Source organism: Schistocerca gregaria, chromosome 6, assembly GCF_023897955.1.
Source record: "Schistocerca gregaria isolate iqSchGreg1 chromosome 6, iqSchGreg1.2, whole genome shotgun sequence".
NCBI classification, from domain to species: domain Eukaryota; kingdom Metazoa; phylum Arthropoda; class Insecta; order Orthoptera; family Acrididae; genus Schistocerca; species Schistocerca gregaria.
The window spans coordinates 235072864-235217042 of NC_064925.1; the positions used below are offsets into that span (position 1 = coordinate 235072864).

The following is a 144179-nucleotide window of genomic DNA, read 5'->3' on the forward strand; positions in this document are numbered from 1 at the left end:
GACATTAGTCGAGTGCCGTCGTTTTGCGGCACTTCAGCGTGCTCGAGGTGGCCGTATACGATATTAGGCAGGTGTACCAGTTTCTTTGGCCCTTCAGTGTATGTGATGCGCTATCTTTATATAATGGACACTTCCCACCTATGAAAATATGAGACAGTGACAAAAAAGGAACTAGATAGGGTCTTACATTAACTGGAAAATTGAAAAGAGCTTAAAATTATCGCCAGACATTATGTAAAACGGAAAAGAATTTCACCAGTATATTTCTAATAACATTTTTACTCTTTTAATATCGTTTTCGATTATTTGTCATTTATTAGCATAGTTTCCAGAATAATGTAATGGAGACTATACTGCGTCAACGTTAAATTATGAATAGCTACTTGCTTCTGTATGTGTCAAGTACATAAATGTATCGAAGTATACGCACGAAAAGTTAACGAGAGAGGTGGCGCTGTGGTTAGCACACTGGACTCGCATTCGGGAGGACGACGGTTGAAATCCGCGTCGGCCATCCTGATTCGGGTTTCCGTGATTTCCCTAAATCGGCTCAGACAAACGCCGGGTGGTTCCTTTGAAAGGGTACTGCCGAATTCCTTCCCAATTCTTCCCTAATCAGATGGGACCGATGACGTCTCTCTTTGCACCTCCCCCCCCCCCCTAGAAAATCAAACAATCAACGAAACGTCAGAACCTTACTAACATGTAGAATTCGTATTATATCAATAGCACACCCAGCTGTAGAAAGGAAAACAAAGGAACCAGAGGATGTTTCTGTCAGAACACACAAAAAGTCTAATAAATTCATTTTAAAAGGCTCTGACAGAAAAGTGGGGAACCAACGCCTAGGGCAGCAGAGAACCATCACTGCGCCGGGGCAGGATATGTGATTGGACCCCATCTCCAAGTACAGCAGTCCAATTGCATTGTTATTTTAAAATAAAACTTTTAATGCGATTTAAACAAAACATCTTTAGGGGAACATTTGAACTACATAAAAATACTCATTAGGATGAAATATAGAATATGTGTGATTTCTTATTAAACAGGCAACATATATTCAGAAATGCGATTTATATTATGGTACCATACGTCGCAAGAGATAGTTTCGGTGGTATTCGAGCTAGCTAATGGTGTAATTATGGTGTAATGGACTAAATCAGAGCACGCAGTACGCTAGTGCTACGGTCGCAGGTTCGAATCCTGCCTCGAGCATGGATGTGTGTGATGTCCTTATGTTAGTTAGGTTTAAGTAGTTCTAAGTTCTAGGGGACTGATGACCACAGATGTTAAGTCCCATAGTGCTCAGAGCCATTTGAACCATTTAGAGCACGCAGTAGTTTACGCTGAACCCCTATTAACAGCAAAACTTCCATTTTATGCACCATGGAGCCTGTAAACATTCGAGGAAATTATGCACACTGTAACATGACACTGTATTGGATCTAGAATGCAGACGTCCCCTGAAGAAATTGTGGTAAGTGTTTCGTCGCAGAGCATAAAAGTTTAAATGCGGATCTACCATAATAACCGTTCCTAATTATCTGATGTCGTAGAGGACGTGAAAATAAATATTTGTTATCAGTAACACAGTGTCTACAAAAGCTTCTTTCTCTACACGAAAGCCATTGCTTATCACTTAAAAGTTAGGTGGTTTTGTTTCAGCTGTTTTTCTTGCCATGGAAGCAATGAGGTACTGAATTTCAGTTAGTATTATAATTCACAAAATATCTTCTGTGAAATTTGTTTATTTAGTTTCGGGTATTTAAATTCTTGACGTTGTTTCTCTACAATAATGTGGAAAGACGGGATTCCTAATTACAGAACTGACACTGAAAGTTAACGTTCCTGCTTCCAATATGTAATTTCTTCCGAGTACATTTTCTGAGTTCACATTTACGATTTCGGCAGCCATTTTCACTCAAAGTTAGAACAGGCTGCGGTAGGTACAACTTTAAAAACTTTTATAAATATGTTTGAAATTTTCATTATATTTAATTACAACAAATTCATACAAAGAAAATATTTTATAGTACACTTTTGTGTGATACCATACCTAAGATCGTGTTCTAAATTTCATACTCGTTTCACAACTATGTCCGTCCAGCAGCTTTATTTCAATACACAGTTTCGTTCATCCCGGTGTAAGTTCAGAATGACCCGTTCTGAAAATAACTTAATGAAGAAAAATGATTGATTTCACGCCGTACATTATTTACAAAAGCTAGGAATAGTTATTAATATACACGTTGCATAACTTCCTATCACAGTCAGAAGCATTGGGAATGTAATGAAGCGAAACAATGGTCATAGCCGGCCGTTGTGGCAGTGCTGTTCTAGGCGCTTCAGTCTGGAACCGCGTGACGCTACGGTCACAAGTTCGAATCCTCCTTCGGGCATGATGTGTGTGATGTCCTTAGGTTAGTCAGGTTTAAGTAGTTCTAAGTTCTAGGGGACTCATGACCACAGATGTTAAGTCCCATGGTGCTCAGAGCCAATGGTCATAAACCAGCTCTGAGCATGCATGTGAGACCGGTAGCAACTGCTTCCTCATTTTACCACTTCAGCTTTTAAAGCACTGACATACCAGTCTGATGAGCAATGAATGAATGTGCAAAGGTCGAATACACTGAGAAAAAACACCAGCGCTATGATGCTTTCATGGAATAGAAAACTAAAAATATAGTAACAAATATTGCTTTGTAAGGTAGTGATGAAGACAGTTATCACGAATTAAAGACGACGACAACTATTGCAGAATGTCTACGGACACCTGACAGAGATCGGAAGCAAGTGAATCGTTGAGACAGTCGTCTGTCTTCATCGCAACAAGGTCGCGCAAACCTCTCCGGTTTCCTGCCTGCCCGTCAGCCACACACAGTCGTGACTCCTGCAAAGTTGGAACGTGCGAACATCCTCACTCCAAGTAACTAATGCATCACAACCAACCACCTGGCTGCACAAGTGGACGTCTCTTTCGGTAGTGCTAACGCCAGGTCTTGCTGGTTGGGATAATGAAAAATGTCTGACAGCGAAATTCCTCACCGCCTAGCAGAAAACCATAAGAGCAACAAAGGACCAACTGTTCTGAACTGTTTGTGCGTTACGGTGCTGATCGTGACAATTTTTTGGCAATCATCATCACAGGCGATGAAACATGGGTTCATGGCTTCGATCCGGAAACAGAAAGAGCAATCCGTGACATGACGCCACACCACCTCACTTCCGAATAAAAGGTATAAATCCGCACCCTTTGCCGGTAAAGTCTTGGAGACGATCACCTGCTATTCTGAAGGGTTATTCTGATTGATTTCTTCCACTATGGTGCAACGATAAACTGTGACGTGTATAGTTCTACCCTAGGAAACTGAAGAAACGACTTCAATGTGTTTGTCGGCGTAAAAATGCAAACGAATTTCTCCTTCTCCACGTCAACAAAAGGCCTCACACAAGTCTGCTCACCCGAGTGGATCTCACCGAACTTCATGTGAGTGTTTTTTCTCATACAACTGACATCCCGCAACTCGTACCTTCCGACTTCCATCTGTTTGGCTCATTGAAGGATGCACTCTGTGGAAAGCAGTACATGGATGGTGGGGATGTTACTGATGCAGCAAGTCATTGGGCCCGACGTCAACCAATAGAATGGTACTGTTGTAAATGTTACCCGAACGGTCGCGGGGTTGACGCGACGGAAAGCGCGGCGGGGCCGACGGAGCGGCAAACGGGAGAAGACGGACACGAACGACGAAGGATCTTACGAACAACAAGATAGTAACAGCAGTCACAAGAAAGCCTAACTAATCAACCATGCCCATTCGTACACGGAACAAGAACGTAAATACGCTGTCTGAGGCGAATGTCAATAGGTGCATGCCCAGATTAAACTGACTGGCTAAGCTTTTTTTCCGTTTATTGTGATTTCATTCCCCTGCCCCATATGAGGGAGATAATGGAGGTAAAAATACACTGACATGGAAACGTTCATGGGGGGACAGTTAAAAAGTCATCATCAAGTTAAAAAACACAGTTGGCGGTTCTTAAAACACAAAGAAGACACTGAATGCACATGCACAGGTTAAAGGTGGGCTACAGTATTAACACCACTCCAGAACAACTTAAAGCCCACTTGGAGCACACACGATGAAGAATAAAACTGCCAGGTGGGACCTGCCGAGGGAGAAGCCGGAGAGAATAGAAAAGGAGGGGAGAGCAAGTGGCAGAAGGGGAGGCGGCGCAACGAAGACAGTAGCTATGACCACGTTTTCCACCGTGGCGCCCTCACATTAAACGTGGGCCAGTAGGCGCGCGCCGCCGCGGCTTACGGCGCGATGGTGCAGAGACCACTACGGGTCTCCGACATCCATGCTGTCTGGCGCGGATTCAAAATCCGCGGTGCCCGGTACCAGAGATAGCCTATCATGCCGGACATTGTTCCTCCCAATAACGTGGCGTAACGCTGTCGCCGTGAACGGAGGTCAGGCTTTGTTGAAAAGTAAGGTCTTGCAGTCAGAAGAATGGGGAATAAAATGGTGGTTTGGAATACTGAAAATAACCAACTTTCTTTCAGAAAGAAAAGTCTTGCATTGCTTGCTGAACGCCATCCGTACGTAACAGGTGTGTCTCCTAATGGCCGTAATTTCTCGGTTTTTTTTTTTGTCAGATATTTGCCATTTCGTTTCAGACACTTGTAGCTGGAGTCAGCCTAAGCAAGTACTGCTCATCACATCTATCATACGAGGTCTACCGTCGACATAAAGCACCAGTCTGTTTCCCATTACAAATAAAATTATTTTTCAACCGACGTAATACGTTCCCATACGGAAGAGCAGTCCTAAAATGATATAGTACGTTATTCGGTTCATCGCTATATGTTAATAGGGACACTAAGACGCAAAGAATATACAGCACCCCAACAGCGACTGAATAGCGCTTCTGCATGGCGGTAGCATTCAGCACGGGCCAGGGGGATGATGTCGCTGGTGGTGGAGTACATTTTGTTTATAATGTGTCACTGTCTCTGTTAATTCACATAGATAAAACTAAAATCTCGCTAGACTAATCTGGGACCGTTATTTCGAATAGTTGCGTAAAATGCCACCTCATAAATCATTTTGTTAAGCCGGCCAGAGTGGCCTAGTGGCTCTAGGCAGTTAAGCAGCTACGGTCGTGGGTTCGAATCCTGCCTCGGGCATGGATGTGTGTGATGTTCTTAGGGTAGTTAGGCTTTAGTAGTTCTGAGTTCTAGGGGACTTATGACCTCAGATGTTAAGTCCCATATTGCTCTGAGCCATTTGAACCATTTTTTCATTTTGTTAACAGCGGAAAAAAAACGCTGTTTTCTCTCAACACTGGGCGTCGCACAAAAGTAGTGACGAGCAGTATTTGTCTGGGCTAACTATGGCTACAGAGAGCCAAAACGAAGTTGTACCTACCGAAGCATCAGATACAATGCTAGCGACTCTCAGGGGAGAGACCATACACACACCTAAAAGTTGCACAGCAAATGTATCGCAAATGGAAAGTGCTACTGGGGTGCGGTTTTCACGGAATTCATTGGTAGTCATCAACTCGTACTGTTAGCCAATAACCAAGCTGTAATAACACGTAGAAAGTAAATTTTCTGTGCAAACATACGTTTTTTGAATGTAAAAATGCTTATTAAGGACAACAAACTAAAAAACCGGCAAGTTAAAATGTCAGTAGGATTTGGTGCAGGAGTCGAGTGCGAAGTGTATACTAGATATCGTACTGAGCAAAATTTCCACGCCGACGCTTCTTTGTGCCATTGAACGTGCGTGGTTGCTAGGTACAATGTTGTTGTGTTTACTTATTGTGTTTATGTGTTCCTTGAGTGCATTGCGACTTGATAGTCAGTTAATGTGAGACAGTCCGAGCAGTAAAGAAGTAGGTCGTGAGGGGACGATGTGACTTACCAAAGCAGTTAACGCCGTTATGTTCAAGGTGTATGGAGAATGTAGGAAGAATGTACTTCATTCTTGTACGCTGATTGAAGCAAGATATCCCACTAGACGTCAACCATCACAGCAGTTATCTATCAACGTTTTCCACCAGTTACGTGAAAGTGGTAACGTATCACGTAGACACCATACCAGAAGGAAACAAGTGACGAAAGAAGAGAGGGAAATTAATATTCTAGCTACTGTTGCAATTGCTCGTAACGTTATCTCCCTCGCTGTCGTACGAGGAAGTGGCACGCGTCAGACAAGTTTCCAATTCATTTTCAATCTACATACGTTCCATTACTATCACACCTCTCTTCATCAGGACCTGCAGGGAAAATATTGTTAGAATCGTGTTAACTTCTGTACATGGGCGTTGAGACAGAATACTCCGGACGTATTACGTATCTTGTTTAGTGATGAAGCCACATTTACCAATCATGGCCAGGCAAACCGCCTATACCAGCACTACTGGCCAATTGATAACCCTCGTTGGCTTTATCAGGATGAACGTCAGCACCTATAGAGTGTAAATGTGTGATGCGGGACTGAGAACTATCAACCTGTTTTTCTTAGACGGAACAATGAAAGCTCACAGCCTCCTAACATACCATCTTTCACAGAAGCTTGAAGACATTCCTCGTCAGACAAGGAGAAACTGATGGCACCAAAATGATGTTGTCCCCCTCATAGCGCACGACGTACTGCAGCATGTTTTCACGAATTGTTTTTAAATCGCTGGGTTGGACACAGAAGACCTGGATCTAGGCCGTTCCCTTCGTCGGATTTGACCACTGTAGACTTTTTTTCCTACGGTGAAAACTGAAAGACGCTATCTACAAGAACATTCCCACTACATGCGATGTACGCAGTGACGTACGGCAGCCTGCTCGGACATTTCTGCTGAAATACTAGCTCTTGTACAGCAGTCGTCCGATACCAGACTAGAGCGTCTATTGCAGCTGCCGGTGATCATTTCGAACACAACCTGTGATGGTCGGTTGTGTCGTTACTGGTCAAAATCTAGATAACTAATGTATATACGCTGAAGCTCCAAAGAAACTGGTACAGGCATGCGTATTCAAATAAAGAGATATGTGAACAGGCAGAATACGGGGCTGCAGTCGGCAACGCCTATATAAGAGAAGTGTCTGGCGCAGTTTTTAGATCGGTTACTGTCGCTACAATGATAGGTTATCAACGTTTAAGCGACTTTGAACGTGGTGTTATAGTCGGCGCAGGAGTGATGGGACACAGCATCGCCGAGGTAGCCATGAAGTGGAGATCTTCCATACGAACGTTTCACGAGTCTACCGTGCGTATCAGAAATCTGGTAAAACATCAAATCTCTGACATTGCTGCAGCCGGAAAAAATCGTTCAACAACGGGACCAACGAGGACTGAAGAGAACGTTCAGCGTGACAGAAGTGTAACCTTTCCTCAAATTTCTGCATATTTCAATTCTGGGCCATCAACAAGTATCAGCGTGAAAACCATTCAGCGAAAAATCAGCTATATTGGCTTTCGTAGCTGGAGGGCCACACGTGTACGCTTGACAACAGCACGACACACAGCTTCACACCTCACCTGGCTCGTCTACACAGACATTGGACTGTTGATGACTGGAAACATGTTGCCTGGTCGGGCAAGTGTCGTTTAAAGTTGTATCGCACGTGTATAGATATGGAGGCAATCTCATGGAACCAAGTAACCTGCATGTCAGCAGGGGATTGTTCAAGCTCGTGGAGACTCTGTAATGGTGTGGGGCGTGTGCAGTTAGAGTGATATGGCACCCCAGATAACGTCTGGATAAGGCTCTGACAGGTGAACGTACGTAAGAATCCTGTCTGATCACCTCCATCCATTCACGTCTATTGTGCATTCCGACGCACTTAGGCAATTCCAGCTTGATAATGTGACACCCCAGCGACAATTGCTACAGTGTGGCTCCCGGAATACTCTACTGAGTTTTAACCCTGCTGCTGGCCTCCAAACTCCCCAGACATGAACGTTATTGTGCGTACGTGGGATGCCTTGCAACGTGCTGTTCAGAAGAGATTTATGGACGGCCCTGCAGGTTTCGTGGTGTTACTTCCCTCCAGCACTACTTCAGACATTAGTCGAGTCCATGTCTCGTTGTATTGGGCTACTTCTGCGTGCTCGCAGGGGCCGTACACGATATTATAAAGATGTAGCAGTTTCTTTGGCTCTTCAGTTTTGCACAGTTTTCAGTGAGGGAACTTTTCGAATATAATATCTTGTAAAGTAATTGTACTTTACTCCTGCAATAAACACCACTGACGTTTTAGTTTACCCTAATTTTAGTTTTTTAATGTCAGTAGGCATTGTTCAATTCAAAACAGGGTACATTTGCACAAAAAATACAATTTTTAAGTATTATTACTATCTGTTGATTGGCTAACAAAAATTCATTTATTTTGTAGAGGTTCATTCCCTAGTTCACGTCGTCTACAAGCAGGATAGCCTTTCGTAAGCCTATCACATGACAGTGGTATCCAAGAAATTGCATGCAAGTGTCTACTAACTACACAGCGTACAACCCTAACTGGTGCTGTTAAGTTCATGCACGGCAGCTTCCCGATGGAATACACAAACAATGAATACGTCGATATGTTTCAGGTGCTGGACGTAAGTTATAACTAAACGCTGCTGCTGCTCATGCAAATGCTGCGCGGTATACTCAAAGGTGCCATCCAGATAAGAATATTTGTTTATATCATGATACGGACATATTTTTAACCACCACAAGAACCGTTACAGGTCAGGACACGACCCAAATGTCAGCTATGCATGTAGCTTTCAGTCACAAATTGCTTAAACATTGAGTCCAGTAAAGTTATTTGAAGCAAGGCAATCTCACTACTCCCTGCATGATGACCGAAAACGAAAATACCTCCGAGAACCTTTGCCCATAAGTGATTTGCATCTTCTGTTTGTACACAAGTTCGATATCAGTCCTCCTTATAAAAATTATTGGACAATGCTTAAAATGCTTAACACACATTTCGAATATCCCAGGTCTGATACATGTAATATATGTGATACATTCAAAAGCAAAATAAGGTGAGGAATTAGTAGCGCAAAAGGGATTGAACGTAAACCGGGCAGAAGATTTTGTAAGCATAAACCGAAACCATATTCTAATAGCAAAACCAGCACTCATTAACTGTTTTTCATTTCATTATGTACGTCTACTACACTTGCAGTCGAGTGCTATTTACCATGCAAGGAAATAATGGCACATTGTTTTTGGCGTTCCCAATCTGGCAGATGATTCTTTTTCAGTTTAAAATCATCTTGACCACTTGGGAGAGAAAAGGACTTAATGAAGTCACATCTGTGGTTTTGAACTTCATAAATCTCATTCAGTCAGAAAACCGAAGAGCTGCCTTGATCAAACAAAAGTTAACTTTTGATTCAGCTCTTACACAGTACAGTACATTTTTTTGAAGATCTACGAAAGTATCACATAAGTGTTACCACTGCGAGGACAAGCTCTTTACCAAATGATCAACACTTATAACTGATTGGTCATAAGAAGCGGAAGACAAAGAATATAGAAATTCCTGAAACTTGGGACAATAAAATGGTTGATGCTCGCACGATAACGCATCCACTAAAGCTAAAAAATAGTAAAACATGATGATTTCGTAGATATTAAACGTGCTACCAATCCATTCTGTTTGAAGACCTCACCGCTCAAACTGCAACTTTTACCGATGACTCGCATTGATGGGGAAGATAAGTTTTGTATCTCATACCGAAACAGTTAAGAGAAGTCCTACAACAGAATACACTACTTTGAGTCTGAAATAGCTGTACGACAAGATTCCAGGTATTCAGCCAGCTGAAGCCGGAGATGTTTGTACTTCGACGCAGTTCCTGCAAGAACAAGACAAAGCGTGCAAGGGCCTCCTTTATGGTAGCCAAGATGAAAATTGCAATTAAAAGGAGGGGACGAATGTTGTTGATGACGACGATGACAACAATGGCTTGTTCAAGGGTGAATAACAACTAATAATGGGAACCGAAGGAATAACAAGACCTCTATCTTCGGTTTGTTGTAAAGAAAATAATACTGTCTTGTGTTCATTGTTACGTACTCCCAGAAAGAACTTTGAAAACACAATAAATAAAATTTTAACTTAAGTTCAGTCTTGATCACAAAATTGATGTGTCAATAACATGGGTGACCTGTTTCGGTTATATTTATATAACCACCTTCAGACCTGTGAATTAATTTTAGAAAATACTAGAGACCAATCTTAAAATAAAATGAAAAGTGTCTAATTACGACAAAGTTTTAACAAGATAAAATAAAACTTATTATACCCATGGCTTCCTTGGAGGATAAGTTTTATTTTATCTTGTTAAAACTCTGTCGTCATTAGACACTTTTCATTTTATTTTAAGATTGGTCTCTAGTATTCTCTAAAATTAATTCACAGGTCTGAAGAAGGCGAAATACCCTCAGCCTTTAAGAAGAATATATTATTCCAATTCCAAAGAATGCAGGTGTTGAGAGATTCGAAAATTACTGAACTATCAGTTTAATGTCACAGCTGCAAAACACTAACGCGAATTCTTTACAGACGAATGGAAAAACTGGTAGAAGCCGACCTCGGCGAAGTTCAGTTTGGATTCCGTAGAAATGGAACACGTGAGGCTATACTGACCTTACGCTTTATCTTAGAAGAAAGATTAAGGAAAGGCAAACCTATGTTTCCAGCATTTGTGGACTTAGAGAAAGCTTTTGACAATGTTGACTGGAATACTCTATTTCACATTCTAAAGATGGCAGGGATAAAACACAGGGAGCGAAAGGCTATTTACAATTTGTACAGCAAGCAGATGGCAGTTATAAGAGTCGAGGAGCGTGAAAGGGAAGCAGTGGTTGGGAAGGGAGGGAGACAGGGTTGTAGCCTCTCCCCGATGTCATTCAATCTGAATATTGAGCAAGCAGCAAAGGAAACAAAAGAAAAATTTGGAGTAGGTTTTAACATCCACGGAGAAGAAATAATAACTTTGAGGTTCGCCGATGACATTGTTATTCTGTCAGAGACAGCAAAGGATTTGAAAGAGCAGTTGAACGGAATGGACAGTGTCCTGAAAGGACGATATAAGATGAACATCAACAAAAGTAAAACGAGGATAATGGAATGTATTGAAATTAAATCGGTTGATGCTGAGGGAATTAGATTAGGAAATGAGATACTTAAAGTAGTAAAGGAGTTTTGCTATTTAGGGAGTAAAATAACTGATGATGGTCGAAGTAGAGAGGATATAAAATGTAGACTGGCAATGGCAATGAATGCGTTTCTGAACAAGAGAAATTTGTTAACACTGAGTATAGATTTAAGTGTCAGGAAGTCGTTTCTGAAAGTATTTGCATGGAGTGTAGCCATGTATGGAAGTGAAACGTGGACGATAAATAGTTTAGACAAGAAGAGAATAGAAGCTTTCGAAATGTGGTGCTACAGAAGAATGCTGAAGATTAGATGGGTAGATCACGTAACTGATCAGGAGGTATTGAATAGAATAGGGGAGAAGAGGAGTTTGTCGCACAACTTGACAAGAAGAAGGGATCGGTTGGTAGGACATGTTCTGAGGCAACAAGGGATCACAAATTTAGCATTGGAGGGCAACGTGGAGGGTAAGAATCGTAGAGCGAGACCAAGAGATGAATACACTAAGCAGATTCAGAAGGATGTAGGTTGCAGTAAGTACTGGGAGATGAAGAAGCTTTCACAGGATAGAGTAGCTGGAGGGTTTCATCAAACCAGTCTCAGGACTGAAGACCACAACAACAACTGAAGATGGTTATATAAATATAACCGAAACAGGTCACCTATGTTATTGAGACATAAATGTTGTCATCAAGACTGAACTTCAGTTAAAATATAATACTCTATTGATCACTGTTTCCAAAAATATTTACCAAAATTGTACAATAAATTACTCCAGATAAGGGTAGTAGAGCGTACAAATACCGGCCAAGTCAGAGGAACAAAATTGTCCTTAAGAATTAACTGTAGACTGTACACTTAAAAATGAACATTAGTGAAAATGTTGTTCTTGTGTAACATGCTATGAATATCGTTTGGACTCTTTTGTCGCATCAATTTCAGTAATCAAAATATTTGGACATCTCCAGTTTTGGTAATCAACCACTCATATAGCGTCTCTCGTAAGAGTTACTGGGAGGATTGTCACTGGAGTTTTCTGCAGATATTTGTAATTTCGTTTTTACATTGTGTAGCACGAGTCACCAAAAACAAGTAGTACTAATCACATCTTTCATTTGACACCCAGTGTCGACGGAAAGCGTTGGTTTGTTTCCCGTATAGAGGAAAAATGATTTTTAAAGCGAAATTTTCATTCCCATTCGATAGAGCGGTCTCTGATAACTCTAGTGCCACAATTATTTCATCGACGTGTATTAACAGGGACAGCAAAACTCGAAGACTAACCGAGACCCCAGTATCGACATCAGTGCCTTGGCTATCGCCATCCAAGCAGTACTACTTAGTTGCTGCAGGACTGCTGTTAATTTCTCGAGTTTTAATGTCCCTTTTAGTACATACAGATAAGAAGAATATCAGACAAGTCCACCATCAAATGGGCACGTAAAAATCTGAATTTAAAAAAAAGTGTTGTTTGCAATGAGACACAAACGGAGGCTTGCTATTGACACTGAGCGTTGCCCGAGAGAAGTGGTGAGCAATAATTGTTTGGGCTGACTCCAGCTAAGAAATGCAAAAACTAAATTTGAAATATCTGCCAGACCATTATGTACTTGCAAAGCGGATACGTTGAATGTTGCTTCCAACAAATGTCGATGAGTTCTTGATCAAACTCCTTCAAATTTCTCTCTCTGTCTCTCTCTCTCTCTCTCCCTCTCTCTGTCTCTCTCTCTCTATCTCTCTCTCTTCATTACAGATTTGTGAAAAAAACTGAAGGAATCCGGTCAAGTACTTTACGAGAGTTTTTGGAAGCAACGTTCAACGTCTCCTTTGCGTGTCCATTTTTTGAGTAACAGAATAGATAAAAGGTAGTTACACAGAATTTATAAATTTCTGAACCGCAAAAATTCATCAGTTAATGTTTAAGGTGTATATGATAAAATAATTTATTTTTGTGCGCGAAATAATGGTACATTTACTGGCTATCGTTAGCTCTGGTCAATGTATTACGTATTTCAGGACTTATCTCAGGGCACTGAAGAGGTAATTATATTTCTGTAATATGTAGTTAGTTCTATAACTTTTCAAACATTCACGATTACCGTGTACGTCCTTGGCGAACGATCCTAGTAACGGACGAAGTCATCTAGGTCAGTTTCTTGAAACATCAGGCACTGGAATTACCATATTGTGCAGAATTCGACAAATTACTTTGCGTATACCACTGATGAAGTTTACAGATGTCACAGAAAGGTCTGACTTAGTATTTACAACAAAATATGGTCCATCCTAATTGGCTGAAGTGACTTTTACGATAATTCCTCGCTCGATAAAGAATTGTGAAACCGTCTTTTCCCATCCGCTTAAAATAGTTAATTAATTAATTTATGCTGTATATAACAGTGCTGAGAAGAATTATGGACATTGGTACCAGAGAATTTAACGTAATGCTAAAATCTATCAGAAAAAATGAAAGTAAAGTCAACTGAATACACACAACTGTCCGCAGAACGTTATAACGTTAGCCACAACATGTAGTCTTCCTTCTTACGCGGCTACCGCTACTAGGCTTATAGTATAGTAACCAGATTTTGTTACGTCATAGTTGTAGAGTGATCTAATAGTTCAATTATGATTAATATTTAAATGTCAGACGGTAAATAATTCCGATGATACATAAATATTCATGTGTGCAAAGCGCTTCAAAGAAATGAATTGAAAGAAGAGCCGTTGTGTCTAAAAAAAATTGTAGGAGCAATTAGGAAGTAATTGTGTGCTACAGCAACAAACAGACTTAGAAAAACTATTGCATCATATGAATATACATCCACATTCTTATATAAATTCAAAAACGTTGTGAGCTTTGTAAAAGCATGAGCATATCTTTCCACTGTTCAAACGGTTGGAAGCGTGAGTAATTATTTCTCTGACCAAAGATATTTACATTACCTGAAATTTCAGTTGAAAGTTTTTCCGCAGTTGAGAACTCCGTAAAACGTGTTGTATTAGTGGCGCAATAGCTGCAAATAATGCATCGCTGAAGCTAATAAATAATATGGCAACCATTCAAGCAGAATTTAAAGATATAAATAGTTTTTCAACAAGCGAAGCTGTCGATTACGCGTGAAGTATACTCTTGTAGTGAGTATGATTTCAATGGTTGTGCACTTATGAGGAATATAAAGTATTAAATTAGATATTCTGTAGATAAATCTGACTTGAAGTTAGTCTTAGTTGATACGTAAAAAATATGATGCACGTAGTAACACTGCTGTGACTTACATTCTTTGCAAAACAGTTCATAGTAAACTTTGGTTTCGCTTACATATCTTGAAGTGGATGGCAGTTGGATACGAAAGTAGCAATATTTCGTTTGTTTATTGGGACTTAGTTTTTTGCCTCGAAGGAGAATGACGATGGCTTGTGAACACGGTAAGTAACTTCATAACGTGATTTAGTCAGCTATTGGGGTAGCTATGTAAACTTTTTCAAAATATTTAGTTTGAGATAAGCGCTGAATGGTAGAGAACTGACAATCGTGCATTATTCTGGTCTCTGCCAACTCCAATGGCTTACGCACTTATTTTTTAAAGAATATTGATAGTTTACGTTAAAACTTACGAAAATTTCATACGAAAATTTTTTTGTAAGCTGCAACTCGGAAAGCTACTGTTCTACTGACCTTACAACATATGATTACGAAATGTTGGGTTGTAGATAACTGAGTCTGCTTTATGTTGTGATTTTGAAGACCTCGTCGTTCATTCGTATGTATCATATGAACAACTGTATCGCCGTGCGTTGTGAATTCGTGAATAGGTACGAAGAGTTCGGCACTGCTGCTTATTACACATAATATGTTGCGGTATTTCACACTGGGCATGAGATTCCACGAGGAGATTGTTGGTTGCCGGAATTTCATGTGTGGAGATTTCTGCAGAAGCGAAAATATTGTCATAGAAGTGTCTCACAACTATAACGATTTATATTTAACTGACAGAAGAGGTGGTCCATTATAATTATCCGGGCTGTTATGCCGTGGTCGGTTGATGAATTCTGTGTCGATTCCCAACGTTTCGTCTCCGACTACGGGAGACATCTTCAAGGGGGTCCGTAGTTCGATGGAAGGTCAAAAACACCCACTGGTCAGTGGACTGAATGAGGAAAAACTCAGAAAACTCAAACGTGTTGGCAAATTAAATTACTGAATGAAGATACGAATAATGCTTAGCCTTCATTTGATTTTCTTTTTAACCTCCACCTTTCAACAGGCGGAACGCTTAATTTAATTGCTACTGAAACTGGAAAAATCAACTTCAATACAAGCAGCAGGATTTTTAACTATAGTCATGTGGCATATGGAAAAAACCTCCATGGAAAAGCTAAGCACAGAAAATATACATATTTTGGACTTTGTTTTATTTTCTAATTAACTTCAGCTTTTTCCTATTGCTGTGTAGTTTTGACATGTTATTCACTTTTAACGAAGTATTCTTCCGCACTGTTCCTATCACGTGTTACAAATAAGTATATGTTGTAATAATGGTTGACTAGAGTAATATCGTACAGTGAACGCATGATAAAACATGTCTTTGCCTCAGTGATGGGGCAGGCTGTTGTACAGAGAGGATTCTGAGTAATAGCATTCAATGTTGACCGTCGACCCACTATTTCGTTCTTCACGTTCAAGTGAAAGGTCGATAAAACTTGTGAGAAAGTGGTTTTGCAACTGATTATAGTCGACTTCAGTCACTCAAATCGAATCGAACGTATGCCCAACAGATTAAATGTTGTGTCATTAGTTGTCGAAATTTGAATGGTACATTCGAGGAGTCATGTTGACGACAAATTCTCAAGCTTCATCTCAGCTACTGTAAATTGGTTCTTCATCTCGCTATTTTTGGGGAATGGTGTATCGATCACTAGGTGACAAGGTGTTTGCTGGTTTCTTTAGATACTGATGAAGAATACAACTGGTCACAAATACTTTTGAAAAACCTTTATTGCAAGACCTTAAACAGTTTATGGCTCTCACACCACATCTTCAGAAGAATAACGTTACCGGTTAGATGAATGTTTTAGACAGCAACGTGTCGTCTGATCGTGCAGTATGCTACAGTGGACAAAGCAATAAAAAAGCCGATCACTGTATCATCTTGCAGGAGCAAACAACACTCAACAGTCGAAAACATTCACGTAACCGGAAACGTTAGCCGTCATGAGATAGGTGTCGTAGCCGTAAATCGGTTGCGACACTGAAAGTAGCCTTTTTTTAAAATACGTATTTATTGTAGGTGGCTTTCTTCACTGATAGTTCTTAACTGCTGCGGAGTTCACTGTTCTTCCGTTAACACCGAAGTCTAAGGCATTAGGAAATTTTCTATGTCCAGGCACTAGAAACCTTAAGTTGAATACTCCACCTGTTATGTAACTGCTGTGAACCACCTTTGCTTTGCTCCGTTTTCTTATCTCTAATTTGACACGTTCATGTCCTAGTGGCTATTAGCATGAGATAACAAAGTAATTTTTTGACAGGTAATCATTACTTGTGATACGCGAAAACCAACGCGTTCTGTCAAAGTACACACATACCCTTTATTATCATTAAATAAGTATGAGTCGAAGTTATGTGTATAGAAGATACAATTGTACGAGGGCATGCTGATCCCTCTGACTTTGTTATGTGAAAACCTGTAAAGCCATTTAAATAAAACAATCGTTGTTAACATTCGACATTTTTACCCTCTGTAGCTAGAGGACTAGCTTATAACATGGTGGCGTGTAACGTAACTTCGTCGTCGAGTGAGGAACGTCGTGCTCTAATCGAGTTTCTAATTCGAATAGTTCACCCACAAATGGAGCGTCCTTTCCTTCAACACGACAAAACCAGACCACACACGACAGCTGCAATAGCTGCAACATTCTGACGTCTTAGGTTCACTGTCATCGGCCATCCTTCATACACTCCCGACTTGGCATCATCCAATTTTCATCTGTTTTCGAAACTTAAAAAACACCTTTGAGGACTTCCCTTTGACATTAATGAAGCGGTGCAAGCAGAGGTGAGGTTTTTGCTCCGTCAATAAAGTCAGACATTCGACTATGGCAGTATCAACAGACTGGTCTCTCGTTGGGAGAAATGTGTTCCTTGCCATGATGTCTATGCCTAGACATAAATACGTAGACATGAAACACCAGTACGTAGAATGTTGACCAAGTTTGTTCTATTCAAAAAGAATGAACAGTTTTCATACAAAAATTCGGAAGTATTACTTTTTACACACCCTCGTAATCTGCGACTCATATAATTACACAGGTCAGGGAGAAGTTTTCTGGAGATTGAATGTGGAAACGTATGTTCCTCATGAGCAAGATCTTTCAAAGTTTCCATAAAATCTCTCACATGCTCCACTTTTTAGTCTAACATTTTTAGTCTACATTCAGGTCTACATTCACGTCTCAAAAAAGTAAAAACTGGACAGCGATGACCCGTAGTTCGGATTCCATTTTAAACTGTAGGTCCAATATCATTCTGTAGAATTACTGGGGTAGGATGGATACACGCAAGTCACTGAATTGCTTTCCGATTGGAAGACTTTCGACACGCCCATTGAGACACACGAAATTATTATTACAATCTTTAACCAGCTGCTTATTTTAATTCCGATACTAGACATGTACCCCTTATTAATGGATGAATCGTGATGCCAATATTTTCTGTTTGTTGTATGGATTCATGTACAGTGACTTTTGTAGGCTACACGTTATGCTACACTATGTGATCAAAGTATCCAGCCACCCGCCAAAACATACCTTTTTCATATCAGGTGCATTTTACTGCCACCTACTTCCTGATGCTCCATATCAACGACCTCAGTAGTCATTAGACATCGTGTGAAACCAGAATGGGGCGCTCTTCAGAACTCACGGACTTCGAGCGGGGTCAGGCGATTGAGTGTCAGTTGTGTCATACGTTTGTATGCGAGATTTCCACACTCCTAAAGATCTCTAGGTCCACTGTTTCCGATGTAATAATGAAGTGGAATCGTGAAGGGACACGTACAGCACAAAAGCGTAAAGGCAGATCTCGTCTGTTGACTGACAGAGACCGACGACAGTTGAAGAGGGTTGTAATGTGTAATAGGCAGACATTTATCCAGACCATTACACAGGAATTCCAGACTGCATCAGGATCCACTGCAAGTTCTACGACATTTAGGTGGGAGGTGGGAAAACTTGAGCCCGCATCTCGTGGTCGTGCGGTAGCGTTCTCGCTTCCCACGCCCGGGTTCCCGGGTTCGATTCCCGGCGGGGTCAGGGATTTTCTCTGCCTCGTGATGGCTGGGTGTTGTGTGATGTCCTTAGGTCAGTTAGGTTTAAGTAGTTCTAAGTTCTAGGGGCTGATGACCATAACTGTTAAGTCCCATAGTGCTTAGAGCCATTTGAACCATTTTTTTGAGAAAACTTGAAGTTCATGGTCGAGCGGCTGCTCATAAGCCACACATCACGCCAGTAAATGCCAAACGACGTCTCACTTGGTGTAAGGAGTAAACACTGGTCAAATGAACAGGGGAAAAACGTTGTGCGGAGTGACGAATCACGGTAACAATGTGGCGATCCGATGGCAGGATGTGGGTATGGCTAATGCCCGGTGAACGTCATCTGCAGCGTGTGTAATGCCAACAGTAAAATTCGGAGGCGATGGTGTTATGGTGTGGTCGTGTTTTTCATGGAGGGTCTTGCACCTCTTGTTGTTTTGCGTGACACTATCACAGCACAGGCCTACATTGATATTTTAAGCACTTTCTTGCTTCCCACTGTTGAAGAGCGATTCTGGGATGGCAATGGCATCTCTCAACACGATCGAGCATCTGTTCATAATGCACAGCATGTGGCGGAGTGGTTACACGACAATAACATCCCTGTAATGGATTGGCCAGCACAGAGTCCTGACCTGAATCCTACAGAATACCTTTGGGATGTTTTAGAACGCCGACTTAGTGCCAAGCCTCACTGGCCGACATGGGTACCTATCCTCAATGCAGCACTCCGTGAAGGAAGGACTGCCATTCTCCAAGAAACCTTCTAGCAACAGATTGAATGTATGCTTGGGAGAGTAGTAGCTGTCATCAAGGCTAAGGGTGGGCCAACATCATACTGTAAGTCATTTACAGCCAGGTGTCTGGACACTTCTGATCACATAGTGTATATGTCTTTGATCCTTCGACTTGTGTACTTTTTTGGAAGGTGTTAGATTAGATTAGATTAATACTTGTTCCATAGATCATGAATACGACACTTCGTAATGATGTGGAACGTATTATACCGGCCATGCTACAGAAGCATGAAGTTCATCCTTTGCGCTTATAGCATGTTCTCTGCTGTCGATTACTTAGAAAGTATCCCTAAAATACCCCATGAATCTTCTAACCGTCTCTTTTTGTCATTTCTGAGAAAAGAGGTTAAACTGAGTCGTATGCATCTTCTGATGTTAAACTGATCTACCTGCACACATTTCCTTAGCAGCTACCTCTGTTTAACTAGCTCAGGAACAACTTAGAAGGATTAAAATATTTAATGCCTTTGTTTTGCAGCTATTTTCCTCATTACATTTCTTCTCCCTGTTCGACAGAGCTCATTTTCCTTGGAGAAAAGTGTCAATCCCCTTTCTGTATTCTTCTTCCATAAGCTACCTTTTATTTACAACAATTTTAGTGCAATGTCCGTTACTCCGAAGGCGTTTACGGCCTCGCAGTATCTCCATACCGTCAGTTTCAGCATTTAATGTGCGTTTTGTAAGGTAACTGTTTTGCAGATAAAACGTAATGTCCAGAATTGTGCCTGAAAAACAAAACCTATTATTTGCCTCACATACGTTTGAGCCTATGAACTGTAATGAATCTATCACATTCCGTTGGGGCAAAGCCGATAAAACGTTTAAGTGTAACTCTGAATCTTTCTCCAACCGAGATAATGAACAGCGATCTGCCGGTCTGTCTGTAAATCAACGCAGATGTTAATATAACTATATGTATCACACGAATTTTCTTAATTTGGAAAGTTTCTATGTAGTGCTGGAGTAATTCCATGTCAATTCAACACTGCACTCAACTGGTCCCATATACGTTTCTTTCAAATTTGGTGCAATTAGTGATCCCGATAATATCTACATCTACATCTACATATATACTCCGCTAGCCACCAAGCGGTGTGTGGCGGAGGGCACATTTTGTGCCAGTCATATTCCGCCCCCCCCCCCCCCCCCTCTCTGTTCCACTCGCGGATCGCACGAGGTAAAAACGACTGTCTGAACGCCTCAGTGCGACCTCTAACTTCCCTTATCTTTGAGTAGTGATCATTGCGCGATTTGAAAGCTGGTGGTAATAACCTATGCTCTACATCCTCGGCGAAGATCGGATTTCGTAATTTCGTGAGCAGCCCATTCCATTTAGCGCGTCGTCTATCTGCAAGTGTATCCCACTTCAAACTTTCTATAAGATTTGTAACACTCTCGCGATGGCTAAATGTACCAGTCACGAATCTAGCTGCTCTTCTTTGGACCTTCTCAATCTCTTGAATGAGACCCAACTGGTAAGGGTCCCATACAGTCGAACAATACTCTAAGACTGGACGAAGTAACGTATTGAAAGCAATTACCTTTGTTGAAGGACTGCATCGCTTCACGATTCTACCAATGAACCTCAATCTAGAGTTCGCCTTGCCCGTTACTTGTGTAATCTGATCATTCCAATTGAGATCATTTCGAATAGTGACACCCAGATACTTGAAGGATGTTACCACTTCCAATGACTGGGTATTTATTTTGTATTCGTACATTAATGGGGATTTCCGCCTTGTTATACGCAGTAGGTTACACTTACTAATATTGAGAGATAACTGCCAGTCATTACACCACACATTTATTTTCTACAAATCCTCATTGATTTGTTCACAACTTTCGTGTGATAATAGACGGAAAATGACCAATTTGCAGAGGTATGTGGTATTAGCAAGAAAGTTAACGTCATTGAGCTTATCCTTTGAACTTGAATATCTCAAAATAAACACCTTCGTTCTTTTTGGAAACGTATATTGTATTGCTAAAATATGATACTATAAACATTTAAGTAAATATCAAGGTAGCATACTAACGGCATCATGCACAACGCACAGAACAACAGTACAGTATCAAAATGCAGCAAGCAGCTATATTTTCTGTTTCTTTCCAAAACACCAGACAATAGCAGGCACTATTATTCTGAGAAATTAGTAAATATATCTTGTTGTGAATAGCCATTCGGAGAGACTTCTATTTCAAACAGTCATCTTTAGCTTGTTTCATGTACTTGGCTTGTTTACTCAAAATGCAATGTATATGTGCTGCGAAGTGGTGTCTAGTGTTACCCTGTAAGTAATGGATTTCGAGTCTGTACTGTACTGTTGCAATCCGTTTAAAGAAGGAGGTCATGCAAGAGCGCAGAAGAATTATTTGAGGAGTGTTCAGGAGTGCATGGTAAACAAGTGTCCTCATGTGTTGCTGGATGGAAACATTTACAGCATATGCGGAAATCAAATATAACAAATCCCATAAACGACTGCAGGTGTTGTCTCATGTGTGCTAGGTGCTTCCAGAGTGTATATGTTAAGATGAAATTCATCGGATCTTGCACTGGATTCTTTAAACATCAGTCTACAACATTTAGCCCCCCCCCCCCCCATGAACCATGGACCTTGCCGTTGGTGATGAGGCTTGCGTGCCTCAGAGATACAGATAGCCGTACCGTAGGTACAACCACAACGGAGGGGTATCTGTTGAGAGGCCAGACAAACGTGTGATTCCTGAAGAGGGGCAGCAGCCTTTTCAGTAGTTGCAAGGGCAACAGTCTGGATGATTGACTGATCTAGTCTTGCAACAATACCCAAAACGGCCTTGCTGTGTTGGTACTGCGAACGGCTGAAAAGAAGGGGAAACTACGGCCGTAATTTTTCCCGAGGGCATGCAGCTTTACTGTATGATTAAATGATGATGGCGTCCTCTTGAGTAAAATAGTACGGAGGTAAAATAGTCCTCCATTCGGATCACCGGGCGGGGACTACTCAAGAGGAAGTCGTTATCAGGAGAAAGAAATTTGGCGTTCTACGGATCGGAGGGTGGAATGTCAGATCCCTTAATCGGGCAGGTAGGTTAGAAAATTTGAAAAGGGAAATGGATAGGTTAAGGTTAGATATAGTGGAAATTAGTGAAGTTCGGTGGCAGGAGGAACAAGACTTCTGGTCAGGTGACTACAGGGATATAAACACAAAATCAAAGAGGGTTAATGCAGGAGTGGGTTTAATAATGAATAGGAAAATAGGAATTCGGTTAAGCTACTACAAACAGCATAGTGAACGTATTATTGTGGCCAACATAGATACGAAGCCCACACCAACTACAGTAGTACAAGTTTATATGCCAACTAGCTCTGCAGATGACGAAGAAATTGAAGAAATGTATGATGAAATAAAAGACATTATTCCGATAGTGAAGGGAGACGAAAATTTAATAGTCATGGGTGACTGGAATTCGATTGTAGGAAAAGGGAGAGAAGGAAACATAGTAGGTGACTATGGATTGGGGCTAAGAGATAAAAGAGGAAGCCGCCTGGTAGAATTTTGCACAGAGCACAACTTAATCATAGCTAACACTTGGTTCAAGAATCATGAAAGAAGATTGTATACATGGAAGAACACTGGAGATACTAAAACGTATCAGATAGATTATATAACGGTAAGACAGAGATTTAGGAATCAGGTTTTAAATTGTAAGACGTTTCCAGGGGCAGATGTGGACTCTGACCACAATCTATTGGTTATGACGTGTAGATTAAAACTGAAGAAATTGCAAAAAGCTGCGAATTTAAGGAGATGGGACCTGGATAAACTGAAAGAACCACAGGTTGTACAGAGTTTCAGGGAGAGCATAAGGGAACAATTGACAGGAATGGGGGAAAGAAATACAGTAAAAGAAGAATGGGTAGCTTTGAGGGACGAAGTAGTGAAGGTAGCAGAGGATCTAGTAGGTAAAAAGACGAAGGCTAGTAGAAATCCTTGGGAAACAAAAGAAATATTGAATTTAATTGATGAAAGGAGAAAATATAAAAATACAGTAAATGAAGCAGGCAAAAAGGAATACAAACGTCTCAAAAACGAGATCGACAGGAAGTGCAAAATGACTAAGCCGGGATGGCTAGAGGACAAATGTAAGGATGTAGAGGCGTATCTCACTAGGAGTAAGATAGATACTGCCTACAGGAAAATTAAAGAGACCCTTGGAGAAAAGAGAGCCACTTGTATGAACATCAAGAGCTCAGATGGAAACCCAGTTCTAAGCAAAGAAGGGAAAGCAGAAAGGTGGAAGGAGTATATAGAGGGCCCTGAACTTGAGGACAATATTATGGAAATGGAAGAAGATGTAGATGAAGGTGAAATGGGAGATACGATACTGCGTGAAGAGTTTGACAGAGCACTGGAAGACCTGAGTCGAAAACAAGGTCCCCCCGTAGTAGACAACATTCCAATGGAACTACTGACGGCCTTGGGAGAGCCAGTCCTGACAAAACTCTACCATCTGGTGAGCGAGATGTATGAAACGGGCGAAATACACTCAGACTTCAAGAAGAAAATAATAATTCCAAACCCAAAGAAAGCAGGTGTTAACAGATGTGAAAATGACTGAACAATCATTTTAATAACCCGCAGCTGCAAAATACTAACACGAATTCTTTACAGACGAATGGAAAAACTGGTAGAAGCCGACCTCGGGGTAGATCAGTTTGGATTCCGTAGAAATACTGGAACACGTGATCCAATAGTGACCTTAAGACTTAACTTAGAAGAAAGATTAAGGAAAGGCAAACATACGTTTCTAGCATTTGTAGACTTAGAGAAAGCTTTTGACAATGTTGACCCTCTTTCAAATTCTAAAGATGGCAGGGATAAATTACAGGGAGCGAAAGGCTATTTACAATTTGTACAGAAACCAGATGGCCGTTATAAGACTCGAGGGGCATGAAAGGGAAGCAGTGGTTGGGAAGGGAGTGAGACAGGGTTGTAGCCTGTCCCCGATGTCATTCAATCTGAATATTGAGCAAGCAGTAAAGGAAACAAAAGAAAAATTCGGAGTAGGTATTAAAATCCATGGAGAAGAAATAAAAACTTTGAGGTTCGCCGATGACATTGTAATTCTGTCAGAGACTGGGAAGAGCAGTTGAACGGAATGGACAGTGTCTTGAAAGGAGGATATAAGATGAACATCAACAAAAGCAAAACGAGGATAATGGAATGTAGTCGAATTAAGTCGGGTGATGCTGAGTGAATTAGATTAGGAAACGATACACTTAAAGTAGTAAAGGGGTTTTGCTATTTGGGGAGCAAAATAACTGATGATGGTCGGAGTAGAGAGGATATAAAATGTAGACTGGCAATGGCAATTAAAGCGTTTCTGAAGAATAGAAATTTGTTAGCAACGAGTATAGTTTTAAGGATCAGGAAGTCGTTTCTGAAAGTATTTGTATGGAGTGTAGCCATGTATGGAAGTGAAACGTGGACGATAAATAGTTTAGACAAGAAGAGAATAGAAGCTTTAGAAATGTGGTGCTACAGAAGAATGCTGAAGATTAGATGGGTAGATCACATAACTAATGAGGAAGTATTGAATAGGATTGGGGAGAAGAGAAGTTTGTGGCACAACTTGACCAGAAGAAGGGATCGGTTGGTTGGACATGTTCTGAGGCATCAAGGGATCACCAATTTACTATTGGAGGGTAGCGTGGAGAGTAAAAATTGTGGAGGGAGACCAGGAGATGAATACACTAAGCAGATTCAGGAGGATGTAGGTTGCAGTAGGTACTGGGAGATGAAGAAGCTTGTGCAGGATTAGCATGGAGAGCTGCATCAAACCAGTCTCAGGACTGAAGACCACTACAACAACAACAACATTAGGTGAATCTCCTGTGAAGAAGAGAGGCTTCATCATCAGAAAAAATTCCTAAAACAAACACTGAAAAAAGTTGAGTAACTGGTGGAATATATTTTATGAGCCAAAAATGAAAAAATACGTGTGTAATAATAAATAGACAAAGAGGAATCATATCCCAGCTAAAAGATAAGTTCTACAATACAGACCGTATGTGTGACAATACTTCCAAAGATCCGGAGTATAAAGAAAACCATGAAGGAATTTTCTGCTTCAGATTACATGGTACAAAGAGCAGAATAGCTAGCAGCAGAACATGTTATATCAATGACACCAAACCCAAATCCAGGTAAGACATGTTGCGAAAAGAAGCATTCAACATGTACATGATTTTTGCTGCGGTAATAGTGTGAGCCATTTGGTGTCAGAAAGAAAAGTCTATGTGTCTGTGAAAGAAAACATAAGCAGAAGCAGCTGTTGTTGACAATCGTAAGGAATTCTGTGCATATTTCAGAGGTACATATCCAGATGGAGATACTGGCTTCTCAAAATGTTATCAGTTGCGGCCAAAGCACTGTGTTCTTGTCTATGCTAGTGGGACCGAAGCTGTTTGTCTGTGTTTATTACAGCAGAAGTTAATTGTTGGAGGGTGTAAATTGAAAGATCTAGCCTAGAGTCAAGAATACACATTACCATCATATAATCACATTTTACCTCTTCTTATGTACAATGCTGCACTTCCAGGCTGTTTCTTCTGCAAGTCTGAGAAGACAGAGAGTTGATTGGTTAGTTAGTTAGTGAATTAGTGTCACACCCCATGGATCATTTTTATGAAAGATTGTAATGTTGTTCGTTTTTAGACTATCTGCACTATTTCGTAATTGTGCAGTGAGGAAATTACATACACTATTAAGTGTTGGTTAGCTGCATCCACGGTAGTTCTAGAGACTTTAATAAACTCAGCAGACGATTTCATAAGAGTTGCTACCACCCATGTATCAACCAGCTCCAGTCTAAAATTACTAAACAAGAAACTGTATGGTTATTGAGACCTTTTCAAGTCTCAAACATCTATGATGTATATACGCAGAATGAAGGCACAAATGAAAATTTATGTCAAGGATGGGATTGGAAATCCGGTCTCGTGCTACGCTTGTAAGGTATATTGATAATTTTTACTTTTTTACTGTGTAACTACAGCTGAATGAAACAATTTTCGTACCATACGCGTTTCGCATTTATTCTCTGCAAGGCATATGCTGCGGCCTCGAATATGTACATATTTTTACTATTTAGCTTGAATTTTGGGGTAATGTATCTATAGGCTATAAACAGTTCTGGAGGTTGGTTTTCCTGTGACGTAGTAATGTTTTAAATTCTACTTACAGGTTGCATGGACGTTTTTCTACATGTTATGTTTTTGTTCCATTTCTGATACTGCTCCTCTTCTTAATAATGCCACTTGTAATTTTTTTCCACATTTTCAGAACTAGGAACTAAACACTTGTTTTGATGCCTTGTTTTGCTTTGTGTTGCCGATTGTCGGGTGTTATTGCCAAAGATCGAATGTTATTGTCAATTTTCGAGAGTAATTTTTGACATATCTGAGACCTGTTAGTGTATACATGTGTGTTTATGTGTGTGTGTTTGTGTGTGAAATGGTATTTGTTTTGGTGAGCTTCTTTATTATTATTATTAATGTTGCACGTGTGTGTGTGTGTGTGTGTGTGTGTGTGTGTGTGTGTGTTTTCGTGTCTGACGACAAGGGAAGACGAAGGAGGGAGGGAAAGAGAGAGAGAACGTATTTCTTTTTTATGTGGCTGCAGGTGCGAGAAAGAAATTGTGTTTCATTCAGTTGTAGTAGACGGTCCAAAAGTAAAAATTATTAATATTCCGTAATATTACTCTCAACTAAGGAAGACAGGATTACAAAATTTGGTAATATCAATCACTGGGCCACTTGTGGGCAGCGATTTTGCACAACTGCATGGACTATCCCAGCACGCCTCTCTCCTCAACCTAAACTCCCTTTCACACCTGAGCCCACTTAGTATTCCCACTAAACTCGATTAGCGTTGTAGAGGCTTTCCAACTGTATTGTCCCTCCAGGGTGCTCGCGGTCCTTTCGTGAGTACGTGCGTGGCGAGCACGGGGCCCCGAGCTATTGCAGCCTTCCTTCTTTTTCCGGGCTGCATTTCCTTTCCCTTCCCCTCCTTTCCTGTCCTTCATCCTTCCCTCCGACCTCTCCTCTCCCTCTCTTGGTGTCCCTGCTTATGGTGTCCCTCCTTATGTTGGCCCTGCTATTCTCCTGGTTCTGTTGACCTTGCAATTCGGCCTTGTTCTGTAATTCTTTCATCCTTTTGGTATTCTCTGGTCCCCTCTGGGGTTTGACCTCCATCACTAAATTTTCTTCCGTAGTGTGAGCCATTTGGGGAAGAGCACCTTACCTAGTGTCTCCGGCGTGTGCCATCATCATTGATTCCATCGTTTCCTTTACGTCGTTGTTTGACGCTAGGGTCCATAGCCAGCACGGTAGCCAGCCCGTGTGGTGGGGTCGCTATGTACCCTTTTGGTTGAGCCCCCTGAAAACACAGGGATCACACGTCTGATACCTGAGCTGTGACCTCCTCATGTAAGCCTAGGAATGGTTGCTTGTCGTCCTGGAGCATCGGAACTCCCAGCAATGGCCGCCGTGCCAGACGGCCCTTGCTGTGGCTGGGTGGCGCCCATGAGGAGAGCCCCTGATCGGAGTGGGTGGTATCAGGGCGGACACTATGCTCATGAAACGCATAAGAGTCCACAACTCTGGCCGTTCTCCGGCCGTCTCTTTGACTGGAAAAGATTCTTCACGTGCTGCTTCCCTTCCGTGGCTACCCCCTGGGAGGAGGGCCAGGCTCGTCGGCTGGGGGCGAAACCTTTCCCTCGCTATCTGGTTTGCGCCAGAACTGATGGGGATACTTTTACTCATACGAAACCTATGTTTTTTGTTGAACACATCGAAGACAAGTTTGGCGAGGTGGACTCTATCAGCAAGATGCGGTCTGGGTCGCTGTTGATTAAAACTGCTTCAGCTACCCAGTCTGCAGCTCTCCGTGCCTGTACCCATCTTGGTACGATTCCTGTGTCAATTACCCCAAACCAGGCCTTGAACATGGTGCAAGGTGTAATTTTCCATAGAGACCTCCTCCTTCAATCTGATGAGGAACTTCGGGACAATCTAAGCCGGCGGGGGGTTCACTTTGTTCGGCGGGTTCAGAGGGGTCCGAAGGACAACCGCGTTGACACTGGTGCCTTTATCTTGGCCTTTGAAGGGGACACCCTCCCTGAGAAGGTCAAGATTATGGTCTATCGGTGTGACGTGAAGCCATACATCCCACCACCTATGCGATGTTTCAAGTGTTTGCGTTTTGGCCACATGTCTTCGCGCTGTTCGCAGGCCCCACTCTGTGGTGACTGTGGACATCCGTTCCATGAGGGAAGTTCCTGTGTTCCCCCTCCTGTGTGCGTAAATTGTCGTGGGAATCATTCTTCACGGTCACTGGATTGCCCAGTGTATCAGAAAGAGAAAAAGATACAGGAGTGTAAGACTCTTGATCGTCTCACCTATACCGAGGCCCGTAAAAAGTATACACGCCTTCATCCAGTGACCCTGACAACTAGTTATGCTTCAGTAGTATCTTCACCCCCTCCTCCTCATTCCTTACCCCAGTCCCGAACCCCTTTCCTCCCCCCTCCCACTGCGGTTCCCACACCATCCCCTCCGGGCACCGCTTCCTCTCCCCGGCTGGAGAAGTGTCCTGCTTGTTCGGCGTCTGCCGGTCATGGGCGCCCCTCGCGGGATCCCCCTTCCCGGCACCTTCCAGGCCAAAGGTCTGCTGCCACGCGGCCACCACGAGAACCACGGTCTGCGGGCCCCCAGATCGCCCGCTCTCTTTCTGTTCCCGATCTTGCTGTGGCTGGCTCCATTTTGTTGCACAGCCCTCCACGATCCCAAACAGAAAGAAAGAAGAAGCACAAGTCCCGGGACAAGGAGTCTCTGGTGTCGCCAGAGGTCTCGTCCCCATCTTCACAACCTGTCTCTGACCTGTTATTCATGGATGTCGCCCCCTCCTTGTCGGTGACGTGTGGTGACCCACCGGCATGCCTGACATTAGCCTGTTCACCCCCCAATTGACTCATCGTTCTTTGGCTATCCAATGGAACTGTAATGGCTATTACCGTCACCTACCGGAGTTGCAATCCCTTCTTTCGTTTTACTCTGCGGCTTGTGTGGTTCTACAAGAAACTTATTTTACTGGTGGTCACTCACCAACCCTCCGTGGCTTCCGTGCTTTCTGTCGAAATCGGGTCGGCCCCCTACGGGCGTCTGGCGGAGTTTGCACGTTGGTCCGAACGGACATTGCCAGCACGTGGATTCCTCTCCAAACTACATTGGAAGCAGTTGCTGTTAGGATCCACCTAGACTCTGGGGTCACAATTTGCAATCTGTATCTCCCTCCTGACAAAACTCCTACACCTGCCTCCTTAAGTGCCCTCCTTCAGCAACTTCCTCCTCCCTTCCTTATACTTGGCGATTTTAATGCACATCATCCCTTGTGGGGCAGTGCATTTCCATCTAGTCGGGGTCATCTCATTGACCAGTTTATTACCGACCACGACTTGTGCCTTCTAAACGATGGCTCCCCTACCCATTTCAGTGCCGGTCATGGTAGCTTTTCTGCCATTGATCTTTCTCTCTCTTCTCCCTCCCTCCTCCCTTCCCTAAAATGGTCACCGCATGACGACCTTTGCGATAGTGACCACTTCCCGTTGATTCTCTCGCTCCCTTCCCGCTCCCCCATGGACAGATCACCTCGTTGGTCCTTCCAACGTGCCAATTGGCCTCTGTATACTGCACAGGTCGTTTTTTCTCCCTCATTGTCGGATGGTATTGATGATGTCATACGTGACATGTCTGACGCCATTGTTCACGCTGCTAGCCTTGCTATCCCGCGCTCATCTGGACCATTTCGCCGCCGGCAGGTCCCTTGGTGGAGTTCGGACATTGCCGTTGCCATCCGTGATCGCCGTCGAGCTTTGCAACACCTTAAGAGGCATCCATCCGTTGCCAATCTTATTACCTTTAAACGCCTTCGCGCAAAAGCCCGTTACTTAATCAAACGGAGCAAACGGATGTGTTGGGAACGCTTTGTTTCTTCCCTCGGTTCTGCTGTCCCTCTGTCGCGGGTATGGGCTACACTTCGCTCTCTCCAAGGTTGCCATCGGCAGTCTACCCTCCCGGGTCTTCACCTCCCGGATGGCCTTTGCACGGACCCGTTGATTCTCGCGGAACACCTTGCGACCTATTTTGCAACAGCGTCGGCATCAGCCTCCTATCCGGCTGCTTTCCTTCCCCAGAAACAGTGGGCCGAAGCTTCCGCCTTATGTTTTACCCCCAGCCAGTCAGAATCATACAACGACGCTCTTACTGAATGGGAACTTCTTTCCGCACTCTCCTCTTCTCATGATACGGCCCCTGGCCCAGACTCCATTCATAACCAACTGCTTCAACATATCAGTGCTCCACAACAGCGACATCTTCTCCGGGTATTTAACCGTATTTGGCTCGAGGGTGACTTCCCTTCTCAATGGAGGGATAGCATCGTGGTTCCCGTCATTAAGCCCGGTAAGAACCCCCTGTTCGTCGACAGCTATCGGCCAATTAGTCTGACGAACGTTGTTTGTAAGTTACTTGAACGGATGGTAGCCCGTCGGCTCACTTGGGTCCTCGAATCTCGGCGTCTGTTGTCCCCTTACCAATGTGGCTTCCGAGAGGGACGGTCTCCGATCGATCATTTACTTCGCTTGGAATCCGCAGTTCGGCAGGCCTTTTCCCAGCGCCGCCATTTGGTTGCTGTATTTTTCGACCTTCGCAAGGCCTATGATACGGCTTGGCGCCATCATATCTTACTTACACTTCATGAGTGGGGTCTTCGGGGCCCACTCCCGATTTTTATCCGCCAGTTCTTGTTTCATCGTTCGTTTAGGGTTAGGGTTGGTACAGTTTTAAGTTCTCCGCGAACCCAGGAGAATGGCATCCCTCAGAGTTCCGTATTGAGTGTACTTCTGTTCCTCATTGCTATAGATGGACTTGTGGCCTCCGTCGGTCCTTTGGTCACTCCTGCTCTGTATGTGGATGATTTCTGCATTTGGATTAGTTCCTCTTCGATGGCCGCTGCAGAGCGGCAGCTCCAGGGTGCTATACGGCGTGCCTCTGCATGGACCATCTCACACGGATTTCAGTTTTCTCCTTTAAAATCGCGAGTGGTCCACTTTTGTCGCCGTGTGACAGTCCACCCCGATCCAGAGCTCTATCTCAATGCACAACGATTACCTGTGGTCCCACAGTTTCGTTTCCTTGGCCTTCTTTTCGACAACAAGCTCACTTGGCTGCCTCATATCAGACGCCTGAAGATAGGATGTTTCCGTAAACTAAACGTCCTTCGCTTCCTTGCCCACACCTCTTGGGGTGCTGACCGTTCCACTCTCCTCCACCTTTATCGGGCCTTAGTGTTGTCTCGCTTGGACTATGGTTGTCAAGTTTACGGTTCAGCTGCCCCTTCTACATTGCGCCTCTTGGATCCGGTCCACCATCGTGGTATCCGTTTGGCCATCGGTGCCTTCCCGACTAGCCCTGTTGATAGTCTCCTGGTTGAGGCTGGGATCCCCCCCCCCCTTTCCGTTCGGCGCTCCCAGCTTCTGGTTTCGTATGCAATCGCTGTCCGTTCCTCTCCCACTCATCCTTCCTATTCTATCCTGTTCCCTGCCCAAGGAAGTCGCCCACCTGACTCCCGCCCTCGGGCGGGTTTACCGGTTGGGCTCCGCCTAGCGTCTCTTCGCCGTGATTTTCAGCTTCCTTCCTTTTCCTGTATCGCACGTTCCCTCCCCAACACACCTCCTTGGTTAGTTCCTCGGCCCCGAGTTCGGATGGATCTCTGCCGAGGTCCGAAAGATTCCGTTCCCCCGATGGTGTTCCGTTGTTTTTTCCGCCGCATTTTATCTGAGTTTCGGGATGCTGTTGTTTTTTATACTGATGGCTCTAAATCTGCTGATCGTGTGGGCTATGCCTTCACCTCCTCTGTAGGCATGGAAAATCATCTCCTGCCAAATGCATGTGGGGTGTTCACTGCGGAATTGATGGCGGTCTCCCGGGCCCTGGCCTTTATTAAACAGTCCAAGCTCAATCGCGTTTTGTTATGTACAGACTCAATGAGTGGTCTTCAGGCACTTGACCAGTGTTTCTCCCGTCATCCCTTGGTCTCCTCCATCCATGACCATCTCGCTGATCTCCACCATGCTGCTTGTTCTGTTAGCTTCCTTTGGGTCCCTGGCCATGTGGGCATCCAAGGAAATGAGCTTGCTGATCGTTTGGCTGGGGGAGCAGTCACTTATCCCCCATTCCCTGTCACCCCTCCTGTGGCGGATTTACGGCTTCATCTCAAATCCCACTTTGCGCAATCATGGGCCACATCCTGGGAGGCTACCTCCTTGTCTAATAAACTTCGTGCGATTAAGGTGACACCTGTCCCATGGCGTTCTTCCTTACGCCTCTCACGAAAGGACTCAACCACCCTCTGTCGTCTTCGCATCGGCCATACCAGGCTGACCCATGGTTTTCTTTTGCGTGGTGAGCCACCCCCACTTTGTGGTTGTGGAGCTTTCCAGTCAGTGGCCCACATTTTGGTGGAATGCCCCCTTCTTTTAGCTTTGCGTACTAAGTACAGACTTCCCTGCACTTTACCCTTAATATTAGCAGACGATTCCCGGATGGTTGAACTGGTTCTCAGTTTCCTCCGTGAAAGTGGTTTTTATTCTCAGTTTTAAGGATTTTCATCTCCCTCTGGAGTAGGGGCAGGGCGGTGAGGGTTGGGATGTCTCCCACTGTAGGCTGTGCTTGGAGATTCCTGACTCCCCTCCCTGGCCATGTTCCTTCTTTTTTCCCTTTTACTGTTTTTATCGCCTTTTAGGTTTGTTTAATCCCTTCTACAGTCCGCCCTTTTACACTAACGCTTTTAAATAGCATGTGGTCTTGCTTGTACTGCATCACAGGTGGGATATTTCCTCTCTTGAGGTTGCCCATTTACTGACTTCCCTCCTTGTGTTTTTATCATTGACGACACAACTGCACTTTTTTAGCCTTTTACCTTTTACCTTTTACCTTTTATCGTTTTTGACTCTTCTGAGCTGTCCCTCTGTCGGAACTGACCGCCTTTGTAACAAGGGACTGATGACCTTGCTGTTTGGTCCCTTCAACCCCAATCAACCAACCAACCAACCAACTGTATTGTAATAGCGCCTGAGCAGAGATGATGTGGAATTATCCTCATAATATGTAGCCTGTACTGAAAACTAAGTATAACTGAATCTCTATGGGAACTATTATGTACATATTTCGAGATATGACTTCGCTAGAATGCGAAATTGTATTTACGGTGTTAAGGAAACCATACTGAGAGCGGTGTGCTGACACCATGGTCCCCCGTATCACATTCGCATGACGTCACATGGTAGAAAACGTCACAGTTGCAGGTCACCGTCACGTGATCCTCAGGACCTGATCGCATAATTTAGAATATTGTGCTCGCTACCGTGACAAATGTCGTTCTGTTCCAAGTATCTCATTTTGCTTGAACATTATGTCTTTGGTTATAACAGGTATGCTTTCTCCCTTTTTATAAATATGTAAGACCATTTTTTGTTGCTGCTGAAGACAACAGTTATCTTCCTAACCATATTGATGATACATTAGGATATTGGCATTGAAAAAGATATACATTCAGAAATCTGTAATTAACTCCTAAATGTTCCGAGAAAAGACTTCGCATGTTTTTCTCTGTATACGAGGTGCAATAAAAATGTACGGTCGAGCTTCGAGGAAACATTCCTCACTTATGGAGGAATAAAATTAATAAGCGCACGTGGGTCTACAACCTTTTACATCCACGAAAACGCTCAGTATAAATAACTCTTCAAAGAACTAATCATCTAGTTATAACTGAAGCATCTGCGAACAGCCGGTTTGCCGTAGAGTAAGGACATGAAAATACAACAATATTTTCAAAATGTTGGCATGAACTGCCACCCCTCCTCCCCAAATTCTGTCTTCGACATCTTCTTTAGTTGCTCCCAGTACCTGGAGGTCCTTGGCAACCTGGTCTCTCCATCTCATGTTCAGCCTGCCTAGAAGTCCTCGTCCTTCCGGTTTATTCCCTCACACTTCTCTCAGTAAAGGTCCCTGCGAGGGTTAAGCACACAATGCTTCCTAAGATGACTATCAGTTTCTTGAAATGTCCTTCTGCCAGAGCACTGTTGTTCTGTGAATCTGTCCATATTCAAACCTAGATCACCATGGCCATTACCATCTGCTAATCCGTACAACAGACGGGTACCAGTCAACTCCACATGTGGGTACACGTCCATTTCGCTGTAGCAGAAACCAATTGCGTTATGAATACTGAACTGCTAATGCTGCGAGCGTCGTGTTAGACCAATGCATCTAGTGGCTTGTCAACAGAAGAAATGAAATGCGCCACATGTCAATATTACTCTCGTTAAATTGGAACAACAAACACATTATTAGATTGTGAAGAAGACAATATTTCTTAGGAAGTCGTTGAAGAATTTTACGTTCTAACGCTGATTTGCATTAAGTGAAACAATAAGTTTACTGTTACCAGTCACTGTTTATGTATGTACAAGACGCGTTTCAAAGGCTTTAACCTCCATTATCAGGTGGATTTACATTTGTTAGTATGACATTTGTGTGTGTTGTGTTACGATTTTTGCAGAGCTTGTCTCATTGTCTAGTGGAGAAAACAAAACACTATTTCAGAAAATGGTTTTGGGTTCCTTTGGACAAAAAATTAAACTCATATCTAGCGTTAAATATAAAATAAGTAAAATAGAGTAGCTCCAGTGGTCACAGGTTCCTTTCTCTGTCGTCGTAATATATCACATCTATACTGTCATACTTTGTAAACAAATATGGTGTCTGGAAACTATTGGGTGCAAGAATCGTATAAATATGAGAAAACATTATCGCAAAGTACAAAGAATATATACTGCAACAATATTTTTAGAGAATATTTTTAAGGATTTGGAGTTTTTTTTTTTTTTTTTTTTTTTTTTTTAAGTGTCGGATACAGATGTTGGAATAAGTACTTCATGTGGTATATAAATCCGATTTTGACAAGTTAAAATAGCTTAAACTTCACAGTTGTTTATACAATCAGGTGAAATGTTACATAGTTTAAGTACAATAATCTTATTGACAACAGCGGTAAAATTATACGCTCCTGGAAATGGAAAAAAGAACACATTGACACCGGTGTGTCAGACCCACCACACTTGCTCCGGACACTGCGAGAGGGCTGTACAAGCAATGATCACACGCACGGCACAGCGGACACACCAGGAACCGCGGTATTGGTCGTCGAATGGCGCTAGCTGCGCAGCATTTGTGCACCGCCGCCGTCAGTGTCAGCCAGTTTGCCGTGGCATTCGGAGCTCCATCGCAGTCTTTAACACTGGTAGCATTCCGCGACAGCGTGGACGTGAACCGTATGTGCAGTTGACGGACTTTGAGCGAGGGCGTATAGTGGGCATGCGGGAGGTCGGGTGGACGTACCGTCGAATTGCTCAACACGTGGGGCGTGAGGTCTCCACAGTACATCGATGTTGTCGCCAGTGGTCGGCGGAAGGTGCACGTTCCCGTCGACCTGGGACCCGACCGCAGCAACGCACGGATGCACACCAAGACCGTAGGATCCTACGCAGTGCCGTAGGGGACCGCACCGCCACTTCCCAGCAAATTAGGGACACTGTTGCTCCTGGGGTATAGCCGAGGACCAATCGCAACCGTCTCCATGAAGCTGGGCTACGGTCCCGCACACCGTTAGGCCGTCTTCCGCTCACGCCCCAACATCGTGCAGCCCGCCTCCAGTGGTGTCGCGACAGGCGTGAATGGAGGGACGAATGGAGACGTGTAGTCTTCAGCGATGAGAGTCGCTTCTGCCTTGGTGCCAATGATGGTCGTATGCGTGTTTGGCGCCGTGCAGGTGAGCGCCACAATCAGGACTGCATACGACTGAGGCACACAGGGCCAACACCCGGCATCATGGTGTGGGGAGCGATCTGCTACACTGGCCGTACACCTCTGGTGATCGTCGAGGGGACACTGAATAGTGCACGGTACATCCAAACCGTAATCGAACCCATCGTTCTACCATTCCTAGACCGGCAAGGGAACTTGCTGTTCCAACAGGACAATGTACGTCCGCATGTATCCCGTGCCACCCAACGTGCTCTAGAAGGTGTAAGTCAACTACCCTGGCCAGCAAGATCTCCGGATCTGTCCCCCATTGAGCATGTTTGGGACTGGATGAAGCGTCGTCTCACGCGTTCTGCACGTCCAGCACGAACGCTGGTCCAACTGAGGCGCCAGGTGGAAATGGCATGGCAAGCCGTTCCACAGGACTACATCCAGCATCTCTACGATCGTCTCCATGGGAGAATAGCAGCCTGCATTGCTGCGAAAGGTGGATATACACTGTACTATTGCCGACATTGTGTATGCTCTGTTGCCTGTGTCTATGTGCCTGTGGTTCTGTGAGTGTGATCATGTGATGTATCTGACCCCAGGAATGTGTCAATAAAGTTACCCCTTCCTGGGACAATGAATTTACGGTGTTCTTATTTCAATTTCCAGGAGTGTATATAAATAACACTTTTGATTGGGATTAATAGATAGATATGAAATGCTGGAGGCAGAGGGAGGAAAAGACAAGGAGAAAGTGAGAGGGGGAGAGAGAATGAAAAGAGTGATTGCATGACAGTAAACCTTACATGGGAAGTGGTCTGTTACATATAATAACTGCCTAAAGGTTGGGGTAATACATTGGTTAATGCTTCAAAATATGGATATGGATGTACAATTTGTGCCAGTAGTTGGTGTACATATAGTTTCAAGCTGACAAGGGGAACAAGCTGTTGGTGTTTATATATATATGAGGTCAATCTCCTGTACTGACTACAACATTAAAACTGCACACACACATACACACACACATACACACACACACACACACACACACACACACACACACACACACACACACACACACACACACACACACATCTTAATATTTAAAATAAATATTTAGTTATGTTACAGTTACAGCTCACAAGAGTACAAGTGATATTGACCTCAATGTTAGTAATATCCTCGGAACGTTCTCGGGCGATTTACTTCAAGTTTTTACGCGATGTTTCAGCAAACATGAGACAACATAAGCTATATATTTTTAAAAAGTATGAGGTGTATAAAGAATTATACTACATAGAGGGAAAAACGCTGTTAGCAGAAATTTCTAAAAGTTCTTGGTAAGTTTATCTCAAATTTAACACGATACTCCGCTTAACATTGAAATGGGCATATGTTGGATTTGTAAAATATGAAGTGAATCGGTCAAGAACTTTTCGAGATTTTTGATAATAACGGAACTTTTTATGGATTCTTCTACACACGTAAAAAAAAAAAAAGTTTTGCATCAGCCCGGTTAACAGAACTCCTGAAGGTAGACGTTGACTGTGGATATTGTATCACGGACACAGTTCCTTTGACTGTTCAAAGATGTCACTAAACCCGCCCAAAGTTGTAAACAACCATGCATAAGCAGCGCCTCTTAGACGGAGGAGATCAAATACTTCGTCATTCCACCAGGAAGGAGGTATACGGCTCGTCTTGTCTGTAGTTCAACCAGGCCTAGAGGGTCAATACTGCGGTTACATCGCGTCCACGTTGTTACTTAGTGTCAGGAATGGCTCTCAACAAGGGAAGTGTCCACGTGTCTCGGAGTGAAACAAATCCATGGTGTTCGGACACGGAGGAGATACAGAGAGACAGGAACTGTCACTGACATGCCTCGCTAAGGCCGCCCGATCGCTACCTTCGGATTATGGCTCGGAGTAACCCTGACAGCAACGCCACCATGTCGAATAATGCTTTTCGTGCCCCCACAGGACGGCGTGTTACGACTCAAACTGTGCACAATACGCTGCATGATGCACATTATCACTCCCGACTTCCATGGCGAGATCCATCTTTGCTACCACGACACCATGCACCGCAATACAGATGGGCTAAACAAAATGCCGAATGGACCGCTCAGGATTGGCATCACGTTCTCTTCACCGATGAGTGTCGCTATGCCTTCAGCCAGACAATCGTCAGAGATGTGGTTGGACGCAACAGGGTCAGGCTGAAACGCCTTAGACACACTCTGTAGCGAGCGCAGCAAGATGGTGGGTCCCTGCTGTTTTGGGGTGGCATTATATGGGGCCGACGTACGCCGTTGGTGGTCATGAAATGCGCCGTAACGGCTGTACAATACGTGAATGCCATCCTCCGACCGATAGTGCAACCATATCGGCATCATATTGAAGAGGCATTCGTCTTCATCTACTACAATTCGCGCCACCATCGTGCACATCTTGTGAATGACTTCCTTCAGGATAACGACATCGCTCGGCTAGAGTGTCCAGCATGTTCTCCAGACATGAACCCTTTACAACATGCCTGGGATGGGCTGTTTATGGACGACGAGACCCACCAAACTCTCTGACGGATCTACGTCGAATAGCCGTTGAGGAGTGGGACAATCTGGACCAACAATGCCCTGATGAACTTGTGGATAGTGTACCACGACGAATACAAGCATGCATCAATGCAAGAGGACGTGCTACTGGGTATTAGAGGTACCGGTGTGTACAGCAATCTGGACCACTACCTCTGAAGGTACAACATGCAATGTGTGGTTTTCATGAGCAATAAACAGGGCGGAAATGTTGTTTATGTTGATGTCTGTTCCAATCTTCGGTACAGGTTACGGCACTCTCAGAACCGAGGCGATGGAGAACTTTTTTTTGGTATCTGTATATACATCCATACATCATATATATCGTTAAAAATATGAAAAATGTAACCTATGACCGTTCGAAGGTCACGAACTAAGAGAAATTTTTGTTGACGACGTTGCTCGTCTACATACTGAGGAATGTTTGTGAGTGTCTACGACTTTATTTAAAAATAATTGTTGCTTATGTCCGTCCGAACATTTATTAGAGTATTGTGTAAAATTTTGAGTAAATCGGCCAAGTACTTTCCGAAATTTTTGGTAATAACAACGACTTGTCTCTGTATATTATAATATTTGTTATATAGAGTTTCTTCCTCTACGTGCGAAGAATGTTTCCTAAAAGTGTGGCTATATCTTTTTGCTAAGTCCTGTATATTTCACAGATGGATTTTAAAAGAAGAAAACTATAGCCTGAACTGTGCGCAGAACAATATTTGTCATGTCTGTATGGCTGTAGAACAACTGTCTTACAGCACATTACTTTGGCAGCCGACACGACGATCCATCCGGGTCGTTTCGGGACGTGGCCTCGCGGCATACTGAAGACGCCGACAGCGACCCAGGCGGACCTCAACTATGAGTCACGTCCAGCAGGAGAGGTTGTTCCGTTGAGAGCGAATGACTCTCCTCCACCAGAAGAGAATGTTGCCCCAACTACTTCTCAGGGCGCATCGCACCGAAGCGAGAGTCAAGCCGCCGGCAACGGCGGTTCTGATGTCTTCACCGTCAGGCGGAGCGTCAAGTTCCATCTCACGGATGAACAAATCGGTGAAAGGGATACCCTCTCCCGGTACAGGAAGAGGGAGCGTGGAGGTTGGACTGGATGGTTTACTCACTGGAAACGATTACTAGGTCAGTATGTGCCTCAACCCCATGCTTAAAAATCTTATTTTACGTAAGCGTTAATGACAAACTATAATTGTTTTTAAACACAGATTCATTTACACGCCACATAGACATAATAAACATACTCAGCAATGATAAAATTATTTTAACGTACTTCTACAAATATCTTATTCTAGAGGTCTTTCTGTGTTTCTGTTTCTTCCATATGGAGTCTCTGTATGCGGTCTGAGCCCCTGTAGGACTGTCATATCTGTGGTGTTTTGAAACATCATGTAAGGGTAAAGCTTGGCGGAGGTTTCCGGAAGAGCTTGCCCACAAGAGACAAAGGCCCCGATTTCGAGTCCGCCAGGCATACAGTTTTAATCTGTTAAGTTCATCAAATTTCATATTAGTGCACATGACGTTGCAAAGTGAAAAATTGTTCTGGAAACATCTCCCAAGCAATAGCTAAAAGCAATTTTTCCAGAATATCCTTTCTTCTAGGAGTGCTATTAATTTAGGTTTCGTAAGGCGACGTCTTTGAACTGTGGAAGGTTGGATATCAGATACCGGTGAAAGTAAAACTGTGTGGTGGGTCGTCAGCCGTACTTGGGTGTCACACACTCCGCTGCAGAATGAAAAATTCATTGAGTGCTGGTTAAGTGATCTGTCGTCTCACGGATTTCCTATTGAGGATATTGAAGCTCACTTTACTTTTTTTCATTTTTCCAAGCACGAATAATTCTTCTATCTAGTGATCATTGAATGTATATCGTAATTGAATTGTTATTAGCCACAAGTTCTAGCACGGAGCATCTGTGTAGGGATGACTGAATAAGAATTCAGAGACTCTAGAATAACAGCTTGCACGAAATTTGTGATCCGACATCGTAGATCTGCATCTATATATACATGATTATTTCGTTCGTGGAGGGTTTGTAAACCACATTCAGACTACTGCACTACCGTTCCAGTCTCGAACAGCGTATAGGAAAATTGAACAATTAAGACTTTCCGTTCTTTCTTTCATTTTATCAGGGTAGTCATTTCTACCTACGTAGATGCTGACTGCTATTTTCTGTGCCCAAATATTCTTTTTGTATGCACAGAGTATACATATTATACGATATAAGTACTACAGGATATTATACAATGGAAGTGAGCGAAGGAGACAAGCTTTTGTCTTCGTTATTAGACACTGTGGAGATTATTCTTGGGCTAATGATAGCATCATTTAGCTTCTGTGCAAGAATGTGAATGTAATGGCGCCGATAGAGCATTTCATTTACCATCAGTCCTAATTCAGTGATTATTTAGTGAATGTGTGGTAGTAAAATTTCGCATCTCCAAAGGTTCAGCGACAGACATTGCAGCGAAGCGTTAAATTTTTGTTAACCAAGAAGTAATGGTATCCACTGCCATCTTTGCCAAATGATGTATGTTAAATGCCACGTATTTTACTATAAAGCTATGTTATGTTCGGATAAAAAATTGCCGCCTGAGTTGCCATATTAAGGGCAGATCGGTGATATTTTATAATAGAAACAAGGGTGTCAGATCAGATCCCTGTGGGGTACCCATATTACAGCCATCCAGGTTGATTCAAAACCGTTCACAATTTGTTGATACTGAACGTCATCCTTTAGTTTAATGTCTCTTAAATAAGAAAATAACGTTTGCTAAGATACTCCTGTACCAGTATAACGTTTCCAGTTTATGCATGGTTGATATATCAAATGCTTTTATCAATTCTATACTACTCGTGCAGTCGTTACGAACTGCAATTGTCTTTCACAGATAAGAACAAATTGCATTTTTTCGATTTTCCTCTGCCAGAGGTAAACTGCAGATCTCCAAAGAAACCTCTTATAGCAAGTTGTGTTTACTATTTTGTATGTAATTTATTCAAAAGCTTCGAAAATAGCAGTGATAATGATTTGTATTGCAGTCCCTCTAGCCTATCTTCTGTTTCGTTGCTTTACTAAGAAGTATTCTAATACACTCCTGGAAATTGAAATAAGAACACCGTGAATTCATTGTCCCAGGAAGGGGAAACTTTATTGACACATTCCTGGGGTCAGATACATCACATTATCACACTGACAGAACCACAGGCACATAGACACAGGCAACAGAGCATGCACAATGTCGGCACTAGTACAGTGTATATCCACCTTTCGCAGCAATGCAGGCTGCTATTCTCCCATGGAGACGATCGTAGAGATGCTGGATGTAGTCCTGTGGAATGGCTTGCTATGCCATTTCCACCTAGCGCCTCAGTTGGACCAGTGTTCGTGCTGGACGTGCAGACCGCGTGAGACGACGCTTCATCCAGTCCCAAACATGCTCAATGGGGGACAGATCTGGAGATCTTGCTGGCCAGGGTAGTTGACTTACACATTCTAGAGCACGTTGGCTGGCACGGGATACATGCGGACGTGCATTGCCCTGTTGGAACAATAAGTTCCCTTGCCGGCCTAGGAATGGTAGAACGATGGGTTCGATGACGGTTTGGATGTACCGTGCACTATTCAGTGTTCCCTCGACGATCACCAGAGGTGTACGGCCAGTGTAGGAGATCGCTCCCCACACCATGATGCCGGGTGTTGGCCCTGTGTGCCTCGGTCGTATGCAGTCCTGATTGTGGCGCTCACCTGCACGGCGCCAAACACGCATACGACCATCATTGGCACCAAGGCAGAAGCGACTCTCATCGCTGAAGACGACACGTCTCCATTCGTCCCTCCATTCACGCCTGTCGCGACACCACTGGAGGCGGGCTGCACGATGTTGGGGCGTGAGCGGAAGACGGCCTAACGGTGTACGGGACCGTAGCCCAGCTTCATGGAGACGGTTGCGAATGGTGCTCGCCGATACCCCAGGAGCAACAGTGTCCCTAATTTGCTGGGAAGTGGCGGTGCGGTCCCCTACGGCACTGCGTAGGATCCTACGGTCTTGGTGTGCATCCGTGCGTCGCTGCTGTCCGGTCCCAGGTCGACGGGCACGTGCACCTTCCGCCGACCACTGGCGACAACATCGATGTACTGTGGAGACCTCACGCCCCACGTGTTGAGCAATTCGGCGGTACGTCCACCCGGCCTCCCGCATGCCCACTATACGCCCTCGCTCAAAGTCCGTCAACTGCACATACGGTTCGCGTCCACGTTGTCGCGGCATGCTACCAGTGTTAAAGACTGCGATGGAGCTCCGTATGCCACGTCAAACTGGCTGACACTGACGGCGGCGGTGCACAAATGCTGCGCAGCTAGCGCCATTCGACGACCAACACCGCGGTTCCTGGTGTGTCCGCTGTGCCGTGCATGTGATCATTGCTTGTACAGCCCTCTCGCAGTGTCCGGAGCAAGTGTGGTGGGTCTGATACACCGGTGTCTATGTGTTCTTTTTTCCATTTCCAGGAGTGTATATCTACAGACTCACCACATCTGAAAACTACATTGTACATGTGTCTGAATACAGAAGTAACATATGGTGCACTGAAAGTCTACCCGATATTTCAAGATGCTTTTGTGATCTTCGGTCTTTGGTGCGTAGTTTCACCTTTGCCAGGTTTCTATATCTGCAAGTGACAGTCCGGACCAATTTTTCTTTGCAACTGACCATGTGTCTTTAGTTTGTGTCTGAGAGCTGACAGTTGTCTTGGTTATAAAGCCTTTTTTAAGTTCCTATTTGTTTGGTAATACCGCATGTATGCTTGAAATTCTGTGATGGAAGATAACTCTAGTCACATGTTACAGAGTGTGTTTTTTTGTTGTTTGGTGTAAACAGTCCTGTTAAGCGCAATAATGGAAGATAAAGCAAGTTTGCTTACACGAATGTGGTCAGTAAAGAAGGCTGTTGCTTTTAATAAGAAGCCTGCTCACATGAAAATGATTGGTCACCACCTATAGAACGCTCTGTTACTGAAAGCAATATGACAGGCGCTGGAGAACCAATAATCAAGATCAGTTATTATTGTTTTCCAACTTCTTGTAAAAAATGTGAACTCAAAAATAAATGTACAGTGTTAGATTGAGCTCACCCTTGGAAATGTCTTTCGAATGTACTGTAACACTTTAACATTGTAGGTCATAGTTACATACAGAGAAACCCACACCAATCATATAATTTAGACTGTACTAATTCTACAATGAAATGGCTTACAAATCAAATAGGATACTTTACTGTAGAAAGGTGCAAAGTGCCAAATTTATGAACTGAAGTTATTACAAACAAACTGTCTGTAGTGCAGTGTTTTAATTATATATTCCTGAAACTTTATATTACAATTGAAACTATCTTATCATGTATTAGTGGTGATTTCATGACACAGTTGGAACTGTTTGGTGCTGAAGGCAATTCAAACACAAACATTTCTGAAACAAGCTAAGTCCCATCAAATTACTCTAATTGCTATGTTCTTAGTCACTTTGCACAGATCTATATATAACATTCATTACGCTCCTTCTTTTGCAGGTAAGATATCATGCCTTTAAATCTTTATTCTTTTCATCTGTAATTGAATGGATTTAGGAAAATTGATCCAAAAGTAGCAAATTGAATGTTTCTTGCTTGTTTTCCTTTTTTGAGCACAATGATCTTTCCATATCGGTGTAACATTCCTTTATTACTAAACGTGCTACATCTGATGAATCATATGTGTTGCTGAGGCCTTTTGAAATGTTCGGCTTTTTTGTAGAGAGTACCTCTCTCCCACAGCTTGAATACTAAAACAACGGAAGTATTCATAGACATCACTTTGAAAGTCTAACAACCTCTGCTTCCTCGACCATTTTGCACAGCGCTGGGTACAAATGCCTTCTTCACCGACTTCCTTCTGTATATCAAGGCAAACCCAGAGTCACAGGGAAGGAAGCTGTGCCCAATAACAAGAGACCGTTGTTCTTTTCGTGTGAACAATCTATTTGACACCAGAAAAAGTAATACCATAATTAGATTCTTGTTTGGTGCAGCGCAGTTGTCACTCCGGACGATAATATTTCTCTTCGTTGTTATCCCGGTGTTTAACACTTTCATAATGCATTACGCGATTGCATATCTATCCCTACCAGCGATACTCTCATCCCACAAGCACATGTAAGACTGAAGGGTGTCACCTACAGATACTGTCAAGTTGTAAGAGGATAACTGGCGGCGATAAAACATCTCAGAGTGCGTTAGGACGACACAAACATAACCTGCTGTATATCAGTCGATATGAAGCAAATGTAACTATCGGGAAACTCAAAAAAACTGATGTCACTCTTCAGAAGGCTGTGTGCCATCTCGGCCTTCCTATGGTGAATCTCTAAATGTAGCAATGGCTGCGATGAACCTGCTTTCGTTTCAATGTTCAATGTGTCACTTGTCTCAAAGGTATCATCCCTAGGTCCATGGAAGGAGAGGTTGGGACATTCTTTGAGACAGTCTCTAGGATAAAAACTGGAACTTATGGTGCTTTCAGGAAATTCTTGAAATATTCAGGTCACGACTGAGGTATTCCTTGCTTGATCCTGCTCACCTAAATCTTTCCGTCTGAGCTCTGATTTCTCTTTATTTTATTATGACGATCCTGTCTCCCTAAGTAGGTGAGTGTCAACAAAATATTTTCGCATTCCGAAGAAAAAGTAGGTGATGGAAGTTTCGTAAATAGATCTCGTAACAAAGAAATCCGCCTTTGTTTCAATTACTGCCACCCCAACTCGCGTATTATATCAGTGACACTCTCACCCCTATTGCGCGATAACACGAAACGGCCTGCCCTTTGCACTTTTTCGTTGTCCTCCGTCAATCCCACCTGGTGAGGATAGCACATCGTGCAGCGATATTCTAGCAGAAAACGGACAAGTGTAATGTAGGCTGTCTCTTTAATGGGTTTGCCGCATCTTCTAAGTGTTGTGCCAACAAAGCGCAGTCTTTGTTTCGCCTTCCCCACGATATTATGTATGTGGTCTTTCCAATTTAAGTTGCTCGTAATTGTAATTCCTAGGTATTTAGTCGAATTGACAGCCCTTAGATTTGTGCTATTTATCGTATGCCCAAAATTTATCGGATTTCTTTTAGTACACATGTGGATGACCCAGCACTTTTCTTTGTTTAGTGCCAATTGCCACTTTTCGCACCATTCTCTCTAGATCATTTTGTTATTGGAATTGATCGTCTGATGATTTTACTGGACGGAAAATTACAGCATCATCTGCAAACAATCTAAGGGGGCTGCTCAGATTATCACCTAGATCCTTTATGTAAATCAGGAACAGCAGAGGGACCTATGACAACCTTCAGTATACATAACAGTGTCAGTTTGCCAGGAACAGTATACTTCAACCATGGCGCCATCCCACCATCTTACAGCCTTCGAAAATGCTTCCATGTTTGGTCTGAAGGCAATGATCACGTCCGTTTGTACGGCAGATAAACTACTCCGTTTCAGCATTGCAACAACTGCACTTTTTCCGCGTCTGCCTGACGCCTTTATACATCATCCATTGGCAGTGCTTTCACTTGCCGTCTGAGAGCGGTATTCATGTTGATGCCGAACGTAGGCAGTATTCACATTAGCGTGACTGGACTGTGTGTTTCGGAAACGCTTCAAGGCAACGAAACGAGATTTTCATTAAATACTTGTCCAGAAAGGAGCACGTAAATTTATGTAAAATAAGATACTGAAGCAGGTTTTTCTTTCCTTTCTTTTAGTGGAACGATGTACTTTCAGCGGTGGTAGAAAGTTATTAAAACGAAGAGTACAGTGACACAAAAGATTTCAGCTTTAGTGTGGAACATTTTAGTTAAAGTATCAGAGACATGAGCAAAATCAGAGAGACAAGGGGGTCATATTCGGCTATTACGGTACAAAAATTGCCTAGTGGGGCTCTCATGCCAGGCACCGTCGTGGATATCAAGCCTATGACAGTTTACATGTTGCCACAAAACTGTTAACCTAAACGTGTTGTGGAAAAACATTTCAAATAGTTTTTGTAACACGCGTCTGATGTGCCAGAAGTTAGCATATAGTTTAACACTCAAAGATACAACATAATTAACTGGCACTGTGCCTTTGTCGTATGAAGTAGGACCAAGAGGAATTACATTTAACCATCTTGCTGCATATGACGACTGATCCAGGCATGAGAGTCTCACTTGGTGGAGTTTACACTGCAATAGTCGACTCCGACGTCTTTCGATTTTCGGATACTTCTCGTATAATTTTGCAAGTTATTTCAAGGTTAATATTAACAACCATTATACTCGTCTTTCCTACAACTTTCAAATGCTTTTGAAAAATGATACATCGTTCCATAAACATACTTTCTCCAGTAACTCGGTTGACATAAGTATTAACTGCATTTTCCATGTAGTAAAATTACGTGCACATCGGTGTAGTATTCAGAATGAGATTTTCACTCTGCAGCGGAGTGTGCGCTGATATGAAACTTCCTGGCAGATTAAAACTGTGTGCCCGACCAAGACTCGAACTCGGGACCTTTGCCTTTCGCGAGCAAGTGCTCTACCAACTGAGCTACCGAAGCACGACTCACGTCCGGTACTCACAGCTTTACTTCTGCCAGTATCCGTCTCCTACCTTCCAAACTTTACAGAAGCTCTTCTGCGAACCTAGCAGAACTAGCACTCCTGAAAGAAAGGATACTGCGGAGACATGGCTTAGCCACAGCCTGGGGGATGTTTCCAGAATGAGATTTTCACTCTGCAGCGGAGTGTGCGCTGATATGAAACTTCCTGGCAGATTAAAACTGTGTGCCCGACCGAGACTCGAACTCGGGACCTTTGCCTTTCGCGGGCAAGTGCTCTACCAACTGAGCTACCGAAGCACGACTCACGTCCGGTACTCACAGCTTTACTTCTGCCAGTATCCGTCTCCTACCTTCCAAACTTTACAGAAGCTCTTCTGCGAACCTTGCAGAACTAGCACTCCTGAAAGAAAGGATACTGCGGAGACATGGCTTAGCCACAGCCTGGGGGATGTTTCCAGAATGAGATATTCACTCTCCAGCGGAGTGTACACTGATATGAAACTTCCTGGTAGATTAAAACTGTGTGCCCGACCGAGACTCGAACTCGGGACCTTTGCCTTTCGCGGGCAAGTGCTCCACCAAGTGAGCTACCGAAGCACGACTCACGTCCGGTACTCACAGCTTTACTTCTGCCAGTATCCGTCTCCTACCTTCCAAACTTTACAGAAGAGCTTCTGTAAAGTTTGGAAGGTAGGAGACGGATACTGGCCGAAGTAAAGCTGTGAGTACCGGACGTGAGTCGTGCTTCGGTAGCTCAGTTGGTAGAGCACTTGCCCGCGAAAGGCAAAGGTCCCGAGTTCGAGTCTCGGTCGGGCACACAGTTTTAATCTGCCAGGAAGTTTCGGTGTAGTATTGTTTGCCGAAATTCTCGTTTGGGAATCTTGAACTGTTCTCAAAATAAAAGGAGTGCTACATCTTACACTACTCTCTCTGTATGCGGCTGTAATAAAAAGATAAGACCACACTTTCAGGGAATGTTCCTTGCACACAGAAGAATGTAAAGTGTTACCTATGTGTGCAAACTGGTCCGCAAACGCTTCATATCCATGTTAGAACTCATTTTCTACTTCTCTTCGTAATCACGTTAATCTCAGGAAATCATACTTAACAAGCAGTATGCAAAAAGTTGTGCTGAATAATTCAAAGAATGATGGAACGAGCAAAAATTTTAGTGAGAAAGGAGAACTCATGAAGGATGCTCTACAAGGTTCAGTATTCGCTCCAAACCCATTCCTTATTAAGCACTGTCGATAATCTATACGAAATTGTGCAGTCACATCATCAGCGAAGATTTTCAGTCACTGTTTGGTCTGGTATTATTGGTGACTCCTTGTTAGGACTTTATGTTTTTCCACCAAGGCTTGATTGGGAGACTCACTACTTTTTCTGAGATAGTACTCCACCAGTTCTGCCGGAATATGTTACTTTATGAGTGTGATAAAAGATATATTTCATGCACAATGTGCCCCTTCTTGATTTCACTGTCCAAACTGATAGGCTTCTAAGTAATAGATTCCGTGACAGACGAACAGGTTGAGTGGAAGGAATTCCTTGGTCTCGACGTACGCCGGACCTTACCCAGTGTGCTTTTATTTGAGAGCCATTTTAAAGCTCTTGTGTGTGTGTAGCCCTGGTACAAGATGCATCGAGTCTTCATGTCAGCACTGTGAAAGGCTGTGAAACAATACGCAATATTCCACTGAGACACCTGCGCACCAAGGCGTTAAGGTGACTTCATCCACGTATCCTTGCATTTTGAATAGTTCATTTAAGGAAGCATTTCATATTGTGTTGATATGTTCTTTTCATGTGTATTTCCCGTAAGTAAAGTATTGAAGAGTTGTAGAAACTGATCTGTGATAGAGAATAATCGTTTCTCTGCCCCATCAACGTAATCTATTTCTTTCTCTATATGTCACGGATTTTTTTCAGTCAGTCTGGCCATCCCTTTTTGTTATGCTCTGTACGTAGACAGGAAAAGAGAGTGTTTGTGTGTGTGTGTGTGTGTGTGTGTGTGAGAGAGAGAGAGAGAGAGAGAGAGAGAGAGAGAGACGCAGAGAGAAGGAAAGAGAGAGTACTAAGAAATGAAAATAGTAGTGACAGTGAGTAGATGATGAGCGTATAGGCTCTTTCTGTGAATGCTTCTCACAGCTGCCGTACTTCAGCGAATGCAGCCGGCCCTGACGACGCCTGGCTCGACGCCCAACTTGCGGCTCTCAGTCTCGGCCCTCGGCTGGGCGTGGGAGACAGAGGACGTCGACCCTGCACCATGGCGAGTCTCCCCACCTCCTCTCTCTCCAGAGGGTTTCGACCGCCTCGATCTTGGAAGGTAGGCTGCTGGATTATTTGCGTTAATGTGCTCTTTTCTTCTACCGATGAATCATACCAATCGCACAGAACAATTTCGAATCTAGATTTTCTTGTTGTCTTTACTCATGTACTACCTTTACCACTACAGGAGACTAACAGATCAAAAACTGCTAATTTAAAGTATATCGTAAGACGTAATGCACTTAGAAGATTCTTAATTAATACCTGTAACTAATAATGAAGAAACATGTCGTATTAAAGTTTTTTAGCTATCGCAGCTCAATATGTTCATTATAATTTGAGAAAAAAAAGCAGAACTGCGAGACGAAAGAACGATTGGAAATATTTCGCGATAATTAGTAGTTAACCTGAGAGCTTTTCCTAATCGAATAGTCTGAGTCGACCTACTTCCTGCTTTACAAATCTAAGATTTCCTTAACATGTTATTTTACCGTTTACACAATAATAAATGCACGATTCTACATATCCTGGAATGTTTCCAGTTCACTTACGCTACAGCTGTTTTTATAATACTCGCATGTCTCATTAAGCACAAGAAAGTTTCGATTACACTGTTTTACATCTGCTCTTTCTTGATGTGTGCAATACAACTCGACGAGCAATCTAATACCATTCATATACGCGTTTTAACATAATTATAACAGAAACTGAAGTATATTGAATTTATCTCTATTTTTTTTATTTTACTATTAAGTTTACTTACTGAGTTAATAGCGAATATTTTGTAATAAGGCGGAAGTTCATAAAAATATCTTCGTCGTTAATATTAATGGGGCGATTCTCTCCATGGTTATTTATCTCATTTTTTAAACAAAATTTCGGCTGTTCAAATCATCAGGCTGTAGGAAACACAAAGATAACTTACTTTCTGCTCTAAACCATCTTAATAACAAAACAGTCCTAAAATCCGCTCTAACCCATCTTAATAGCAAAACAGCCCAAAAACAGTTCCGGGTAAGAGCTCGTAGTTGCCTCACCTGACCAGAACAAGTGCTGTTCAAAAGTTTCTTCTCGATGAAGAAAATGCGCTCACTAGCCACCGGCCTCCTAATGGCGACCAGCTTCTGTCCAGCTGATGGCAATGGTTCGTGCACTGCGCTTATAACCTCCGGCGCACGCTGGAACATTTGCAGTGACAAGCATAAAATAATTTGTTATTGAACTTTGGTTTTTGCGCTAAGTATCTTCCACAAAACGAGTGAATTCTGTGCAGTAACATCAGTGGGGTCGCTTGGTCTTGAATTATTATCATATCTAATGGATAATTTCAAGTCAAGAAAAAGCGGATGGTGTGAATATTCGGTTTAACGTCCCGTCGACATCGATGTCGTAGGAGACTGGGCAGGAAGGATCTCAGCATTTTCTTTAAGCTGTTTTCGGTAACGATGGTAAATGTAAGTCAGGAGGACTGCTTTGTGATTTGAACCACTGGAGTCAACGAACATGGCTGTAGGGATACTGTGCCCACACACTCAAATCAGTGGATGGCTGGATGTGCAATTATGCTTGAATTTTATCAGCTGCATCATCGGACATACCTATCGAACATATATTCTAGTAAAAAGAAAGTTTGACTTCATAACAACTGCACTAAGCGAAGCTAACGAAAGCAAACCGCCTCTATCATGTTATGGATCTCATGGATAAATAAAGCGTTGTGCACGACAAACTGCTTCCAGAGGCATGTCCAATGCAACTGGCATTTGCTGTCATTATCTCGGTCACCTTGTAGTGGAAACATATAATAATAAAATAATAAAACAAAAAAATAAAGAAAATGATTTAAGAAATTGTGTCGTGTTGCTATTGCACGATAACGCCCGCCGACACTCTGCTATTCTTCTGATAATGTACGCTCATTTATTTATTTATTACGGTCTATACTGAACAGCCATCAAAGAAATGCGTTTCGAACTTGGATTGACATCTTCATCTACCAAATACAGGTTTCTAAAAGTGACAAGTCGAGAAACAATTCGAACGTTGTCAGACTGATTTAGGTAATATTGGAGGCCATATCGCTGATGATTAATTTGCCTATTACCTGTTGTGTTTAACAAGCTAATGAAGAGAAGATTACAAGGTATACAGTGTACAAATTAGCAAGATATTACGTTTTTTTGGTCCGGAAACGATTTGTGTCTACGTGCAGTCCATAGACGTTCTGAAGTGCCTTTACAGAATTACCACGAAAATATGAAAATGTTGCAGCAGGAACAGACACATAACGAAATCGAGATCGTAAACTATTCAGTGCCACAATTAAGTCAGTACTATTGTATATTAAAAATATAGGAATCAAGATTGCTAGAAATCGTGTATGGGAGAAGTTTTCTTAAGATTTCTTGATTGTTAATTTCCCTTATTATGTCTCTGTCACAATCTGCCATATTGTATTCTTCTGTCACGAAGGATTTTGTCTGCATTGACACTCGAACAGATTGCTAAAACGATCTACCTTTTGAAGGCCACTTATCTAGTGGGTAGCTGCACCAATCACTGCTCCTTCTTTACTCCAGTGATGGCCAACACGGATAATTCGCAACGTAAAATACAAGATTAGTAGTAGTTTCTTTTTGGAACGAACATCCTGGACTAAAAAACATTAATTTGCCATTTGTACGTCATGTCATAAGTGAAAATCAGAATAGCAGGATATTTCCCAGACTCCTGAGGAAATAAATCAATGGTTCCAATGTTGCCAAACATATTGTGAGATACAGCCACGTCTCATGATAGGAACAGGCAGAATACAGTTCCACTACTTGGCGTTTCAAAGACACGAAGGAGGCAGCTGCCGAGTTGACCAAACAAATAGGCCAATGAGTGTTTTTTAATTTCTCTAACTAGTAGTCCGAGTTAAGTTTAGTGATGAATAATTTTCAAATTCATCGATTATAACCTAAACATCATAAATTAAGATGAAGGGGCATTATCTGAGAAACCCTACGCTTTCGAAGCTGTCGTAATTACTCTTGGATTCCTGTTTTACGTGTACTAGGAAATGACAAGCCCATTCACCAAACACAATTTAACAGCAAATACTTGTCCTTATAACCTATACTTAATCTCTGATAGGGACAGATTTACTCAAATATACGTTAGTTGTTTCGACAGCCCAGCAGCCCATCACACATATGCTCCAACGTGGTTGGTAGATAAACTGTTTGTCTCTTTATTGTTCTGTTGTCTGAATATAAATTCCTGATGGAACTGAATCCTTTTGGTTAATAATTTCTGTAGTAAAGCTTAACACTGACCGCAGACTTATTGATAGATAAATAAAATCCTGGACGACACGTGAGACACTGAATATAATTTACGAGAGATGAAAATAAAAAATGCATCAAATAAAGCAGACGAAAGACAATATACTCTGCTAAAAATGAGATTGACAGAAAATGCAAAGCAGCTACACGAGAGCTGCAAAGCAGTAGATGCATGCATGACTGGGAAAAATAAGCGTCCGATAAGACAATGAAGACATTTGGAGACAACAGGAACAGTTGAGTGAATATCAAAAGCTTGGTTGACAAACCACTACTAAGTAAAGAAGGGAACAGCGAAAGGTGAAACGAATATGTAGAAGGACTATACAAGAGAACTGAACTTAAAAACTATATTGTTATAAGGGAAGGCAAAGTAGGTGCTGATGAGATGGAAGATATGATACTGTGAGAAGACTCTGACGTAGCACTGAACCACATAATGCGAAACAAGGCATTTGGAATAGGCGACATTTTTTTCAAAATTAGCCGATCGGAGTGGCCGCGCTGTTTGAGGCTCCTAGTCAGGGATTGAAAGGGCCCTCCCGCCAGAAGTTCGAATCTTCCCTTGGGCATGGGTGTGTGTGTTGTTCTTAGCACAAGTTAGTTTAAGTAGTGTGTAAGTCCAGGGACCGATGACCTCAGCAGTTTGGTTCCTTAGGAATTCACACACATTTGATTTCTCTTAATTATTGAGGTCTTCGGAAGAAGATACTATTACAGAACTTTTCCATCTGGTATGCAAGATATATGACACAGGTGAAAGACCCTCAAAGATCAAGATGAAGCTAAATCCAATTCCTCTCGCGTGTTTGCGACGGATGGCAATATTACAGAAATGTCCATCTCATGTGTCACGATTACAAAGTACTAAAACGAAATTTATGGAGGTATGGAGAACCTTGTAGAAGCCAAGCTCAGTGAAGATAAGTTTGTATTTCGAAGAAATGTAGGAAAGTGCGAGAAACTGTGACCTTAAATTTAAAGATAGGTTGTCGATTTTGAGAAAACATTTCATAATGTTGACTGGAAAACAGACCGAATTCCGAAGACAGCAAAGATGAATAACGGAGAGCGAATGGTTGTTAAAAACTCGTGTAGAAATTAAACTGTAATAAAAAAAAAAGGACCGAGAAGGGTAGCTGTAGTTGAGAAGGAAGTGACAGAGTGTTGTAGTCTATTCGCGATGTTATTCAATGTGCCCATTAGGCAAACAGTAATGTAATGCTTTCAATGACGTCAAAAGACTTGGGAAGGCAGTTGAACAGAAAGGATAGTATCTGAAAAGGAGTTTTGAGATGAACATCAATGAATGGAGAGCAAGAGTAGTGTAGAATTAAACCAGGCGATGTTGAGGATATTAGATAAGGAAATGAGAAACTAAAAGCAGTGGATGAATTTCGCTAGCTAGATAGGAAAATGACTGATCATAGACGAAGTAGATAGAATATGCGGACTGGCTACAGCAAGGTAAGTGTTTCAGAGTAACAGGAATTTAACATAAGATTACAGATTTCATTGTTAGGTAGTCTTTTCTAAAGCTATTTCCCTGGTGTGTTGCCTCGTACAGAAGTGGAGTATGAACAGCAAGCAGTTGAGATAAAAAGAAAATAGGAGCTTTTGAAATGTGATGTTGCAGTTGAATGCCGAAGATTAAGAGGAAAGACAGGACAATGAGGAGGTACTGAATCGATTTGGGCAGAAAAGAAGTTTGTCACACCTTCACTAAAATGTGAGAAGTTTCATAGGACACATCCTGAGCTATCTAGAGGTCGTCTATTTGGTAATTTAGGTTTGTGTGTAAGAGGGGGCGCGAGGAATAATTTCTGAGGAAGACCAAGGCTCAGATATAGCACTCAGATCCAAATGGATGCAGGTTCCAGTAGACGGATAGAGATGAAGAGCCTGCACATGTTGGATTACCTGCATAAAACCAGCCTTCGGACTGAAGACCGAATCAACAGCGGTAGCATATGCGTAACCCTCGAATGAAATTTTTTGCCTTCAGCCTTCTGAAAGGTTTTATGCCATTCACTTCCAGTCTGTTCCAACCTTTTCACCTACACTAAACGTTTTCAGCCACATAATGCCAGTATTTAATATCTGAGTTTCCCTACAGCTTTTGCGCTCCACGGCTCGCTCTAGTGCCGCAAAACGTTTTTTTCCTGATGACGTGATACGCGTTCTGTCATCCTCTTTTAAATAATATTTTCCACACACTCCGTTCTTCGTCTATTCTGCAGCGAATCTCCATATTTCTTATTTTATCAGACACTTATTTTATCAAACACTTATTTTTCATCATTCTTTTGTAAATGGACACCTCAAATCCATCGACTATATACTTTTCAGATTTTGAAACGAAAATATAATCCTACCAAAGACTGAAGCTCCTGCAAAAATGTTTTAGAGTGACCCATTCTGGTACAGTAACTTTGGCATTTTTCTACTATGGTTGGTTTGTGGGATTGAAGGGACCAGACTATAAGGGAAATCGGTCCCTTTCTACTATGGTAAAACTTAGAGGCACTCAGCAAATAGGCTTCCGATAGTTGTTTTGCGATTATGGTAATAGGCACGAACTGTGAACTCCAGGTAGCGCTTGGAAAGTGAGTTGTAGGTGGGAAGGAGTCTACAAAGTTGTATTATACTCTCAAACACTTTCATGCTGGACATGATAAGCTCATAAACTTTCCAAACAGTGAAAAACAGGTAGCAGTCAACTGGTTATTTATCAAACTGTTACATGTAAAACATGGTTAGTGCCCGTCACTTCACTTGTGTGCCAATCGATAAGATTCGTTATTAAAATTATCTGTGGAATTACCACAATAAATACAGTAACTATCTAATTACCGTAGTGAGAAACAAATTATTAAGAAGATATAATCCCATTGAAGACTGAAGATCTTTGAGCATGTGCGCAACTAGTTGTGTCTGTCAACTCATACAACACTAACTTGTCGATTTTCAAAAGGCGAGCAACGCAGTTTTCAGAGCGTTCGAAACTCATACCGAATGTCGGCGGCAAATGAAATTAAAGTTAGCGACAACGATTGAGTAATATTGAGCCACAAACAAACTATTATTTAACGCAGCAGTCGCATGTAACAGTAACTTTCCGACAATTCCCATATGGACTTTCTGATAGCACGAAAATATGAGGAGCAAACTTCACAGAAAACACAGGCAACGGCTAGGTATTCCATAAAATCTCCATCTCATGCTCAGCTTTTTGGAACTCTTACTAATAATTTGGTCTTTGTTTATTTGAAGTCATGGGTGACTGGAATTCGTCAGTAGGAAAAGGGAGAGAAGGGAACATAGTGGGAGAATATGGATTGGGGCTAAGAAATGAAAGAGGAAGCCGTCTGGTAGAGTTTTGCACAGAGCATAACTTAATCATAGCGAACACTTGGTTCAAGAATCATAAAAGAAGGTTGTATACATGGAGGAACCCTGGAGGTAGTAAAAGGTATCAGATAGATTATATAATGGTAAGACAGAGATATAGGAATCAGGTTTTAAATTGTAGCACATTTCCAGGGGCAGATGTGGACTCTGACCACAATCTAATGGTTATGACCTGTAGATTAAAACTGAAGAAACTGCAAAAAGGTGGCAATTTAAGGACATGGGATCTGGATAAGCTGAAAGAACTAGAGGTTGTACAGAGTTTCAAGGAGACCATAAGGGAACAATTGGCAGGAATAGGGGAAAGAAACACAGTAGAAGAAGAATGGGTAGCTCTGAGGGATGAAGTAGTGAAGGCAGCAGAGGATAAAGCAGGCGAAAAGATGAGGGCTGCTAGAAATCCTTGGGTAACAGAAGAAATATTGAATTTAATTGATGAAAGGAGAAAATATAAAAATGCAGTAAATGAAGCAGGCAAAAAGGAATACATACGTCTCAAAAATGAGATCGACAGGAAGTGCAAAATGGCTAAGCAGGGATGGCTAGAGGACAAATGTAGGGATGTAGAAGTTTATCTCACTAGGGGTAAGATAGATACTGCCTACAGGAAAATTAAAGAGACCTTTGGAGAGAAGAGAACCACTTGTATGAATATCAAGAACTCAGATGGCAACCCAGTTCTAAGCAAAGAAGGGAAGGCAGAAAGGTGGAAGGAGTATATAGAGGGTTTATACAAGGTCGATGTACTTGAGGACAATAACATGGAAATTGAAGAGGACGTAGATGAAGACGAAATGGGAGATAAGATACTGCGTGAAGAGTTTGACAGAGCACTGGAAGACCTGAGTCGAAACAAGGCGCCGGGAGTAGAACAACATTCCATTGGAACTTCTGATGGCCTTGGGAAAGCCAGTCCTGACAAAACTCTGCCATCTGGCGAGCAAGATGTATGAAACGGGCGAAATACCCTCAGACTTCAAGAAGAAAATAATAATTCCAATCCCAAAGAAAGCAGGTGCTGACACGTGTGAAAATTACCGAACTATCAGTTTAATAAGTCACAGCTGCAAAATACTAACGCGAATTCTTTACAGACGAATGGAAAAACTGGTAGATGCGGACCTCGGGGAAGATCAGTTCGGATTCCGTAGAAATGTTGGAACACGTGAGGCAATACTGACCTTACGACTTATCTTAGAAGAAAGATTAAGAAAAGGCAAACCTACGTTTCTAGCATTTGTAGACTTGGAGAAAGCTTTTGACAATGTTGACTGGAATACTCTCTTTCAAATTCTGAAGGTGGCAAGGGTAAAATACAGGGAGCGAAAGGCTATTTACAATTTGTACATAAACCAGATGGCAGTCATAAGAGTCGAGGGGCATGAAAGGGAAGCAGTGGTTGGGAAAGGAGTGAGTGTTGTAGCCTCTCCCCGATGTTATTCAATCTGTATATTGAACAAGCAGTAAAGGAAACAAAAGAAAAATTCGGAGTAGGTATTAAAATTCATGGAGAAGAAGTAAAAACTTTGAGATTCGCCGATGACATTGCAATTCCGTCAGAGACAGCAAAGGACCTGGAAGAGCAGTTGAACGAAATGGGCAGTGTCTTGAAAGGAGGATATAAGATGAACATCAACAAAAGCAAAACGACAATAATGGAATGTAGTCGAATTAAATCGGGTGATGCTGAGGGAATTAGATTAGGAAATGAGACACTTAAAGTAGTAAAGGAATTTTGCTATTTGGGGAGCAAAATAACTGATGATGGTCGAAGTAGAGAGGATATAAAATGTAGACTGGCAACGGCAAGGAAAGCGTTTCTGAAGAAGAGAAATTTGTTAACATCGAGTATAGATTTATGTATCAGGAAGACGTTTCTGGAAGTATTTGCATGTAGTGTAGCCATGTATGGAAGTGAAACATGGACGATAACTAGTTTGGACAAGAAGAGAATAGAAGCTTTCGAAATGTGGTGCCACATAAGAGTGCTGAAGATTAGATGGGTAGATCACATAACTAATGAGGAAGTATTTAATCGGATTGGGGTGAAGAGAAGTTTGTGGCACAACTTGACTAGAAGAAGGGATCGGTTGGTAGGACATGTTTTGAGGCATCAAGGGATCACAAATTTAGCACTGGAGGGCAGCGTGGAGGGTAAAAATCGTAGAGGGAGACCAAGAGATGAATACACTAAGCATATTCAGAAGGATGTAGGTTTCAGTAGGTACTGGGAGATGAAGAAGCTTGCACAGGACAGAGTAGCATGGAGAGCTGCATCAAACCAGTCTCAGGACTGAAGACCACAACCACAACATATTTGAAGTATACTGAAACTTTGTAGTAGGTGAATCTGCGAGGTATATGTACCTACACCTTATCTTTGACCCCCAGCTACAAAATTGCGAATGCCAAACAGTGGTCTATTAGTTCAGTCAACTCAGCAGCTCATTGCTCCATGTCTTTGAAACTACAAAACGCTCAAGACGCTCAAGAAACATCTATGTTGTGAAAACACTATGCTTCAGCCACTAGCTTGAGACATGGCAATGTCCCAGGTATGTTTGGCAACACTGTACCCAACGATTTACTTCCATTAGGGGCTGAGAATTAGCCTTCTACATTCAAGGAAGAGATAAATTAATCGTCACCAATATACTCTCCCGAGTCTGACAATATTCTGACAGGTTTGCAGCTTTACACCCGCAGAAATCTGTTACTCTAGAGTTGCAGATGTCGTGTAGCCAAGTCAAAAGCACATTTTCTTGATGGATACTTGATAAGCAGAGTAACAGATAAACAAATGAGTGTGCTAGATCACAACAACAGCAGAGTGCCGGGGGGTGTTGTAGTGTACGAGGAACGCTTACAGGAGTCTTCTACATTTAAAAAAAAAATGTTACGACCGTATGGCGCCTCAGTTGTTGACAACGAATACCAGTTGCACTGGACATAACGGTCGTAGCCGTTAGTAGTAAACAAAACTTTCTTTCTTCCACAAGACGGATAACATTATCGTTGTGGACTGAAGCAGATTGGTTACACGCTTTAGTTAGGGATGAACCAATACTTTCTTTCAAAGCAGTTAACACAAATCACAATATCTTCTGACCGGCTAAAGTTAATGAGGCAGCTGATAAAATTCAAGCAAAAGTGCATATATGACCATCTATTGATTTGAATGTGAACACACAGCACCCGTGTAGCCTTGTTCAAGGACTCTTGAGGTTAAGTCACCTTCTATTTACCCTGCTTTAAATTTATATGATTTTCCTAAAGTAAAGGCTGGTATGGTGTCTTTGAAAGGACATGGTAAGTTTAATTCCTCATCCTTATATTATATTTCAAACGGAACAATCCTCTTTCCATGAAACAGCACATACATTGCGAGCTGCATCCATCGCCTAATCCTCTTGTCAATACCGAAAGCGAAAAAATTATTACAAATGTTAAATTTTTGCTTAATTTTCGAAAATTTTAATTTGGGTCCAGTACTCATCTATATTTTTGTTTCCTGTACGGTACACTAGACACACATGTGAGTCGACTGTATGTTGGTAGCAATGCGTTACCTTGCATGATATGCTGTTTGAGTTAGTAAGACTTTGCAGTTCAGCATAACATAAAGGCTGGGGTTTGGGGATTCGCTAAACGTGTCACTGGCTGTACAATGAGAACATATATGTGTCTTCAACGAGCACAAGCCCTTGAGAAGTTGAGGGTGATGCCAGGAAATTATATGCAACCTGATCAAAAAATAAAACGCAGCTTTTTGAATGTTATTTACTGCTATTAGTAGTAGTCATATACGGTTGATATACGGAAGCAGCTTGCAATGACTGCTTCGGCGAGTTAAAGCATAATCTGACTTGTTCCTTATCCATCAATTTTCTTCTTCGTGATGTGATTCGTGGAAAGTGAAGCGTTAATCAGTGAATAAATCAATCCAGATGATAGACATCATACGCTTGTACCTGAAGGTCCAGTGACATACTTTACTCGTACCCGTAATTTAGTAAGCTGTTTAGGTTTTTTCTTTATGAGTGATTTGATGCTGCAATCGATCATGTTATTATTGATCACTTCCGCTGAGGATAAAATGTCATCAGTGAATGTTATCACTGATATTCATTCGCTCCGATTTTAAAGACATTACAGAACCTTTCTTTTACTTTCTACAATGCTTATTCGATGTATAGGTTAAACAAAAGAGGCGATTGTCTAGACCCCTGTCTTATACCTCTTCTAAACTAAGCGCTTCGTCCTTGGTCTCCCACACTAGTATTCCCCTCTTACATTTTCTACATATTGCACGTTACCCGTCTTTTCCTAAACCTTACACCTATTGACTTAAGAATTTCGAAAATTTAGCATAACTTTATATTGTGGAACACATTTTCTAAGTCGTCAAAACCTATAAACGTGTCTTCATTTCTCGTAAGTCTAGCTTCCAGTAACAAATATGCTGTCATAGCTGACACACAGTTGCATTTACCTTCCTTAAAGTCAGTTTGATCGACATCTAACACATCCTCAGTTTTCTTTTCCGTTCTTCTGTTATTCTTGTCAGTATCTGGGATGCTTGAGCCGTTAAGATAATTGTACAATTCTCCTCATACGACTCTTTCCTTCCTATTATCTGGCTAGTGTGAATGATAAGATTCCGAAAGTCTGGTGATGTGTTTCAAATTCTACATACTTACATGAATAGTCGTTTCGATCAAATTTTTCAGAAATTCCAGGGGATTATTCTGTACGCCTTCTACCTCATGTCATTACAAATCTTAGAAGCAACATTATACTCTGACTCTATTTGTATACCTCCTGTGTCTTCCGTATAGGCCGCGCGGGATTAACCGAGCGGTCTGGGGCGCTGCAGTTATTCGCTCTCGCCTCTGCACTTAACAGTGGAATTCCTCTAGCACACTTAATGTAGATGTCTCTGCTGTCAACATCACTGACGATTGTTTCATGTTTATATATGCTCAAGCAGTGTTTCCGACGACAATTTACTTTTCGATTTCTTGGCACTTTGAGCTTCCATTTTTTTCTTAGCTTCCATGCAGTACCGTTTTATTCCATTTCTAAGTTAATTACATTGCACGGTTTCTACCGTCCCCTCAACGTTTTATGTTCATTGAAGTATTTCTTTTGTTAACTAACTATTGATGGCTGTTACCTACCCTGTAGCTGTATTTCTCTGCCCAACTTTAGCGATTGCTCTTTTTGTGGATGTACATTCTTGCACAACTGACCTACTTATTGTGGTGTTCATTATCGAGGCACTCATCATTTCTCAGATCTCCAGTACGGCGTTTCTTGCCACATTAATTCCTCTGGACAAGTCTTTGAACTTCACCCTGCGCATCGCCATTGCTAAACTGTGATGTGAGTCTATTTCTGCCCATGTGCATGCCTTACAATCCAGTATCTTGACTCAGAATCTCATTCCGCCCATGGTGTAATCCAGCTGGTGTATTCCCGTGCCCGAAGGTCGCTTCGAGGTATACCTCGTTTTGTTGCACTTTTTGGTCAGCGTATTCGCTACTATTAGCTGAAATTTATTGCAGATCTCAATTATTTTCCTCTCTCATTCATCATTCCGATAACATATTCCCCCGCAATCCTTTCTTCTGTTCTTTACCCTGCTATATAGTCGCTGTCAATCATGAATATTAATTTTTCATCTCCTTTTACATAGTACATTACACATTCAATATCCTCAATACTTTCGCCATCCCTCAGTCTTCTGTTTGTGACGTCGGCATTTAGAGCTGAACTCTTATTATATACCATTATTAGATGCTGTTGACATTATCCTGTATTCGTCTGACCGGAAATCCTGGTCTTCTCTCCATTTCTCATAACGAACCCTCGCTGTAGACTGAGCACTGCATTTCTATTTTCATATTTTTTACCGTTCCAGGCACATTCAATCTTCTGAAATTCCACGCTCCGACCCACAGAACGTTACTCTTATATCTGATGTTCACTCTCTCTCGCATTTCACCTCTCAGTCTGCGTTACACTTTTTCAATGACAGGCCATAGATCCTGTGTATACACACAGTGTGACTTTAGTGGAGTGGTTTCCACTGCTTTCTGTTCCTGTATCCCGTTGCCCATTGCTGACTCTTCCACAGCTTCTGGTCAGTTTAACATCGAAGGGCACCTAAAGGCAACATGGTGTCCTAAATCTCTGTCTCCCCTTCCACCCTCTCTAGCAGAACATTTTTTTGTTGTTGGTGGTGTAAATTTGAGACACGGTTCAGAGGCTTTTTGCATCCTGATGTGCAATTACAAAGGTTAGCTCAATCGCATTGTTGCTGGGAACCCAGTTCTCGAGGAGAGCACAGGAATACAGATATTTCAGATGGATGGTTTCTATCATTCAGGAGAACAAGACCAAGCATAGGTGGAGTAACAATAGCGTGTTCAAAGAACGCGCCAGATTACAGCCATGGCACACGATTTTCTCGGCGTGTGAGTCAAATATCGCTAGAAAACCGGAATCATTTCGTATGAGAACAATGTACTGACGTTTCATTACCTTTCCCTTGACAGTTGCTGCCTTCCGTTGTAAATTTCTAGGTATTATTTTGAAAGAAACATTAGCTAACGCAACAGCTGCTGTCGCAATTCGCCGAACCGATATGACCTTATTGACGAAACTTCATGCCTGCACCTGCTAGGTTTCACAGTTTCTATAATTCTCATACAAATACGTTACGTTTCTTGACTGAGCAAGACGTTTTGGAAGTTCAAGAGGACGAAATTGCTCAATAACCTGTCTCCCACTTTCTTTCTCAAAGGATTATCATATACTAAGACAAAAGAAGAAGAAAAGAATAGAGAACGAAGCAACAGAAGGGAATTCTCCGAAAGAAACGGAAATTGGTAGACGTGATGCACATATACAGAGAAATAAATGATTACAATTAATAAAAATGGATGATTTACTCAAGTGAAAGACCTACATCTGGCCCTTACGCAAGCAGTCATTCGGACTGAGAGATATCATGCCAAATTGTGTCCAACTGGTGCTTCAGAAAGTCAAAATTCCGTGATAGTTGGGAGACCGTACCTTTATTGCTCGGAACGTTCTCAGTTGGGAAAAGGTAGGTTTTGGAAGCACGAAGACAAATCGCAAAACTCTCGCTGTGAGTGCGGGCGGGCAATATATTGCTGAAATATAAACCCAGAATAACTTGTCTTGAAGGTCAACAAAATGGGTCGTAAAGTGTCACCGACGTAGGACAGTGCTGTAAGGGCACCACGGATGACAACCAAAGGGGTCCTCCTAAGCAAAGAAACGGCATCCCAGTGCATACCTCTTGGACGTTGGGCCGTATGGCAGGCGACAGTCGGGTGGCATCCCATTGTTGTCTGGGGCGTTTCGAGACACATCTTCGGCCTGGAATCTCATTGACTAGACTGGAATGGTCTTCAGTGACGAGGCTCTCTTCGACCTCAGCCCCGATGACCAATGAAAAGGCATCTGGAGACGCTGCTGGCAGTTTTCACTATTTGTCTTCATGCTTCGTAAGCTCTATCTTGCCCAGCAAGGTTACCGGATCTCTCACCAATTGACAACGTTTGGAGCATTACGCGGACAGCCCTCCACCCATCTTAGGATTTCCACTACATAACGCACCAGATGCAGAGAATGTGGCACAATATTCCTCAGAATGATATTTAACAACTCTGTCAGCCAACGACAATCTGAATTACTGCTTGCATAAGAGCCAGAGGTGGACAAAAGCGGTACTGACTTGCTCAATTTGGGAAACTTTGTCTATTAAATAAATCACTCGATTTTTCTGAACTTGTAGTCATTTGTTTGTTTGTACATATAAATCACACCTGTGGATTTCCTTCGTGGTGCGTCGGTTCCTTTTTTCCTTCTTAGAGTGCATATTTCTGTCATCGCTATTTTAAAATTTGTATTGTGTCAAAGAACTAGAGTAAATATGAGATGCTGATCTTAAGGCTTTGTCCTTCTTTTTAGTATTTATGACAGTTAAAGATGTATCAGTGAAATATGTGTCAGCAACGGTTAAAATAATGGCATAAATGGCCGTTTATCTAGGCCCGAGATTTGTCTAACTGGCAGGCCTTCAAAGCGATAGGAGCAGTGCACATGATATATATATATAAAAAACGGAACAGTCAATTGACGATGAAACGTGTTGTAAATAAACAAGTTGACAATTCCAAACTTCCTGGCAGATTAAAACTGTGTGCCGGACCGGGACTCGAACTCGGGACCTTTCCCTTTGGCGGGAAAGTGCTCTACCAACTGAGCTACCCAAGAGCGACTCACGCCCCGTCCTCACAGCTTTAATTGCGCCAGTACCTCGTGTCCTACCTTCCAAACCTCACCTGCGAACCTTGCAGAACTAGCCCTCCTGGAAGAAAGAATATTGCGGAGACATGGCTTAGCCACAGCCTAGGGGATGTTTCTAGAGTTAATTTTTCACTCTACCGCGCAGTGTGCGCTGATACCGAGTTCGAGTCTCGGTCCAGCACACAGTTTTAATCTCCGAGGAAGTTTCATATCAGCGCACACTCCGCTGCAGAGTGAAAATTTCATTCTGGAAACATCCCCCAGGCTGTGGCTAAGCCATGTCTCCGCAATATCCTCTCTTCCAGGCGTGCTAGTTTTGCAAGGTTTGCAGGAGAGCTTCTGTGAAGTTCGGAAGGTAGGAGGCGAGGTACTGGCAGAAGTGGAGCAGTGAGGACGGGGCGTGAGTCGTGCTTGGGTAACTCAGTTGGTAGAGCACTATCCCGCGAAAGGCAAAGGTCCCGAGTTCGAGTCTCGGTCCAGCACACAGTTTTAATCTTCCAGGAAGTTTCCTACCAGCGCAGATTCCGCTGTAGCGTGAAAATTTCATTGTAGGAAGTTGAAAATTGTTTAGTGGTTAGGTTGTGTTTGCGTTTCCGTTATTAAGATTGACAATTGACACAGTGAACACGGTTCTCGCTGGGAGCTGACGTATTGTGTGTGATGTGGAGGCGCCGATGGGAGGAGCGCGAGCGGCCGGCGGCGCCGCAGCCGCAGCCGCCGCGGCGTGCGTGGGCGGTGGCCGGGCTGTGCCTGGCGCGCGAGGCGGTGGCCGCGCTGTCCGGCTGCGCGGCGGGGGCGGCGCTGGCGCTGGCGCTGCTCGCGGCCTGGTACTTCGGCCTGCGAGACTCCTCCCAGAAGCGGCCGGCGCAGCGCGCACCAGAACAGCCCGCCGAGGCCGACTGACCTCGGACACGCTGCGGCGCTGACTGCTGCTCTGCAACACACACCCTGCGTTCATCACTATAACACTAAGTTAATAAACATGTAGTCCATACTTCCTTTCCACTCGTTATTTATTTGGTTGTTTGCCACGGACCATTCACACTGTCAATGCAAAGTGAATTCCCGTTTTACGAGGTGTGGCTATAAAAGAACTGAACGTCTCAACTCCGTCCGAACAGGCCTCGGAAGGCCCAACGGTACGGACTGTCCAACGTGTCATCCATAGCCGATAGGCGTCAGTGGAGGAGAACGTGGAGGAGCATACCGCTCTCCAAAGAGCGGGACTACAGCTGTAAGACATGTTATTTCAAAAACGTAAATGAAATGGCCTTTCAATGGTGGCAGGAATTCATGGTAGGAATGACCCCGTAAGAGTTCGGGCAATACGTGTGCATCCGCATAGAACATGAAGTAAATGGCTGATTAGCCCTAACTGTATGAAGATGGTATTTGTTCTGTCCGAAAGAACAGATACCATCGGTGACCATGCAACGCTATAGAATGAAATGATAATTAAATCAGGACCCTAGACTGCCGGCAGACGTTTATATGCATCAACGAGGACAGTTTTAAAATGAGTGCTCCGGCCAGGACTTGAACCAGGGATCTCCTGTTTATATGGCAGACGCTCTATCCATCTGAGCCACCGAGAGCACAAGTGGATACTGCGACTGCAGGGAATTATCCCTCGCACGCTCCCCGTGAGACCCGCATTCCCAACTTAATGTCCACACACTACACTCTTAGTTCCCCTGCCCATTACACTCATTACTCGCAGCAGACAATCTTAACGAGTCCCGGAAGAGTTCGGGAAATACGTGTGCATTCCCACAGAAGAAGAAGGTCAATGGCCAGTTACCCTTAACTATGTGAAGATGGTAGGGCTAAGCCCCAGATTCAGCCTCACTTGTGTCTGAAAACATCAAGATTTATTTCGTGTAAATATGTAATATTTTCCTTTACAATAGAATGAAGTGAAAAGCCAGTTAACAACAACCAATAATCACGGAGCGCCAGAAGGCGTAGAAATTGCCTTGAAATTTTTGAGTGTTGCAACAATCTACATCTACATCTACATCTACATCTACATCCATACTCCGCAAGCCACCTGACGGTGTGTGGCGGATGGTACCCTGAGTACCTCTATCGGTTCTCCCTTATATTCCAGTCTCGTATTGTACGTGGAAAGAAGGATTGTCGGTATGCTTCTGTGTGGGCTGTAATCTCTCTGATTTTATCCTCATGGTCTCTTCGCGAGATATACGTAGGAGGGAGCAATATACTGCTTGACTCTTCGGTGGAGGTATGTTCTCGGAGCTTTAACAAAAGCCCGTACCGAGCTACTGAGCGTCTCTCCTGCAGAGTCTTCCTCTGGAGTTTATCTATCATCTCCGTAATGCTTTCGCGATTACTAAATGATCCTGTAACGAAGCGCGCTGCTCTCCGTTGGATCTTCTCTATCTCTTCTATCAACCCTACCTGGTGCGGATCCCACACTGCTGAGCAGTATTCAAACATTGGGCGAACAAGCGTACTGTAACATACTTCCTTTGTTGTCGGATTGCATTTCCTTAGGATTCTTCCAATGAATCTCAGTCTGGCATCTGCTTTACCGACGATCAATTTTATATGATCATTCCATTCTAAATCACTCCTAATGCGTACTCCCAGATAATTTATGGAATTAACTGCTTCCAGTTGCTGACCTGCTATTTTGTAGCTAAATGATAAGGGACCTATCTTTCTATGTATTCGCATCACATTACACTTGTCTACATTGAGATTCAATTGCCATTCCGTGCACCATGCGTCAATTCGCTGCAGATCCTCCTGCATTTCAGTACAATTTTCCATTGTTGCAACCTCTCGATACACCACAGCGTCATCTGCAAAAAGCCTCAGTGAACTTCCGATATCATCCACCAGGTCATTTATGTATATTGTGAATAGCAACGGTCCTATGACACTTCCCTGCGGCACACCTGAAATCACTCTTACTTCTGAAGACTTCTCTCCATTGAGAATGACATGCTGCGTTCTATTATCTAGGAACTCCTCAATCCAATCACACAATTGATCTGATAGTCCATATGCTCTTACTTTGTTCACTAAACGACTGTGGGGAACTGTGTCAAACGCCTTGCGGAAGTCAAGAAACACGGCATCTACCTGTGAACCCGTGTCTAAGGCCCTCTGAGTCTCGTGGACGAATAGCGCGAGCTGGGTTTCACACGACCGTCTTTTTCGAAACCCATGCTGATTCCTACAGAGTAGATTTCTAGTCTTCAGAAAAGACATTATACTCGAACATAATACGTGTTCCAAAATTCTACAACTGATCGACGTTAGAGATATAGCTCTATAGTTCTGCACATCTGTTCGACGTCCCTTCTTGAAAACGGGGATGACCTGTGCCCTTTTCCAATCCTTTGGAACGCTTCGCTCTTCTAGAGAATCTCAAGATCAATACAGAGACCCAGAAGGCTTTTAAATAATATCTCTAAAAAATTAAAGAAAAAACTAACTATCTAAACTTGCTATAGACTTGAACTTCCTGAAATGCTGGGTGTAAATTTTAAATTGACACACCAGAATAACTCGAAAAATAAGGTTCACACCAAAATATTTGTAGAATCCAAAGTTGATTGTCTTCGAGGGAGACATCTGCTGGTGCTAAAATTAGTCCGCCACCCCAGCCCCTGGGGGTGTGGTGGAAGGCTACATTAAAATTTCGAATAAGAACCATCATATTTTATTGCAGAATCAGATTCTACATAAAAAACTACCTACATTTTGTCTCAAACATTTGTTTTCATTCTTGGTCGTTGCCACTGTAATTCAAGAAAATCCATGTTCTCAGTTTTGCGTGGAAAATGATTACGGCTAAATAAAAAATACTTATTTACTTCGTAAATTTTGATTCGCTAAAACTAAAACTCTTCCTCACTCCCCATAGCGTGGGGTTTGAGATAGTGGAATCAGAATTTTACAAATTTTCACCCAAAAAATTAAAAAAAATAATATGTGAATCAACATTTGTAAAACTAATTCCTCTCTCTCAAACCCCACCCTAAGGGGAGAGAGGGAGAGTTTTAGTTCTAGCGAATCAAAATTTACGAAGTAGATAAGTTTTTTTTTATCCGTAACCATTTTCCAGGCAAAAAGGAGAACAAGGATTTTCTTGAATTACAGCGCAAAATACCAAGAATTTAAAACAAATGTTTGAGACCAAATGTACGTAGTTTTTATGTAGAATCTGATTCTGCAATAAGAAATGGGGGTTCCCATTCGAAATTTTAAAGTCACCTCGCGCCTTATGCCCACGGGTTGGGGTGGCGGTCTAATTTTAGCACCATCAGATGTCCCCTTCGAAAATAATCACCTTTGGATTCTACACATTTTTTCATGCGAAGCTTATTTTTCAAGTTATTCTGTTTTGTCAACGTAAAATTTACACCCTATATAGTCTGACGGCTTGAAACCTTCCTATTTGGCACTGTTTTGGGGCCTGATCCTGGGAGGGGAAGACCGACAAGTACAAATTTAACGAGGAAGCCTAAATTATGAAGATCCCCGGGACAGAGCTGCACAATAAGCATAAGAACTTAAATATATAATATAACCCATAACCGCAACTCGGCACGAAATAGTGATCAAAATGAGGCCATGGTACAGGCCTCAGTGCAGTCCCCGCGCCCGCTTCCTCTCCAGTACTGAAGTCGCCGGCTGGTGAGGCACACCAGAACAATTTTGTTGCCCGGTCTGACAACCAGGTGCTGAGCCTGCATACAATATGGCTAACTACCCAAGCCTCCAAAACTGGCTATATGGTACTAGTGTTAGATCTACTTAGCATCCACAAACAAAAATAATTCAACTCTTCAGCCTTCTTGCAATTTTCTTTCTTTTTAATGATTAACACTTAAATAAGGTTACAAGACTGAAGCCCAAGAAATAATCAAAGATAACTGCAGTAAAATTATTATTGGTCCCCAGATCATTTAATCAAAAGCGTAATATTTAAACACAAGCTTAATCCAAGGTAATCACAACAAGTTGTCTCCACAAATCCAGTACTCGGACAGCGTTAAGATTGACTGCTTGTTCAGAAATATCACTAGGTACAAATAGGCCATTGATCAAGAATGCACAGCTTCCGCTATATGACAGCCATCTTTGTGAGCGACTAGGGCTGACGGAAAGGTCACTGGATTGCCAATGTGATTCAAAAACAGAACTAAAAAAGAGCAGTTTAACAACTCGCTGCAATAATTGAGTTGCTTATCGCAGTAGGACTCCTTTTAGTTGAAACCCTTCACAGATCCATCGAAAAACAATACCAAACAACTCAAATAATACTACAACCAGTGTTGCGCACCAACAGGGACGAAATGCAAGAAATCAGGTGCGCCCAGAACGCAGAAGCGGCCTGAAGACACAGTACACGTCGTCCTCTGAGACGACCAACAGACCAGCCAACCGTCGTTTCAAGATGAAATCACAGGCAAGGGTAAGACCGCAAGTGAATCGCCAACTAACAGCTTCTTACATGAACACAATGGGCATCAGCGGCGATACTCTTTCGTTGGAAAACCAATAGCCATCAGCCTCTGGCGGAACGGTTCTTTTGGTCATTTCCCGCATAATGGGCCAACAGTTGTCCCGACCGCTTCAGCTCAGAACCCCAACTTCATCGCGACACTGTTCACACGAGACTCGCATGCCGCAAAAATTCGGCCCACCGATCGTGACGCAGCGGCAGCGCTACCAGATGACCCAAGGTGAAACCAAGCACGGGAAGTCGCCCGAAGAGAAATCAATAAGAGCCGACACGGGTCGACACATATTTGGTTATAGTCACATTCCTCTATCCCTACAAGCAAATTTTCCATTGATACAACAATGCTGCAAGAATTCCTCAGTGAGCTCCTTGATGACGCGCTGCTTTTTCTTCGAGTACTTCAGCGGATTGAAATATTGTTGCTTTCAATACAGGTTAGATCTTGGGGAACAGATAAACTTCACATGCTGCTAGGTCAGGCGAATAAGGTGAGTGGTTTCATATTAAATGCAGTACTTCACTAGAAATCTCTTAACAATGTGTTATGAGCCGGTACATTGTCTTGATGCAGAACCCATGAAATGTTCTTAGACGGTTTTGGCCGTTTGTTTCTCATTTGAACAAGAACCACAAGTTAGCAATTTCGATTACCAATTTGATCTTCAGGAACCCAGTGAATATACACAATCTCATAGAAATTAAAAAGAGTCATCATCTTTTTGAATCTTGTTTTGATCAGTCGAGCTTTTTTCGCTTTTGGTGAATTTGGTCCCCTTCTATTCCGTGGATTGATGCTTAGTTTCTGGATAATAAATGAAAAACTAACATTCATGACATGTTATCACTATTCCCAAGAAGTTAGGATCTTTTTCAGAGGTATTCAAAGTGACAGTACAAACATTTTCACGTGCTTCTTTCTGTTCGATCTTGAGAATTTCCGGCACCAGTTTCGCACACACTTTTCTCATGTTAATTTGGCTATGTCAGATTTGTTTTCCGTATTCTTTGTCAATTCATTCAGTTTCAGCAATTTATTGAATATTCAACCGGTGGTCAGATCGAATGGAATTACTTACTTTTTCGATATTTTATTCCGAGTTTTATGTTGAGGGGCGTCCCGGTGAAGAGTCATCTTGAAAATCTTTCGGCTATGTTGGAAACGTTCGAACCAATCAGAATCTTGGAAACGTTTGAACCACTCAGAATCTTGCTTGCGTGAAAAACATTCTTCGCCATACACTTCTTTTTGTAAGAGATAGGTTTCAGCAGCAGTTTCTTCCAAGTGGTGTGAACTTCATTGTTCTATTATTACACTTATCATTTTTCCGGCAGAACAAAGTAACAGTTCTTACACAAACGAATGCCACAGCCGCACTGAGTTGTCTACAGACACGAGAGACGTCACATTCAACTGAGAACTCTCTATGCTCAACAGCTACTGGTCATTCATTTTTAGCACTTGCTTAGGGAAAGGAAAATAAGATGACGAGACTAAGCTTTCGAAACTTTTTTATCCTCATGTTTTTCAACCGATTGTCTACGTAATTTAAAGCAACCATTATAGTTTTATTTGCAAATATTGATTTTATATTTTTTCTAAATCTACCATTTATGGAAATTTTTCAACTTTTTTAAAATGATGTCTAATTCGTCTCTGTACCCTCGTATGTGGATAAGATGACGTTGTTAGACAGGTAAGATGCTGAAGGAAAACATATGAAAAATCATTTTATTTTAAGCACAGTAGTTTCATAAATATGTTTACAGCTTTGCTTCTGCAGCAGTGTGACCAGTACAAGCAGCTTGGTACCATTTATGAAAGCAAGGACAAGCTGAAAGGTGTCAGGCAAATCCAACACCCTCCATGGAAACCCTGACATGAGAAGCAAATCCAGTAGTATGTCACATAGCTCCGAATAAATCGTGACATTAAATTAACCAAAGTAATACGAGTAACGAGTGAGCGAATGGAGTACCACAGACTAACACAAGAATGCCTAAATGCATGTCACACCTTCCCACCGTGAGACCGACGCAGTTCCGAGGTGAGAAACGAGAACAGAAGCCGAGAGCAGAACCGTGTTAAGCTAGAAGGCCCTACGATAAGAGACGGACTGGACACCCACGTATCCAGTCTACCGCTAAGACCACACCACCCGCACGTTTTAGCGTGAGACTTTTTCGCGTCTCTGTTATGTCAAGGACCCCCCCCCCCCCCCAACCCATGTTAAAAGCTAGAGCCCTCCAGAAAAACTGTATTGATCTTATGATAACACAAAAGGGCCACACCACCTGCCAGTTTTAGCGTGAGACTTTTTCGCGTCTCTGTTACGTTAGCACCACCTCCCAGCCCATGTTAAAAGATAGACCCCTCCAGAAGAACAGTATAGAACTTACGATAACGCTAAAAGGACGACACCAGCTGCAGGTTTGGCGTGAGACTTTTCGCGTCTCTGTTACGTTGAAAACTTTAAAAACATTGCCCCACCACGAAAAGTATAACGTTTCTCATTGGATAGGCAGAATTTTTGTAGGCGGAGCTTACGGTTAACATTGAGACCCTGATTGGTCAGATGAAAACACAGACAGATAGTTTTTTTTTCAAACAACTTCGGTAAATGGTAGTAAGGAGAAGTTAGGAGTGAGTTAGTTCCGAGACGGCGAGCTGGATGACTGCTGCGCCGGCCGCCGCCGCCCTGAAGCTGCCTAACCAACGACAAGGTAATGAACGCACGCGATGCCGCATTTTTGAGCGCATAAGGCTTCACTCAGAACTGCAGAAGTCTCATCTGTTACACCCCCTTTTTGCGTAATACTAGTGTCGATCGTAAATTAAGGCTCATGGTGTTCACATTTGCCACTTGAAGTAAAAATCTGAAACGCGATGATTTCTCTGTTATATAATTATTGAGAAGCCACATCAGCCACTGTAGTTTACGACATGTTAGATAAGTAATTAAAGATAATTGAGGGTCACTGTAGACCATTTTTATAGTTTTCTCTTTTGTGAAACTGAACTTAAACCTAGATTATAGATGTGATATGGCATAGGTCATCCTTCAATCCATTGTAGAACTTGGAAACCCATTCAGGGAATATTCGTTCACATTTTTTGTTGAACGCAGTTGGTTTTTACCATCCTGTATTAAAACATTTCCTTTTATTTAACGATGTTTTGTGAGTAGAATAAAATTTCCAATGGTAAACCTAACTGCTTTTTCGACGTTATTTTACCAGCTAACTAAAAACAGGAAAGCCTTGAACCCCTTCCACTAAATTTAGTTAATATTAAGATTCTTTTACAGGGAGTGCAGTGGAGCTGACGCTGAAATCATTATTTGGTTATATCATCGCTAGTCTCACTGAACTCTTCTGAATTCTACATGTCATGTGTGGTCTGGCCTCTCCTTACCAGCAACAGGTCCCAGGTTTAAACTAGTCAGTTCCCTAAAAAAAAAAAAATAAATAAATAAAAAACACGCTCAGAGCTACGTTGCCTGAAAGTGGTAGGGAGACACGATATAGAACAAACAGACACCACCACGAATGTTTATAAAGCTTACCAAGTCTCTGATTTCCCATAGTCATTGGAGACTGGACAAAAAGTATCGCCGTGAACTCAGTGATTCTGACTTTGAGCCATCAATGACAACAGGGAGACCACACAGTACCCCAATTGTTCTTCTGCAACGAGATCAGTATCGTCGTCATTTTCACTGTAATTGACTGATATCGAGGAATCTGATGAATATTTCAAAAAGTGTTCCCTGTCAAATTTATTTTTTCTCTTGCTCTTAGCCACCTTTTTGGCATTCTGTTTTTCTTTTCCTTTCTTTGGGTTTTCTTGTTTCTTCTTTTCTTTGGCTTTCTACTCAGCTCCTTTACTTTGTAAAGTTCTTTTGATAGGGTTACTTGTGATGTGGAATGATGACATTTTTTTTTCCTCATGTTTTCCTTCTTTTCGAACAGTATTAGGTAAAGGAGGCAGGGAAAAGTAGGATGATTCTACACAAGATGGTCCAGGCTTTGCAGTTTCATCAGTGTTAGCTTTAGTAGCACTAGAAGGTCCACCTAGACCTACTGCGGCGTCATCTGCGTTACCTGCAGAGGCGTCAAATAGTCCAGCTACTTCTTTTTCATCGAGACTAACAATTGAGGTATTTTGAGGGCTCTCTGTTGTCATTGATGGCTCAAAGTCACAATCACTGAGTTCACAGCGATACTTGTTGTAGCAACCTTGCTATATGCTACATTAAAAAATCCTGCAACATCTTTAATACTGATCACCTGGCCTTTATGTCCTATTAAGTAATCATCACAAGCCCGCTTTGGAGAGGGGGACCCAGTAAACTAATATGATTTTTTGACAAAAATTGACAGTATTCACAGTAGCAAGTGATGTGTGGTTATCCATCAATAACAAAAATGGGTTTTCCGTGCTTGTTCTTACATTCTTTATTATATTTTATAAGCACAGTGTAAAGGTTTCAGGGTTCAACCTCCCAGATTCATTACATTCACCTACAGGAGCGGGCGTTGAATTATTCGTATAGTGCTGCTGCATCCTCACCCTGGGGAATATGAAGAAAGGTGGGACATAATTACCAACAGCAGTGAAACTGCATGCTACACTAACGTTCACGCCCCTTTCAGAAGAACATGATTTTATAAACCTATAATTTCCTATTGGGATTTAGATACTAACACTTTTACTGGGAACAATTGAGCAGCCAGTCTCATCAATATTATAAATTTGATGAGGCCCATGTTTTTTCTCAGCTAGAATTCAGTCTGGCTGCAGATGTAGCTTCTGGTTTTCTGATAGAAAAATTGCATTTGTCCTTAAAGTTCTGGATGAAGCCTTTACCCACTTCATTTTCTTCTTTATTGAAAGGGTGTGGAATCTACAATGTTTCAGCGTATTCAAAGGCGAGCTTTGCGAACTGTTCCCTTGTTAAGCCTGAAGCTTTCCTGTCCAAGTCCTGGACATATTCCGGTGCTGGTCGGAAAGTCTGAAAAATAAATAAAATATAATTTTTTCTATCGTAATACCTTAATTAATATTTAGCCCCTGTGGTGCCTGTAACTTAAAACTGAAGTATTACATTTGATAATACTTACTTCTTTACCGCGCGGGATTAGCCGAGCTGTCTACGGCGCTGCAGTCGTGCACTATGCGGCTGGTCCCGGAGAGGTGGTTCGAGTCCTCCCTCAGGCAAGGGCGTGTGTGTGTTCGTTACTAGGATAATTTAGGTGAAGTAGTATGTAAGGCAATGTGGCCTGTAGTTGAAGTGTCATGATGATCTCTCCATTGGTAAAAGATTCCGGAATAGTTCCCCATTCGGATCTCCGGGAGGGGACTGAGAAGGGGGAGGTTACCATGAGAAAAAGATTGAATAATCAACGAAAGGATAATGTTCTACGAGTCGGGGCGTGGAATGTCAGAAGCTGAAACGTGGTAGGGAAACTAGAAAATCTGAAAAGGGAAATGGAAAGGCTCAATCTAGATATAGTACGGGTAAGTGAAGTGAAGTGGAAGGAAGACAAGGATTTCTGGTCAGATGAGTATCAGGTAATATCAACACCAGCAGAAAATGGTATAACAGGTGTAGGATTCGTTATGAATAGGAAGGTAGGGCAGAGGGTGTGTTACTGTGAACAGTTCAGTGACCAGGTTGTTCTAATCAGAATCGATAGCAGACCAAAACCGACAACGATAGTTTAGGTATACATGCCGACGTCGCAAGCTGAAGATGAACAGATAGAGAAAGTGTATGAGGATATTGAAAAGGTAATGCAGTATGTAAAGGGGGACGAAAATCTAATAGACATGGGAGACTGGAATGCAGTTGTAGGGGATGGAGTAGAAGACTAATTGAGTTCTGTAACAAGTTTCAGCTACTAATAGCGAATACCCTGTTCAAGAATCACAAGAGGAGGAGGTATACTTGGAAAAGGCAGGGAGGTACAGGAAGATTTCAAATAGATTACATCATGGTCAGACAGAGATTCCGAAATCACATACTGGATTGTAAGGCGTACCCAGGAGCAGATATAGACTCAGATCACAATATAGTAGTGATGAAGAGTAGGCTGAAGTTCAAGACAGTCAGGAAGAATCAATAGGCAAAGAAGTGGGATATGGAAGTTCTAAGGAATGACGAGATACGTTTGAAGTTCTCTAAGGCTATAGATACAGCAATAAGGAATAGCGCATTAGGCAACACAGTTGAAGAGGAATGGGCATCTCTAAAAAGGGCCATCACAGAAGTTGGGAAGGAAAACATAGGTACAAAGAAGGTAGCTGCAAAGAAACCATTGGTAACAGAAGAAATACTTCAGTTGATTGATGAAAGGAGGAAGTACAAACATGTTCCGGAAAAATCAGGAATACAGAAATACAAGTCGCTGAGGAATGAAACAAATAGGAAGTGCAGCGAAGCTAAGACGAAATGGCTGCAGGAAAAATGTGAAGACATCGAAAAAGTTATGATTGTAGGAAGGAGAGACTCAGCATACAGGAAAGTCAAAACAACCTTTGGTGACATTAAAAGCAACGGTGGTAACATTAAGAGTGCAACCTGAATTCCACTGTTAAATGAAGAGAAGAGGAGAGAGCAGATAGGTGGAAAGAATACATTGAAAGCCTCTATGAGGGTGAAGATTAGTCTGATGTGATAGAAGAAGAAATAGGAGTCGATTTAGAAGAGATAGGGGATCCAGTATTAGAATCGGGTTTTAAAAGAGCTTTGGAGGACTTACGGTCAAATAAGTCAGAAGGGGAAACTTTATTGACACATTCCTGGGGTCAGATACATCACATGATCACACTGACAGAACCACAGGCACATAGACACAGGCAACAGAGCATACACAATGTCGGCACTAGTACAGTGTATATCCACCTTTCGCAGCAATGCAGGCTGCTATTCTCCCACGGAGACGATCGTAGAGATGCTGGATGTAGTCCTGTGGAACGGCTTGCCATGCCATTTCCACCTGGCGCCTCAGTTGGACCAGCGTTCGTGCTGGACGTGCAGACCGCGTGAGACGACGCTACATCCAGTCCCAAACATGCTCAATGGGGGACAGATCCGGAGATCTTGCTGGCCAGGGTAGTTCACTTACACCTTCTAGAACACGTTGGGTGGCACGGGATATATGCGGACATGCATTGTCCTGTTGGAACAGCAAGTTCCCTTGCCGGTCTAGGAATGGTAGAACGATGGGTTCGATGACGGTTTGGACGTACCGTGCACTATTCAGAGTCCCCTCGACGATCACCAGAGGTGTACGGCCAGTGTAGGAGATCGCTCCCCACACCATGATACCCGGGTGTTGGCCCTGTGTGCCTTGGTCGTATGCAGTCCTGATTGTGGCGCTCACCTGCACGGCGCCAAACACGCATACGACCATCATTGGCACCAAGGCAGAAGCGACTCTCATCGCTGAAGACGACACGTCTCCATTCGTCACTCCATTCACGCCTGTCGCGACACCACTGGAGGCGGGCTGCACCATGTTGGGGCGTGAGCGGAAGACGGCCTAACGGTGTGCGGGACCGTAGCCCAGCTTCATGGAGACGGTTGCGATTGGTTCTCGGCTATACCCCAGGAGCAACAGTGTCCGTAAATTGCTGGGAAGTGACGGTGCGGTCCCCTACGGCACTGCGTAGGATCCTACGGTCTTGGTGTGCATCCGTGCGTTGCTGCGGTCCGGTCCCAGGTCGACGGGCACGTGCACCTTCCGCCAACCACTGGCGACAACATCGATGTACTGTGGTGACCTCACGCCCCACGTGTTGAGCAATTCGGCGGTACGTCCACCCGGCCTCCCGCATGCCCACTATACGCCCTCGCTCAAAGTCCGTCAACTGCACATACGGTTCGCGTCCACGCTGTCGCAGCATGCTACCAGTGTTAAAGACTGCGATGGAGCTCCGTATGCCACGGCAAACTGGCTGACACTGACGGCGGTGGTGCACAAATGCTGCGCAGCTAGCTCCATTCGACGGCCAACACCGCGGTTCCTGGCGTGTCCGCTGTGCCGTGCGTGTGATCATTGCTTGTACAGCCCTCTCGCAATGTCCGGAGCAAGTACGGTGGGTCTAACACACCGGTGTCAATGTGTTCTTTTTTCCATTTCCAGGAGTGTATGTCTGGCGACATACCATCTGACTTTCGGAAAAGCATCATCCACACAATTCCGAAGACGGCAAGAACTGACAAGTGCGAGAATTATCGCACAATCAGCTTAACAGCTCATGCATCGAAGCTGCTTACAAGAATAATATACAGACGAATGGAAAAGAAAATTGAGAATGCGCTAGGTGACGATCAGTTTGGCTTTAGGAAAATTAAAGGCACGAGAGAGGCAATTCTGACGTTATGGCTAATAATGGAAGCAAGGCTAAAGAAAAATCAAGACACGTTCATAGGAATTGTTGACCTGGAAAAAGCGTTTGACAATGTAAAATGGTGCAAGCTGTTCGAGATACTGAAAAAAGTAGAGGTAAGCTATAGGGAGACACGGGTCATATACAATATGTACAAAAGACGATCAAGAACGAAGTGCTCGTATTAAGAAGGGTGTAAGGCAAGGCTGTAGCCTTTCGCCCCTACTCTTCAATCTGTCCATCGAGGAAGCAATGATGGAAATAAAAGAAAGGTTTAGGAGTGGAATTAAAGTACAAGGTGAAAGGATATCTACGATACTATTCGCTGATGACATTGCTATCCTGAATGAAAGTGAAAGAAGAATTAAATGATCTGCTGAACGGAATGAGCAGTCTAATGAGTACACAGTATGGTTTGAGAGTAAATCGGAGGAAGACGAAGGTAATGAGAAGCAGTAGAAATGAGAACAGCGACCAACTTAACATCAGGATTGATGGTCACGAAGTCAATGAAGTTAAGGAATTCTGCTACCTAGGCAGTAAAATAACCAATGACGGACGGAGCAAGGAGAACATCAATAGCAGACTCGCTATGGCAAAAAAGGCATTTCTGGCCAAGAGATGTCTACTAATATCAAATACCGGCCTTAATTTGAGGAAGAAATTTCTGAGGATGTACGTCTGGAGTACAGCATTGTATGGTAGTGAAACATGGACTGTGGGAAAACCGGAACAGAAGGGAATCGAACCATTTGAGATTTGGTGCTATAGACGATTGTTGATAATTAGGTGGACTGATAAGGTAAGGAATGAGGAGGTTCTACGCAGAATCGGAGATGAAAGGAATATGTGGAAAACACTGATAAGGAGAAGGGACAGGTTGATAGGACATCTGCTAAGACATGAGGGAATGACTTCCATGGTACTAGCGGGAGCTGTAGAGGGCAAAAACTGTAGAGGAAGACAGAGATTGGAATACGTCAAGCAAATAATTGAGGACGTAGGTTTCAAGTGCTACTCTGAGATGAAGAGGTTAGCACAGGAAAGGAATTCGTGGCGGGCCGCATCAAACCAGTCAGTAGACTGATGACCAAAAAAAAAAAAAGTGTGTAAGCTTATGTACTGATGCCCTTAGCAGTTAAGTACCATAAGATTTCACACACACTTACTTCTTTCGTGTACTTCTTGGCGTAACGCCGCAATGTAGCTTCTATAAGATTGCGATTTTTCGCTGTTTCATACGTTGCCGCATTATCCTTTACCTGCTGTTCAGCTAAGGTCATAGATTTCTGTGGTTATTGCCTTCTATTGGTCTTTCGTTTATATTTGTTACCCATGTTGAGTACTGCAATTGAAATTGAAAACTTTATTAAAATGATTTACGAAATGTTCGGAGAAGATGACGAAAACTTTAAGAAAAAATTGGAACGAGGATACAGAAACTTACCACATGTAGTCCACATGTTATTTCGATGCACTGAAATATTACACCAAACAAGTGTGTAAACCCAAATGATAGTGTCTCACCGCCAAACGGTGGTGGTTAGCTTTAGTTCCTATTGTACCACACGTGCAGCGCTACTATCTAGCAGGGTAAGTTTTTCAAACGCTGCTCTCTTTCGGCAATGCCATTAAATTAACCTTTCCTCATCATAGACTCCTCGTCATCTTAACCTTCTTTTCTCTGTGGCACCATTAGTCCCGTTGTTACAGGGCTATACCCTGTATACTGACGTGGAAACTGCTTTTGCTCCCCGTGAGGGACCATTCAAAGGTCCCTTTCTGCACCGGTGATATCCGTTCATCTGCAAACGTCTGCAGTCGTCCACTAGAAGTCATTGAGCATTTATTCCGAATTGGACCTTTGCCTGCCGCTACGTCAGTACAGACCTGTAGAAATGAAGCAGTGTGCGTGCGAATTTGCATTTTCTAAATAACTTTTCTAGTGAAGTGTGAGATCGGTCGACGATTGGTGACGAACCCAGCTAATATATTGTATTATGATTGGATAAGATGTAGTTACTGCGAACTCTTCTTCGTGAAGATGGTATCGGAGTGGGATATGAATCGTTCACATATTTTCTAACATCTATTACGGTGCAAATATGTTATCAACGGTTAGAGACGTATACGTTTTAACACAAACAGAGAATTATGATGCTAGTGAAGCTAATGAGAAACGCCTCAGTGCAAGCGGTAGTGATATGGCACGTTCGACAAGAGGCGATAGAACCAGTGAAAGTGAATTCCAACCTTCCCTTTGTAAGAAGTGCACAGTTGAAAGTGTCATCACAGGGTCAGAGCACAACACACTAGAGAACATTCGAGTACAAAATGATTATCATGGCAGGTATTTCCAGACATATGACAAGCTCCTGAAAAGATGCCATAGATTGAAAGCTATTAGCAATATTAAAAGAGTACTGGACTACGTGGTAAAAGCAATCCAGTTTCCAGAGGAAATCATGCGTTGAAGTTTGTTACTGGCTCTGAGCACTATGGGATTTAACATCTGTGGTCATCAGTCCCCTAGAACTTAGAACTAGTTAAACCTAACTAACCTAACGACATCACACACATCCATGCCCGTAACGGGCACGCGGTGCCAGACTGAAGCGCCTACAACCGCAAGGCCACACTGTCCGGCGAAGTTTGTTACTATTTTGTTTTGTTAACCTCTTGTTTGCTGTTGTATATGTAAACTAATTTCCTACTTACTTTTCTTGTGTGTCTGTGTTCTAACATGAACCTGAACAATACAAGTGGTGTGTTACATAAAAGCTATCTGATTGAAAGAGTTGCCCATTCCGTTTGAAAATATATAACAGTACTGCAATTAATTTATACCGAAACTAATTAGAAAACACAAAAGTGGATACTAAAGAAACTGTCCTGAGGATTTCTGTATAGTGCAGTGTGGTGAACAGCGCTTCAATGCGCGACACCACAATATGTATCTTGCAGTTCCGACACACAAAAACTAATAGGCTAAGAATTTTACATAATATTAAAAACTGAATTTTGAATGAATAACCGTTCAAAATACTTCTCTCAAAATTCGCAAAAACTGTATGTACCAAAACTGATTAAATAAAATTCCGAGCTCGAAATGACACAAGTCGAGTATGTAACACGGTTGTATAAGAAAAAGAATGTCTGACGAAGAAGTGAAATTTGAACTGAGCTTTGCCACAATTGAACCTGAAAATTATTTTTGAAATGTGTGCTTAACTGTGTATGATCTTACCGTTTTCTGACTGTGACGTCAAACTGGACCTAACAACTTTTCATGTCTTATCTTGTTGTAAAGGAAACTCGGTGTTGCTCGAAACTGATGAACATTAACGAGCAGCGCAGCAGCAACCCAGCTAAAGAAAATAGGCTAAAAGCCTTGCCCAAGGAAAAGCAGCTACCCTAAGCACATAATACTTTAAACAATGGCGTTCCTCTGAGTACAGTGCAGCGACTTATGATAAAAAGCAGAACTTCAGTGAATAGACGTTGGAATAAACTAAACTTACTGGACGAATGAAGGAGACTAGCATTGAAAACTGTATTACGAAACGCTAATGCCTCAATACTGACAGCAATCTGCACAAAATTGACTTCTTGCTAAAGATATTCAATTCTTCCATGAAATTATTTGAAAGAATAGTAATGGATTATTGAATCTACAATCCTTTAATGCAACTCATGTTAGCAGAAAATTTGTAGTATCGTTCCCAGAACCGATCACGGTCCTCTGGTTTGGAGCCGAGTGGAAGGCTTAAACCAGAGGCTCAGACGATTCTGCGGAGAGCTAGGGTGCAAATTTCTCGACCTCCGCTATCGGGTGGAGAAATGTAGGGTCCCCCTGAATAGGTCAGGCGTGCACTACACGCCGGAAGCGGCTACGAGGGTAGCGGAGTACGTGTGGAGTGCACATGGGGTTTTTTTAGGTTAGAAAATTCCGTCCCTAGGCCCGTCAAGACGCCTCCTGAGACGCGGAAAGGCAGGAGTAGGCAAACTGCAACAGGGAATAACAATATTAATGTGCTAATAGTAAACTGCAGGAGCGTCTATAGAAAGGTCCCAGAACTGCTCTCATTAATAAGCGGTCACAACGCCCATATCGTACTAGGGACAGAAAGTTGGCTGAAACCACATGTAAACAGTAATGAAATCCTAAACTCTGATTGGAATGTATACCGCAGAGACAGGCTCGACAGTGAAGGGGGAGGCGTGTTTATAGCGATAAGAAGTGCAATAGTATCGAAGGAAATTGACGGAGATCCGAAATGTGAAATGGTTTGGGTGAAGGTCACGGTTAAAGCAGGCTCAGACATGATAATTGGATGTCTCTATAGGCCCCCGGGCTCAGCAGTTGTTGTGGCTCCGCACCTGAAGAATAATTTGGAAAATATTTCGAGTAGATTTCCCCACCATGTTATAGTTCTGGGTGGAGATTTTAATTTGCCGGATATAGACTGGGAGACTCAAACGTTCATAACGGGTGGCAGGGACAAAGAATCCAGTGAAATATTTTTAAGTGCTTTATCTGGAAACTACCTTGAGCAGTTAAACAGAGAACCGACTCGTGGCGATAACATATTAGACCTTCTGGTGACAAACAGACCCGAACTATTTGAATGGGTTAATGCAGAACAGGGAATCAGCGATCATAAAGCGGTTGCTGCATCGATGATTTCAGCCGTAAATATAAATATTAAAAAAGGTAGGAAGATTTTTCTGTTTAGAAAAAGTGACAAAAAGCAGATTTCAGAGTACTTGATGGCTCAACACAAAAGTTTTGTCTCAAGTACAGATAGTGTTGAGGATCAGTGGACAAAGTTCAAAACCATCGTACAATAAGCGTTAGTTGAGTATGTGTCAAGCAAGATCGTAAGAGATGGAAAAGAGCCACCGTGGTGCAACAACCGAGTTAGAAAACTGCTGCGGAAGCAAAGGGAACTTCACAGCAAACATAAACATAGTCAAAGCCTTGCACACAAACAAAAATTACGCGAAGCTAAATGTAGTGTGAGGAGGGCTATGCGAGAGGCTTTCAATGAATTCGAAAGTAAAGTTCCATGTACTGACTCGGCAGAAAATCCTAAGAAATTTTGGTCCTATGTCAAAGCGGTAGGTGGATCAAAACAAAATGTCCAGAAACTCTGTGACCAAAATGGTACTGAAACAGAGGATGACAGACTAAAGGCCGAAATACTAAATGTCTTCTTCCAAAGCTGTTTCACAGAGGAAGACTGCACTGTGCTTCCTTCTCTAGATTGTCGCACAGATGACAAAATGGTAGATATCGAAATAGACGACAGTGGGATAGAGAAACAATTAAAATCGCTCAAAAGAGGAAAGGCCTCTGGTCCTGATGGGATACCAGTTCGATTTTACACAGAGTACGCGAAGGAACTTGCCCCCCTTCTTGCAGCGGTGTACCGTAGGTCTCTAGAAGAGCGAAGCGTTCCAAAGGATTGGAAAAGGGCACAGGTCATCCCCGTTTTCAAGAAGGGACGTCGAACAGATGTGCACAACTATAGACCTATATCTCTAACGTCGATCAGTTGTAGAATTTTGGAACACGTATTATGTTCGAGTATAATGTCTTTTCTGGAGACTAGAAATCTACGCTGTAGGAATCAGCATGGGTTTCGAAAAAGACGGTCGTGTGAAACCCAGCTCGCGCTATTCGTCCACGAGACTCAGAGGGCCTTAGACACGGGTTCACAGGTAGATGCCGTGTTTCTTGACTTCCGCAAGGCGTTTGACACAGTTCCCCACAGTCGTTTAATGAACAAAGTAAGAGCATACGGTCTATCAGATCAATGGTGTGATTGGATTGAGGAGTTCCTAGATAACAGAACGCAGCATGTCATTCTCAATGGAGAGAAGTCTTCCGAAGTAAGAGTGATTTCAGGTGTGCCGCAGGGGAGTGTCATAGGACCGTTGCTATTCACAATATACATAAATGACCTTGTGGATGACATCGGAAGTTCACTGAGGCTTTTTGCAGATGATGCTGTGGTGTATCGAGAGGTTGCAACAATGGAAAATTGTACTGAAATGCAGGAGCATCTGCAGCGAATTGACGCATGGTGCACGGAATGGCAATTGAATCTCAATGTAGACAAGTGTAATGTGATGCGAATACATAGAAAGATAGGTCCCTTATCATTTAGCTACAAAATAGCAGGTCAGCAACTGGAAGCAGTTAATTCCATAAATTATCTGGGAGTACGCATTAGGAGTGATTTAAAATGGAATGATCATATAAAGTTGATCGTCGGTAAAGCAGATGCCAGACAGATTCATTGGAAGAATCCTAAGGAAATGCAATCCGACAACAAAGGAAGTAGGTTACAGTACGCTTGTTCGCCCACTGCTTGAATACTGCTCAGCAGTGTGGGATCCGTGCCAGATAGGGTTGATAGAAGAGATAGAAAAGATCCAACGGAGAGCAGCGCACTTCGTTACAGGATCATTTAGTAATGGCGAAAGCGTTACGGAGATGATAGATAAACTCCAGTGGAAGACTCTGCAGGAGAGACGCTCAGTAGCTCGGTACGGGCTTTTGTTAAAGCTCCGAGAACATACCTTCACCGAAGAGTCAAGCAGTATATTGCTCCCTCCTACGTATATCTCGCGAAGAGACCATGAGGATAAAATTAGAGAGATTAGAGCCCACACAGAAGCATAACGACAATCCTTCTTACCACGTACAATACGAGACTGGAATAGAAGGGAGAACCGATAGAGGTACTCAGGGTACCCTCCGCCACACACCGTCAGGTGGCTTGCGGAGTATGGATGTAGATGTAGATGTAGAATGTCGTCTCGACAATCAAACTCATTGACCCAAACCAACAAATTCATCCTAAAAATTTGCCATTTTAAAACTCATCGTAAATTACACGCGACCGAGTAATGCATATAAACACTACCTGAATACATTCGCACTTTTGAAATCAGTCTTTATAAAATAAGATTTTCCAAACAGCATCATCCTGTGCATTTGCATCTCTATGTTCTGATAGTTATTTCCAGACCGCTCCGCAGCGTGACCAGCTCCTGACTCTCTCACTTGCTTCTCACGGAATGTTATACTTCCAACGAACCATGTTTCTGCCTACCACACATCTCATTGCTTGTATTAACAAGCTCTGTGACGAAACATATCGATTCTTGAAGATTCCTGTTTGAAACATCACGGCGTGAAGCTAAGCCCTATGCACGAAACTATAACGACGACGAAGAAGAGATGATTCAGAGAGCTCAAACATTTGTTACGAAAATCAAAGCGGACAGAAAAAACCCAAATGGGTTGTGAGTGGACCTGTGATCACGACAGAAAAAACCCAAACGGTTGTGAGTGGACCTGTGAGCAGAGTCAGTTCAGTTATTAGCTTTCTACCGATCTCAGACATCTGCTTTGCTACAATACATGTAGAGGGCGCTGATGACCTCGCTGTTGAGCGAACATAAGCCCCAACACACACACAATACATGTAGAGAGAATTTTTAACATTTTGTAGCCCTGTCAGAAACTGTGATAAATTAATACGTCAAAGATCCGCCTCAGCTGCGAAAAGTTGCTGGTCTATACCCAGGTTTCAGCTAGAAAAATCTAGCCTTCTTCAGAAGTAAAAACTAAACTAATACATGCTTCTTAAGAAGCCTAGATTACTCTAGCTGAAACCTGGGTAAAGACCAGTAACTTTTCTCAACTGAGGCGTATCATTGACGGATTAATTTACATGTACTGATACTGCATAATTTGTAATATCCCGATACAAACACATACTAGGGTATTCTGCTCTCCTAAGAACATTATCTCCACTGTAAATACAAGACGGGACATTGAAGACTCGCATGATCACGCTGCTTCACATGGCTCTGTTGACAAACAAACCACTTCCATAATGCAGAGCATGGCCCATGACTCATGTCACTTCGTCTTGATTGGCAGCTCCACTCGGCGGAAGATACGCCAATGACTAGTACCATGTAAAGTGAAATCATACTCCTTTCATAGCGTCCTGACGTAGCGTCAGTCATGGATATCTCGAAAAAATAGAAAGAACTTTACGCTCCTCTCCTCCAGCTTCAGCTGCAGATAGCTGTCATATCCAGACTACCAAGATAACTAGGGCCATTAAATTTCTGCAAAATATCTATATTTTTAAGCTCATCTCGCTGGAGCACAATAACGCAGTTAACATCTCTGGACGCAAAACCAGAGGACTAAGCTCTCCTTTTTACTTATTGTATGTATGAAATTGCAGTATTTGCTGTCTGATCTGTAAGTTACATCGTTTTATGTCATGCGTTGGTCTCCTTTACAACTTCTTTTCTAGCTAACACAACTAAATTACGAATGGTTTTCGCAGTCGCGTCTCATGTCCTTTCATCAGTTCATATTTACTTAGAATACCTCTGTGTGCTAACGTAAGACTTTTCGAAATGCTTCTCATTACGATGTAGGCAAATTAATCATATTATCGATTTATTCCTGAATTTTGAACTTATTGACATTTACGATTAACACCATTTTCTTCATGTAAACTGACGATTTGAATCCATCATATCACTTTTTCTTGATAATCCTAACTCCCAACCCTGCAGAAGCTTCTTCTATTTCACCGACGAATCCGACTAAATTAACCTCCAATTCTTCATTTGTATCACAAACGCTTAAACGTCCTCTCCCGAAATCGTTTCTACATCTTCTTTCAGTCACCCAACTCACAGCTATTGTCAATAATCAAAGAAATACCTCAACGTATCTTTCTCTTATCGTGGACTTTATGAGCAGTTGCCCAGTAACAGCAAATTTTTTATGACCAGTTCCTGTAACTACTCTACTCGCCATTAAAATTGCTACACCAAGAAGAAATGCAGATGATAAACGGGTATGCATTGGACAAATATATTATACTGGAACTGACATGTGATTACATTTTCACTCAATTTGGGTTCACGAATCCTGAGAAATCAGTACCCCAACACCCACCTCTGGCCGTAATAACGGCCTTGAAACGCCTGGGCATTGAGTCAAACAGAGCTTGGATAGTGTGTGCAGGTACAGCCACCCATGCAGCTTCAACACGATACCACAATTCATCAAGAGTAGTGACTGACGTGTTGTGACGAGCCAGTTGTTTGACCACCATTGACCAGACTTTTTCAATTGGTGAGAGATCTGGAGAATGTGCTCGCCGGGGCAGCAAACGAATATTTTCTGTATCCATAAAGGCCTGTACAGAACCTGCAACATGCAGTCGTGCATTATCCTGCTAAAATGTAGGGTTTCGCAGGGATCAAATGAAGGGTAGAGCCACGGGTCGTAACACATTTGCAGTCTAAAGTCCACTGTTCAAAGCGGCGTCTGTGCGAGCAAGAGGTGACCGAGACGTGTAACCAATGGCACTCCATACTGCCACGCCAGGTGATACGCCAGTATGGCGATGACGAATACACGCTTCCAACGTGCGTTCACCACGATGTCACCAAACACGGATACGACCATCATGATGCTGTAAACAGAACCAGGGTTCATCCGAGAAAATGGCGTTTTGCCTTTCGTGCAGCCAGGTTCGTCGTTGAGTACACCATCGCAGGCGCTCCTGTCTGTGATGCAATGACAAGGGTAACCACAGCCATGGTCTCCGAGCTGATAGTCCATGATGCTGCAAACGTCGTCGAACTGTTCTTGCAGATGGTTGTTGTCTTGCAAACGTCCAAATCTGTTTACTCAGGGATCGAGAGGTGGCTGCACGATCCGCTACAGCCATGATAAGATGCGTGTTATCTCGACTGCTAGTGAAACGAGGCCGTTGGGATCCAGCACGGCGTTCCGTATTACCCTCTTGAACCCACCGATTCCATACTCTGCTAACAGTCATTGGATCTCCAGCAACGCATTTCTCCTCCTTACACAAGGCATAACAACAATGTTTTACCAGGCGACGCCGGTCAACAGCTGTTTGTGTATGAGAAATCGGTTGGAAAGTTTCCTCGTGTCAGCAAGTTGTAGGTGTCGCTACCGGCGCCAATCTTGTGTGAATGTTGTGAAAAGCTAATCATTTGCATATCACAGCATCTTTTTCCTGTCGGTTAAATTTCTCGTCTGTAGCACGTCATCCTCGTGGTGTAGCAATTTTAATGGCCACTAGTGTATATGAAGACTGCATACAGGAAATACAGGTACAGTATCTCTTCACTTTCGCGAATTGGTGCACGTAGTTTCTTGGAGACAGCAGTAGCAACGCTTCTTGAACCTAGTTGTGGTGCAATCTGATTACCATTAATAATAAGTTCAATCACTGTAATTAAACATCATTTACAGTTTGCAAATTTTCTCTCAGTATTTCATGTTTGATGTTGTCAGTATCGCATTTACTCTTTTGAATTCTAAGAGAGTACCCTTTAAACTGTTTGCATGTTCAGAAGTGGGGCGATTAACGAGTGATGGCTGCATGCTGGTTTACGACAAAGCTGCCGTCTCTCTCAGTTTCAGTAATATGCCAATGGCTGATAGTTAAGGGAAGTGAAAAATGACGGGTACGATTAAGAACAGTTATTTTTAGCAGATCATGAGCTTTATTGTTTATTGCTGAAACACTACTCATACTGAACACTTTTATATACAGGGTGAGCCAAAGAATAACACTGACAAGTTTTAGGGACAGATTCCTTGCGACGAAACAAGAAAAAAAAGTCTAGTAAACATGGGTTCTAAATTTTTAAGAGCTATGAGCACCTTCACAGTAGAAGACACGTGTTTCCCATTAGCAACGATAAACAAGTGCTCAAAGCTCTTAAAGTAGTATGTATTTTAGACACCATGTTTAACGAACGTATATTTCGTGGTTTGGTCCACACTACCTCCTCCAAAAACATGGAAAGCAAAGTCCTTGCAGTAGAAGAGATCTGCTTCATAGTATCAAAGATGAACAAGTACTTATATCACTTAAGGTATGCATTTTAGAACCGATGGTTACTAGACATTTATTCTTGTCCTGTTCCTAAAGCTATTTTTTTGAGACACCTTGTATATGCACGATTTAGCATTATGCCACATGCCAACATCCAGTATCGATCTTTTGACACTGCATCCCTCAAGTGAACAAATGCGGTGCGAATAAGCAAGTTCAAAGCGAATTACCATCCGAACAGTGCAGACCCTCGCATTCTTTCAACCGAACCGCTAGGCCCGGAACCTCGGAGTGTGCTCTGCAAGACTACCACGCTAAATGGTCACATCCAGAATCAACCATCAGACATTATTCAACACATTGTCAGTGGGCAGAGGTTACTGTGGAATCTTACTTATCCCAAAACCAGAGGTAGCTGCCACATAGACACTTCGATCAACCAGATCGATAAATTTACTGTGTGATGCTACACAAACGACACTCCCTGATGTGACGATATAGGGTCCTCAGATTAAGGGTGTTCAGTGGTAAAATAAGACAGTTTTATTTTCGAACGAGCAGGATGTTGTGTTCAGTTGGCGCTGAATCTCATTACGATTGATCCAGGATTTTGTTCAAATCTATTTTTGCTTTCTGACTATGTTGATCGATGCTACTGTTCCAATCCATGCCCAATTTTTTATTATCGGCCTTCAGCTTCCGCTTATTATCGTCTAGGTTTATACCTAGTTGTTGTAAAAATAGCATTAACGCACTCTGACACATTGTCAAGAAGACTTATCTGTCACTGCCTCATTCGGTTCAAGGTTTCCTCTTCAAATCTGACCTTTCGTTTCATGTTGTCTCTACAATTTGAAATTTGTTAAGTAACCACAAGCCATTAATGAAATTCTTTTAACACTTTCATTCCCATCTCTTACATCACCATTATCAGGTTGATTCGCCATTGTTATTCAAATGTGTATACTCCACAAGCAGCTTGTAATCAAAGTAACATTTCATTGACTACATCCTTTTCCTAGCACAACGTTGTCTGAGAAATCGAGGCACTGCTGAAAATTCCAGATTCTCTCACCATACACTGACGCTGACTGTCGGGCTACGGATCCAAAGATGGTGACGGCTTTGTCATCGGTTTCCACATATAACACGGCCGACTAGTGCGCTGTATTAAACAATGATACTACCACTTTCCATTCCAAGGAACTAATGATGTACTTCATTTTGCTGGTACTTTTTAGGTTGCTGACAGTGATCGATTCAACTGAAAACTGTTATCAGCCTAACATCGACAGTACGGTTTACAACCGTAATCATTCCTATTTCAAACATTTTAAATAAAGACAGCTTAAGTAACGTCCCCCAGTCCATCATACAACATTAATCGTCTCACCCGGAAAACATAGGACTGTCAGAATGCTGCACGTATGATTATACCGAAAACACTTTATCGTGAGCCGTAGGTTAATGGCGGCACACACACACACACACTCACACAGCCTATACTGAACTCAGCTGCCATACTGCCACATCAAGAATACTAAGCAATAACAATCACTACTACACAACACACTGTCAGTGGGAAACTATTGCTCTGAAACGCTGGGTTCGGCTGGCCGGTGGTAGCTGCTGTAACATAATACTCGTACATAATCTGCAATGAATCAGATCAATGATCTTTCGACCAGTGCGACAATAATCACAAATAATCGACGTCGGTGGTTATAGGATTTTCGCAAATGTTTTTTCCTCATATCAGACTTCACATGTATGATAAATAGTGAACTCTCTTTGTAATAATTTACATAAATATCATTACAGTCCTATGTTACTAACATTGCTACACATTCGACTATTAAGTATACAGATATTCAAAAAAGTTACAAGTAGTTTTCTGCATCATAATGACTAGCTTTAAATTAATAAAGGATTTAAATACGAACATTAGAAGTTACAATGGCCGTATCTGGGAAGCATCAATATGTTTGGAAAAGGAGTTCCCAAAGTGAAACCGAATTATGATAACAATTTAAGTAAGGCGTTATTTTCAATTTTTCTTAACTAATACTGTCGTTATAGCTGTGGCAGCTGCACAATTTAGCTACAAAGTAGCTTTATTGACTCAAATACAATAAAGGTGAAATGTGGGATAAGAACTTAATAGCTGTGATTGCCAATTTCACTGGCGAGCTCAGAAAGAAGAGAAGGAAAAAGAAGCAACTTCTGCGATCGAGTTAACAGAAAGGAAATTGTTTCTCCCTTGTCATTTCTCCGCTCGCCCAGCGGCTTTCTTTTTGTCTTTGCTGAACTGGAGGAATAGAAGAAAGGTAAAGGAAATAGCTGTTGTGGCTGCAGCGAAGTGGATACAGTGAAAAATTCTATACTGCGTGTCACGGTTCCACCGACAATATCATGCCAATGGTACAGTCTTGAACAAGTTGAAAAGTTGGAAATACCTTAACAAATAAAACTTAGCTTATAATTTCTTTCAATTTTTTTCTCCAACTAAACGAAACTGTTTGGTTTCCCTCACTTCCTCGTTCATGTCTGCTGGAGCATTCTGCATCTGTAAAACATAGAAATGTAGTCTATTGAATCCTTGCTACAGGTTTCTTCCAAGTGGAGTAATGCAAACTTTTGTGAGACTGGATTCGTATTGGGGACCCTGACTTACATTTTCCGTAGCTTCACAAAGTCGTTTCTGGAAAGTCTCTCCGCGCACCTTAGCCTGGTGGTCTCGAAATTACAACAAAATTAGGCATTCGCGTTATTCTAATTGTCTAATTGTTGTTTTTACTTTTCTTCTAAGTGTAAACAGTACACTTGAATTTGTTTGGTTTTCTGTAGTAGTCGTAGTTTAAATCTTGTTGTATCATTGGCGTAAGGCAGTTTCCCAAGTAAACTAGCTGCTAAGGTGAAGAATCACTTCTTGTATAACAGCGAAGACAGTGTACCAATCAGCGGTTAGTAATTTCCTATTTTTTCTTCAGCAGTTTCAAACTGGGCATAAAAATTGAATTTGTGAGGGTACCAAACAAACTTGTAGGCGTTCTGGTTTCCGGCACTGTGCTATTGACGTGATGAGCTATTTGTGGACCATCGTTTTGAGAAATTTACAGCAAAGTTTGCCATATCTGGTCCTTGTTCTTATTTTTATTCATTTTTGAAACCTGGCACTTGTAACAGTCGCATGAAATCACACATCTGATGTACTCTATATCATTTTATACTCATTTACATAATGTGAGGCTAGCGGTGAGATATTTTGCACGGATAAGACTCTTCTACAAACTTGCGCAATCACAGATTATATGCCGTCTCTATAATGTTAATGTCGAAGTGGTAGCAGCAGGTGCAGGACATAAGTATGTTTAGATTAGATTCTGTTTTAATTCCATAGACCCAAAAAAGAGAAAATTCTCGTGGGTGTCGAACATGACTGGAAGTATAAATCAAAGAACATAGATCATCTGAAAATAATACTCACTTCGCTCATCATTTGTTAAGGGATTGACAAGATATGCGAGTACATCATAGTGAACTGAACTGCTAATATTACAGAATTAATACTTTGTCAGATCGAAACATAGTTATGCACTTTTGATAAACCTATCCCACACAAAATATCCAATCTTGATGGTTGTTAACAAATGCTGTTTATCTATAGAACAGAAGGAGTTGCCTTCCAAAAACTGTTTGAAACTGTTTAAATTGTGCTTTATCTGAAAGCAAAGGTTTTAATATTGGATGAGACGCTATTGAAAATGTGTGTTTATGACTATTGGACCCCTTTTGGACTGAGGTAAGTGATTTTAATCATTACGTAGATTGTTCAAACAAATTTCGGGCTTGCAGCCGGTCGTCGTTTAATACTTCGCACGATATTTCAACCGGCCACCTGCCAGTCATCGAAAACTTGATATTTGAACGTATGCGCAGAATAGTTACAGTATGCTATATATTGCGGAATGGAGGACGTTTTCGCCAGTCTGCGACGGCTCACCTGAAGATGACTGGCAGGTGCCCAGTTGAAATATCGTGCGAAGTATTGAACGACGACTAGCTGCAAGCCCGAAAATCGTTTCAACAGTCAATTTGCCGGGAAAATTTTAAAATGCACAATATGTAGATTGTTGTTATTCCTCGTATTGTTATTATGTATTGAGCTATTGGTTGAAAACAGATACTTACAGGGTGTTTCCGTGAGAGTGTGCAAAAATTTCATAGGCCATGGATGACGCTCCACTGAGCAAGTTGAGGTCGGAGAAGCTAGATTAAGGCTACAGTAGGAACAAAATTACATTATTGTGTACCTTTTTATTTACGTTAGTTACAGTTACCATCACGATCAAATGAGGCCTCCTCAGTAACCAGCACGATCTGGAGGAAATGTTGTCGATCAATCCATTGTTGGAGCAACCACTGACACAATGCAACCCTTGGTGCTAAGACAGTCACAAGTATTGCATCTATTCGTTGTAGTGATATGGATATAACTGTTGTTCATGGAGTACTCACCACACAGTGGTATGCACAGCGCCCATTTCACGTGCTATACGACGAGTACTTGTAGTGGAGTCCGCTGCAACGCGTTCCATCGCCTCCTCTAGGATACCGGGTTCGAGTGGTCCTCACGTAGCCAGTTCCCTTGTTTCTTCTTTCCACTGAACCAGTATCCTGCATTCGTTGATAGAGCGAAATAAAACTCATCGAGACAGATGATGCCTGTTACGAAATCGTTCGCTTTACAGCCTTTTAGCTGGGGAGCAATGCAATGTACGTACTTCCCCATACATGTCACTGCATTCTGCAAACCTGTATCCACACTGCTACATCGTATTGTACCGTAAATCTCTGAACTGCACTGAGTAATGAATGGGTCTGCGTTGATTCATAGCACCTACTCTTATGGGATAAAGTAAGTACGACATAACAGAGGCACGTTATGAATGGATGCACAAAACCTGCATCATGACTTCCTAGTAATCACGGTCGTCCTCCCTCTATCCTTACAGAAAATAATGAATTCACATTTAAATAAAAAACACATTACGTGTAAAGGTGAACTCATGTTAGTTGTACGTAAGATGGAAAGCAGTAATACTAGACAAAGCTCTAGAGAAGATTACATCCATATTTCCTTAAGCTGGATGCTCCGATCCCGGATTCCCTAACTCAAATTGTTTATGGAGCATTCTTTATGTCCTGTTACATTTCTGTATGGCCTTGGAAACGCATTGTTTACTTGCAACAAATTTCATTAAGGAATAAGTATACTGAGAAGCAGTGGTTAGACTACCCATTTCCTTGAACAGGTTTCTAAATAATGTTCTTGAATTCACACCATAAATGAGCCTTATTACAGGGGTGTGCACACTCAACACCTTTGCTTTTTTTAATGAATTACCCCCAGAAAATTATCCTGTATCACAAACTAGAATAAAAATAAGCAATATATGCAATTTTTATGTCTCCTACGTCTGACATTTGCTTTGCAAACACAGACTTGTTTAGGCGTTTCAGCAGTTCTGTGGTATACCCTTCCAAAATGAATTTATTACCAAGTTGTTACCATAGAAATTTATTACTGTCAACCGCTTCTGTCTGCATTTCTTCATATGTTAACACATGCTGGAAGGAAATATCTTACAGGTTGTGAACAGCATATAGTCAGCCTTTTCAAAGTTTAATGACAGTGGATTAGCTTTAAACCATTTATTAATGTCAGTGAAAATTTGATTAGCAGCCATTTCTAAATATGTGCATGATTCGTTATTTGTTGCGCTGTTTATATGATCTGCAGAAAAATAAGCATAGCATCTGATGTTGTAACAGTCGAGAGGTCATTAACGTACACAAAAAAGCAGTGGACCCAAGACTGAACCTCGACGAACACCACATGTAATTAATTACCAGTCAGTTGAAGGCTGATTGCTTAGTCCAGAGGCGTTTCGCAACGACACTCTTTCTTTCCCGTTAGTTAGATTCTAACCATTTTGCAGCACTCTCAGTGAACCATAATATTCTAATATAGTGAGAGAATGCTGTTATTCATACAGTCAAAGCTCTTTAACAGATCACAGAAAATGCTAGCAGCCTGTAATTTGTTATCTCTATGTATGGATAGCTTTCTTTATGCTAGAACTCTTACGAAACCCAGATTGTTATGGACAATATCTTATTTGGAGCCAGATGTTTAAGAATACGCTTCAACACAACCTTTACAAATATTTTTTTAGAAAGTCGGCAGAAGTGAAGTTGGTCAATAGTTTGACAGTATCTGTTTATCCACCTTCTTGTACAGAGGCTTAAATTCAGCATATTGTAGCTAGTCTCGAAATATTCTGATAATATGGGATTAATTACAGAAATAACTTAAGATAGAACTCAACTCGAATTAACAGTCTTTGGTTAACTTCGTTTATATGTTGTCATTACCACAAGAATACTTTCATTTCAACGATTTTATGGTGGATGCTACTGCTTGGGAGAGGTGAGTGTCAGTTCCATTTTTCTGAAGTTCTTTGTAGACACTAATCTCAGATATTCCTATGCATTGTTCACTGAACTTGATACCCTAAGTTGTCAGTAACAGAAACAAAGTACTTGTTTAAGGGGTTAGGAACACTACATATACTTGTTACCAATGTCTTATTTATTTTTAGAGCTACCTGATCCTCTTCTTCTGTGCCCTCACGTGTCTTTGGTTTCACTACATCCCAAATAGTTTTATTTTGTTGCCCGATGTAACTGTCGCTTTTCCACAATATAGTTGCTTAGACTTCTGGATTACTTTTTTTCAATAATTTGCAGCATCATTTGTAGTGCACTACAATGCTAACATTAGAGCTGTTCGTAGATAGTAGATACAATTTCCTTTTCGTCCCACATGATACCTTTATTCCATGTGTAATCCATCGTTTATTTTCAGACTCCAGTTTGACCTGAATTACCTTCAGGGGAAAAAAAATTTTCAGATAAGGAAGTAATTTTATTAATAAATGCTTCGTATTTTTCATTTGAGTCAGAAGTGTTGCTGACCTCTTGTGCAGACCTGAGTGGAGACTGAATCAGAGGCTCTGTCGGTTCTGTGGCCCTGTAGGCTGCCGATTCCTTGGCTTGCACCATAACGAGAGGTTGGGGGAAGGGGGCCGGGGCTGGGTTTCCAGGTTTCATTTATTAGGTCGGGAGTCAATTACACGCAAGAGGCGGCTACGTGGGTAGCAGGGGCTGTGTGGCGTGGACTAGGAGTTGTGTTGGAGGGTATTGGGACAAAAAAAAATGTTTCAGTCTCAAAAGGTGCAGGTAGAACGCATGAAGAAAGTAGATTTAGCAATCGTCGGTATAATAGTTGCAAATTGTCATGGCTGAGTTGGGGAAGTACCAGAGTTCCAAGCACTAGTATAGACGCAGAAAGCTAGCTAAAACCCAGGGATAAGTTCAGCTGAAATTTTAGCGAAGGGCCTAACGGTGTTCAGAAAAATAGGCTGAACACAGAATTAGAGGTGGTTTGTCTTGTAGCGAAAATGAAGCAGATACTTCCTGTGAGTTAGTACTGGTAGATGTCATTCTTGGCTACATGAATAAGATAATAATTGGATCCTTTTACCGACCTTTCAAATCTGATGATACAGTTGCTGAATGATTCAAAGAAAACTTGAGTCTCATTTCAACTTCGTACTCGACTCATACAATTATAGTTGATGGTGACTTCAACTTACCCTCGACATTCATAAAAAAAAGCACCTGAAATTGTGCTGAACGTACTCTGAAAATTATTTCGAGCAGTTAGTTCATGACTCCACTGTAATAGTAAACGTTATTGAAAACGCTTTTGACCTTTTAGCAACAAATGATCCTGAGCAAATAACAAACATCAAAACGGATACAGGATACAGGATCTTCTAACGAGAGTGAATACCATAACTCCCAAATCCTTTAAAAGTAAAAGAAACATATATCTGTTCAAAAAAGCAGATAAAAATTCTCTTGACGCCTTCTTGAGAAACAGCCTCCGACTTGAATACAGAGTGTTATCAAGAACTGTTTAACGACTTATATAAATGAACCAGCGACGGAGCTGATCCCCATGGTATGCAAAAACAGGTTGGAAAAGAAAAAAGTATGCCAAATTTAAACGAACGCAAAACCTCCAAGATTGGCAATGTTTCGCAGAAGCTCGAGGTTTAGCACGGAGATCAATACAAATGCTTATTATAGTTTTCACAAAGGAACTTTATCTCTCTAAACCTGGCAGAAGATCTGGTCGTATGTAAAATATAATTGCGGTTAGAAAGAGTCAATGCCTTCTGTGTGCGATAACAATGGAAATACTATCGATGAGAGGGCTGCTAAAGCTGAGTTACTAAACACAGCCTTTCGAAAGTTCTTCACCAAAGTAAATATTCCAGAATTAGAATCAACAACAGCTCCCGACATAAGTAAATCAGAAGTAGGTATGCTGGAAATAGTGAAGCAACTTAAATTGCCTAATAAAAGCAAGTCTTCCGTTGCACAAGTTACTGAGTCTGCTCTGAGAAAAATTTACTAATATCAATATTTTTGAAATTCATTAAAACACTTTTGACAAATGTGGCAGCTCCTTATTCCTCCATATTTTCTGTACAGAAGTAATAGGCTTGCTTAACGCCTGTAACATTTAACACATCTATACCAGTGGTCACGTAATATTCAGAGAGGCAGATTATGTCAACTATTTTGCTCAACTATTTTGCTCAACTATAATTCCTTAACACAAATGAGCAACTCATTAACCTTACCTCTCAGTCCTCTGTTGCAATAAGGGTAACTGATTTTGGGCACTGGCTGAATTACATCTGGATGGATCCAATTTTTCTGTAAATTTCTTAATATCTCCAGTTTCAATAATGGGCCGTTAACATGATCTGTGTATGTTAAAATTTCCTTTCTGGATGCCTGTTTTAACAATATGAATGTCATCTTCAACCTGTTTTTGAACAACTTTTTTCTTCTCTCTCCATACCCCAAAACAAAACTTCTGTTCTGTCACCAGTAACCACACGTAGTTTATCACTTATGGTAGTGCCAGCCCTTCCTCTCCCCCCCCCCCCCCCTCTGCACCCCTAGCTATTACCCCAGACCGCTTTCCTGTTGAGCTGAAGACCATCCATAGTGCAGTCCCACCAACTGACAGAGTCAATAGGAATCACACCAATATGAGACTCCATACGTAATTCACGCATCCGTTCGAACTCTAAACTAACTCTCTGAACGGAAGAGTTTAAATGCAGCTGCTCAGAACGCCTCAGAACAGTCACAATTCCACCACTAACATGTCTCGTTGCTGAAGCTATCTTGGCCAGATCAGCCTCCGTTGAATTATTTGGGTCCCTGCCTATGTAATTGCCTGCCCCACCCGCATTACCACGGTGTCTTCATTTATGAAGTCTTTGCAAAGTGAACCTACATCCTCTATCACCTGATCCAGACTTGCACGAGTTTTGAAAAGCGAGCGACATTGTAATGTGACCCTAGTTAATCTTGCAACAGTTGTCCAGTACCTCTACCATGTGAATTACGTAACAACCAAACTTTCTTTTTCGTAACAACTTTTGCTAAATTTTTACTTCTCAAAAACTTTTGGAAGCTTGTTGTGTCTTGTCTACTCCTACATCTACTTTTGGTTCATCAGTTTCCAACTGTGACAACAAATCAAACCTGTTTTCCACATTGACAACAAAACTGTCTAAGAATGACGTATTCCTATTTCTTCTCTAACCTGTCGTCACATCCCTCTCTCTTCCCCCTCCTTCCCTTTAACCTTTCTTGATTAGCCTTAAGGACAGCAGTCTCCTCCTCATGTTCAACTATTTTCATATCTCTGCAGAAAATTCAACATAACCAATTATCATTGTTATTTTCTCAGTTCCTACACCACCACAGTCACCTACATGAAAAAACTGCAAAAACTTTCACATCACATCCAGAACTAACAATTCTAAGGCAAACGCCACCCTTGGCAAACAAATTTAACAAGAATAACTACCTAGTGTACTCGATTAATGTATTGCATTCCTTAGTTGAGCCTAATGTTTGGATACTAATTCAAAACTTTCGAAGAGATAGAAACGATTAAATCTGTATTGCTTACATGACGAAACAAAAGTCGACAAAGAACTGAGCTTTCACCACATGAAATTTTCAATTATTTCCGAGCTTTTTCGCTTTGGCTGCTTACTGGAAAATAAAACGGATAGCGTGTAGAAATACACTTAAACACAAAATGTACTTTTATTGAAATAATCACATAACTTACTGTATATGATGACATAAACAAAACTTAGGATAAAGTTCACAGCTATGAAATGTTTCCTTTTTCCGAAAAACAAGGAAATAAAATTGAAATCTTCAAAAGATATCTTAAAATAGGTACTAATCCACTTATTAATGACATAATATTGCCTTAATTAATTATTGTCACACAATTAAACATGTTTCTTTACGAGAGTTCTGAAAGTACACAACTCACGTTTTGTGTTGAGGTTGCTGTTCTAGTTCTCCGGATTCATAACAGCAAACATTGATCGTCATTGTGTGTCATGTGTAACTGGACTGTATGGAACCGAAAATATGACTCCAAATTCCTGTGGAATTCTACAAATATTAGTACTATGAACGATCACCGATCTAATGTGACGCGTACGAAGTTTATCTTTTTCCAATTGTTTTCTGACGAATGATGCTACAAATTTATCCAACCATGTTTTCAGTCCCAGCCATTTTCTGTTATCGTCAGGGCATTAACTACCACCCTCGTCTCAGACACACAGTATGCGCTATATACAAATGTACTGTCTGTGTAGGATCTTCTCACCAGCAATGCACTCATCTTCCATGATAACGACTTCACATTTTCTAGAGTTACTACTTTTATTATAATTGCTGTCCAATTTATGGAAAGTGATTTACATAATATGAGATGTATTTATTACTAACGAAAGTATATGTAGAAAATAATGATATTATAAGATGTAAGTCTAACTGACTCTTTAAATTTATTTGTAGAAGTGAATTTATTAATAAAAGATAGATAATGACTTTCGAATATTCTAGACATGTTCCGTTGATAGGAAACATATTCATGTATCACTATGGTTACCCTACTGATGAACAGTAATGTGACGTGGAATATGACGAAAATGATTGCAGAAACTTTTTCAACTGTATGTATTAAAAGAATTGAATGAAGAGCGTAACTAGACTCGCTCACTACTATTTGTAAAATTATTCACCTTCTACATAATACCAACGACTTCTGTACAATAGATACTAGTTAACATATTTTGATATAATATTTGCCTTAATTATTGTTATTACACAATTATTTAAAATGAACCGGGCCACTGATGATCAACTTTGGAGAAACACAGGTCCTCTATCAAACTGAATCAATCGTTATAGTGTTTAACAGCTACTTTATTGAAAATGACGCTGCTTCAACCTATGAACTCTGTAGATCACGAAATACATGACATGTATTCGAAATATAGATATATAATCATGAATTTAGAGCACCAAGTTCTTATGTAGGTTACAGGTTTATAGTAAATTCACGAGGAACGTTAGGTTAAAAATCCAAAATGAATTCCGGAAGTGATGACAAGTTGTTGGTGGTCTATACTTTTACAGCATATGTATGATTATTACATAACAGCCAATCACAAAATTTCTGTTTGAGAGCGTTTCTGCAGTGCAAATGCAACGTAGATCGACTTCCTTGCATATACACAGGATGAACATTATCAAAACCGACAAACTGCAGAGACGAATTCCTGACTTGAAGTTGAAGGGTAAAAAGTCCTATGAACATCTGTCCGAAAATGCACTATTGCCACGCTAGATGGTGCTGACAAACGACAGTCCCTATGACCACGTACCGAGTATTCCTTGTGTGCTGCAAGCCGTCTGATTGACTCAGCGTATTATAAGCAGCAGAAGGCTCCAGTATTCACTCCGGGAACGAGCCGAGGTAGTGTTTGTGTACGGTCAGGCAGATAGTCGACAGGCAGTACGGTTATACCAAAACAAGTACCATCAAAGAAACCAAACACGTCACAAAACATTACGAACGCTATTTGGGAGTTTCTGTGATCATAGGTCCTTTCACACAGACGAACGTGCAGGGAGGCGGCGTATTGTCCATAGAACAGATTTGAAGGACCTGATTCTACATGATACTGAGACGAACCCTAGTACAACCTCCAGGCAAATGGCCGGCCAACATGGTGTAGGCCAAAGTACGATTATGTTTATGCAGCATGATAACCTCAACTATTCCTATGACCTTCATCACTCAAGAAACACACGGCACGTTGTCAAAGGAACTGTCTATCGTCAACCCCATCTACTGTGGCAACGATTCATTTCCCAACTCATGTTCATAGGACCTTTTTCCCTCCATTTCCGCTCAGGAATCAGTCGCTGCGCTTACAGTCCTCCCTCAAGAAGAATGTTCTCTAAAGGCTTTCGTGGCCAATATTCTCCGCCTTAATTGATTTATGACTTATGGGCGTCGAATCACGTTGCAGGGCGTACTTAACTTTTCATCGGCTGAGTCTCTCGGCCCTTAGTTTAAGAAGACGAAATTATTTCATTTGAAACGGCCCGAAGTTACGAATAAAAGTTCAACAATGCCTGCGTGGTGAACCCTTCCAGGTCAGTAAATTAGCTAGATCGGTCTTCATGTTCTCTACGGATATCTTCGTCATATGGAGGGGAAAGGTTAATACCCACTAAACAGAAATTACCAAGGAATAATAAAAGTATTGTGAAATATAACAATAATAAAGGAAGCTAGATAACTTTATTCAGAAGTACATAAAGAATTATACGTAATGTTATTCTCTTTACATCACTGTCCGAAGCTACTGCTGAATTCTCGTTCGTAGCTTTGCAGATATTTTCCTCCATCGTGACATCCCTAGTGTATGTCGTTCTGCCTGAAATACATGAAAACTTATAAAGTGACTGTCTAGCAAGGCACAAGAATAAAAATTCATACGATTAGTCTGCCTTCGATGAAGACGCGGAGATACGGAGGAGAGGTGGAAACGTTTAATACTGGTCGAACACACTGCGTGCCATAGTGAAAGACTCGCTGTAAACTGCTGACGCTTTAACCGGGTAGGAGCAGTCAGCGTGCTTCTGTGTTGCGCCTTCATTAAGTCAAGTACCGGATTTGGCAACGAAATTATATTTAATGGGAGGCTCCAATACAAAAAATTGACATAATGACGGCTTCGTCAATATCTAGCATTAGGCCGGAGATTGAGAGTCGAAGAACAGGCGAATCTGCAATTTCGTGAATCGAAGGCGAGTTAAGGACGATTTCGTCAAATCCCTTTCTCAAATTGCACCTCATCCACAGAGTAATGGCAGAGTTGGCAGAGCGCTTTCCTTCCAGCGCCGATAACAACAGTCGATAATGGGAGTCGAACGCTGACATTTAGGGGATATTACTATCTATACCGTACGTAAATTATGCAGTGTGAGCAAAAAATAAATTACTCTTTCGGCGGGTTTCATCCTACTTCCTCAGGAGAAGGAAATACGCTTACTTTTAATATACATTCATTTTTGTGAAGCTTATATTCAGCCACTGAAGCTGCACACTTACAACGTCTTCAATTAGCTGATTTACTTATATCGCAAAAACAATACTTACATGAATACGCGTATTCGATCGTGATCGTATGGATGTGACTGAATGCTACAAGGGCGGCTCTTGTGTGTTCACACTGGTTAAACGAAGAATGGTTGTAAACCAGTTAAGACGATCAAATACCTATATAGAAAACTAAAAATAGGAACGGCAACGTTGTTAATAGAATGACTGTCTCCCTTAACTTGTTTTCTCCTTCCGGGATGACTACAAAAATTAGACACAACCCACCTTGCTATCAATAGCAGCAACAGTTTCTTTATTTATACAAAAACACCAAAAATCGTTGAACTAGAAATTTCAGTTAGGGACCATTCCGTCATGTCCGCCATAAGATGATCAATGGCAGCAGCTATATCTCATGAGATGAATTCATAAAGTAAATATCGAAGGAGGTTTCAAGGTTTCATCTTTGGAATTGTGGAATGTTGTTCAGTTTTGGAAGATCCTTCTCAAGTCACTGATTGAAGATATGGGTAGTTACAGAGAAGGTATGTTGTTAGTAGAACACTCCTTATGTTATTTGTTTACTGGCTTTTAAGGCAGCAAATATACTCACAGCGTATTTGGTAGAAAGGCACAACCAGAAAAAAGGCCAACTACGCACCTACTACAAGCTAGATATTCAGTGAGTAATCTAGCAAGATGCTAATACTTTGGATTTAATTATTGACAAGTGATGATGATTTTATAAAGTTTTGAAATAAGGGAGGCAAACTGGTCATTTCAATTCCCAAGTTTCTTTTTCCAGAAATCAGTAAATAGAAAAATCGGGAGAGATTCTGTTACCTTGTAATCTAATACAATCAAACTGTTTTAGCATTTAAATGTTCAGGAATTCCTTTTTATAAACTATAAGCTGTCCTGCTTTTGGCTCCATCTTTTTACCGTCCATTGTTACTTGTCTTGGAACATGACTTCTTCGTGATGCATTGCCGGGAAGGGTGGATATCAACCTTAAGAATAATAAATTTTGAACAAAATGAACTCGTAAAAGCTTTATATTCCTTGTAAATCTATAAGTCTGATACTCAGAGGTCCTGTTCAGTGTTACGTCACAGAAGTAATCGAAAACTGCGTGGATAACACGCATGTAAAGAAATCAATCGGGAAAGAACCAGTGTTCAAAGGTCTGCTATAGCAGAGACACACTCTCTTACCAACGAGGTGGAGATGATGATAGGAATAGAAAGAAACTAGAAAAACTTGAACAACAAAGAAATATGGGTATTTGTTGTTTGAACATAAACGTAGTCATTTCGTACAGAAAATAAAGATATGGTGAAAAAAATTAGATTTAATGTTTGGTAAATGAACGAATTTGATATTAAAACTGTGCTGGGCTTTTTATGTATAAGTAATTGTTGTTCACGTATGGATAGTTATGCTCAATTGTTGCTACAACTGTTTGTTGCTACTAAAGCAAAAGACTCAAACCAAAAATAAATGGGAAGGAATCAGTCACTTGAATGACTTTACGAAATTTTCCCAATAGAAACTTTACAGCTGAAGGAAACGTAACACCTTTACAAACAAGAAAGGAAAATTCCTTCTCTTATTTCTGCTCCTACTGAACATCATGGTATATTTGGTAGCATTTACGAATGTTACACTCCTGGAAATTGAAATAAGAACACCGTGAATTCATTGTCCCAAGAAGGGGAAACTTTATTGACACATTCCTGGGGTCAGATACATCACTTGATCACACTGACAGAACCACAGGCACATAGACACAGGCAACAGAGCATGCACAATGTCGGCAATAGTACAGTGTATATCCACCTTTCGCAGCAATGCAGGCTGCTATTCTCCCATGGAGACGATCGTAGAGATGCTGGATGTAGTCCTGTGGAACGGCTTGCCATGCCATTTCCACCTGGCGCCGCACTTGGACCAGCGTTCGTGCTGGACGTGCAGACCGCGTGAGACGACGCTTCATCCAGTCCCAAACATGCTCAATGGGGGACAGATCCGGAGATCTTGCTGGCCAGGGTAGTTGACTTACACCTTCTAGAGCACGTTGGGTGGCACGGGATACATGCGGACGTGCATTGTCCTGTTGGAACAGCAAGTTCCCTTGCCGGTCTAGGAATGGTAGAACGATGGGTTCGATGACGGTTTGGATTTACCGTGCACTATTCAGTGTCCCCTCGACGATCACCAGAGGTGTACGGCCAGTGTAGGAGATCGCTCCCCACACCATGATGGCGGGTGTTGGCCCTGTGTGCCTCGGTCGTATGCAGTCCTGATTGTGGCGCTCACCTGCACGGCGCCAAACACGCATACGACCATCATTGGCACCAAGGCAGAAGCGACTCTCATCGCTGAAGACGACACGTCTCCATTCACGCCTGTCGCGACACCACTGGAGGCGGGCTGCACGATGTTGGGGCGTGAGCGGAAGACGGCCTAACGGTGTGCGGGACCGTAGCCCAGCTTCATGGAGACGGTTGCGAATGGTCCTCGCCGATACCCCAGGAGCAACAGTGTCCCTAATTTGCTGGGAAGTGGCGGTGCGGTCCCCTACGGCACTGCGTAGGATCCTACGGTCTTGGCGTGCATCCGTGCGTCGCTGCGGTCCGGTCCCAGGTCGACGGGCACGTGCACCTTCCGCCGACCACTGGCGACAACATCGATGTACTGTGGAGACCTCACGCCCCACGTGTTGAGCAATTCAGCGGTACGTCCACCCGCCCTCCCGCATGCCCACTATACGCCCTCGCTCAAAGTCCGTCAACTGCACATACCGTTCACGTCCACGCTGTCGCAGCATGCTACCAGTGTTAAAGACTGCGATGGAGCTCCGTATGCCACGGCAAACTGGCTGACACAAATGCTGCGCAGCTAGCGCCATTCGACGGCCAACACCGCGGTTCCTGGTGTGTCCGCTGTGCCGTGCGTGTGATCATTGCTTGTACAGCCCTCTCGCAGTGTCTGGAGCAAGTATGGTGGGTCTGACACACCGGTGTCAATGTGTTCTTTTTTCCATTTCCAGGAGTGTATTTATATGTGCTACTAGACGGTATAGCACATTAATGTGACCAAGAGAAGGACACACTTTCTGATTCTTGGGAACTAGTTCACTGGCATGCGTTCATTTTTTAGAACCGTTCATTTTTACTCGTTCACCATTGTTTTGTGAATGGTATGTGGTTTTTAAGAAAAACTGAAAATTTGTAGCTTAGGTGACTCAAGGATGGAGATGCAAAGGAGGCACTTTCCTCCTCCGACCCCTCTCCCATCACCCCTGGACACTAGGGTAATAATATTTATTCATCAGAGAATTCTCCCACACTTATAGAAGTAATTTCTGTGATTCTGCAAAAACCTCTCTTTTGGACAGTTGTAGCGTTGGCTGATCGCAGTGAAATAATATAGGGTGGGGCAAGGAAAACCGGCACCGAGTACAGTCTGCTCTACAGTTATGCACAATTTGTTGCTCACCACAAGCAGATACAACACAAAATAGATAAGAATATCAAAAGCAGCAATTGGTGGGCGACCATCGGCAGTCTGGTACTCGGGACCGATTTTTCGTGCCCCACCGCGTACTACTACAATAATACTATACAAGTTATCATGTTCTCTTTACAAAATATGACACCAGACACACGATTATGGAGCGCGGGCTTCATTCGGTTGAAGGTCGTTCTGCTTCTCATAACAATGAACATGCTGCTTCGCGTAGAATTTAAAAAAAAAAAAAAACACGTAAAATAGCCGCTCTTGGATGCCGTGCGGACTTCCTTTACTGCCTCTTCGAAGTATTGTTGTGGAGTTGAGTATAAGGCGTTTCCCTCAATTGTGGTATCGAATTCCCTTTCACAGTTTTCTTAACGTAATTCGCAATAGCAAAATATAGTGCTTCCTAGAGCACTGTTTTGTTTAACAGAATGCCGTGTGCATTGCGCTATGCCTTAAAATTTGTTTGCTACTTTATCACTTTCGAGAAAGATTAGTCAAATGCTTTTTACTACTTTGTAACCAGTAGCATTCTCATCTCTGACGCTTCTTACTACAGATTTTACACTCTCGGTATCAGTTTAACTGGTATGTTATAAAGATATGTTTTCTAAATATTCTGCTGTTTTATTTTCAAACTTATTGGTCATATTCTTAAATACAGATTAAATGTGATCGTAAAATGATATAATTTTAGATCGTCAACTTGAAAATGTGTCACATCCAGAATCACATCATATTAATAACACAGAAGGATTTACTTCAAAGATAATATTGTGAATTATGCCCCTCTTATACGAATCAAAGTCCTCTACCTATACTAAACGCGAATATTGAGTGAATATACCACACTTGCCACAGAGATAATGAATTTTTTGTATTGTGTCCAACAGTTAGTTCTGGTAGTGTGACACATCATAAAGTGATCACTTAATTTATATCAAAAATGGCTATTTTACCGTCTTGGCCCCCCTATCTGGAAAAATTCTGCGGACACTCATGACTTGCAGTATCCTACCTTATAAGCACGAAGTTTCAGAATACACAATAAAAACTGTAGAAACAATTTTTTTAAAATTGCGCTTCATAAATGTCTCCCTTTCGCTCTTGATGTTAACTCATTTCTAACAAAAAAATATTACACAAAATACAAAAATTGTAGTAATTGAATAAATATTTTACATTCTCTAAACTCACGTGGGATCAGAAGTTTTAGAAAGACAAGGTATTAAAAAAATGGTGACTCAATCGAACGAAAACGAGATGAGAATGAAAAAGTAGTCAGACTGTCCTGTAATTCCTCCAAAGGATTACCAACACAGTTTTGAAATCAGAAAATAGTCGAGGGGACTGATTAGATAAATTTATTTCACTTCATTTTCTAATTTTATTTTTTAACAGATTTTTGGACATATATATACCAACTTAAAAGGTATCAGATAGATTATATAATGGTAAGACAGAGATTTAGGAACCAGGTTTTAAATTGTAAGATATTTCCAGGGGCAGATGTGGACTATGCCAAGAATCTATTGGTTATGAACTGTAGAAACTGCAAAAAGGTGGGAATTTAAGGAGATGGGACCTGGATAAACTGACTAAACCAGAGGTTCTAAAGAGTTTCAGGGAGAACATAAGGGAAGAATTGACAAGAATGGGCGAAAGAAATACAGTAGAAGAAGAATGGGTAGCTTTGAGGGATGAAGTAGTGAAGGCAGCAGAGCATCAAGTAGGTAAAAAGACGAGGGCTAATAGAAATCCTTGGGTGACAGAAGAAATATTGAATTTAATTGACGAAAGGAGAAAATATAAAAATGCAGTAAATGAAGCAGGCGAAAAGGAATACAAACGTCTCAAAAATGAAATCGACAGGAAGTGCAAAATGGCTAAGCAGGCATGGCTAGAGGGCGGAGTTTGCTCAACGCTCGCTTTCAGTTAATATAATTAAATGTTGTATGATATCCCAATCTGCCATAAATTTATGTTCATCGTATCCAAGAACAGGTAAAGGGGAAATTATGGCAATTTGTTTCCAAAAACACCGAGTATCATGTCTAAAAGCGAGTTCCATTGGTTTAGGACTTCTTATTTCAGTTATAGTATCGACAGATTCATGTGCACTTCCATTCCCTTGAGTTTATTCACTGCAAGTGAACTTTCTTTGAAACAACGAACGAGACATTTACTGTTTTCGACCACACTCTCAATTGGTTTTATACCTGATTTGACAATTAAATTCATAGTGTGGGCATAGCAGCCGATGTGAGCCGATTTATAAACTATCATCGCAGCTAATATCAAGCTGCGTTGTCAGTTACAATCGCCACTATTTTGTTGCGTATTCCCAAAATGGTTTTTCTCTTCGTAGAAATTTAGCTATATTTTCGGCAGTGTGCCGAGTCGAAAATTTCAAGCAACCCAGTACACTCGAACGAAGCTTCATGTTACGGCTATATAGTGTGCAGTAATTGCAATAGAAGTTTGATTGTTCGGGGAAGTCCACCCGTGAGTTGTTATAGTGACAGCCGTGAACTGGGGCACAAAAAATAGCTCTGAGCACTACGGGACTTAACATCTGTGGTCATCAGTCCTCTAGAACTTAGAACTACTTAATCCTAACTAACCTAAGGACATCATACAACACCCAGTCATCACGAGGCAGAGAAAATCCCTTTCCCCGCCGGGAATCGAACCCGGGAACCCGGGCGCGGGAAGCGAGAACGCTACCTCACCACCAAGAGCTGCGGACAACTGCAGGGCAGAGCAGGGAAACAAACTTATTACATTCTTTGTCCTCCACAATGCTGAAGGAATGGTATTTCTTACAAATCATTTTAAGCAACTGTAAGTCGATTTCTTTGCTTTTATAAATTGGAATGGTCTTAATAACGCTGACAAAATTTGTCAAGGATGACTGTGCTCCTCCTATAGATACGGGTTCAAAGGTGGCAAACGCAGGCGACCTGCTGATCAGATTGTTCCATGAAAGCGAATCAACGTCGCTGAGATTCCTTCTTTTCGATTACGCAAGCGGAAAAAGAGGCTAGCGGGAGAGACTGGTGTGGATCGCTGGTAAGACGCACTTGATATGTAGCACGTGTTTTTGCAGAAGTTGACGATGGAGACCTAGATCCAAAATCCGTCCTCTCCATTGTCACCTTTGGATGTTTCTTTATAAGATGCCTTTTTAAGTTACCGTAGGAGTCCCCAGTAATACCAATGACGGCTTTGAAATATTTGCATTCTCCTCTATCCGTGTCTTTTTTATTTTAATGATACCACAACACAGATGTTGAAAATCTTGGCATCTGTAATATTATTAAAATATCATCACTATTTTGCCTCAAAAACTTACCTTGGAAAGTTTTAAAGAGAAACTTTATACATTTTTGTATAAGCCATTACAAATAAATATTGATATGTAAAATTACAGGTAATTAAAATAATTGGAAATTGAATAGCAGGGAATGGTGTTGATCAAGTCAACAATAAACGATTCGAAGTATCATTATTGTTGCTCTTACGACACTTTTAAAATTTATAATTTCTTTTCCTGGGCTACCGCCCCTCCCTTCCTTTCCACAACTGGGTTCCATTCCATGTAGAAACGAGCTCTGTGAATTTTGAGCCGAATAAGGGAAAGGGAGGCCCATAGAACACAAAAATCGAAAATCTATAAAAATATGAATTATACACAACTACTACTTCTGCATGATAACATGATAAATTCATTGATTACCTAACGTGGACAGGTTGTTTATTTAGACTTTCTTAGGTGCATGCATCAGTCGTGTGACGGGACAGTGACTACAACCAGACAAAGATGTTACTCGCTGCCACAAGGTCAGATAAAGACTAACAAAAATCCCGCGAACGGAAGTACGGATTTACGGAACAAAAACCAGTATACGATCCAGCTTTCGGGGAGAGATCGTAGCAAGTACAATGTCTTCGTTTTCTGATCGTTTACGTAAAATCATACACATTCGCTAGGGAATTACTCGCATTAAATAACTGGGCAGTAAATAGTGATCTGTTAAACCAACATTAATAGATTTCTTTCATAGTTTGCTGGTGTCTACATCACATTATCTACGCATCTAAGTGCCTTACTAACTGAGCGGGAACTGAAGATTTATTTATATAGATCAAGACTTCCGACCCAGGAGCTGAGAAACAGCATACTTAAATGAGAAACTTTGTGTCAGCAACAGCGGCAGCAACTTAAAGCTGGTGGAATATCATCTTAACTTTATAAGTGAAAAGAAAGAAGAAAAAAAAGCGCCATTGACGACATGGCACACGTCACCAATTTCAAGATGTTTAAGGCTGAAAAATACTGTGTAACCAGTTTTTGGTCATTCAGCAGCTGAAATGAGGACAAATGTTCGTGAATGGAAAAAGTCATCTGAGCGAACATGGGCAGTCAGGCCGCCATTAACAGACGAGAGAGAGGCGAATATGAAATTTCATAATCACGTTTTGCTGCCCTTAAAATATATAATGTACACACAGACGTATATTAAAATAAAGAAGAAAAATCTAGTACTAGTTCAATGCTGATAATTATGTTTATCGTAATATGGAAAAAGGTTTGAAGGTCACTTGTCTGCGTTTTTCTTTAATAAGTGAACACCGTGGCCTCTAGCGAATATGTACAAAATTTAACTACATTCAGTTTCTTACAAAAAACTGCTATTCATTTTTTTCTCTAACATTAATAGTTTGCGGGTAGAGAGCTTGAGAAGAGAACACGAAAATGTCCCTCGACGTGCATGCGATCTAGCTCAGGTAGTCTTGTAAACTAGTTTGTTGCTGCTTCCCAATTTAATAGACCACAAGCGTTTTGCATAAATTTGTTCGTTTCGACTTCGTATACACAATTGTGTTACGCTGTGAACATTAATCGTTCACACCCTATATATATATCACGGTGTCTCAGAGTCATGAGGTTCCAAGGCAACTGGAGACTTTATGGAAGATAAGTGCTTTTAAAATAAAACGTTGCTTTCTCGTTATATTTGCCTCACACGCTTAGTAAATAGTAGGTTTCTGGATTGTATTATTAAAGCTAAGCAGCAGTACAATTAATTAAGTTGACAGTAATAAAGATTTGGTTTGAAAGCTTCTTGGTTCAAATGGCTCTGAGCACTATGGGACTTAATCACTGAGGTCATCAGTCCCCTAGAACTTAGAACAACTTAAACCTAACTAACCTAAGGACATCACACACATCCATGCCCGAGGCAGGATTCGAACTTGCGACTGTAGCGGTCGCGCGGTTCCAGACTGTAGCGCCTAGAACCGCTTGGCCACTCCGGCCGGCTGAAAGCTTCTTCTGGACAAATATTTTTGAGATCATATGTAAATATGGTTTTGTGCCAATCTACGTCTTTTCAAATGGAGAGCCACCTCCTTTTCCTACAACTCATTTCTTTCGCAAAGAAACAACCTAGTAGGTAGTCAAATTAGAAACAACCAAACTTAAAAAATCAGAGCCGCCCTAAATTTAATGATTTATTTATGAAAGACATCCGAAAATGATGAGTTCCATATGAATTTCCTTATATCGCAGTCTAAGAATATTATTAAAAGATATTTTAAAATGTAGTTGTTAAATCCAGCAGATGAAACCAAAAATGTACGAATAACAAAAGAAACCTTGCCTCGTTATCAGTTTATGGAAATGACAAAGTAAGCTGATATGCCTCTGGTTACCTGAAAAGACGTATTACATACAATTTATGTAATTTACGTAATTATGAATAACATTTTAACTGCCGGTCGTGGATGCTGAAAAGAATAAGAAACGAACGAGATGGCCACAGTTCAGTAAATATATGAAACAGATATAGAATGGACGAGCGCAGCGAACGAAACGAACTACAACTCGATACTAAATTCACTAGGCGCTGTTGGTAGTGGAACTGCGACGAGTGGCCACGCGAAGAGGGTCAAGTCCTGAGTCGGGCCGAGGTAGACCGAGACGGGAACTGGACCGAGACTGGAACAAGTCCGGCCGAAGTGCCTCGCGGGAACGAGACCGACCTTTTCCCGTGGCCAGGAAATGTAAGTAGACGGCTGTGACCGAAGCGAACTATGTAAGACCGTTCCTTAGAATTCGTTTCTCGGTCCTTTCGTTCATCTTAGTGAATCGTTCCTTTGGACCCGTTAGTTCGCGAATGCCCCATCTCTAATGTGACCACCCCCTATGTTCGAGGTCAGGTGCAATAACCAATCGTATACGGCAGTGGAGGGTACTTAAATCGTATCGGGATGACTGCAGAATGCAAAGCAGTCGTTGTCTTGATCCAGCAACGGAGCAATTTATTCTACGTGTAAAAGGGCATGATCATTGTCTTTCGGGCAAGGGGTGGAAAAGTTTCCGAAAGGGCTAAGTTTGTAAACTGTTCGCTTGATGCCGTGGTTAAAATATGTCGCACATGGAAAAATGGCGCTGAGGTACCAGTGGTCCATTACGAGCTATAAAAGACAGGAGTGAACCACGGCTGCGCAGATGTGTACGGGAGAACAGACGAGCGTACAAGTGTTGAGCATTTGACCACCCAGATGGACAAAGGGGCTACCAACACTATCTCCTCAAATGCCATCCAGCGAACGGAGGCGCACGATTCACGCATCCACGCTGCGTGGCGACGAAGGCTGAAATTTGCACAACAGTACAGTAGGCATCCTTCGATAATACACGAGAAATTAAATTTGAGTGACGAAAAGAGAAAAACAATTACATCGAATGAAGCGGGTTATATATCTTACAGGCGTCTAAATACTCAGACTGACAAGATATGAGAATGTGTCAAGAACGAATAGCCAGAAGATATTTGAAAAGCTGAATACGTACATGTGAGAGAAGAAAATGTAGATTCCACATAGCGAAAACTAAAGAAATCTTCGCAGCAAAGAAAAGTATCTGTGGAACCTAAAGAGCTCAGATGGGGATCCAGTAGTGACAGTGTAAAAAATACGTTGAAGGACAACTTCAATAAGTTATTCAGGAAAGAGAAGAGAATGTGTGGTGATGAGATGGAGGTTGCAATACTAAATTGTTGGGCAAAAAAAGTAAAACACCCAGAAGAAATTTTCTGATGCTTATGTGCCATCGAACACAAGCCCATCATGAGCAAGTTTGTGAATGATTAGAGTTGGAATTCTCGTGACATGTAGAATGGCCACCAGTGTGTATTAATATTATTCGTGACTAGTGCTGTTAGCAAACTTGCTAGGGTATATAAGTGCGTGGACAGTGTCAGATGTTCAGCGATCACTGCAGGGCCGAAGATGCTACATGCTTTAACGAGACAGCGTTATCAGCACCTGACAGACCATTTCGCCAGGAATCAGCAATGGAGTCCCTACAACATTCTGTGTCATGCGGCATCGATAGTCGGAAAGCAGCGCTAAACGGTTTAGGGAATTAGAAACCCATGCGCAGCCTACCGTCAACGAAACAACACAATACGACTGCGTTTGGAGTGGTGCTGTGACAAGGAAAGCTAAATGGCGTCGCACTGTGTTTAGCAATGAATCACCGTTTTGCGCAATCTCGAAAGATCATCGTCTGCGATGTTGGTGGTTGCGTGGGAAGATGTCCCAGTCTTTCAAAATTTTATAGGTGTTCGTCGGTGTTACTTCTGACGTTATCTCGTGCGATGTCATCGGATATGCCCTCATGTCATGGCTGGTACTGATTGAGGGAGCTCTGACAGCACCTTGATAACGTCACGGGCGTCCTGAGTCCTCCTGTGTTAGATCTCATACGACAGAATTGAGGAGCCATGTCATAACACTACAACGTCGTCCGTAGATGGTACATACCTCTTGGAACTGTCTGCGTGATGTTAAGGTTCTCCCATAACCAGCAAGTTCCGCAGATCACTGTTGAACCGATAATGCAAGCGACCAGTGGTACGTCGTTTACAGTACCATTTTCGCAGACATAAGGAACTAATTTCAACAGCTAGTGCCAGCTTGCTTCAAAAGAGGATACAATGGTTTTGTGACAACTTCGTCAATCGAATAAGTGCATGCATCCGGGCCAGTGTGGTGCTAAGTCATATCGATAAGTATAGTCATAGGGAAAACTTCTTCGTAGATGTGACTCGACATTGTAATCACGAAAAGAACTTCAAGTGCCCTCATAGCCTCTTAAGTTTCATTTCCTGGTCCCATATGGATTTTTGACAGGCAGTGTATGAGAAGAATGAAACATGAAGTTGCAGGGCTTCAGTTCCATAAATGTACGTTAAATGGATTACAGTCCCTTACAATCGTCAGTAACGTTGCAATAACAATGCAAACAAAAACCGTCCGTATTGTGTGGGGGTATATGTAACAGATGAGATACCCTCAGGAATGAAGAATATAAGTACCCCATTACAAATGATAGCTTCTAAAAGTTACCATACCTGGAGTTAAAAACATCGTTGTTACCAAATACTAACACAGATTCTCTACTACAGTATAAAACAAGTGGTAAAATGAGACTGGAAATATCAGTTTGGATTACAGAGAATTGTAGTGACTCCAATCCTTTGACATTTCAGAAGAGAGGCTGAAAAATGGAAAATCCACAATTATTGATTTAGAAGAAGCTTTTGGCGAAGTTCACTGGGTGATACACTTTGAAATTCTGAAATTATGAGGGATGAAATACAGCGTTAGAAAGGTAATTTATTATCTGTTCATAAACGAGATTTCAATTAAAAGAGACGAAGTAGGTGAATGGAAAGCAGTAATTGAGAACGGAGCAAGGTGCAGGCGCAGCTTATTGCTTATGTTACTCAATATGTACATCGAACAAGCAGTAAAGGAATCCAAGGAGAAGTCTTATAAACGAATTAAGGTTCTGGGAAAACGAATTACGCCTTTAAAACTTTCTTTCAAAGACGGGATAATTCTAGGAAGATTAAGTTGAATGGGACGGATAGTGTTTTGAAAAAGAGGTACTTATAAGATGGACATAAACAAAATTATAACAAGGGTATTGGAGCATAGTAGAATTTCGGCATGCGGTGCTGATGAAGTTAGATTAGCTTAAAATTACTGGTGGCTGAATTAAAGAGGATATAAGATTTGTACTGAGAACTGCAGGAAAAGCCTTAACAAGAAAGCGAATTCGACACAAATTTGAGTGTTGCACATTATTTTCTGGAAGTACTTATCTGAAGCGTAGCCTTTTGTGGTAGCAAAATGTGGTAGAGAAACAGTAGAGAAAAAAGAAGATTGAAAACCTTGCAGTATGGTGTTACGTTTGAAGGCTGACGTCAGTCTCATAACTAATGAAGAGGTACCGCGTGGAATTGTGGAGAAAATAACTATGACATAATCTGACGAGAAGGCATCGATTTATAAAACAGTCTGAGCTATAGTTATTTTGGTGACGGAGCAGCGCACGTTTGCACAAAATGAACATTGTGAAGCGTTGCATTCAACCAACAACTTCCGGACCGGAACTTACAACAAAAATAACAATAACAGCACCCACCAGACTCCAGCAATAGACTTCTCCGAGTTTTCAGTGTCACTGCCTAAAGAATGCGGTGTCAAAGAGACAGCTTACATTGGTAATTCATGAATTTTCAATTTTAGATGGAAATTTTATGTAGTTTCAATATTGGCAAGAGACATATTTTGAAAAATCAAGCGAATACCAAAACGGTTTTACTATGAAGGAATCTTTAATTTTAGTTCATATTGATTGAAATAAAGGAGTTGATGACGTGGTCTGTCGTTTACAATGAGCATGGCAGCAGTGTAATGTCTGTATTTCTATGCAAATAGCTATCTTACCGATTAACAAAATTGTAAACTCCGACCAGTTGCAATGGATAAAAAAATTCTTTACCTAGGTTTCGACAAATATAAATTTTTCTTCTTCAGAAGGTACCGTAAGGACAATGAACATCATAGCTTACATTAGAAAAGTATGAAACCTTTAAGCCAAGAATAAATTTTAACACAAATTAGAGAACTCTTGCATTATAGAAGTATGATAACGACGACTGGTATTTACAATTTTACATTAGTAAGGACTAATGTACCATCGCCGTTTTCACAATTGTTGGCATAGATCCATGTGTCAAAAATAAATATAGCCTTAGAATTAGGCTCATGGATCTTGTAGAGCTCACAACCGACTGAGTCTAATCGGCGAGCGTAGTTACTCTGAAAACAGGGCAGGTGGCGCTCGTGCCGAGAAACATGTGCCAACTGTCGTACAAAAGCAACATGTAAACTATCAGTATTAATAACATCCTTAGGTAAAGTAACAATAAAAAAGGAAGGAAATTAACACTATTAACAGTATGGGAGCATTGGTACAAATAATGTAGTTATACATAAAAAAGCAGGTGGCGCTTACGCCGAGAAACTTACGCCCAGTGGCATATACAGCTAAAATATGAAAAATTACATTACTATATTAGTGAAGCCCACAAAACGGTATACATGTCATAACTTTATAATTGACTCTTGTCAAGAAAGAATAACGAACACTGGTACACGATCCAGTTAATACATATTCACAGGGAAAACCAAAATTTTAGAGCCAGGCAAAATCATCTAAGGGTCGATGTAGTAGCAAACATACATTGTGAGAAAACCACCATTACATAAGGGGTAGTGAGCTTAAAGCAGTGAAGGAGCATCGTAGTTTTCTGAGGAAATAAACCACTAAGGTTACCAGCATTAATGTTGTACCATAAACAGTACAGGTTTAAAGCCTTCGAAAACTTGTCTACAAGCAAGGTTCAACTGGTCTTTCAGTATTTTTGACACATGGATCTATTCCGACAATTGTAAAAACGACGACGGTACATTAGTCCTTACTAATGTAAAATTGTAAATACCAGTCGTCGTTATCACACTTCTGTAATGCAACAGTTCTCTAATTTGTGTTAAAATTTATTCTTGGCTTAATAGTTTCATACTTTTCTAATGTAACCTATGATGTTCATTGTCCTTAGGCTACCTCCTGAAGAAGACAAATTTATATTTGTCGACACCTAGGTAAAGAATTTCTTTATCCATTGCAACTGGTCGGCTGTTTATAATTTTATTACGTGAAACCTGTGCTGTTGTGCACATATGTTTATAATATTGATTTTACCGATTTCTTTTCCTTCCTCCTCGGTCTAAAATAGCAACCGTCCTGTATTTATGATACATGCTGAAAAAACGCCAAGCTACATAAATGAAAAACAAATGTTTGATGTTAGGACATTATGAACTTGTACGACAATATTGAAGGAAATTCTTTACCACCGGCATGAAAGTAAATCCAAACAATAGTCTTTCGTTTTCTAGAGGAGAAGTCGAAGATGTAAGAATTTACGTATCCTGACGTCGCTCCGGAGAAAAGTTATCACCAACATCAAGAGGAACAGACGTCCTTAAGCAATAAATACACAGATCAGCCTTGAAGATCCAGAAATTCCTCGCTGTTCGCAGAGTTTTAATAAGAAGAGATGGCGATAAGGTCGGTAGCAGGCGGTTATTTCTCAAAGCAGCCACCTCGAGATGGAACTCAAGAATTCAAACATAATCTACAAAGTCGTTACTCCGCTGATACCTGCCGGAATTATTCCGGCAGTTGTTGGCAGTTGGACGCGAGTGGATGAGATAGAGAGCGAGGATGAGAGAGGGGGGAAGGCGGTGCTGAGGGTCTAGGCAGGTGCCGAAGAAGACGAGAGGCAAACGTACAGGAAGAGTAAATGAAAAGGGAAGTCTGGGTGAAAAGCGAATGGAAGAGGGCGAGCCGAAGCCAAAGTTGAGTTCATCAAAACTTGCGGCGTGTTTACCGGCGGAGACGTCGGCCTTGAAAGGGAGCCTGAGGCAGCTACGGAGTAAACAGGGTGGCTAGACATGGGTAAGGCCGCGCCACAGTAAATATTACGGCAGCAGCAGCAGCCACCCACGCTGTGTCTGTTGTCTTCCGAGTGACAGACAGCGCGCCGGGCAAAGAGTTTTATCGTGCTATAGCGCAGTAGACACGAGGGACTTACAGGGAGACGGAAGGCAGCTGTGGGCTTCAAAAATTCGATTTTTAGATTTTAGCATAAACATTTGAAATGCCTGGTCTTTCCTGTGTGAAACAGTTTTTGTTTTATATAAATACGACAACTTTTTCGTGAGGTATGATGGTTTTCGTGACGCTCTGTACAATCTGGGGACGGTGACAGCAAGGCTATGACCGGGTACGCGCAGAACAACCCTATGGTCCTAATGTCACAAGTTATAAATTAGAGTGCATTGAGCATGTCCTGAAGAGAATGGGGTCCAGGTTGAGGACATTATTGTAAAAAAAGTAAAAAATAGTGTTGGAAGATGGTAAGAAGATACGTAGTAAGGGTCGCCTGACAAATGTTGAAACACAGAGATTACAGAACTATTACGGCCTGAAGATAAGAAGAAACGTAGGGAATTTAGAAAACATGAATAAAGCTGTATGAGCCATATTTTCCCATAAGCATTCCACAAACAAAAATCCAGTGCACCGTATTTGCCGAATGATCCTGACACTTGGTGCAAGTACAGGAGAAGTGTCAGATATGATCACAAACACTGTTTACCTGCTTCAGTAATGAATGTAATTAAACCCATATTTAGAGACCTTTGTAAAGATACCTTGTTGTAGGAAAATCTTCTTCGGAAAAAATTAAATGTAAATGAATGTGTGAGTTCTGTCATTTGAAACCGTTTGCCGAAAACACCATTTGTTCAGTTTACAACCCTCAAATTTGGTGTTTATTGTGCTATTTTATGCTTCAATGCTGGTGTAATTATAAAACTGGATGTTTGGGAATTATTGGGCATAAAATTTAGTGGAAATACTGCAAAATCCTAGGTGCAAATAGATAAACAGAGAATCTGCAAAGCAGATATTGCTAATTTAAAATGCACAAAAGAAGGCAGACAGAAGACAAGATGGATGATTCAGATGATGGTCAGTATGGTGCAGGAAAATATTAGTGGTAAGTAATTCTCATCAATAAATATACTAGAATTGCAATATTAAACTTTAAATGGATTTTTCTCAAAACTAATTTTTTTACTTTCAGGTACCATTATTTGATGAACTAGTGGGGTTAGCATTTGGTCTAAGTGCAGTGCACATGGTAATAAGTTATTACAAGTTAATTGAGAACCACCAAACAATCAGAAACTGTTTTACAATAATTTATGTACAAAAAAGTTTATTAGTGAAAGAATAAATTTGTTCTTCAAAACTTTACGAGGTATTATGTTCATTTTACTTGTAAATTGAGGCATATATGTTACACATAGACAGTAAAAATTTCATTATTTTATCACTAATAGGTCTTTTGAAAAGTGTACCTATTCAATGGGTAAAATAGCATTGGCAGAATAAAAATAAAAATTGCCTTCCGTCTCTCCTGGATGGAGGCCATGGGGAAAAAGGTTCCCCCACGAAGGAACAGAGAGAGATCACAAATTGTGATCATTAAAAAAAAGAGATAGTAGTGTTCCTGGATTTGGAAAAAAGCATACAACATGTAAAAATGGGTAACACTTGAGCAGACATAATGTTTCTGATTCATTAATTTAAAAAGTTCAGATACTATATCAAGGCTGTGAAAGCAGTGTACAAGTAGGAGATGGAAGATCAGAATGCTTTAAAACAGAGAGAGGTCTTGAGAAAGCAGTTCACTTTCCCCACCACTCTTCATTACACTTATGGACACAATCTTAAAGGAAGTAGGAAATGAAGATCTCAATGGTTTTCTTTGTGCTGATACCAGAAATGGAGTTTTGGAGGAGACTGAATTATCGGAATAAAAAATGTAAGGAATTCAAGATGACTGTAAGTAACAGCGAGGCAGTGCCAGTGAAGGTGAGTAGGATGTTATTGGAAGGAGAGGAGATTGAATATGCGCTACGTTTCAACCATCTCGGTAGTCTATCAAGTGCTGGAAGAGCCAAGCTATAAGTAGCGAAAGGGTCCAGCTTCTTCCACCAAGCATGAAACCTAGTTCCGAACAAAGGAGTCCCTTTGAGAGCTAAACAGACCATGGATAAATTTATCTCATGTCAATCATGATGTTTAGTCTTGAGAACGTGTCATAAATGAAAGAGAAGGGAGTCACATAGAGGCACCAGAAATGAAGTTACTCAGGTCAACTCTACAAAATACCAAGGGATCCAGACTCAGGAACGAATATGTAAGGGGCGACCTGCAAATGACCTTGACTATGGAGAAAAGAATGAGTGCAACAAGACTGGTTAGGTTCTCTGAAGCGAATCTCGAGATGTAGGTACCAGGAAAAAGACCGATTAGGTGGCTTAGGAAGAGATGGACAGACGAGGTTAGTGAAGATCTTAAGAGGAGAGGGTTAGCATGTGCTACAGTACAGGGAGACAGGCTGTACCAGGACAGAAATCCATGGACAGATATCGTTCACAAAGTTCCCAATCGTATCGCTGGAAGGAAATTGAGCTGCTAATGACGATTTAAGAACTAATAGTGTGATGCATGAGAGTTCTCCTGCCCCACATTTTCCTATCATGCCTGCTAAAACAAGCCTTTCCCTTGTCACGAGACTGATAACGCAGGCTCTTGTCACAGTGTCATTTCGTGCTAGTAGCGCATAAAGAAATAACTGCTACCGAATATGTGTCACTTAGGCTACGTCTCAAAGTATACTTGGTTCATATTGCTACCACTTATACAACTAGCTTATGTTCAACAATGGAATTTTTACTGCTATTTCGCCTAAGTACTGTAGGATGTCAAAGGCTGACCATTGGGTCCTGAAGCAAGTAATAATGCTGTCTACCTAACGGCTTCCTAGTTTTACCGATTTCTGCCAACTGAAGATTACAGTCAAACTGTTTAAGCTAGACTGCTTCGAAATTTTTGATAGAATAATTGCAATGGGAAACAGATCTGGCACGTAACATACCATTTCATCTCACTTTAAATTCCTTTCAGGAGAGAGTCAAATGAGCAACATGTATCTTAATTTGAAAAGTAGGCATATAATTTTTGTGTCAAATATAACAAAAGTATGGTTGCAACAGATTTAGTGAACCAAATAGCTGCATTCAAAGTTCAGTAGAAAGAGCTGATGAAGAACACTGACAGAAATTCCCATTTGGATGTTTTGATTCCATTCTTTTATTTTCTCGAAGTATAAGTAGCAAAATGCGTACGCAGACACTGAAATAGCTTTGAGGATGTTTATGATAATTTCATCATAGGTTCAGCAAATTAAGAATGATGAAAAACTACTTAAGTCGACTATATGTGAAGCAGATTATCAAATTGACCATTCTTGTGGATAGAATAAGAAACAGTTGATAAATTTGACTTCACTGATAATATCAACAAGTTTCTTGATTGAAAGCAATGATCTGGAAAGTAAAAATATAATAAGAACACAGTTCTTCGAAACGACTTTTCTTCACAATTAATTATAGCCCTACTTCTTTTATTTCATATTAATCATAAGTTCACTGTTAATAATTTAATAGTAGTAAATGAAATCTGATCTATATTCCACATCATGATGAAATCAAGGGACAGTATCTTCCACAAAAAATAATACGTAGATTTGGGTTTACTTTCAGGTCTTGTAGAAAATTTGTACAGTTTTTAATTTTTTCTCTAACAATACATTTAGTAAGCTGCGTGCAATATTTTTGGTCTATATAGCTCAGTTAAGTAATATTTTTCAAAATCACATTAATTTTATTAAACCTATCTTCAAGGGGGGGGGGGATAGTTGAATGTTGGGGTTGCACAACTTTGGCACTGCAGTCAGGGGCACCACGCAGGTACCTCGGTTGCTCTGGTAGGTACCGTTCCACCTTACCTGTATTGCTGCGTATCCATGCACTTCACTTTGCTCAACACGGCCAGATATTTTACGTGGTTTCAGTTGTAGGCAATTAACCAGCTTCGCTAATATTACTGTATTACTGTCGCTCGGGAGAGCACAAAGAGTGTACTTTCCCTAAATTAAAACAAAACACGACTTTCATAACGGCTCTAAATGTGAAATTTTAAACTTCAGCAAAAGACATACATATTAAGAAATTATCTTTGGTTAGAACGCAGCAAACGCATCATGTTAAGATGCAACAATTGCTCTTGAATTCGCAATATTTACACGGAAATCTGTAGATCGAGTCTTCTGTAAACTCTTACAGTGAACTCGATGTGGCTTTAGGAGTAATTGTGCATAGTTTCCCTCTGTGATAAAATTTAATATACAGTAGTATGCTTTTCAACATGCACAGATGATTTACTTATGTATTTGACATCAACGTTTTCATAAACAGTCCATTTAGACACACCCATTCATCCAGTCACACCTACCCACGCACCGAGCCACACACACACACACACACACACACACAAGCGCGCGCGCGCGCGCGCGTGCGATCTCGCGCGCTAGCTGTAGTTATTAGAGACTTTCCTCACTCAGATGTCCGCAGCTCGTGGTCTTGCGGTAACGTTTTCGCTTCCCACGCACAGGGTCCCGGGTTCGATAAGGTATTTTCTCTGCCTCGAGATGACTGATTCTTGTGTGTCCATCATCATTGACTCCATAGAAGCCGAAGTGGTGTGAACTTAAAAGGACTTTCAATGCGGCGGCCCAACGCCCACGCACGGGCTTTCCCGTCCAATGATGCCACAGGATCATTTCATATTCATTTTTACTACGTAACAAGAACTTTTGAGGCTAAGTAATTTTGATGCTTGTTTTGTCTAATAGCATGTATGACTGCGTAATTTCTTAGAAAGTCTGTTGCTGTGCATTACCTCCTTTATGACAACGTTCGTCAGTGAACAGATGCACTTGTTTTTTATCAGCACCGTGTTAATTGTAATGAACTGTGGATTTCCAGTTTTGTCATAGGAAGTCTGGTGCTATAAACAGTTGTTAACGACGTAAATACCTTAATGATAATCTACCAGAAATGTGTGACTTAATGGTTCACATTATTTTAGCTACATCCATTAGCGTAGTAGAATTATGATATGTGAAACAATTTCGTAAGACAACAATTAACGAAAATCAGTTCTTGACAGGAATGAAGCAATCAGAAGTGCTATAGTGTGTGGTGTTCGACTGAATACCTACTAACTACCTACGAAGTTCTGCAACTGTACGCCATTAATGGTGGTGGAATTCTTGCCAGTCCTTATCAGAAGTAGGGCTGACTGAAATTCAGGAGAGTCTGCAGTCTTGCACATCTACTCCAAGGTCTAGATCAGGCTCACCTCGTTCCCTTGCGCTCTTGCCAACCCCCACTTCCTCTGCTGTTCTAGGCTATTAGGGTGAGGTATAAATGAAAGGAAATTCAAAAATAAAGAATGTGGATTTCTTATTAGATGGAGACATGAGGACAGCTTGTGTGGTTAGCAGATTTATCAAAGAGCGTGGATCTAATTTATTACCCAATTAGTGTAACTTATTAGAAAATGAATATAATTTATGACCCAAAAATGACTGCCAAGAATTTTCCCCACCACCGGTCGAAAATAATTGTTCTAGTTTAACTTATTTTGTGAACTGAGTCATATTTCCAGAAAGTACGCTGTAGTTACGGAAGCAAATCGTAGAGGAAAACAAGTTTACACCAGCACCATAGATACAGAAATCGCCCTACGTTTTTATATGGTATAAAAATGATAATGGTTAAGACCGAAAACGGAAAGAAAACAATTTGCAGTATTAGTGAACTTGAAAGACTGTGCTTTAGAAGCTAAATCATGTCTAATCTTGCTGCCATTACCTGTATGTTTATACTGTTTACACTTTCAACTATATCTTAACTAATGTATTATCAAATTATTCGTTTCTCTACATAACTATTTTTTATCTCTAATTATTTCTTCTTGTGTCATTTTTGTTAATATTTGTATTATCAACTTTTCGTTTCTCCACATAACTATTTTCATCTTTAATTGTTTTTCTCAAGGAATTTTGTTAATTATTACATAATGTAGTCTCACTTCCATGCTTAATTAGCAACCCACCATCATACTTTAGTTGTAATCCTCATAAGTGAAATTAATATCACACTCTGTCGTAACGTGCAGATTACTCCAGTTGTGTTTAGCGAAATTCCTTCCCCTGCCAGCCCACGGCTGCTTCCAGAACCGTTGCAGACCTTGCTGACCTTGGCCGCAGATCCCGTTGCCTCCCGGGGACCTAACCTCTCCCCCTCCCGACCGCTTTCACTGCACAGAACTGGGAGGACACTCCCTCACCCCCCTCCTTCACACGCCTTCCGCATTCCTCATGCCAGACCCTCTAGTCACCGCCAACCACGACCCGCAAACATCGGTCGGCAGCCTCCTCGGGCAATCAACACCCGAACGCACCAAGATGCATATTGCACATGCAAATGTCCAGTCTCTGCCAGCTCACTTCGACGAGTTCAAATATATATTTCAAACTGCTGATATACACGTAATACTTTTGTCAGAGACTTAGCTCAAACCAAGTATTCCTACAAACCTAGATGGCTATATCTTTCTCAGGCACGACAGACACAACAGATGAGGGGGTGGAGTAGGGGCGTACATACACTCTGATTTGTCACCTACAGTACTACACATGTCCGACAACAATGTAGATAAACAAGTGGAATATATGTTCATAGAGATCAAATCACTTAACAGAAAGTGCTTAATATGTGTCCTTTACAAACCTCCTAAAGTAGGTGGGTTCGCCTGCTTCGAAACTGCCCTCTCTAGTCTCGAATCGTCATATGAACATGTAAGTATAGCAGGTGACACTAACATTAATTTTCTGTACAATAATCCTTCCACTGAGAAATTTAAGAGGATGCTTTCTTCCTCAAATATGACGCTACTTCAGCTGGCACCTACTCATCACACGACTACCAGTCACACTTTCATTGATATATTCGCAACGAAATCTCCGAACAGAATCTGCGCCTGGAATGTCCGCCCATGACATCATTTCCATGACGTATTCACTAGAATGAACTAGAAAGAAACAAAAACTGTCTACATACCGAGACCTCAAACGCATATAACAGACATTTTCAACGATTCATTAATCACAAGTATTTTCCCTGAGGCCTGGAAACTGGGACAAATTAAGCCACTGCCTAAAAAGGACATAGCCACAGCACCCTCTCACTACCGCCCCATCTGCCTTCCTCCTGCATTATCAAAGGCCTTAGAATATATAGTTCATGACCAGCTCACCATCTACCTAACTACTAACAACCTACTAGACGAATACCAATCAGGTTTCCGTAAACATCGAAGCACAACATCTGCTTTGATAAAGGTGACAGATGACCTGAAACTTGCCATGGACAGACAAGAAGCGACTATCATTTGCTTCTTAGATTTCAGCAAAGCATTTGACACTGTCGACTTCGACATCTTACTGGCCAAACTTAGCGGTCTAAATTTCTCACCAAGTGCAGTGCAATGGTTTTTGCTCATATATGACGTCTCGTCAGCAACGCGCCCTATCTAGGAATATAAAATCCTCTCCGTTCCACTGCATCGCTCAATCACCTTCTCCAAGTCCTTTACAGTAGCGGGAACCCGACTCTGGAATAACCTCCCTCGTTATGTTAGAGAACTTAAAAATATGTCCAGCATCAAAAAAGCAGTTAATGACGTATCTACTTAAGCAACAGTAATGCCTTCCTCTGTACATGAATGCACTTCACCTCAATACTTCCCTCCTTCCCCCTCCTTAAATCTCCATTCCCCAAAACACGCTAAACTAGTAAACATATACTTTACACACCAAGATATTATGTACATCTGCACAAACCTTCATTACTGTTGCCAGTCCTTCTCATGTTTGTCATTATTATTTGATTTTTTTTTACTGTCATTATTATTGCTTATCATTGCTTATCATTGCTTTTATCATAATCTGTATGTATAGCACCTGTTGTAAAAATACTGCCAGCATTTACTTTATTAGATCTTACTTATTACTCTTTATTCATATTGTCACTAGAGTAAGCTAATATTCTCATTTAAACTATGGTCATGATGTAACTCTGATGTGTGAAATGCTGTATGTGTGGAACACTGGTCCGATGTAAGAGAGGGCCTGATGGTCCTAATCTGATCAGGTTAAATAAATAAATAATTTTACTGTTTTTCAATTTTGATAAGAACAGATTTTATCCTTGACATCTAATTAAGTATGTCTGGAGATAAACGTTAATCAAAAAAATCTACTGAATACAATATGTGCAAATGGAATGTAACAAATGTACCAGACGCCACCTGTCAGTAATAGTGTTATAATTAATATAAATGACGTGCATTCTGCCAATCGATTTTATGTGAAAGTTGCTGGATTCGGACGGGTTACTCCTGTAAATGAAATATTAGGTACGTTCTGGTACATTTGATGTTGATTAGACGGGATGAAAAAGATTTTCTTTCGTGAAATAGTAAATTTGTATCATTATCGTTACAGATCTGAAGATGATTCTGGATTAACCGAAACCGGTCATATGATTAAAAAAAGGATTGCAATCGAGACGGATTAGAAGTAACACTATACAATCACTGATTGCCGCTATCCCATCAGACATTATGTCTGTTTCTGCAAAAATGTGCTCAGATTCACTGTAAAATTCTGACTATATGTGTACCAAATGCAATTTGTGTCAAGCTATAGTTAAATGGTGTCTGCAATTTGAACTACGCCATACGGACGTAGGTGATACAAATAAGGAGGAAGGCGACCGACACAACCACAAAAAACAATATCTAAGCAGTCGAGGAACTGATTTGCAGTAATAGCCGATTTTACAACAATGAGCCGTGCGACTGCTACGGTCGCAGGTTCGAATCCTGCCTCGGGCATGGATGTGTGTGATGTCCTTAGGTTAGTGAGGTTTAAGTAGTTCTAAGTTCTAGGGGACTGATGACCTAAGCAGTTGAGTCCCATAGTGCCGAGAGCCATGTTTTGAACAACAATGAGGAATTGTTGGTGCCCATGTCGAGATGAATACACAAGTCTCTATCAGATGACAGAAGTTAAGCACTGTTGGGCATGGCCAGTAGCTAAATGGGCGACCATTTGGTTATGCAGCTCGATGTAGCAATTTCCCTTTGCCTTTACAGCAGGGAGTGGGGGGGGGAGAAGGAGGGGGGGGGGCAGAAAGGGTGGTGGCGCTCAGTCCCATATCACCAACCGTTGCACTAACGTCCTGGATTAAATTCCAAATCTCTCTGCAGTATCTCGTGAAGTGAGGGCATACGACACTATTGATGGACATATGTGTGTGGGGCAGAGATGCGGTTCCCTTGCTGCACTTGGAGATGAGTAGGCTATGTGCCGACACAGGGTTTCACCCTCTCCCATCTCTCATCTCCTCCAACAGCATGACACTACACAACACCGCACACACACACACACACACACACACACACACACACACACACACACGAAGCGCTCTCTCTCTCTCTTTCTCTCTCTCTCTCACACGCACACACACACACACACACATTACAGTCACCTGAAGATAAGAGGTACACTTACACACACAATTCTCATACCTCACAAAGAAAAGTACCTGTGGGTGCGAAGGATAGGGAAAACATATCCAGTTTTACTTTTTGAACAATGAGTCGGTTAACACAGCGATTCTGGAATAGTTCCGTGATCTAGGAGCTAATTTCTATCGTTGGTTGAACGATTCGATCATTATTTGCAGAGCCATGGTAACTATGTATTTGTGGCATGTGTGACATTTCACTTTAGTGGTTATATGCTTCTGATAGATTTCATGGGTAAGCAATAGCCAGTTGGAATGATAGTAGTCTATCCAATCTTGCTCAATAGCCATTGTAGTCCAGGGACCGACACCAATGTGACTTACTGCCATAGGGAACGACGAAGGTCAAGAGCTATAGAATTATTTCCATACCCAAAAAAATATGAACTTTGAAGCACAAATAAAACAAGCACACACATTCTACCATATCGATATGACGAGTAAAGTGCGATAAGGGTTTCGTCTGTATTCCAAAACCCATTCATGCTGCAAGCTGTTTCATTACGTAATGAAACAATATAGCGACATCAGTACGAAGTCAGATAACAACCACGAGCATTCTCTACAGTGCGTAGACCGCACAACTTTGCACCAACCATAGCATAGCACGGTTACAGCACGACTTTTAATTGAATAGTGACACCGACTACAACTGCATACAGACACCAGCAACCATGACTGAGGTATCACCGAGCAGTCTTTATGTCATAAAAATATACCGTGTACATACATGCTATAGAATTATATCAATACGCTAAAATGTATGAACTTCGAAGTACAAATAGAACAAGCACACACGTTCCACCATATTGGTGTGACGAGTAAAGCGCGACATAAGTTTCGTCTGTACTCTAAAACCCACGCATGCTGCAAGCTGTTTCATTGCAATTACAAATTTTTTCGAGATTTATACTTATTCGGATAATAAAACCTGCGTAATGTTAAGAAATATGAGTTGTCCTATCCAAATATGGCAAGCACGCAGCACACACACGTTGCACTATTACAAAGAAGAGCAGTAGTAGAGTAGTATGGCACAATACTCTTCGAATCGGCAGAGTCGTGCAGTTAGAGCTGTTTATCCATAGCTGTTTGTTCATGATATGAAGATCGTAAGATCGTTCACACGTTCAGTAGCTGCTTGCACATAAAGAGGCAACGTGGTGATCTTTAGTCAGAAGCATTTAAAAGTTAATAGGAATGACAGAAGAGAGGGTGAGGATTCTCAGTATCTACTACGCAGTCGGATTATTTGCAGATACTACAAATTTTCTGTGAAACGACATTACCATACCATACAGAAAGAATTTAAAGATGAAGTTGACAATGACAGAGCAAAAAATTACAACGATTGACGGACGGGATTCACTGTTCTGGTTATCAAGAAGCACTTCGTGCTATATCGGCAGCCATGGAGCACTTGTAGACATTGTTGGTATGAATAGTAAACTTCTTGAATTCACTCGTATTGTACGACTCTCGGCTGGTATAGTTATGGATGAAACTGAATGAAGAGTACGGAGACTGTATAATGTTACTACAAAGTACGATGATTAAGTCAAGGGGCATGTCTAGAACAACTGTTTAATTTAAAACCCACTATTGTGGAATTTATGAAGGAAAAAGTAGCGCAGGAATGAAAATTAGTACATATGGAATGGATATCAAACATCGCATTTTATGTGAACTTGACTGCACCCTGCATACTTTAAAACAAGGTGAGAAACAACTTTCCCCTAATTTGATGGGGATGCATCTAAAAATAGATTTACTTTGTAGAAGGGAGAAATTCTGACAACCATAGTGCAGTTCCATAAGCTCACGGTCCCTAAAGGAAGCGTAATGTTTCAAGAATTCATTGTGGCCCTGAAAGAATTACATGGATAATTTCTCAAACACTTTGAGGACGTGCCATTCTCACATCCGATTCAAGGCTGTTTTCGAGACCGTTTTACCGTTTTAAATGAACGTGCCTCTGTGTGTGTTCAGATGTAACTGACTGATGTTCAACGTAAATCTCATTTTAAATATAAATATTTTTACGTTAAAACCATCCGCGATAATTATAGTATTTTCTTCAAGTAGAATTTCCACGCATCCATAAATATCAGGATATGTCTGTGAACGACCATTTTTTTTTACTAAGAAACTAAATAAGTTACGATTATGAGCTAACCTACGTGCGAAAATATGTGACACTTTGTACCAGATAAGAATTATGTCTCCAGCATCGAAAAATAAATAAGCAATACTGAAAACTTGTTCCATTTGTAAACAATGATGCAGAGAAATATCATTTCAAGTCGTATGCAGTGATACAGAATTGCTATCCCAATTCCGCCTGCTCCGACTGGTATGCGAGAAAGGGGGCAGCGGGGGTGGGGTGGCGGAAGTGTGCAGCCATGCTGAACATTATGGCATGCTAGCCAGGCCACAGCACGCGGGCGAAAGTCTTGGGTGCCACTGTAATAGCTGGAACACCATTTTCTAAGAATATCTTGAGATTCCCTTCGCTGTCATCATCCAGCTAGGGATGTATACTATGCGGTCGCTTTGCTCTTCTTTTCATTTCGCCTATGAAGCTATTCTTGTTGAAGATATGTTTTATCCATCTTATGTTGATGTGTGTTTGTTTTGTAAATTCAGACCAGTTGTCTTTACTGAAGTTCCATCTTGATTTTTGATATGAGTGGATGACGGGTATGAATGATCCTGTATGGAGAGTCATTGGCCAATACTAACTTGGGTGAATCTGTCGAGGAACCCGTGGCACACCACAATGAGCTTGTTGGGAGACTGATAAAGTACAAGTCAGTTGGTAGCCCTTGTTTCACTGCTTGTAGTAGGAAGTTGCCTATCCTTTTGTGTCTCATTTAAGGTAGAGGTTTTCTGTTCCCAAACAGTCAACAAGTTATTGTCCATTTTCGTCACAGTCTTGATATCCCCAGAGGAAATGTTGGCTTTTTAAATCTCCTTGCGGTGAGAGCATAGGTGGAGAAGGCCAATTGTATCCTGATAGTATGTACTGGTTAACAATTGTTAAATTCCGCACCTTATCTGCAGCTACGAAAACGTTGCCATCTGAAGTTAATGGCAGGATTTCATATGTAATAACGTCGTTCCTTAAATAAGTTATCAGCGCACAATTAGAGTAGCTGTTAGCAGGTACCAATATTAAGCCTGGGATCGTTCCTGTACTGTGAAGTTGTACATTTTCTCCTATGTCGGTTTCTTGGAATAAAATTATAGCAACCTGATGTTGTTTCGGTGTTGTGGATAAACATTCACTCTTTGTTCTGCTTATGCCTTCTTTATGAAATTGATTTGTGGATACTGAAAGTCCAGTATTAGGAGCTTATGGCTTCTGAGAATGACCTCATCGGGTAATTTTCCTGAGTAGACTGTGATCGAGCTATTGTTTAAGACAGTTCGGTCTCATCTTAATAGCTGTTGCTCGCTTAGCACCACCTACGAACCATGTGCAGGGTAGTAGAGATGATATATATACGGCCGTGATGAACATTGGTCCCCAAATTACAGGTGATGACCTCCCTACATTAAATACAATTGGTAATATTTCATAGGATATTTAGATAGTAATCGAAGAACAATAGAAAGAAGCGCAGCTTGTTTTTTCCTCAGTGAAACAAACATTGTGTGGCGTATCAAATTGTGCAAAAGACTTAGGATCACACTTTGCATATCTGGCTGATCGTATTACTTCGAGTAAAAAAAGGCACAATTATATATATGTAGTTCTGCAAATATGTAGTTCTGCAGCGGCAGCAAGACAAGCCTCTTGAAGGAGCAGAGCAGCGCCTACAGATAGGATGGGAAGACTGCATCGAGGGGTGGATGCAGTTTTCGGCGGTATGTCAGGAAGTATTCGGTGGTGGGTCCTTGGAAGCAACATGCTTTGGTGTTGCCTACTCATTGGAGAGTTTGAGCGTACTGTTTGAGCGTGACAGACGTTGTTCGCAGCTGCCACATTATTCACAGGAGTGCGAGTAGCGATTTGCAGTAACAGACAGCCTTATTCTGTTCAGTTTGCTTTACTCTTGGCTTGTAGTGCTACTGTAAAGAGGATAGCAGCTCACAACGATAGGTTTCTAGTGCGACGGCTGTACGGCCTCTCCATATACAACGAAAAATAATCACGTATGGCTATGTATTTTAGGACTCTACCTGGGGTAATTAATAACATAATGTTTAATACGTCGCTTGGGGCTCAGGGGCAGTGTTGGCGGCAATGAAGGCCAGAAACGGATTACACATTATGAGTATCCTAAATTACTTAATTAACGTAACATCAATATCACTTCCACAACCGTGGTGGCTGTCCCAACTGTGCACAAGTTTTTCAACAGCCCTAACTTCTCGATTTGCGCTAGACTGCAGCCAGAGCAACCACCATTGTGGGAGTAAAAATAGCTCGTATTTTTAACATCAGTTACTGATTTCGCTTGAGCGCTGCTGTTATATAATTTATACATATATGACATTTATAGGCTTGCAGCAGTAAATACATAAACAAACCACATAAATGCTAACGTGAGTGTATTACGTTCACAAAGTCCACCAGAAACAATTGTACAGAATGCGAAAGTGGCTTCAGGAGAATAATATGGAAAGAATGAAAAGCATGTGTCCTGGAAGTATTCCTTGGCACACCGGCCGAGAGTAAGCAGAAAGTAATTCTGGATTCGAAAAGCTCCTGAACAAATTTAAAAACAAAATAGTTTTTCCATGTCATTATTGCACATCAAAGTCACTAGGGTATCTTCCGTTTCTTTCGTATCCATGTATTCTTAAAGAAATAAAATTCGAGGTGCCACTATAATGCCCTCGAGCATTTGCCAGTATCCGCGATGTTAAGAGTGTTTTCAGTTGTTCTAGAGTATTCTGGAATCTTGTAGAATACAACTTGGAGATATCAAATATCGCATTGATCAACAGTCCGGCAATATCGTCAAAAATAAATAATTGTGCTACGTCGTAAAGGCAGGGAAGCAACTAAAAATAAATAATTGTGCTACGTCGTAAAGGCAGGGAAGCAACTCATCGAGAAAGTGTTTCCGGTTAGAGGGAGAAACCCCGTGCAAAAATTGTTCTGCTACGAACGGTTTTCGCAACAAAAAGTGACACAGATCAATAAAAAAAAAATCACTGAACAAAGAAAATAAAACCAATCGAAGAAAATGAAGACGAAACGAAATCGTCAACCTTCAAATATATTTCCTAATTTCACTCAATTCTCACAGTATTCCGTCACAAAAGAAGCTTTCTAACATTGTAGAAACAGAAATATTAAACGCAAAAGAAAAAAAAGCAGTTATGTATTCATACCTCATATTCCATTCATTTGAATTAACTTAATCTTTTAGAAGTATGAAATTACCGCTAAGTTTAAAGAGCATAGGCTAAAACTGCAATGCTGCAGAATGAAGCACTGCGGGGTAGCTTTGTGGCCTAAGGCGCCTTGCCACAGTGTGCGCGGCTACCCCCGTCGGTGTTTCGAGACCTCTCTCGGGCATGGACGTTTGTGTTGTCCTTATCGTAAGTTAGTTTCTGTTAGATTAAGTAGTGTGTAAGCCTAAGAACCGATGACCTCAGCAGTTTGGTCCCACAAAAACTTACCAATTCCGCAGAGTGAATTTAAAGGGAAAGTGCTTCTCGCACTGTCAACTGCACGTAAGGTGTTCCCGTGTTGGACAATGACAAAACATATTCGTCTTTGCACGCGAAAGCAAAACGACAAATGTAGTTCATAATAATATTGTTCTAAGAAGTTAGATGCTGCAGAAATGAGATGACCAACTGCATCATTCATGAATTTAGAAAGTAACTTGATAAAAAGAAGAAACGATGTCAACAGTAAAGAAAGATAGTATACCAAATCACATCAGATATCTGGAAGAAATAGTGAAGTCGTATTTATAGGGTGTTGACTGTTGTATCTACCAACGGAACAAGCAAATAATCCTAATAAACATGGGTACAGAAATCAATCGTTTGTTGGATACGACTTAATCACATTTGCATTTGCGCAAATGTTTTAACACCGTTAGTGTCGAAGGGTACTTATATGCTGCAGATTATGGTGAACGGGTGTGCATGTACCATACGCGTAATGGTGCACCAGCTCGTTGTCACGTGGCTGGTCGTGGATTTTTCTTTAATCGGGGCTCTGTATGGTGTCATACAGCCGGCCTCGAATTCATCTCCTGTGCCAATCTCCTCATCTCAGAGTTGAACTTGCACCCTACATCTTCGTTTATTTCTTGGATGTATTATAATCTCTGTTTTCCTCTTAAGTCTTTGCCCTCCACACATTCTTCCGGGGCGTTATACACTGAGGTCTTAAAACAAGTCTTATCATCCTGTCCTTTTTTCTCGTCAGTGATTTCCATATGTTCCTTCCTTCTCCTATTCTGCGGAGAACTCCCTCATTTCTTATCAGTCCATTTAATTTTCAACTTTCTTCTGCAACACTATAGGTCGATCGCTTTGAGCCTCTGCTGTTCCAGTTTTTCCACAGTCCATACTATACAGTGCTGTGTAGCAAACGTGCATTCTCAGATATTTCTTCCGCGAATTAAACCCTATGTCTGACACTAATTTTTCCGGATCCTTAGGCTCGCTGCCATGCAGAGCACTGGGATTCGACTGCCGGTATTGCGAGGATGTTTTTCTTGGTGGGACCCCTATGGAAAGTAGTGCATTCAGCTTCAGTCCGGAACCGCGCTGCTACTACGGTCGCAGGTGCGAATCCTGCCTCGGGCATGGATGTGTGTGATGTCCTTAGATTAGTAAGGTTTAAGTAGTTCTGAGTATAGGGGCTGATGACCTCAGATGTTAAGTCCCATAGAGCTTAGAGCCATTTGAACCAGCATCAGGAAGCCAAATGAGGTGCTAAGTGATTGAGAAGGACACAAAAACTGACAATGGTCGGATCTATGTTGGCCTCAAGCTCTTCAGTGCCGCATCCAATTGCGCTATTGGCAGACGCTGGCATGATGCTAGTATACTTCTTTGTCTGTTCTAGTCTGCTTTTTAAGTCCTCCTCGCTTCATCCATGACACATTATTTTACTTCGGAGACATCAGATTACTTTGTGATCACCAGTTTTGATGACCATTTCCTCACTGTTCTCATTATCCAAATTCACAGTACTTTCGTCGTTCTTGGGTTTACTATCAATCAATTCTGTACGCATTATTCTGTTCATTCCGTTGAACACACATTGTAATCCTTCCTCATCTTCACTGAGGAGAGCAATGTCATCACCGAATCTTGTTATTCATATCTTTTCACCTGAATATCGGTCTCATTATTGAATCTTCCTTTAACTTTTGTCGTGGCTTCTTCGATGTGTAGATTCAACAGCAGGGGCAAAGTACTGCATCCCTGTTCTACGCGCTTTTAATCCCAGCATTTTCTTCTCGGTCTTGCAGCCTTAATGCTCGCTCTTGATTCTCGTACACTATACTCGTCTTTCGCCATAACGCACACCTATTCTCCTGAGAATTTATAACATCCTGCTTCATTTTACATTGCCCAACGCTTTCTCCAGGCCCGTTGATTCTTCTTTAGCCCTGCTTGAATTCTCGAGCGCAACGTCAGGACTGCCCTTATGGCACCTTCTCCTAAAGGCAAACCGATAGCCATGTAACAGATGCATAATTCCTTTTTTCTGTATATTATTCTTGTCAGCAACTTGGACGCACGATCTCTTAGGGTGACTGTGCGCTAGTTCTCGCACATATCTGATCTAGCTGTCATCGGAACTGAATGGTTGAAATTTTTTCTAAAGTATGATATTAAGTCGCCAGTCTCACAGGTTCTACACACCAGCTTGAGTAGTTTTTCTAGTTGCCACTTCCCAAAATTCACATTCAGTGTTATTTATACGTTCTGTCTTATTTAATTTTAGGTCTCCCAAAGCTCTTTTAAGAACTGAGTCTAATACTGGATCACATTTAGACTCTAATTTCGTCTTCTGTCAGGTCAGCAGTCAATTCCTTCCCCTCATAGAGGCCTTCAGTGTACTCTTTCTACGTCTCCATGTACCGACACGTGGTAAAACATATTAAATCGTGTGACGACAAGTCGGATACAAAACAAATAAATTGTAAAAACAAACTCTGAAATTGCGGGTGCAGTTAGCTGTCATAACGGTAATTTATAATTAAACGAAATAATAATAGTACAAACAGACTCTATAAGATAACTGTATAGAATTTTTGTGGTAATTAATTGTTCTTTACTCGCTGCCGCAATAATCCAAAAAGACCAGCGTTATTACTCACTCTCTGTTCTAGGCTCGAAGCTAACACATGCTAGAGCGGCCATTTCCCATTGTAAGTTGTAAATTTTAAATAATGTATGGTAATTTATGCTGATCGTGCTTTTTTATTTCATGTGCATAGTGACCTTCATGCAGAAGTAAAGATATTATTTGTAAGGTTTTCAGCACGCGGGATAAACAACAAGAACCGTCGAACAATCTAACATTCTTGGCAGACATCTTAAGTAGGAATAATTTCATTATAATTTCATTGCGTTCCGTCATTAACGGACACTTTAGAAGACTCGCACTATAATTATTTAGGAAAATAAAGTAAAATATTAATTTTTGTCGTATTAATGTAAAAGCTAAGAACATTCAGTTCGGTTCCGACATTGGTCGCTTCTCGGCAAAACAAAGATTATTACGTTTAAAAAGGGGAAATACTTTCTTTAATTCAAATGTTTCTTTCAATTAAAATATCGCTACATCCTGCAGCAATATTTTAATGTGATAACACGAAATACAATCCCTGAGTTTCGCTTACGTTTTTTTTTCTTTTTGTCAACATGAAAGCTCCACGTAGACATCAGTTTTAACAAATTCTAAAAGCGCCTCGCGCGGTTCTATATTAACAAGGGGTGAGTCGCGCGCTGTTAAATAATCAGAGCTCAGAGAACTGTTTTACGAAAGTGTAGACTTCAGTCAGCCATATTATCATGATTCTTTCTTGTGTCCGGTCCGGCACATATAAGTGCTCTATTCACGCTCTTTCCGGGCGGAAATATCAGTAAAGTTAGGCAGTCAGATCTTCTTACACTCTTTTCGTCACATTCGTCGTGCACACCATGAGTATACTTGAGACGGTGTCTGGAACAGGGCGGTAGTGGTACAAATGGCGCCCAACGTGCGGTTCGACTAAATTAATATTGCTGTTCGGTATACAACTTACAGGTCAGAAATATTGAATACAATATTAACGAAAGATTAATACTACAAGATTATGTTTATGTAACAATTTTGTACAGTTTGTATTTCTGTAAATGTCTTGTTCCGTGCACCTATAACATCTACAATCCATTACTGAGCACGGAAAATAAATAAGCTGGGCTGTTAGACTGGGACAGACTGCAGCTGCTATAAGATTATAATACAAAATAGACTTCGGAATCTTGATGTGGAGCGACGAGTGACAGAGATAGCTTACCAAGGTATGGATACGACTGCATGAGCTCCCAAGCTCAATATTAGAATCATTAGGTAACTGGAGGCCATGCAGAGTGCTTACTGATTAAATAAAGTGTGACCCACGGTACTTTGATAAGTGCAACCAGCTACATTAGTTTTTCAAATGTGTTTGTTTGACTGCAGTGTTAAAGTGCAAGTGTAACCACATTCTTTCAACTGGCGCAGATGTTTTTTGTGTGAAAAGCTACACAATCAACTGTGTGGGTGCAGATCGTTCAAAAGTTGCATTCAAGAGTAATTTAAATTTTTTCTTGCCAAGGTACTACGTGTGAGTTTTTCAGTGTGAGTTGCCGGCCGGGGTGGCCGAGCGGTTCTAGGCAATGCAGTCAGGAACCGTGCGACCGCTACCGTCGCAGGTTCGAATCCTGCCTCGGGCATGGGTGTGTGATGTCCTTAGGTTAGCTAGGTTTAAGTAGTTCTAAGTTCTAGGGGTCTGATGACCTCAGCAGTTAAGTCCCATAGTGATCAGAGCCATTTTTCAGTGTGATTTGATTAGGGCAGAGTGTATTATTGTATGTACCGTGTATTTGTTTGCGTTGGACTAAGTGGTCTATTTTTGTGTTTTTCGGCGATAACAGTGCTAATACAAGTCCTGTTAAGACACGCAAAGAGAGAAAACTAGGCATGGACGACACAACAGAGATCGATGACGAATCTGTTTCAGAAATCCACAATTTGGAAACTGAACAGAGCAATGTAGAGGAAATATTGCCTGCTTCTAGCTGTCAACAGATGGAACAATAGACTGGCGTCAGCTCAGCTGACGACGCAAAAAAAAGCAACAGTTTTAGAGACAGCTGATGTGCTGCCTCAGCCAGCACAGACGAATGATTTTCTAGCCGTGTTGCTAGCAATTCTCGAGTTGAGAGAACAGGAAAGGTAGAAACGTGAGAAAGAGGAACGTTTAGAAAGAGAGGACGCGAAAAAGAGGAGCATCTCGAAATAGAAAAGGCTCTAATGGCTCAAGTGAAGAGTATATTAGAAGTCGAGCGTGCGGAAAATGAACAGTCGATAATTAATGAAGTTGAAGCTATAGTAACTGCAGATCGCTTAGAAAGAGAGAAAGCAGAACGCTTAAAGAGGGAAGAAAGAGAAAAGAAGCAGAACGCTAGGAAAGGGAAAGGAAAGAAGCGGAACATGACGAGCGTTTAGTCGGTAGAGTAACCAGATTTTAGGCGAACGAGATAAAGTCATGGTCGCATGTCTTCAGGGCGATTTAGATGGTCTGCGGGAACAAGTTTCCGGATTGGTAATACAAAGCAAATGTGGACTCGAACACGCACTTAAACTCAGAACTAACTGAGATGCAGCAGCGGAATTCCACTTTATAAAGGAAAAGTGATCGAAGGGAACATGATAGCCCATCACACATTAGTAGCCGGTACGGAAACCTGCCTGTGAATATGTCAAACGGTGAGCAGTTGGCTTGCAATAATGCCAAGCAGTATAGCCCGTGCAATTATGGGAGTATTGTTGGTGCGACAGATGTGGGTGTAGTGCCAACTGTCGCACAGGTAAAACATTAGGAGTCGCTTACTAAGCACAGGCAGTTCCCAATATCACTGACGAATGAGAGTCAATCCACCCAGCAATATTTATCAAGGTTTTTAGAAATGTTTTGCCTCTTTCGTGGACAGAGAAACATAAAATACAATTCGTGATTTCTTTTAAAAACGGAGATGCAACTTTCTTGGCAATGGAGGCTGCAGAGAATTGTCAGGTATTCTCAGGCTTTGAGCAGATGTTTTTAGCTCACTTCTGGTCGCCATGTGTACAAGAACGACTCAGAAAGCAGGTGTATAATCCCGAACCGTTCAATCACCGGCGATGCAATCTTCGAAAATACTTCGAAAGATATTTAAACAAGACACGATATTGGGACGAACCCACGCTTCCGAGAGATGTATTGGGTATATAAAGGGCAAGTTACCAATTGCAATCAAGTACAATCTTGTTCACGTGCCTGATACGGACCTCGAACAAGGCCATAGGTTTATTAGATTTAATACAAGAAGACGCCAGGTAAAACGAATTGGCAATGGTGGGCCAGGATCGAACAGTAGTAACAATAAGTAACGAATTCCTAATGGAAACAGTCCCAGAAAACCTGGACAGAATAGAGAAAGTGATTACCACGCCGACCACAGTTACAATAAACAAAATAGTCACTGTGGTTCGCCTAGCTACCAATACAATGGAAGTACACTACTGGCCATTAAAATTGCTACACCAAGAAGATGTGCTAAAGACGCGAAAATTAACAGACAGGAAAAAGATGCTGTGATATGCAAATGATTAGCTTTTCAGAGCATTCACACAAGGCTGGCGCCGGTGGCGACACCTACAACGTGCTGACATGAGGAAAGTTTCCAACCGATCTCTCATACACCAACAGCAGTTGGCCGGCGTTGCATGGTGAAATGTTGTTTGATGCCTTGTGTAAGGAGCAGAAATGCGTACCATCACGTTTCCTACTTTGATCAAGTTCGGATTGTAGCCTATCGCGGTTGCGGCTTATCGTATAATGACATTACTGCCCGCGTTGGTCGAGATTCAATGATTGTTAGCAGAATATAGAATTGGTGAGTTGACGAGGGTAATACGCAATGCCGCGCTGGATCGCAATGGCTTCGTATCACTAGCAGTCGAGATGACAGGCATCTTATCCGCATGGCTGTAACGGATCGTCCAGCCACGTCTCGATCCCTCAGTGAACAGATGGGGACGTTTGCAAGACAACAAACATCTGCACGAACAGTTCGACGACGTTTGCAGCAGCATGGACTATCAGCTCGGAGACCATGGCTGCGGTTACCCTTGACGCTGCATCACAGACAGGAGCGCCCGCGATGGTGCACTCACCGACGAAGCTGGGTACACGAATGGTTAAACGTCATTTTTTCGGATGAACCCAGGTTCTGTTCACAGCATCATGATGGTCTCATACGTGTTTAGCGACATCACGGTGAACGCACATTGGAAGCGTGTATTCGTCATCGTCACAGAGCGAGGTGCTGCAGTGGTTAGCATACTGGACTCGCATTCTGGAGGACGACAGATCAATCCCATGTCCGACCATCCTGATTTAGGTTTTCCGTGATTTCCCTAAATCGCTTGAGGCCAATGCCGGGGATGGTTCCTTTGACAGGGCACGGCCGACTTCCTTCCCCATCCTTCCCTAATCCGATGAAACCGATGACCTCGCTGTTTGGTCTCTTCACCCAAAACAACCCAATCGTCATCGTCATACTGGCGTATCACCCAGCGCAATGGTGTGGGTCGCTATTGATTACACGTCTAGGTCACCTCTTATTCGCATTGACTGTACTTTGAACAGTGGGCGTTACAGGTCAGATGTGTTACGACCCGTGGCTCTACCCTTCATTCGATCCCTGTGAAACTACATTTCAGCAGGATAATGCACGACCCCATGTTGCAGGTCCTGTACGGACCTTTCTGGATACAGAAAATGTCCGACTGCTGCCCTGGCCAGCACATTCTCCAGATCTCTCACCAACTGAAAATGTCTGGCTCGTTACAATACGCCAGTCACTACTCTTGATGAACTGTGGTATCGTGTTATAGCTGCATGGGCAGCTGTACCTGTACACGCCGTCCAAGCTCTGTTTGACTCAATGCCCAGGCGTATCAAGGCCGTTATTCCGGCAAGAGGTGGTTATTCTGGGTACTGATTTCTCAGGATCTATGCACCCAAATTGCGAAAATGTAATCACATGTCATGACATTTCAGTTGTAGTATAATATATTTGTCCAATGAATACCCGTTTATCATCTGCATTTCTTCTTGGTGTAGCAACTTTAATGGCCAGTAGTGTAGTAACCGTTCAACGAATAAATCGGAAACGGAAATTTTAATAGCAAACGGACGAACGAAGGAAGTTTTAACATTTGCTTCTCTAACAAAAATATGTGAACTGCAAATGAGCAGTGGCACAATTCTGGCCCTGCAAATTTGCAAACATAACATGCTTCCGAAGACCGGAGGAGTCAGTGATAACATAAATGTTATTACCAGTGCCTACGCCACCTACGCAGCAGCATTGGACAACACAACCGCCATATGTCGCAAAACAGCATCAACAGAAACAAAATGAAACAGTACGCGTTGTGGGAGCGGTTGAAGAGCCGCAACCCAGATGGATACACTTATGACATGCGCTGAAGTCATGGACTGTGCGGCTGGTCCCGGCGGAGGTTCGAGTCCTCACTCGGGCATGGGTGTGTGTGTTTGTTCTTAGGACAATTTAGGTTAGTAGTGTGTAAGCTTAGGGACTGATGACCTTAGCAGTTAAGTCCTATACGATTTCACACACTTCTGAACAGTTTTGATATGACATGCAAATTAAACCGCATGATACGTTTTGCTGCGCTACGTACTTCGTGACATGGACAGAAAAGCAAGTCGTAGCTAAGGAGAGTCAAGAAATTCTTAAATGGCGAATAACTGAACATTTATTGTCGCCATATAGCAGCCCTCTGCTTGCAGTCACGAAAGCAGATGGAAGTATGTGGTTAGTGCTGGATGCCCGAGACAGTAACAAAATTTTTATGTATGTAAGAACCCGACCTGAAATGAAGATCACGAAACAAAAGTAGTTACAGTAGTGGAAGGTTATTTCATTAATTTTATGCTAATTCTTGTATTTTTGTGTGTGTGTGTATTGTAAATATGTGAATAAATGTTTATGCACACGTATTTTAATGTGCCTGTTTATGAAAGCAGGATGTCTGCCTCAATGCATGAGAGAGCATTTGAACAATGGCAACCAAAAGTGAATTACTAATGAGGACAGTGTACTTAGTGTCATAAAATCACAATGTGAGTAAGGAAATGTAGGCAATTTTCATGGTCCATAGGTGACTAATGTGCGCCAATAAATCGTAGACTAATATCAAAGAATTTTAGAATAATCACAAAATTGTCAAACATAAGTATTGAAATTAAACTTATATTACGGTGGAAGGTATAAACTCTTCAAACGTTAGATACTTGGGAGTAACGTGTTTTGATCCTGTTATCAGAAATCAAAGTAAACACTAGAGAATGAATCAGTGTTGAGAGCAAATATGATGGTTAAATATGCTGAACTGACCAATTGGTGGAACGTTTTCCGTAAGGGGACACTGGCTACATGAATCCTACCGAAATATAAAGTCTTTTACTGTAAAGTATGTAAAACGAATGCTACATAACTTAAAAGTTAAAGAGCTTTTAATGGAGTCTTCACACGTACAATGTACAAACTGTGTACGAAAAGTGCACTTAAAGTGTCCAACAATGTGGACGTCAAAGTGGCGATAGTGAAAGGTCAAAACTTTTTAACAAACAAAAGACAAATCAACGAACTGTGTAGGTGGAAAAACTAGTGAGCACAACCACAGCAAGGAATAACTATGATACACAGAAAGGACTGTAATTCTGTAAATAGTACGTAAATTTATTGCCACAGTCCTTAGCATGTGGAAATGTCTAAGAACTAATGCGAAGTTTTACGTACAAAATAGTTATTTGCAGCGTTACAAAACTGTTCAAATATCGCATAAATAAAAGTGTTAGATGTACTGTCAAACTGCGGAATCTGAATACGGCAGTGAGTAACGTGAAAACACGGAACATCTGAACCTTTAAAGTAACAGGTGCACCAACATACAACAGAAAATCCTACAGGAAAAGGAGGACTGTATGAACGCTCAAGGAAGTGGAAATACAGTGCGTGTGTGACGGGAGGTGTTTACAAGCGATGGGCTGTGCATTTTATTAACCAGTGAGACAGTATAACGCTAATCCTAAATGTTGTAAAGTGCTGGGCTAATGACATTCAAAACAAAGTACATAAACAATCAACAAGACAGTGACACGTGCGGCTAATGAGTGATTGTGCATAAATCGAAACAACTCTCCAGCTTATATTTACCGTAACCCAAAATTATTGGTATATTCTGCAGTACTGACTCCGAGAGACATGAATGAAAAGGTTTTTGTGCTGTATATATCTCCTAAAAACTATGTTACATATGTAAAATGGACCTACATTGAAAAATGGCTCTGAGCAGTATGGGACTTAACTTCTGAGGTCATCAGTCCCCTAGAACTTAGAAGAACTTAAACCTAACTAACCTAAGTACATCACACACATCCATGCACAAGGCAGGATTCGAACCTGCGACTGTAGCGGTCGCGCGGTTCCAGAGTGTAGCGCCTAGAACCTACTTTGGAAGTTGATACACTAGAAAGGTGAACGAACTTAGTAAAATTAACCATCAATTGCATATTTTCAT

At 41.7% G+C, this 144179-nt stretch overlaps 1 protein-coding gene across 3 annotated transcripts; it reads left to right on the plus strand.

The window, feature by feature from the left end:
* Positions 1-14083: 14083 nt before the first annotated feature.
* Positions 14084-65783, plus strand: LOC126278474 (uncharacterized). Of its 3 annotated transcripts, none has more exons than XM_049978621.1 (4): positions 14084-14308; positions 39566-39928; positions 49582-49759; positions 65453-65783. In XM_049978621.1, exons 3-4 carry the CDS (start codon positions 49599-49601, stop codon positions 65685-65687), a joined length of 396 nt encoding a protein of 131 aa, XP_049834578.1. In that variant the 5' UTR covers positions 14084-14308; positions 39566-39928; positions 49582-49598; the 3' UTR covers positions 65688-65783. The 3 variants fall into 3 exon arrangements, with proteins under 3 accessions (XP_049834578.1, XP_049834579.1, XP_049834580.1); XM_049978622.1 differs by having other exon boundaries at positions 14104-14308; positions 49596-49759; positions 65453-65778; XM_049978623.1 differs by lacking the exon at positions 14084-14308 and adding an exon at positions 14501-14599 and having other exon boundaries at positions 49596-49759.
* The last annotated feature ends 78396 nt before the right edge of the window (positions 65784-144179 follow it).

Coding starts and splice junctions, on each gene's coding strand:
- LOC126278474 (XM_049978621.1), top strand. CDS start 49,599: ATGCAGCCGGCCCTGACGACGCCTGGCTCGACGCCCAACTTGCGGCTC. Junction 49,760..65,452: donor GACCGCCTCGATCTTGGAAG/GTAGGCTGCTGG, acceptor TGTGATGTGGAG/GCGCCGATGGGAGGAGCGCG.